The sequence below is a fragment of the Protopterus annectens genome, chromosome 4.part1 (genome assembly GCF_019279795.1).
Source record: "Protopterus annectens isolate FY-2018-M chromosome 4.part1, PAN1.0, whole genome shotgun sequence".
Classification (NCBI taxonomy): domain Eukaryota; kingdom Metazoa; phylum Chordata; order Ceratodontiformes; family Protopteridae; genus Protopterus; species Protopterus annectens.
In genome coordinates this window covers 41,715,597-41,859,775 of record NC_056734.1, presented here as the reverse complement: position 1 = coordinate 41,859,775, position 144,179 = coordinate 41,715,597, and positions in this window count along the sequence as shown.

Genomic DNA, 144,179 nt, shown 5'->3' with positions numbered 1-144,179 from the left:
TTGGCCAGAATGATACTGCAGTACAGGGACAAAAAGATATTATTCCACAATTGTCTAGTGTAGTGGTGCAAGTAAAAGGGTATCAAGTATCTGTCATCCTGGGATAACATGGTTGACAGACCATGATGCTTTGCCAAACAGGGCCTGCACCTGTCACCCCGGGAATCTGGATACTGCCTAGGGCTCATACTTCCCCTATAGTGCCTTCATCATGCACGGTTCAAGTGAAGGTCCACTGCTGTTACAGGGACAGCCAAGCAATGAACTGCGGGTCTCGCTACACAATGATACATGTCAGAAACACTATACGGACACACATATGTCAATCCCTAAAATGGAGAGCATATCTTTGCAGTGGCTGAGACATGTTTCAACTGTACGGAGAACACACTTGCAGGACCATGTTATAACACATAACTCACCTCTTGACCATTATCCTTTATTGGAGCACACAGGCCGCAGGTGTGTCCATATTCCTGAAGGATATGTACACCCCCACGCTAGTTGCACTTGCATAACTTCAGATGCATTATGCTGAGCAACTACCTTTGTACCAAACTGGAATTCAAAATGCACATTGAGACAGATCACCCACCAGGCTGCAGACTTCCCAACTGTCATAATGTGCTATAATGGGGAAGATTAGGTTTGAGACAGAATCATGATAATGGCTACACTCAACTATTCCATTATGAAATGGGAAGACTTCTCATGTACCAACACCTGCGCTCAATGCATTTTGGATTCCATTGACCCCACTGACCTGGATCACAGTAAGTCACACAAACAGGGCTAACACATAGTCTCCAATGCCAATGTTATGTTTCCTAAGAGCAGAGTGGTGACTGTCATGGCACCCATGCAGACGGACAATGCATGTGCAAATGCTGAATCCTACACAAATGAACCTTAAGCAGTCACATATGTGCAGTGATTGTGCCATTGAAACAGAACCAGGATTTAACCCAACACAAACAAGAAGGCAAACTGGTGGTACCATGCTATAAACTGTACCACAGAAGGTAGTAACTGTTGCAAGAGTGAACACACATGAGTGTAAGTGATCCCTGGTCAGCCTCAGTAAGATGCAGATACACCATATATAACCACACAAAGCTACTGTGAAACTAATCAGCCACATATTATGAGGCTAAGGACAGAGCATTCCATAACTGTGTCATTAATTGAATAGCAATGACAAGACCTGCCGTGCTGCACTGCACTATGGCATGGGAAGTATTGCACCTACAGAAATAGCACCCATTCATCCAGATAGGTCTTGGAGAACCTAAGCCCACTCCCACCTCCCCCCCAACAGGTACACTTAGTAATATATCCATGTACACTACAGGGCCCCTGTACTAACGACTATGTAGGTACAAGCTGCACTCTCTAAAGCCATACATACAGCTTTCATGGGACCTGTCAACATCCCAGGGTGTATCCTACACAAATGTAAGAACAGTCAGCTATCCACATACACATCATGTTCAATCATAGCTCCATGTCAGGCTGTGTACACACCGAATGGTACACAGCAACAGTTATCACACTGCACAAAGGGGGAGACATCATTGATAATGGGACATAGTGCACAACTACCCTGCTGAGTCTGGTCTGTACGGCCATGAACAGTGATCAACTTATTTGATGTACTCGGTACAGATGTAGATGACAGTAGGGTTGATTCATACTGCATATCATGACCTTGCCAGGTCGTAGGACACCATCACCCATACTGTGTTCCAGCTACACTCAGTAAACTAGGTGTATATTCCTATGTCACAGGAGTGGTTGGCAACTGGACTGTTAGCAGAACCAACACTACAGATGGTGTCTGATTAATACATGCACATCAAACCAATGCCGGCCACAGTAATTACAGGGGCCATTCCTGGTACTCCCCCTCTTTGTTATCTATACCACACAGACTAACACAGGAGGCATCAGCCTATTGATGTTTGCAAATGACTATGAACTAGGAGCAATATTCAACTCAATGTGTGCTGTGTTCAACCTACAGAAGGGCCTTAGTGTGTCAGACGTGTGGTGGGTGATGTATGGCCACAATCTGACAGCTACGTATTGCATTGTCATCCCCTGTGTTACAAACCCTGTACCCATTAACTACCACCTAGACAGCGGTCAACATAATGACAACTATGTGTATGGGATGCAGCTGGACAGTACTTTCCCTTGATAGTTACTTCACCACACCAGACAGGTAGTTGTATGTGGCACCCCTAATCATGACAGGGTGCCATCTAGGAATATAGAAATAATTGCTCAGCCATACTCAACACGCATGTGACCCATAATAGATCACATATTTTCTTTAAGGGTTATTGCCCATGTGTAGATGGCCTACACTGCCCTTCCCAATCCCTAGCTGCACTATGTAGCATGCAGCCTACCCTGAATAAAGCCATGTTCAACCCAGAGGTGTTGGACATGCTACAATTAACACATCCTAATCCCAATTAAACACATACTTCATGGACATCCACCTTTCTAGTACAAGGATCACAACATGCCTGACAGATCTTTGTCCCATACACTTAAAATACTCTTGCCATACTATGCATCCCTGTCCAGCGAAGCTGCACATTGACCCTCTCTGTGACATGGTGTGATGACCACATGCCAAATATATCAGTAACCCTGTGGATAAGTTCAGTGGCACTGCTTGAACTGACCACTGAAACTTACCTGTCTGTTTCCTACAGCTAGATAACCTGTTTGCCTAGGCTCATAAATCGCCCAGGGCATATAGCCTACTAGATCACTATGACCATACATGCTATAGTTGATATCCAACCCTGAAAATACCATCAGGCTAGCTATTGTCCCATGTGTTACACATGTGCAACACAGGCAATACATGGCAGGATGCTACACAGCTGTTCAGTGCCATGTAGATGTATATGGCAAAACACATACATGCTTGCAAGTCTGCAGGGTCACAGGTCATGTCCCTAATGGCTATGTATGACTATATATGTGACATATACGCAGCATTAAGGTCGATGGCATTAATGTGAACACATCCAGGCATGTGCTGATAGGTAAAGTCACCAGTACAGGCAATCAGACATGCCCATGTCAAGACAACATCCACATGGTGTATGAGCAATGTCATCACATGACACACACACACATATATGGTGATAACATCACATCACCAGTAAGTGTCAAATGTGTGTGACTTATACATGTCAGTGGTGTTAGTGTCATGTAGAATTGCAAAGACATATTTGTAATCTTAATAAATGTGATTCACATGTATGTTCATCTGTACTGCTGTACTTCTCTATGAGTTACTGTGACCTTTCTCCATCATTATGTCTTCCAGGTATGCCACGTAGCAGACTGCTGGCGTACAGCTGCTTGGAAGATGAGGTCCTCGTCCCATACCTCCTCGACAACCCCACTACACTCTTCAGCCATGTGCCACAGGATGCACAGCAGTGGGATGCCCTGTGGGAGGAACTCTGCAGGAGGGTAAATGATGGCGGTCACAATCGCACCTATCAGCAGGTGGACCGACACTGCACTGACCTCATAAGATGGGCGAACCAGCGTGCTAATGCAATCACCAGGGAACAAGGTGCAACAGGTGGGGGGGGGCACTCACCCAGCCCCCACTCACACATACCGAGGAGCTACTGGCAAACCTGGGGACACCTTGCAGACCTCCGTCCACAAGCTTTAGCTGGTATTGTGGAGGTGGGTATCTCTCAACCAACGAGCTTTGAGTTGCCTGATAAGTCACTTCTGCACTTAAAACACAACTATATTTCACATAGTTACATGAGTTACTGTACAATATGTAATGTAACATCATATGCAAGGCATGTACACACACATGCCACATACTATAGTCCGCTACTCTATGTATGCACAGATGTGCATACTCCATAGTATATTGTATTGTACTGGCTTATGTGCTAACTTGGACATTGCACCCTGTAGCTATCACACAGGTGTGTATAATAATCTTACTGCTGTAACACTCCTGTTTACGTACCTCTGGCATTTTGCAGTGACAGCAGCCTGTGTCAGGTGAGATTGTTATTATTTACCAGGCTTGATAATGCAAGGAAGATATTAATTACATGCTATCTGCCATACCACACTTACACATAATGTATGATGGTCCTGTTAATAGACACTGGTCAGACCTGCAATGCATCACAGTGTTTATCTATGTGAAACAATTGAGGACTATACGAAACACCTACACTAAACCTTCCAAACTGTCATTGCCAGATGTTTGGACAACAGTGAATACAATGGTGGAGGTGTGTTCCATTGTAGGGACAGGTACTACATATCAGTATTACACATGCTGGGAATACGAACTGTACTGTACAGAGAGCATATATGTGCACACACTCTAAATGTGTTGGAGCTGGAGTATGACCAGCTCATAGGTTACATCCTTGTAGAGTATACCCTTGCTATGAATGTCACACAATGTCATGTGCTATCTGACATGTCCATGACATGTAGTGGGCTGACTGCAACACTGCTCAGCTATCCAGCAAAACATGTCTCACATCCCATACATACCACCCTTTGTCTGCATAACCCTGTCCTCAGTGGAGCATATGACATCTATGGGTGTATGTCAGATGGGATAACACTGACGTATGAAATAAGATGGCCATCACAACCATTGGACAGAACATGTGCATACATGGCCATGGAGGATGGCCAGATACATGAAGCAACACACACAGTAGAAGTGGTGTACATGTGTGTACACCCTGTTGTACATTGGCTCGCCACATTGCAACTATGGCCATTGTGTAATGGTGATATTGCAGATGTGAAACTAAACATCATACAGGCCTGTGCACAGCTTATCTAGGCATAACATGAAACCACCATATAACATGTCTTGAACATCTTGAGTGTGTCACGACATGGAAGCATTCACCTATGCAGTATCCAAATACATACATGTGTTGCACAACATACACATACAACCACATCAAGCCACAGATACAGTACATTCAGCTTGCTGGTGTCAGACATCACTGTCATGCCTGCTCCTCATGTGTGTGAGGTACACAGATGGCATGTGGGACATAGAGTACTGCTAAGTTAGCCATGTGTGGGCATAGTTGCCAGGCATCAGTGATATGGTTGCAGATGTGCTGGGGTGTCATCCGTATACCCTTCTATGACCTTTGTCACACATTCCACATTAGGGTTTAGTGTGTATACACCTCAGTGACGTGGGTCACATTACACATTAGATATGTATTGTATGTGAACATAATCATGGCTATGAACTGTTTCAGTAGCTCACACTGTATAGCAATTGTGAAGCCACATGATGCCCTTGAATGGCTATGCACATCAGCTCAATGTGCAGTATGTCCCTGCATATTTGTAGGGTGGACAGACAACATTGTATCAGCTGATCAGCTGAAGGCCCATGTTAATATAACACGTCCCTGCATTGGGACACCATTACCGTACTGTAGATTGGAAAGGACACCATTGTATTACACATGTATGCATGTCATTTAACACGTCAGCAGAAAACATGTCATACTACATGTGATTGGCAAGGTCATACGCAACACAGCAGGCCGGTGTACTGTAAAACTGTGCTGGTCTGTGGCACCATTGTAAAGTAGGGACAGCCATGTCAAACATGTGTGTACAGCCACATGCGCAATGTCTAGACTCAGCTCAGGTATAGGCGGAATAATGTTGAACAGGCATGCACTGCTTTGGGGGAGATATGCAAGCTAGGGCTCAGGCAAACATAGTATGCAGTCAACATACCCTACTGCTCATGTCCTCACACATAGGGGTGGTGGCCAACACAACGATGTACAAAGGTCAGCAACCATCTGTTAACATGTGGTGTATGTTGCACACACCATGGCAGTGTGGTGCAACAGTGAAAAGTGCATGCATTGTGTTGCAGGTATGGGGCATAGGCTACTAACTCAAATGGTGCAATACAGGTATGTATTCTAACCACCACTATAATTGTGTAAGGTGCATGCCATCTGCTATAACACATGCATGCTGTTGTGTGCATCTCAGGGATGTATGATAACTACCACTATAATTGTCTAAGCTGAAACTATAATTGTCTAAGCTGAATGACATCTGCCATATCACCTGCATATAGCGTGTGTGTCTGTGTGTGTCTTTGTGTGCCTGTGTGCGTCTGTGTATGTCTATCTGTGTGTGTCTGTCTCTGTCTGTCTGTCTGCCTCTGTCTGTCTCTGTCTGTCTCTGTCTGCCTGTCTCTGTTTGTGTCTGTCTGTGTCTGTCTGTCTTTGTCTGTGCCTGTCTGGTATAACTTGTAATGTTCATAGGTTCATAGGTTCATAGGTAGGTACTAGGCTATCTGCCCGAGGGCATTTATAAGCCTAGCCAGAGTGTGTCAGCTTTCACCGCCCCATTGATTAATTAATTGAGCCTCTGTCAAGAAGAGCCAATGAAGTGATCCCAGGGGTGTATTTTCTGTTACGCATCCACTCGTCAAGGTTTCTCTTGAAGAGTGTTAGTGAGGGGCTCTGCCTAATGGAATTTTTTTCCAAAGCATGGGGAGTCACTGTGACAGGAATCTATCCCTCCAGCATGTTCTATTTATTGTTGTGGTGAGGTTCAGCTCACTAGAGCAAGTGGCTCACAGTGACTTGGATTTCTTTAGGTGGAGCATGTCCATCAATTTTGAGTTGGACATGGCTATGTAAGTCAGGCAGCGATCACCTCTGAGTAAGCGATATGCCACTGAGTACAGATGGAGTTTTTCCAGTGGGGCTGCATAGGACATATGTTTGAGACCAGTAATCCTCTTGGTGAGGTACTTTTGAGGTCTTTCCAGCTGTTGGAACTGTCTTGCGAGGTACATCCAAAATGGGGCATTGTACTCTATGATGGGTCTGATGAGTGATGAGTAGAGGGGCACTATAACCTCTTTATTTATTAGATGGGCTACATAGAAGGACTTCCTAAGTACTTTGGCAATATGATTGTCAAAGGAGATTACTATCTACCTGGGTCCACAGATCTCTTATTACCTCTTCTGTATTAAGGGGGATGCCACCTATGTGGTAATTCATGGGTGTTTTGTTTTTCCCAAATGGGATGACTATGCATTTTTTGGCATTTAGCTTGAGACCATGACTTTGACACCAGGTGTCCATCTCAGTTAGGCCCTTTTGGAGAAGGTCCGTGTCAGCCAGAGAGTCAATTATGGCTCCCATGTTGCAGTCATCGGCTAACTTGGTTAGCCATAATCCTCCTGTGTTTGCCTGTACTTCTGAGAAGTATATGCCAAACAGTAGGGGTCCCAGGACCGAGCCTCATGGGACATCACTTGTGACTGGTTTAGAGTCGGACCTGGAGCCCGCTATTCTTACCGTGTGAGTTTTGTCTGTAAGCTAGTTGGCAATTCATCTCATGATGTAGAGGTTTATGTTCAGGCTGGTGAGTTTTTCTATAATTCCCGAGTGGGGAATGGTGTCAAAAGCCTTGGCGAGGTCAAGGTAGGCTGTGTGAACTACCTTCCCCTCATCTATGGCCTTGGTGACTGTCTCAAAGAAGTCAACCAGGTTTAGTAGGCATGATCTGCCCTTAACAAAGCTGAACTGGGTCAGGTCAAGTGTTTGGAGGTTCCCAATGTCTTTGTTTATGAGTTCCATGATGATGCGCTCCATAGTCTTGCAGACCAGGCTAGTCAGGCTTATGGGGTGATAGTTACCAGGGTCAGTTGTGGCCCCTCCTTTGTGGAGCGGAATAACCATTGTTGTGCACCATTCTATGAGCACATAGCCTGTGGAGACACTGAGGTTGAACAGCGTGTTTAGGTGGGGGGGTTAGTTCATTCTGTAGTTCATGCAAGACGCAGCCTGGGACACCATCTCGCCCCATTGATGCTTTTGAAAGGGTTATTTTCACCTGTGCATCTGTGATTTCCAGGACACTACACTTTTCCAGTATTGTTGTGGGCCCTTTTGGGGGTGAGAGGGGGTGAAGTTTGCAATGTACAGTTCTTGTCTTCCCCTCACAGGTGTTGATGTATGTGCATTGCCCTCCTGTGGTCCACCTGATGTTAGTGCCCCCATAGTCTCTAGCAGTGATGATGATAGTATGATTGAAGCACAGGCAGGGTTGTCGGGGCTGAATCTGTGCCATTGGTTGCCATGCCACCTGTCTCACCCTCATCCTCACAAACAGTTCCCCTACCTGCACATACCCCATAACCACTGGCCATAGAGGAAGGACAGCTGGCGGGTGGTAGCACGGAACAGAGAAGTGTGGAAACTATAGAAGGTGTGCCTGCACACCATGATCCCAGTCAACAGACTGGTGATGTCCCACACAGGCATGTGCCCAGCACTGCTCATAGGAGGATCATTGGCCAACATGCCCCTGCGAGACAAAGCACATCACCTGGTGTCACCAGACACATGTTTCAGGCTGTAATGGAGGCACAGGCATGTGCTGAATGACACAACAGAGAAGGTCTGAAGCTTCAGAGGGCTGCTGTCCATTCATTAACTGACAACATCCAGGCACTTGCAAATGCTCACCATCATCTTGCAGATGTTATGGATAGACGATTGGGTGACATGGTGGGAGTCATTGACCGTGACATGTCAATCCTCGAGCGTGGAATGTCTGTGCTGGAACATCTGGTGGGAGTGAGGCATCGGGAATGTGGACGCAGGTCAGCTACATCACCTGTTGAAGGTCTACGGGAACATGCTACTGCACATGCCCGCTCCCATAGTGGCGGTAGCAGCAGCAGTGCAGCTGGTGCTGTGCAGTCCACACCAGGACACAGCAGGCCATGTGTACATGGTCCTGGATGGTCCCAACAGGGACACGGTTCAAGTGGACATGTGTCATCAGACAGCACCGAATCTGGACCTCTGCCTGGTAGTGCCCGTGCAACCCCTGGCAGGTGGAGGTCACATGGCCGTTGCCGGACACCGTGAACTGTGACACCTGCCTTGTACAGTCTGCAGCTGTATGTAATACCCCTGTGTAGGCCATCCACATGCCAGATCTGGGTGCATGCATACACATACACTGGAAACAAATGTAGGGCACCTCAACACACACACGCATAATATCCACACACGCCCAATGATATCACAGACCCTAACACACACACATGATGTCATCCAATGGCTCAGCCTAGGCCTCTGGCAAACATTATCACCCTGTGTGTATGATGATGCCTGTGCCACATCCCTGTCATCCACACCATCGGTGCAGGGACATGTTCATATGGTCTGATGCACAGGGTGAATATACTAGGTAGACAATTGTAGATTAATATTGTTGAGTAGTGTTGACAGACTGCAGACATACCATGTATTACAGTTTTAAAATACATTTTCTGTGTCTGACAGTATGTATCATGTGTAACAACACTAACAGCATGTTGATCTTGACATTCTGCCTTCCTCTTTCAGGTGTAGTTGCATGTACCGGGGGATGTCGGTGTTTGGGGTTAGTGTCCCATATGTACATGTTAACTACCCACAGGTCAGTATGACAATACCTGCATGCACTTTGTAGCTTCCACATCACAGTTATATTCTCCCATGTTTCACCTATGTTTACTATTCTAATGATCCAAGAGCATGATAGCTGTGTAGTAAGCTACTGTGTTCAGAGCCATCACATCCATAGTGGGTGGCATCACAGGTATAGTTAGTTATCTGGGGCGCGGAGGAGGTAAAAGAGTGGTATGCCGGATGACAAGGGTAAAGGCCAGTGGAAATAGTGGCTTCTCATATGGAAGCAGTAATACCCACTACCATGACAGCATGCAAACACAGACACACCCACACACTCAGGGATTCACAGACACAGTAACACACACTCTGACACACACACACACAGTTGCCAGCGTTCGGATGAGAACCCCTGCCTATGTGCAAATCACCATTATAGTACTACGCAATAACAAGATGCGCCACAGAGATTACACATGTACAGGTAGTTGGAATGGCCTATGATCAAGGACATTGACAAGGATGCTACAGTGCAGTGAGTGGATGTGGGGAGGGTGGGTCCATCAGTAGGCTATGTAACAACAGGTCACAGCCTAGGGAGTACATGTTAACAGACAGAATGCCCATCTACGATTGACGATATCAACAGGGGTGCTAGATTGCACTGAGTGGATGGGGGGAGAGAGCATTAACATTTCACTATGGTAAAATACAGCCTCTCTCCAGGGACTGGACAGCCATAAACATGGACAGCCATACACACACACACACACACACACACACACACACACACACACACACACACACACACACACACACACACACACTGTGGCATTCACAAATATATACACCTATGTCACACACATACAGTCACTTTACATGTGTGAGGTTTAACCACCTGCCTATGCCTTTCTTTCTTCACTTCACTCTGTCCTGGTGTCAACAACAGTGTTCAGGAGAGTGATAACTTGTGGGATGTATTCCCAACCATATGTGACACATATGGACACCCACACCCACACGTGCAGGTACTGTGAATCAAACACCTGCCTATCTCATGATAGGTACTACAGAAGTACAGCACTATTGCTTCCGGTACAAAGCTTACTAACTTTTTCCTTTGCCAGCTGTGCTGATATATGCACAATATATGAAAAGGGAAGGTATTACTGTTACAGGTGTCATGAGGTTTGCCTTCGGTGTCACCCTTACAGCATTCAACATTGTCTGTCTTCCACTTCAAAGCTAAGACACAAACACAAACTGGATCCATACTACCAAAAGAAGAAGCACCACAGTGTATCCAACTGCCGAAATAAATCCTGCAAGCACGATGAATTAACGTACTGTTTATTACAAAAAACAAAAAATCACATAAAGCACTTTTCATCAGGCCACATAGCCCAGCATCTTCAGATAATTATACAACATAGGCCATACACTATATAGGAAGTGAAAAGGAAGTGGAAAGTCAGCTGATTCCTGAATCAGCAGGAATCAGCTGCTCTTAAAGTGGCAACCACCTTCATTCATTACCTAAAGTATATAGCTTAAACAGTTCTCATCTAACACATTGTTTTAAAGCAATATTTTAAAATAATATTTTAAAATAATAGATAAATAGTGTAAAAGATCAGCGTAAAAAATCTAAAACCAATAATCTATTATGAAATATTAATGCAATTAAAATTAAAATTAACAGTGTATGTGTGTATTTATATTTATGTTTTGTGTTCGAGTATAATAAACCTTAAAAGCATGTAAATAAAAACATGTAAGTGAAAATCAGCAAAACCTGACTTAAAAAGCTGAAAGTCAAATACACTCTAAGACAATAGTATGCATAGACCATTTTAAAAACAGCATAAAGGTCAACTCCTAACCAAATTTTTAAGTTGTAGAATGCACTTAATTGAATACATTTCATTGATGCCCGGAGGGTAACATCCAAAGGTACATAATTGCCAACTCAATTCTAATTTCTCTAAGAGCAAGGAAAGAGGCCCTCCTCTAGGGTCATAGGCAATAGAATCTATAGCCCTAAAAGTAAAACCATGGGTGGGTGCTTTCATAATATGCCTGGCCAATGCGTTTTCTGATTTGTTAGACCTAATAGCGTAGGTGTGTTCATAGACCCTGTCCCTAAGCCTTCTGTCAGTTTTGCCGACATAGAAGGCAGGACAGGTGTGACACATATACCACTCCCTTGGAGTTACAATTAAATTTGCACTTAGTGTTGTATTCAAAACCTTTTATACTAAATTTTATTCCCTGCTCCATATATTCACAATAGGGGCATGACAAACACTTGTTCATACCTGCATGGTTAAATGTAACAAAGTTTGAGTACAGAGTTTCCACTAGATTCTTTAAGTTTTTTTCCTTTTCTATAAACTATTCTAGGGAAGTCAATAGGACCTCTTGGTAGATGTGTATCCATGTTTATCAAGTCCCAATTTTTCCTTAAAATATTTATAAAATCATAACTGTCTATACAATACGTAATAATAAGTCTATTTTCATTTTCATTTAGTGTCCCATCCTGTAATGTACAACTGTTTGTTTCTAAACTCTGGTTACTTGATAATATTGCTTTGTAAAAGCCCACTTCTCTTTTATTTTTCACTTCCTGACAAATTTCTTGTAGGAGTGAAATAGGATAACCTCTCTTTTTAAACATGTCCATAAGTGTTGAGCATTCTTCAATGGACTGGTTGTCATCCGTAATCATTCGAGCTGCCCTTACAAATTGGCCCTTAACAACCGAATGTTTTTGATGGGCTGGATGGCAGCTACTATAGTGAAGAAATGCATTTGAATATGTTTCCTTTCTATAAATCCTGGCTTTAAAACATTGATTTTGTCTATCCTTACTTAAATCAACATCCAAGTAAGCAATTCTATCCTGTGAAAAATTATATGTGAATTTTAAGAATGTACTAGTGTTGTTTAAGTAAGTTAAAAGGTTACAAGCCTCCTGTTGGTTACCCTGGAACAGGATAAATATATCATCCAGGAAACATATATAATATTTAATCTTGCTTGTGTATGTAGTTACACCAAAGACATGTCCATGTTCCCAGTAAACCATTACTAAATCTGCAAATGTACTACCGCATGGAGAGCCCATCGCCACTCCTATTTTTTGTAAGTAGTATCTGTTGTTAAAAGTGATGTAATTGTTGGAAAGAACTGTGTCCAATAATTCAGCCATCAATTTTATTTCATTCTGGGGGGCTCCCATATCATGTAGTAATAAACTCACCCATTCAATTCCCTCTGTGTGGGGAATTGATGAATACAAGTCTTTCACATCTATTGTAAGAAAGTTTAAATCATCTTGATATTGAGGCACCATCCTCTATCACACCATTTTATATTACTAGTACATTTTGCCCCCATCCCCATCCAGACGTGGCTTTGTTTAAAAAAATATGTATGTTAGATATTTTTCACAAAATGAATAAGATGAATAATGAATACACTATTAACTTTAACTATAACATCACCAAGGAAGAAAAACAAGCACTTATGTAGCTGCAACAAGCACACATCAGGACTATGAAACCAGACAAAGGAGGGGACATAGTTATTTTCAATTTGGATGATTATAACAATAAGATTCAGACCATTTTAGAAAGTGACACTTATGAGGAGGTATCAAAGAATGAATTAAACATAGCTTATAGAAGAGTTAAGGTATTTCTTGAAGAATTATTCATTGAAGCTAGGATAGATATGACTGTAGCAAATTATTTACATATGTCGGCCCCAAGGATACCTACTATTTTTGGAGTACCAAAAATACATAAAAGCATAGACAATCCACCCATGATACCATTGGTTGATGCTAGAGCAAGTATTACTTATGCTTGCTCTAAATTTATTGACTACACTTTAAAGAAATATGTGGCTCAACAAAAGTACATTTGTAAAGATTCTTGGACATTTTTGGACAATATAAACCACCTACAATATCAAGATGATTTAAACTTTCTTACAATAGATGTGAAAGACTTGTATTCATCAATTCCCCACACAGAGGGAATTGAATGGGTGAGTTTATTACTACATGATATGGGAGCCCCCCAGAATGAAATAAAATTGATGGCTGAATTATTAGACACAGTTCTTTCCAACAATTACATCACTTTTAACAACAGATACTACTTACAAAAAATAGGAGTGGCAATGGGCTCTCCATGCGGTAGTACATTCGCAAATTTAGTAATGACCTACTGGGAACATGAACATGTCTTTGGTGTAACTACATACACAAGTAAGATTAAATATTATATACGTTTCCTGGATGATATATTTATCCTGTTCCAGAGTAACCAACAGGAGGCTTCTAACTTTTTAACTTACTTAAACAACACTAGTACATTCTTAAAATTCACATATAATTTTTCACAGGATAGAATTGCTTACTTGGATGTTGATTTAAGTAAGGATAGACAAAATCAATGTTTTAAAGCCAGGATTTATAGAAAGGAAACATATTCAAATGCATTTCTTCACTATAGTAGCTCCCATCCGGCCCATCAAAAACATTCGGTTGTTAAGGGCCAATTTGTAAGGGCAGCTCGAATGGTTACCGATGACAACCAGTCCATTGAAGAATGCTCAACACATGGACATGTTTAAAAAGAGAGGTTATCCTATTTCACTCCTACAAGAAATTTGTCAGGAAGTGAAAAATAAAAGAGAAGTGGGCTTTTACAAAGCAATATTATCAAGTAACCAGAGTTTAGAAACAAACAGTTGTACATTACAGGATGGGACACTAAGTGAAAATGAAAATAGACTTATTATTACATATTGTATAGACAGTTATGATATTATAAATATTTTAAGGAAAAATTGGGACTTGATAAACATGGATACACATCTACCAAGAGGTCCTATTGACTTCCCTAGAATAGTTTATAGAAAAGGAAAAAAAACTTAAAGAATCTAGTGGAAACTCTGTACTCAAACTTTGTTACATTTAACCATGCAGGTATGAACAAGTGTTTGTCATGCCCCTATTGTAAATATATGGAGCAGGGAATAAAATTTAGTATAAAAGGTTTTGAATACAATACTAAGTACAAATTTGATTGTAACTCCAAGGGAGTGGTATACCTTGCTAAGTGTTACACCTGTCCTGCCTTCTATATCGGCAAAACTGACAGAAGGCTTAGGGACAGGGTCTATGAACACACATACGCTATTAGGTCTAACAAATCAGAGAACGCATTGGCCAGGCACATTATGAAAGCACCCACACATGGTTTTACTTTTAGGGCTATAGATTCTATTGCCTATGACCCTAGAGGAGGGCCTCTTTCCTTGCTCTTAGAGAAATTAGAATTGAGTTGGCAATTACTTACCTTTGCATGTTACCCTCCAGGCATCAATGAAATGTATTCAATTAAGTGCATTCTACAACTTAAAAATTTGGTTAGGAGTTGACCTTTATGCTGTGTTTAAAATGGTCTATGCATACTATTGTCTTAGAGTGTATTTGACTTTCAGCTTTTTAAGTCAGGTTTTGCTGTTTTTCACTTACATGCTTTTAAGGTTTATTATACTCGAACACAAAACATAAATATAAATACACACATACACTGTTAATTTTAATTTTAATTGCATTAATATTTCATAATAGATAATTATTGGTTTTAGATTTTTTACACTGATCTTTTACACTATTTATCTTTTTCTTATTCTTTCGGCTTTTTCCCGGTTAGGGGTCACCACAGCGGATCACCTGTCCGCTCATGATTGGCAGTGAAGTTTTACAACAGTGTCGAGTTGCCAGCCTGGTGCCCAACCTTCCATAGAAGGCACACACACACTCACACCTAGGGCCAATTTAGAGTGTCCAATCCACCTGCAGCATGTCTTTGGGATGTGGGAGGAAACCGAAGCACCCGGAGGATACCCACGCAACCACAGGGAGGACATGCAAACTCCACACAGAAGGCATCCCAGCCGAGGATCGAACTGGAGAACCTCTTGCTGTGAGGCGACAATGCTAACCACTGCACCACCGTGGCCACCCTTTACACTATTTATCTATTATTTTAAAATATTGCTTTAAAACAATGTGTTAGATGAGATCTGTTTAAGCTATATACTTTAGGTAATGAATGAAGGTGGTTGCTACTTTAAGAGCAGCTGATTCCTGCTGATTCAGGAACCAGCTGACTTTTCACTTCCTTTTCACTTCCTATATAGTGTATGGCCTATGTTGTATAATTATCTGAAGACGTTGGGCTATGTGGCCTGACGAAAAGCGCTTTATGTGATTTTTTGTTTTTTGTAACAAACAGTACGTTAACTCATCATGCTTGCAGGATTTATTTGGGCAGTTGGATACACTGTGGTGCTTCTTCTTTTGGTAGTATGTCTTCCACTTCAATTAATAAAACCTGACCTTAGCAGTTACACAGGTTATTGTAGGAGTGGTTGTAACACATCAGTGATCTGTCTTCAGTAATCATTCATCTGTAATGAAGCCTCACCACTTAGTAGTCATGCCCAAACATCTGTCCATACCTCATGTACGGCTTACTGTACTTAGAGCATATCATCATATATAGCTAGCAATGTTGAGGCTGTATTGCAACAGCATGATGTACTAAGACAACAGTCACTTCAGACATCAGACACTGTACACACATGGAATCTACACAAACATCAATACATGTACACATATGCAGTCTACATCAGTAAGTGCACTAGCAGGTCAAAAGGATACATTTCACACCTTCCCCACTCCATGTGTGACACATAACTGAGTATTACACCATAATGCATGTTGTATTCAAGTACTGGTAGGACACCACCACCTTCTCCGAGTATGCAAGTGTACATATATCACAACAGCTCATATCAGCGAGACACACGCAGCATTATTCCATGTCATGTAACAACAAACTGTTACTTGACAGTGCCGTGGTGAAGCCAGGGCACTGTAATGGTCAACAGTGAGCACATCATATTTGCCACACGCACCTTATATTTACTGGAAGAGAGCCAGCAATGTGTTCTCTTAGAGCTAGGCGGTACACTCATTCAAGCATGTGCAAGGTCTGTGGCTTGTAAACATCTCACTCCAGCATGTACTGGCTATTGTGGTACTAAGGCTAATGTCCAGACAGCACACAGCATGCATGGCTTGCAATTGTTGGCATGGGGTATATGTAGGAGCTGTGGCCACACATGGCTGTACATGTCATGAACATATTACCTGTGACTACTCAGGAACATACAGAGCAGAGCTGGATTTTCCCGAGTCTGTCAATACAGGCCTTGTGTAGGTCCTATGGTCCTGTTATTTGGGTATGTTTGTAGGCATTGCATTAGGTGGACATGTCTAAAGACATACATGCCACATGGGGTGTTGTATGATATGATAGGTGTCATGTGTGACCAGTAGAGAGGGAATATTACCTCTGTTTAACATAGATATCAAACCTTATGTACTGATAGCATGCTATCTGCCATGTGCATGTGTTTAATGACTGTGGCCACCTGTATGTAGAAAGAATAATGAAAGCTATGGTAATGTAATTTATGTTGTATGAGTGTGGGATGTACATATCCAGGGCAGGTACAGTTAGGTCATATCCAACCATGAGGGTGTTGTTCACTGGTGTACAGCAACAGTCAACCGTGTTAATGGCGACAACATCCGAGGGACCTTGGTATGTGTACAACTGAGCTGGTTAGAAACAGTGGTATTATTGCATTGCATAACACATTATGCAGCTGTGTCTGTACATGGGTACTTTGCACAGTTGATGTAGGCCTAGGTACAGTCCACCAATCAAGGGTTATCTGGTGGTCTACCATACTATGTCATACCACATATGGATGTGTGTTGGTAGTCTGGGGACCAGGTGGTGGATGTATATGAGGATACAACCTAGAATGCAGCATTTGCCACTATCACCTGTACCTGACTCATCTGTGATGCGTTATGTTGGAGTAGTGGTCTTTACATGTGAGTAGCCTTTATGTATATGAGTACACCACCACCTGGAATGGTCCATACCACTGTTATGGCCCACATGTCTGGATCTGAGTTATATGGTGATAGTGCAATTGTGCACTACAGAGCCTTCAGCCAGGTGTTCCTCACTGCACAGATGTCAGTATTCTCCATTGTAGGTTCTACAATTGAGCAAATGCATTACTAAAGCCACACATCTAGCACTGATTAGCATAAGCATCCAATGCAATTGTCTTGTAGGTGTCAGGGTGTTACATCTGGGTGTAGGACATTTGCCTTGGAATGTGGCTATATGGGTAAATGTGACCTAGGCATTATCCATACACACGTGAAACAGGGATGCATGTGCTCTGTGTTGCAAGCTCATCATTCAGCCATGACATCCCGGAATGACAGACACTGGACATCCTCATAATAGGAGCAGGACATTGGCTCAATGTTTTGGTCTAGCAGTTGCCACTCATACCATGACATCACTGCGAGTGGCAGTAATGTGCTTGGTAGCAAATGCCTCATATGAGGTGACGGACAGCAGCAGAACTTGTGTGTATGACCAATGTGAGATATACTTAGGGTAGCAGTCCTGCTAATAATGACAACTACTAACACAGCCAGGAGAGCTCATCTAGACCTGCACCTCAGTACCATTACACAAGGTAACTCACACATTATGCTTGCACATGCCACTGTTCCATGTATAATGCCACTGTCCACAACCTGCTATCAATGTATGCCTTTCAGGTCAACAAGGTGTGTGACACATGCTGTAGGTAGCATCCACCTGTGCGACCCAGATAACATACTGTCCGTCATGTCCACACATGCATAAATGTGTATACTTAACATATATATGTCAGTACATCACGTACATGTATGGAGGTGTATCACACAGCACAGACATAGATATATAATATACGGGCCACATACAAGTATCAGGTAGTAAACCTGTATGATGTGCATATATACTGACAGGTAAGATGTACCTAGCTGTAAACCTGTGTGTTTACAATAGGAGTCCATCACAATAAGTTCTGTACATGTAAGTGTATGAGCATGCACACTGTGTCCTTCAGTTGTTAGAATCGGAGTGCATCCCAAACAGCCATGTGCTACTAAGTGTATGAGCGTACCCACTGCCACCTTGTGTAATTTGAGTCAGTGCATCCAACAAGCCCTTTATTACAAAGTGTATGAGCATGCCCAGTAAAACCTTGTGTAGTTGTAGTCATAGTGCATCCCAAATGGCCCTGTGCTACAAAGTGTATGAGCATGCCCACCGTAACCCTGTATAGTGATATTAGTTGTCCATTCCACAGATGGCCATACTCCAGTTCAGATTCCTGTTGTGCTAAAACTATACCTCTCAGGCCTACCTGCAGATGATGTGTCTTGTTTGTGCATACAGGTTGTAATGGACACCTACTTAAACATACAGGCTTACAGTTATGTACTTCATGACTGTTAGTCTCCCTGTTGTTGTCCTCAATCTTAGATGGGCAGTCTGAGTGCCTTGGAATGTGTAATCTCTGTGATGCGTCTCGTAACTGCGTAGTACTGTAATAGTGATCTGTAGATAGGCAGGAGTTCTGATCCAACCAGTAGCAACTGTGTGCGTGTGTTTGTGTGTGTGAAAGCAAATGCCTGAGTGTGTGTGTCAGCAAATGGCTGAGTGTATTTGTGTCTGTATCCTGTCATAAGAGTAGATTTTGCTGCATTCCAAAGAGATACCTCCTTTTGCACTGGCCTTTATCTTTGTCAACTGATAAATGTCTCTCTTCCCCCCTCCCCACTGCAAGTAATCGTTCCTGTGATGTCACCCAGCTCAGAAGTGGAATCAGAGTAAGTGTAATTGTATGTTTTCTGTGACACATACTCCAACTGCATACCACTGTACTAGTTACCTTTACATAGGCAAGATGTGTATGCACAATGCTGGCAAGTGTGCGCGTGTTTGTGTGTGTGACTACCCTGTAGCCAGGCATACACATGTGTAATTTCTTTTAGCACACCATGGTAGCCATCTGTGGTGTCTGGTGTCTACAACGTATTACATAGTTAGGAATGGTAAAGAATACACAGTCAAGCATGACTACAGTTTGGTATGTTATTTTCCTGTGCTACTGTCAAGCAGTGACACAGAAGTGATTGCTGGGGTGTAGGTCCATACCCATCATCCCCCCCACCCTAACTCCACATTCCCCGGGGTAGATTACATCAGCCATCATTTCCCAGCCCAAACTCCACATACACAACAACCATACCTTCTCTGATGAACTGCTTAAGATGTAAATGTTATAACAAAAGAGATGCCTCTGTTTTGTGTACACGTCAGTTCCTTTGGAACCTTCTGTGTCACAAAGGGTGTTCAGACATGTGTGTGTGTGTGTGTATTTATCTATCTATCTATATATATATATATATATATATATATATATATATATATATATATATATATGGCTATGGCTGTGTCTGTGTATATGCATATATATATATATATATATATATATATATATATATATATATATATATATATATATATATACACATATATGTGTGTGTGTGTGTGTGTGTGTGTGTGTGTGTACACATCCTGTAGGTGTATACATATATATATATATATATATATATATATATATATATATATATATAAAAAAAATATATATATATATATATATATATATATATATATATATATATATGCAGTTATGACAGTTGTACAGATGTAGACTTGTCTTTGTTGTTTCATAGAGTACAGTACATTCAAGGGTACTGTACATATGTACACAAAGAGACTGTCCCATTTGTTTTCAGTACTGTGGAATACCTGTAGTAAGATGTGCATTATAGACTCCATGCGACATGTATACAACCCAGATGGCTTAGTGGTATGTCTAGTGATCTCAGTGTGCATGGTCAAGGGTTCAAGACCTGCAAGCTTTGTTGATCCTGTCAATTAGGACTGCATAAGACAGTTGCAAGCAGGTGATTTCATGACAATAAGCAGCGGGTACATGCAGGTAACAGACATGTACAACTCGCAGTACAATTGACATGCCCCTCTTTGGCAATCCTGCTGATGTTACCCACCTATGAATACACCTCTGGGACTGCTGTAACCCACTAATCTGCATGGTGCATGCTGTAACTGCATAATGCTGTAGTATACTAAACTTGTTTGGTAGGTGTTCTAATCCCATACTGGTCAACTGTATGTGTGTGTCTGCCTGCCTGTGAAAAAAACAATGCTTTTAGAGTATGCACACTCTTTAGAATGCACATGCCCACTTTTGGCAATCCTGATGATGTCACCCACCTAGAAAAACACCTCTAGGATTGCTGTACCTTGGTATTCTCTGTAGCACGTGCTGTAACTGCGTATTGCTGTAGTATGATAAAATAGTAAGGCATGGGTTCTGTTCCAAGAGAGATCAACTGTCTGTCTACCTGAAAAAGTAATGATGCCTTTTAGAGTATGCACACTCTTTACAATTCACATAACCACCTTTGGCAATCCTGCTAATGTCACCCACTTGCAAATACACCTCTGGGACAATTGTAACCCAGTATTCTCCATAGTGCGTGCTGTAACTGCATATTGCTGTAGTGTAATAAACTAGTTAGGTAGGGATTCTATTCCATAAGAGGCCAACTGTGTGTGTGTCTCTGTCTGCCTGAGAAAGGAACAATGCTTTTTAGAGTAGGCACACTCTTTACAATTCACATAACCACCTTTGGCAATCCTGCTGTTCTCATCCACCTAGTAATACACCTCTGGGACCGGTGCAACCCAGTAATCTCCGTTGCGCATGCTGTAACTGCGTAATGCTGTAGTGTGATACACTAGTTAGGTAGGGTTTTTATTCCAAGACATGACAGATGTGTGTGTTTGACAGTCAGAGCCTGGGTGTAGGTGGCTGTGAGTGGCTAACCACTGGACATGTCGGGGAGCGGATTTTGTAGTTTTCCTATATGGTGTACATATTATATGTCACAATGTCCACCTCACGAGGAGTACAGATGTCAGTCAGCCAAGGGACTGTGTTGGCAAGCCATACCCCTACATCTGGCAAAAGGCTTGGTGAACAAATTATGTAACTCTACTATTACCCAGATTACGATCTGAACCTGTGTCATACACAAACACACTTGCCTAGAATATCCCGCTATGTTGCTAGTACCCTGCACATTGATGACAGATAGTGGCATGGTGTGATTGCAGTGGGCTGCAGAGGGCAAGGCACCCTGTACAGCAGTACAATAGGCACATAATTGTAGACAATGTGCCTCCACTATGTTCCCCACTGGATGCCTGCAACATATGTGGTGCCATCAAATGTGATCCACAAAGGCCATATAATGCCTTACACATGTGCCCTGTATGGACCGATGCCACTGTCACCAGGGAATACCTGTATCATGCTATCAATGCAGGTGCAGGGTCAACCTGCTGTCTTTAAGCAGGTTCTGCCACACCAGGCCAGTATTGACATATCTGATGATAACAGTCTGTGCACACATGTGCCAGCCAAACCAGGTACACTTGTACATGTCACTGTACATTATTGTGGGATGTGCACATCCCAGGCAATGTCCATGTCAAGGACTATCAAACACAGACATGGCATGCATTGCAAAGTAATGGCCATACACAATGGTAACCAGGATGTCAGGGCAGTTCATACAATACCCATCTGTGTGGGACATTGCAGACACTACACCCCTGTACCACACTGCACACCATTGTCGGGTGGCATGATGCCAAGGATTACCCTTCACACAGCCTTGTACAGCCATCTTGCACAGCCAACCACTACACACCCATGAAGCAATGCACACATGCATGTCAGTACTGGCACCTTGTGTCTGGGTGTGGATAGATATGATGATCCCAATCACAGTCACTTCCAGTATAACTCCCATTGGCATACCGGCAGATGTCAAACACGTTCACATGCCGTAGCCTATAGAACCTCAGGATATCCCCTGTGGTGCATGTAGTACCTGTGCATTACTGCAGTGTGGCAAACTAAGTAGTTAGGAAGTGTATTTGTGGGCCTGGCAAAGTGTGTCAATGTGAGTCCATTAGAGAGTGTGGTTGTGTTGACAATGACATCCGTTCATGTGGACAGCCATGTGTTCTACACCTAATGTATGTCTACTATATCTCTGTTGCAGATGTCACTAACCAGCACACATATATGTTCTTACAGCATGCCAACATGTCAGCTTTGTGGCACATGGAGTAACTGCATGCACTTGTAATAGTAATGACTCGTCAGTTAGGGGTTTGAACCCCTGTACTGGTAGGTGCGTGACAGACGATGCTTAGGTTTTAGTCTCCAAGCCCTTCTCTGATGTACTTTACCTCTGTCTGTCCTTCCCATACACTCTCTGGTGGATGTGGAGTTGTACACCTGCTCAGAAGCAGCTTGTGTTTTGTAAGTGATGGTCATGATCGGGTGATGGCCTCTGCACCTATTGCAGTCCTCTTCTAGCTGATTGCATGTGGAACAGCTGTGATGATGTTCCCATTGCCAATCGCATAGAAACACAGTTCATTATCTAGGAACATCATGTTGGTGTTTGCCCATGACGGTCACTGTGAGTGGTACTGCTGCTTGGTAAATGGCATCACAGATGATATCTGGATGTTCCTCAAACAACATGCACAGTGGGAAATAGGCTAAAGACAGGACGGTGATGTGCCAGACATGACTACAGCATGTAAGTGTAGCTATGCTTCATTGAGACTACTGCCTGTTTAACAAGTTGTGTGTGGCAATGGCTATTCTGCTTGTTTTAATATTGACAAGACAGTTTGTGAGGGACCCCGATCTGTAGGGCCATCTGTGGACTGGTCAGTGTGTGGAACCATTTGTTTCCTGTGTTACTCACTGAGCACACATCTGTGAACTGCAGGAGTATAGTGTGACGATTTCAGTCAGTACATGGTGATAGTGATGAGTTACTGCCATTGCATCTCTGATTGGACATATGTCACATGAAACAGTGGTATGACAGACACTGTCTGGGGTTCTCAGTGACATGCCAATAATAGGCCACTGTTCATAGCTGCAGTCATAAGTCTTTTACACTTTGTACAGATGTCATGCAGTATATATGCATGTGTTGTGCTCCCTCTGCAAATGTATACCATCTGTTGTGTTGGGTTGATGGTCATACTTTGCATGCTGTAATAAGTACTCCTGAATGCTGTTGACTGTTACTAAGCCATATCTGTGTTTAAACTGCAACACCATAGGCTGCATGGGTTTGGAGGTCCCGGCAGAACCTCCTGTCCCACTTCAGCTGGCCATGGCATCGGGCACCAGCACATCTGAGGCCCAGCCTTGGACCTCCATCTCTTTTGGCTCTGCACCACCTTCTGGTGGAACCACCACTGAGGATGGGGCTTTTCCCCCCTGGGAGTGGGTCCAGACAGGAACATGTCTGCTGTCATACAGTCCCGGATGTGGTGCGTAGGGGGCTCAATAAGGGGTTTCAAGGCCAGATATGCCAGCTTGAGGGCAGAGTGTCACATTTACAGGGTGAGCCTGCCCCTCCTAGACAGCACCCAGCACTGCTACCATTGCAGCTGTGAAGGTGCAGTGGTGGCTGCCCATGGCTTGGGACCTCCATCCCACTGTTTCCATCTGGGGGTTCATGGGCTTGGGACTGCCAAACACCCCTCCCCGTCTGAGGTGTATCCCCCCACATGTGTCATATACCAACCCTATATGCTGTCTTGTCTGTCATCCTACCCAACTATCCTCCACTGGCATACCTACTGTCATTCCCCCACATCCCACTCTCACCCTACGGAAATGAAAGGCCAATCGGTTCCTAGAACAGCATTTGCCCCATACATAGCTGTCCATTTCATACACGTGTCCACTGGACACATGTACCCCTTTTAATATGCATCACAACATACTCCAGTTGTTCTCACCCCTGTCTCTCAGGCACATGATCCTGGTATGCACATGACTCCTAAAGGTTCCAGGTACACGTGATGCAGATGACCTCATTGTACAAGCAACACTACTGGTCCCTCTATGGTTACCCCATTTACCTTTATCATGATGATGATGTCGCACACAGCACCTTGCAAGAGTACCATTCTCACATAATGATTGGACAGGAAATGTTGTGTTAATGTAAATAAAATGCACAGTGATGCATTTGGCCAATGTACAAATGTTTGCGTGTATTAATGATACATGTCTGTCCATGGGAGTCTTGATATTACATAGAACACCACTACATAACGCAGGCATTGCTGGTGTTTCCCTTTTCATTTCTTTGTACTGCTTTATTGTCACATGGGATGTTCTTGATATATCTATATATATGTATGTATCTATATCTGGACATAATCACTCACACACATCTACATGATGGAATACATTTCCTATACTGTTGAATGACTGTGCTGGATGATTTGTTTGTGATAAGATCCGATGTCTGTATATCTACCATGGCTTAGTGGTAAATCACAATAGCTGTGAGTGCAGGGTCCTTGTTTCAAGCCTTGCTGATGCCATTTAATTTGTTGCTGGGCAGAACAAGGCCGTTGGATACGGAGTGATTAAGGCACATTAAAGCGGTTGTGAGTGGGTGTGTGTGGGTTTGCATGGAGCTAAGCAATGCTGTCCTCTGGATACAGTTTCTTACACTCAGTTAGCCTCTACATTGCTTGACCAGTGTAATACTTGCATACTGGTGGCCAAACAGGCTTACACCCGCTTTCTCCCACATTTGCAAATGCACTGCATTTGGTGTTTGCATCTGACACTCACACCCCTGGGTGGGAGTGAGGACTATGATATTACCTTGTGATGCCTATTACATCAGATTACATGCCTACAGTATCGGGAATGGCTGCCCATTAGGCGAAAGCATGCCGTTCAACTGTATGGAATCCGCGGCCTGTCGAGTTTGATTCATATTATTGGTGTGTTAATCTTACAATCTGTACTTGTCTGGCTAATACATGGGAACAGACTCTCTTCAATACAAACAAGTAATTGGGTTTTGGAACCCACATCCTTCAGCTGAGTCATGCTACTGCATACCTAATATTCTATCATCTTTCTAAGGTTGTCAGTGGAAAATGTGGTTTCTGTCCCTATCAGATCTCTCATACGACTGGGGAAAAATACCAACTGAATCAGGGACACGTCATAACAACATCAGGGACTCATTTAAATTTTTGGTGCTATTAACCTGACACATTGACAGACTCAGAGCATATGAATTCATACACATTTTCTGAGGTAAACGATGTTTATAACTCTTAATTGTTGTCATTATTCATTATGTGTAATTCACCACCTTTCCTCAGACACATTTAATTTTTTGGTGCTACTAACCTGACACATTGACAGACTCATAGCATATGAATTCATAAACATTTTCTGAGGTAAATGATGTTTATAACTCTTAATTGTTATCATTATTCATTACATGTAATTCACCACCTTTCAACCAAAAGTCACTAGTTTTAGGAGGGATTAAGAGGGACAGAGTTAGAAACTGAGTCGAAATCAGGGACATCTCTGGAAATCGGGGACAGTTCAGAGGTATGGTTCCTATTTGTTCCCCCAATGGTTTATGTCCTGTTCAGTGGATTTGCTCTTAGGGGTTGAGAGGTATGGGCATCAGCTATGCCCATTTCGGAATATTACTTACATCCGGGGCAGTCCTAATACGACTGCGCCAGCGTACACCTGCAAGCCTAGGCCCATAATTGCATACCCATAGTTCTCCCACCTGCCACTCCTCTACAGCTCTCATCCTTACTGTGGGTGCAGGTGGGGTATAAACACACCACTACACAGTGCCCACTCTCCCCGTGTCGGGACACATGTCGTACCTTGTGTCGACTCATAGGTTATCAGGCTTGCACATCCTACTGGTCCATGTACATCTACAGCCTGGTTTGATGAATCATTATCGGGACTGCCTCCAATGATCATTAATTTTAGGTGTCCCACAAGGGACATCGATGTCTATTTTTCAAGATTAGACCTGGCCGGTCTCCATCCTGCCGGTGGTCTGGGAAGCAAGCATTGGTGTGTTTACTTTTATTGTGTGTCTGTATGTCTCACCGGCATAGCTGTGGGGGGGGGGGGTTGATACTATGTGTTGCACGTTTGTTTATTGGACCCCCCACCCCCATATGCACAGCCTGTGAACATATGTAACTCGTAACTGCTGTATCATATCCTAGCTATATACATGTGTATATTTACAGTCACACACACACACACATATATATATATATATATATATATATATATATATATATATATATATATATAGATATATCAACATTACTATACACAGATATATCTGTATATGTATGCATACATGTATATATTTATATATTGCTGTCTACATATATATATATATATATATATATATATATATATATATATATATATATATATATATATATATATATATATATATATATATATATATATATCTAACAACATATGGGTCTATGGGTGTCTGCATATGTATATATTTATAATATATTTATATGTGGGTATGTATCTGTATTCTGTCTCTGTATGTATACATTTGTACTACGGAGAGGCTTATCTCTATGTCACTATGGGTACATATACACACATGTACCTCTACATATATGCATCTAAATCTGGTTATTCAGTTCCTTGCCATATAGATTACACTTTGCTGCAGTGGGACTCATAGTGGGTGTGGCTGCTCATTGGGGGATGCTTCTGCCCAATGAACACATTCGCTTACATCCCTAGGGCTGTCTATATAGGTCCAAATCAGCCAACACCTGCACTACTAGACCCATATGTAGCTACCCATAGTTCCCCCACCCACACCTCCTCTACAGCACCCATCCTTACTCTGGGTCCTGGTCGGTTCTGGACACACCACTACACATGGCCCACTCTCCACTTCATGGGGCCCATTTCATACAATTGTCTCGACCCATGGGTCATCAGGCTTTCCCACCCCTGTATTCCGAGTATGAATACACCCCAGCCAGAATGTTTGGTCTAAACCTTCTTTTGGTCTTGCCAATTATTGGGGTGTCCTGCAAGGGACACTCCTGTCTGTGTTCCAAGATTCGAATTTACGGGTGCACTGTGTACCCCTCTGGTTGTATCCTGCCTGTGGTCTGGGGAGCAGTGGACTCTTTACATTGTTTGTGTGTATGTTTCCCGTGTCCAGCTGGGAGGGTGGAAGGTCATGCTACGTGTTTCATGTTTCTTGCTTGGGCCTCTCACTTCCATTGGCATAGCCTGTGAACATATGTCATTCTTGTGTGGTGTTTCCTATCATAGCTGTATATCTGTATATATCTATGCACACACACACACACACACACACACACACACATATATATATATATATATATATATATATATATATATATATAGATATATAGATATATATATATATATATAGATATATATATATAGATATATATATATATATATATATATATATATATATATATATATGTGTATATGTCTGCAACTATATATATATATATATATATATATATATATATATATATATATATATATATGTATATATATATTTATATATATATATATATATATATATATATATATATATATATATATATATATATATATATATATATATATATATATATATATATATGTGTGTGTGTGTGTGTGTATAGATATATATATATATATATATATATATATATATATATATATATATATATATATATAGATATATATATATGTACATATATATGTGTGTGTGTGTCTGTAAACCAACGCATACCCTGCACAAACGCACTTACACATGCTTACTGGTGTTTTTATATGCTTAAGCCTGCTTACTAGTGCCTTAGTCATTATGACACTGGCACTTCACTCCAGTTAACTTTTAATTGTTATTTTGCAGGTTATACAGCAGACAGATGTCGCAATATGTTCATGCACAGATTACCGATGGTAAATGGTATGTGATGCTGTGGGATTCGGTATGTGAATGTCTGTTCGTTAGGCGGTTGCTCTAACCAATACATTATTGCTGTGCTGCTTCATTTGCATATATACCCATATACCCATGGTTCCTGGTTCCCCATACACACACACCCCAATGCCTCCCTAACACTGCAGTCATCCATTCTCCAGTTGGATTCGCGGTGTATCCACTCCACTACACATTGGCCACTCCCTACTCCTATAGACCCATCCCATCGGTTGACTCACTCCACGTATCCTCAGAACTCCCAAACTTTTAGTCCACAAACATTGGTGACATGAGCGACCAAAAGAATACTATTCACAATTTTTGGGTTGTCTCACATGGGACACGCATGTGTTTATGTCAAGATTAGACTTTATACTTCATTACATTCTTACTCCTGTTAACATGACACTACAATAAATTAATAAGTATGACTATGTGGTAACGCACACGTTACACATAAGAGCCTAATTATGTATGTATTCGGCATATTTCTTTTACAAATAGACAGGTTTAGTAATTGGCGTTGCCATAGCAGGCAGATCACAGGAATGATTCCATGTGTGGGAAAGTCCTCACATTTGATTTTTTTCAGCACAGCACTGACTTCAGACATTGTACACACTTCTGCGTTTTAGCAGTTTCGTCCCTTCCTCTTATGCACAGCCTATTATTTTATCTACTGTCAAGGTTTGTAAGGGCACATTCATGTTATTTATGTCTGCAAAGGGGATGAATGTGTTACAGAGAATGTACTTCTACATATTGATGTCTGCATGTGTGTATGCATATATACTTATAACGAACTCGCTGACCTCCACGGGGTGGTCCAATTAGAACCAGCCCATCCAACCCTGGCACGCCTGTCTCCATAATTTCATACCCATAGTTCCTCCACCCCACCCGTGTTCAATATACACACATACCATCCATTGTCCACATGTTATTGCAGCCATTACACACCTCCACGCATTGCCCTCTCCCGAGTGTTAGGGACCCTACACGTATGTTGTCCCAACCCATGTATTCTCAGGCTCTCCCTCCATTTAGTCCTTGAACATACCTGCCCTTGCTTGTGTAATGGTCGGATGGCCAAATAGTCTATCAATTTTTGGGTAGTCCCACCAGGGACTACCCTCTATTGTAAAGTAGACTTAGCAGATCAACAATGTATCTCCCACTGGTAATATCCTGCCGGTGGTGTGAGTAGCAGTGCTTTGCTCACTCCTGCCCAGCTTGATATGACATACGCTGACAGCGCTATATAATACTGGGGCTGCTGTTGATTCCCTTCTCATTCCTTTTGTATGCTTTATTGTTGCATCATTCTTTCTTCATAGATAGATAGATATATATAGATATGTATATATATATATATATATATATATATATATATAGATTATATATCTGTACATAGTTATATGCATTTCCTATTCCTATGCTGGGCACTGCTTAGACCCATGCAAGCACACTCAGACTTGCTTACTGGTACTTATATGTGTTTAATGCTGCTTATTTGTGCTTACACCTGCTTACTAGTGCCTTAGTCATTATGACAGTGCCACTTTGCTTGAATGATACTTAAGTTAAATATCTCATGTGATACTCATGTCAGTTTTACAGCAAAACAACATTCATTCCACACGGAAAATGATATGTGCTATTGTTGGACTCGAATCATGAATGCCTGTTCGTTAGGCGGATGCTCTAAACACTACACTATTGACATTACATTGATTCTGCATGTTTTCCTCTATTTGAATGAATTTGATGTGTAAGCTATGCTCGGTGGAGGGCAGCGACATGCAAACACGCTGCGCTTTGCTTACACCTTCGATATTGCAGCAATTCAAATGTATAATAGGGACAAGGGGAATCTAACTGTGAAAGTTCTAGGAACAGGGCTCAACATTCCAGTACATGCTTGTATGTTTACTACTTTGATTTTATTTCACTGTTCGTGGACACTCTTGTATGCTTAGCATACATTTCGGTATCCACGGACACTGAATTACTGACTTACTATTAGGGGTGGGCTCTACTAGTAGGCATAGTAGGTTTTGCTACTGTTGGGGCATGTTTACGCCTCTGTAGAGCACTTGTACATGCCCCCTGCACTTGCACACATTTCCTGTGTACGTCGAGGGTGTGGTGGTGTGCCCTCATACATATTCATATGGCGCTTCTGGACCATCTGTAGTGAGGACGCTTGGCGCAAGGCTGAAACCATCCTTGTGCCGAGCTTCTTGAGTCCTGGGGAGTGTCTTTGTTGTTTACAGCTATTGTATTTTTATTTTATTAACTTTCATATTAATGGAGTTGCTTACTACAGCCTGTGGTATCTTGCTATAGAAGTACTCAGGACCATAGTACAGTAACCCTACTTCATTTTAAAGAACAAACAACCAAAAAATGACTTGTCATTGTCTTTCCCCTACCCTTCCAACCATCACTAATAGACCAATATTTTGTTAAACACATTCTTACATATAACCCAGGTGAACAGTGTATAACACCCAGAGAAATAAAAAGAAAAAAAACAAAATAACAAAATCCTTATAAAATTAAAACAGGGAAATGACAAAATGGTTATGTATATAATTATTTTTCTATTTTTATGTTGTCACTTTTAAATTAGTAGTTGAAATGCATCACTACAGTCAGAAAACATAGGGGTGTACATTACTGCAAAACTTTTATTAGTAGGAAAATATTGCGGCAACAGGGAACAAGACACAGGAGAGACAAATTCACAAAGTAGGAAAACCACATTCTCATGCATGGGACTAGGACCTAAGGAAAATGTCTTTTTAGAATAGAGGGGCCAGACTAGACAGGGTGAGCAAGGGCAAGGAACAAAGTTATAGCTGACATAAATGATCTGGTGGGAAGGAGTCACAACTTGGTACTGTGCAGTGAAGGTGATAAAGACACATTGGGCCAAGTTCAGACTAAGGCTACGCAGAATGTAATTGCCTGTACTAGCACCAGTGGTGGGCCTTCCACTGTCAAACCTTTTAATTACAGATGAGGAGCACCACACCTTTTCCAAAGGTGAAGACTAGGATGCAGAAGAGGGTACAAGATGCATTAAGGTGGCATAGACATCACTAGTTTTAGACACCTGTAACATTCATGTACAGGTGGTGCAGAAGATCAGCATTTTGCTGGCATTTGCAATTTTAGTGCATGGCTACTTGCAATGGTAACTATATGCGTATAACTTTGATGTGTCATCATCAAGTAATTCATCATTAACATCTATAGTACCACCTCAGGTGATAGTACATGGTAAGCGAGGACATCATACATTTGTTACAAAATCATGCCTGTCCCACGTCATATTAACCACATCATTATTCTTTCCTAACATTGTCATCATCAGAACTAAGAATATGATGTTGCTGTGCCACAGCAGGCTGATACTAACAGCAGAATGGCTCTTGATGATGATTCCATTGCTGTCATATAGATGAACCAGCCTCAGGACAGTGGCACACAGTAGCAAGGTATACTGGCAGATCCGCCTACTTCCATAGCAGGTGGATAGCTCCATAGGCAGTGACACAGACTCACGCAGTCAGCATAATGAAGTAATAGCATTACAACATGGGGTGAAATGCTACATAGCTAAACACCTCTTTCCTGTGCACCCATTAATGATGAAACAACTCGTTAGAAGGTACCAGTTTAATGTGGAATACATTCATTTGAGTGACCTAACTTTCCTCGATCAGGTATAACACTGAGTTGAAATGTCGAATTTCTCAGTGGCGAATGGTCGGAATGTCATACAACACACTGAATGTGACATTTCTGACCACTCTACCACTTAAACAAGCACTACCATGGGTCAAAAAAAAGTGTGGGGGGGGGTATTATGTGTTTCACTACAATAAGAATTTGCTGCGCTGCTTTCGAAAATTTTCCGATTGGCCATCTACTGGCTGATCAAATGAATGTATACTATTTAATGTTATCCCTGCAGTGCCAAACAAAGATATCTTTCACAGTAAGCCCTGCAGAACGCAAGGCATTGTCTGCCTATCAACAGATATGCCTTGACATAGTTCATGGTGGGGGCCAAGCTGAGATGGTTTTAGAGCTACTGGGTATGTATGAGGAAATTCACAAGTACATAGGAACGGAAGAGGGCAGTAACAACGCTATGGTGATACACATTCACAGCATGACTGCATACATGGCAATCATGTCAACCTTTATCCCACCCTAGGAAAGAGTTACCAGACACAAAGTGGGGACACTGCTGCTCAAGGATGAGGGCGTGTCCACATGCCTGTTGGATGAGTAGGCTAGACACCATGTGTGTCCAAAGTTCTGCAGGTGTTCATATTGATTCCTTCAGGATGAAGACAGTTAGGCTTTGTCAAACTTTCATATAAGGTTAGAACCTCTGAGTCAAGGTCTAGGTCCCACAACACACTTATCTCAAAGTCAACAGATTCCCCTACATCCAACAAATGCCATCATGCGAACAACTCAACACCAAGGTCATATGCTCACACTTGCTCACTGTCTTTGGGACCATCATCAACACTATTATTAGGGACACCTTCCAAATGTAACTCAAAATTTCAAGTGCTGCCATACAGATATTACTCCCCATGAAAATCATTTGCAGAGTAGTTAAGATAACATCAGATCATGCCGGCTGAAAATGAGAAATAGGCTGCTTACCTACATGTTCCTGAAAAAGGAAGTAAGGAAAGAAAGAAAGAAAGAAAGAAAGAAAGAAAGAAAGAAAGAAGACCTGTAGCAATGGCACATTTCATAATGAGAAACAAAGTATATTTGCATTATCAAGTAAATATAGCTTCAGTAATGCATCCATTCCATTTCATACATTACAGTACTAAACTTTTGTCATTAACACATGCTATTTTACAGTTCTACCAAAATCTGTCAATATAACTAGGAGATGTGCCGCTGACCACTGAGTACTGCACAAATGATGACAGCTTCTATCACATATGAATAAATAATTTGTATATGATATGTGGAGAAATATCTGATGTACAATGAAAAATGACCAAACATCAGAAAGCAGAGTCCACAAGTAACACTGCATGCCAATCAAGTATTATCTTTGTGACTTAACACTGTTATATAGTGAATGCCATGACCTACAGTTGCAGACTAGATGCTGTTACTTCACCTGTGCATTTGCATACTGTGCACAAGCCTGCCAGAGTGGTTGCCAAGCTGCTGCTACTGCAGTTAATTCATCAGCATTGTTATGATCAGTGATGGAACAAGCAACAGAGGGAGCTGCACTGATGCCATCTGTTACTGGCTTTTGCAGTCCTACACCAGACCAGTGCATGATCATATTATGCAGATTGCAGCAAGCTGTAATCACTCCTCATGCAGGAGCAGGCTAATACTGGAGGTTCCCTAGTTCATTCCAGGCATAGAAACAGGCTATAAGCAGTCCAAACTCTCACTCAGTGACTATCAAATGTTTGGAATAGGGTGCTCTTAAAGCACTCCTCAGCAACTCCCTGCAGGAGACAGGCTGCTGTCATTAGCCAAGATTCAAATGGGTTCAACTGCAAAACTGTCAAAGCAGGAAGTATCCTGGTCTGACACCAGGAAATTATTTAGTGCCTGAAGGGCTATGTCATGATTTTGTGTTCATGCTCATGGTGTAATTTTTTTCCTCTTTCCAAAATAGACTCACCCAATCATTCAACTAACTGTACACAGCTTGCCCATTCATTCTATATGACAGGAGCCAGGCATTTTTGGAGTAGATGAGAACCTTATGCCTCATTTGTTCCTGGTTGGGTAATTCTATTGGGTCTTCCATTCCCCAGCAGTGAAAGGTGTGTGTTATGCAGTGGGCTAGCTTGCTGGTCCAGCAAAGCAGTTTAGTCCGCTCAGGTAGAACCTATTCCCTTCCAGCTTACTTGCTGTCTGAGCTTTGCTGCATGCTGAATTTCACAAGGAACATTTCTCCACGTGCTGAATCCTGTGTCTTCTCATCAAATGAATCATGGCAGGGCATGATGTGCAGGCTTCTGCTTCACAGGTGTAACACTGAGTGTTCACCCCATGTGTCATCAATTACTGAACTAAAACCACTGTCCCCCTTGGAATGTGAGAGCCAACAGCAGCCACTCACTCCCATCTTCACCTTCCACCTCCATCAGTTACCCAAGCCACAAATAAAACTCAAGCAGACTGGGTTATTGTAGGGAGTTTATCCCTTTATGCCATGAGGCCTGGTAAAGTACAAATTTACTTGTCAGACTTGTATGTAATTCAGTGTGGACCCAAAAATTCTGAATAAAACAACTTCTATAGACTGCCATCTGAGTAAACTTCCAAGGCAGATAATGTTTGGTAGTGATGGCACACTTTTAGTTACCTTATCTTTCTTCAAATCTGACAATTTTAATTTGTGAGACAATATGAACATGTATAATATCAATTTATTTTTATTAGACACACTTTCCAACTTTCATCACTGGCTTACTTCTTTTAACATTTGACAAAATGATCATAAGGTGGTGTTATATTCTGACTGACTTGACAAAACAGAAAATTGTCATCACTAAAGTTTTCAAAATGAAGTTTTTTTTCGCAGAACTTGTTTTCTGGCATTTTGAAAAAAATATGCAGTTAAAATAAACACCATAAAGGATTAATTTCTATCTTCCTAATCCAAAAGAAGTGATGAAAGTTGCAATTGTTCTGCACATATGATGAAGTTCAGTTTGATGATGTTTTGATCTTGGAATTAAGTTACTCACTACTTTGATACTATGTTGTCTAATACTGCTATAGCTAAGGTAGGGACCAGGTGTCAGTCTCTAGAGGTGGCAGATACACCATTCTCATATCTGGGTATATATTATAGGTTCATAGGTTCATAGGTAGGTACTAGGCTATTGACTCAAGGGCCTACGTAAGCCTAGTCAACAAGATTCCCTGGCTTACGCCACCCAAGAAAGTTATTTTCCTGTGCCACTGTCGAGCAGAGACACGGTGAGTTTTGCATGTATTATGTAAAATGCAAGGTGTCAGTCTATTGGCAATCTTCAAGAGTGGTGATGTAACTAATTGTGAATAACTATAGGATAAGTATTTTTCTAGAGGCATTTGGAATCAGTTTTCATTTGTAAAAGAACCACCTCCATTAACAGACAACTCAACTGTCCCTATTTTGGAAGAATATGCCCGATTTATCTCTGCACACAATGCACCCATTTCTGGAGGTGTGTCCCTATTTTTAGGCTTGATTTACACCTTTGGACAATTTTCAGAATCCCACTCATTACACGTGTTTTGTGAAGCTCTCTAGTACACAGAAAACTGCATTACATAATGAACATACTACTGCCATCTATGTATTATGGAAAGAGGATACACATCTCCCTTTTACCAGCGACATACAGAAAGAGGACACACGTCTCCCTTATAACAATGACTTACAGAAAGAGGACACACATCTCCCTTTTACCAATGACTTACAGAAAGAGGACACACATTTCCTTTTTACCAGTGACTTACAGAAAAAGGACACATCTCCCTTTCACCAATGACTTATGGAAAGAGGACACATCTCCCTTTTTCAAAAGCAAAAACAAATGACCTTATGTAATAAAAGTCTGAAATACAGTTCATTAAAGACTACAGATTTTACATCATCTCTCTGATAATGTGCTTTTATTTTTTTCATCATTTTTTTCACTCTGTTTTTTGAAACATGTGTTTCTGAATAGTGCTCCACACTCTTCCTGGAAGCAGGAAGAGTTGTCTGCTATTTGTTATTCAACTTTATACTAATTAGATGTCAAGAATTTTACTAGATATACCTACATTTCAAACCCCCTTGTGCCTATTTCAATGTTTGCAGGTTGAGGGGTATGTTTGTTAAGTACAGTAAGGGTATACACAACGGATAAGGTAAGCCAGATAGTATGCTCATTTTTAAGACAATTGTTCTCATTATTGATAGTGTTAGAATACGCCATTTATATAAGTCTACTATCACATTACATCAACTTAATGTTCTACTGTTTATAACATTAGAATCCTTAATAATTAAAATCTAGTGTCTCAACTGATTCCAAGATGTAAATCTCATTTACATTTAGAGAAATATATTGAGGAAGTAGACAAAATTTATACTGTTTAACTTTTTATAGGGGAAATTAATATTTCTATCTATAGAGAAGAAACAGATAATATTTATTACTAGTAAACTCAGTAAACTTTTAACTGAATAAATTGATGTGTAGAGATTGATCCCTATCAGTTCATCAAGGTTTCACAACTATGAAATTCATATTGGTGGGATGATATGATCAAATTTCTGAAAACCCAAAGCTTTTGAATGGAAATTGCTGAACAGTGAGGACTGGAAAATGTACTGCTTTTCTCAATGTAGTGCAATCTCAGAATGGGTATATATAATTTGCATGGGGTATGTGGAGTGCAGGGTAGCTTTACCCCCTGCAAAACTATAAAAAAGATAGATTTTTGTGTTTATTTTTTTTATGTTCCAGTTTTCTTAAATTCAATCATATAGTCTAGCTGATATGAATTTCGAGTTTCTGAAAACTTGATCAACTGACATAGATCCATGTATCTATATGGTTACAAAGAATTTTTGCAAGGGACCTGGTGAATAAGTGAAATACCTTCCTCAGAAGCTAAAAGATTAATTGAGCATTTCTCATGGTTCCAGTCCAAATAATACTTTAGTTATCCATAGCAATGGTTCCACAACTAAATGAAAAAAAATAAATTAATTAATTAAAGGACAATCCTGCCTTGATCCAGAACAAGCTGTGGAGAAAACTCAATAACTTCTAACTAAAGCTATAATTGAGAAATATAAACTTTTTAAACAATTAATACATTTAGAGGAAAAGTCCAGCAATTTACTCTACTGAAATTTTTTTTTCTGCTTTAGGGGGCACTATTTACTCATATTTTGCTTCAGTTAACCTTTCCAGCATTATGCAGTCCTGATTAGAAGGATTGCAGACCTGGATAAAACTATTAAAACAAGCTCCAAATGAAGCAAAATACTGGTAACCAAAAAATAAAAAAAACAAACCAGCCCAAAACAGGCAGAGAAACTCCACTTTAGTGACATGAACAGGAAACAGCAAGTCTCATAAACTAAACGCTTTCACCATTAACATATGGCTTCCTCAGAGTTACATGGGATACAAACAACTTGGTTTAAATAGAACGATGTAAGCAAAACCAGCCAATCATTTAATGTGATGTCACGTTGAATTAATTTTTAAAAAGACACACAGTTAATAAAGGTAAATAAAACCTATGTGATGTCACGTTGAATTAATTTTAAAAAGACACACAGTTAATAAAGGTAAATAAAACCTTCAGTTTTCTCAAGAAAACAAAAAGCAACACTTTTACAGCTTATATAACCATGTTATTAAAAAGCATATGTATTATATATATGTAGTAGATGTATTATTGAAATGTCAAGGAATAAAATGCAGTTTGACAACTGAGTACATTTCTGCAAATAACACTATTCTTACTCGGACAGGTTAGTGTTTCCTGGATCGCAAATTTACCTCATTTGCATAGCTTTCAGCAGCAAATGAGGTAATTTGCATAACCTAACCCTGTCCGTGTAAGAGTCGTTTTAGGAGCTCTCTTGCACGCCCCTGCCGGCTGTTCCTGGATCGCTCGGCAGACATGTTGGCTGCATGGAGTCTTACTCTAGTCTTAGACTCCGCGCAAGCCTTCTTGAATCCGGCCCGCCCAGTTAATAAAGGTAAATAAAACCTTCAGTTTTCTCAAGAAAACAAAAAACAACACTTTTACAGCTTATATAACCATGTTATTAAAAAGCATATGTATTATATATATGTAGTAGATGTATTATTGAAATGTCAAGGAATAAAATGCAGTTAATGAATTACCTTAAATAACCCTTGTCCTTTCTTTTAAAATGGGTAAAACTGCAATGTTGTCATTCAAGCCTGGGGGGAGATGTGGCATCAAGCCTAATTTGACAAGGTGCTACCATACGAAAGGGGAGGTGATGACAAATTAAAAGTAGAAATTATAGAGATAAAATGGCAAATTAGGCTTGATGCCACATCCCCCTCAGGCTTGAATGACAACATTGCAGTTTTACCCATTTTAAAAGAAAGGGCAAGGGTTATTTAAAGTAATTCATTAACTGCATTTTATTCCTTGACATTTCAATAATACATCTACTACATATATATAATACATATGCTTTTTAATAACATGGTTATATAAGCTGTAAAAGTGTTGTTTTTTGTTTTCTTGAGAAAACTGAAGGTTTTATTTACCTTTATTAACTGTGCGGGCCGGATTCATTAAGGCTTGCGCGGAGTCTAAGACTAGAGTAAGACTCCATGCAGCCAACATGTCTGCCGAGCGATCCAGGAACAGGCAGGGCGCAAGAGAGCTCTAAACGACTCTTACACGGACAGGGTTAGGTTATGCAAATTACCTCATTTGCTGCTGAAAGCTATGCAAATGAGGTAAATTTGCGATCCAGGAAACACTAACTTGTCCGAGTAAGAGTAGTGTTATTTGCAGAAATGTACTCAGTTGTCAACTGAGTACCGTTCCTCAAATAGCAAAACGGAGCCATGACAGCTCCAAATAAAGGATGCATCCAGTTGAGGAAGCATGCCAATGGCCAAATATATGGCCATTGGCATTTTTTTCCGTTGCAAAATAAAAAAATTTTTTTTTTTTTTACCTCAATCTCTGATGTTTAAGCATAGCACAGCGCCACACAAACGTGCTGCACTCTAAAAACCAGAAAAAAACAAAAAATAAAAGCCACAAATAGGGATTTTATTCAAAATATTAATCTGCCATGCAAGTGAATGGCAGGCTGAAGACAACATGGCTACTGAGTAGAGGTTGCTAAGGGGGGAAGCTCAGTCTGAGAGATGTAACCAAGCATTAGTAGGCAATCCTATGCAAATGAGGATAAGGATAGTGAATCCCAAAATTTCCTGCTATGTGAACCATGTCCCTAGAGTGTAAGAGTAGGAAAAGGGGAGTAACAGAGTAGGAGATGGGTGACATCATGAGGGGGTATGTATCAAAAAGACTGTAAGCTTATTGGAACAGAGTGGCATGTGTTTGCTGTGAGTTACTCAGGACTAAAAGAGGTGTGTCTACAGTTGTCTAAACTGAAATCAAGAAACTGAAGGTGTATGCCGTGGCTATCACTAAAGTTTCTTGCAAAGCTGCTGACACTGTGTGCGTGCGTGTGCACGCGTGTGCAGTCATGTAAACCCGTCTAAGGCTGTGTGCGTGGGTGTGCACCCGTGCAAGCCTGTGTTAGGCTGCCTAAGCTAGTATACACGAATGTGCACCCGCCTAAGCCCATGTAAGCCTGTGTAAGCCTGTGTGCGCACATGCGCACGTGTTTGCACTTGTTTGCGTGGCGCTGCCCACCTGTGGAAACAGAAATGGGAAAAGTAAAGAAAGGAAGTAGTAGGAAGTTAACCAAGGAGAACTAGCAGAGCTGCCAGGTGAAATCAATCAGAATCAGCCAATTACACAGGCAGTACAGTAGCCCAGCCCAGCCCAGCACCTAAAACTCTGCAAACAACATTCCCCCATGTTTTTCTCAGAAACACTGCAACACTGCAATCAACAAAGAGAAGTGAAAACATAAAAAGCTTAAACTGAGACATAAAAATGTTAGGGGCTGCCATTGCTGTTATAAGGCAACATGTGCAAGATGCTGAGGGTGGTGCCATTGCGAATGCTGCTGAGCAACCCACAGTGAGGAGACAGAGAAGAGTGTGCAGACCCAGGGTAACCTACCAGTGGCTACATGAACTGGAGATAGTGGAGTGCTATAGAGTGGACAGAGAGCTCCTGCAGCAAATTGTTGAGCTGTGCAGGCCATGCCTCACACACAGAACCAACAGAGGGGAACCCATCCCAGTGGAAACCAAGGTATGTGTTGGCCTAAGAATACTAGCAACAGATACCTTCCAGAGACCAACTGGTGATATGATGGGGATTTCACAGGCATCAGCATCAAGGGTACTGCACCAGTTCCTGAATGCCATGTCAGCACATGTCAGTGATCATGTATATTTCCCCAATTCCCGTGAGGTATTGGCCAGCAATATGCATCTCTTCCAGCAAATAGCGGAATACCCTGAGGTAGTGGGTGCAATTGACTGCACGCACATACACATCAAAGCACCAGTTGGTGAACAGGGTAGGGCCTACATCAACCGCAAGGGCTTCTACTCCATCAACTGCCAGGTCGTATGCGATGCCCAGGGCATAATACTGAATGTGTGTGCTGGCTGCCCTGGAAGCTACCACGATTCCCATATCTGGCATCTGTCGCAGCTGTACCATACATTTGCAAATGGGGACATCCCTGACGGTCACCTAGTGGGGGATGCTGGATATGCACTGGGGCCGTGGCTGATGACACCCATCAGAAATGCACACACACCTGAACAAGAACTCCATAATGAGGCACACGCACAAACATGAAATGTAATCAAGCGTGTGTTTGGGATGCTCAAGTGATGGCTCCGGTGCCTGGACACATCTGGTGGAGCCTTGCAGTACTCACCAACTACATGTACCCAAATTGTTATGGTATGTGCCATGCTACACAATATGATCCTGCAAAAACAGCTGCAGCAGGAACAGCATGGGGCAGGGCCAAACAGCCCCCTACCATTGCCAAGGCCTGCACAGGCACAGCGTGACTCGGAGGAGGAACAACCTGAGCCTGCCCCAGTAGGCAGAAGGAGGCGTGCCCAGTATGCCTTGTCCTTGGCAAAGAGGCAACGCATAGCACACACACTGGCACAGTAGGAACCCTGGAAATTATACCTCTCACTGACTCGCACATAAAATAAAAGGGATGCCTAACTTGACACTACCTGTTTCCAAACATGTATAAGGAGTGTAGTATGTGCATCTGACATAGGCAGCCCTGCAGCACCACCTGAGGCATGATTGCCATGTTTTAAGCAATATAAAGCAGTGCTAAGCAGCTTTTACCAATATCTAGTATATGTAAACAAAATTGCTCGTGCAATGTTGGCCAAGGTCGGCCAAAGTCGAGCAAAGTCAATTAAACATGCACATATCTGCTTTACTGTTCCTTAAGCAGTCTGTTCTGGCCAGCATGAAATTAAAAAGCAGTGATAGGGCTTGAACCCCGGATACTATGCACTATAGTCACAGTACTGAACCACTAAGCCATGATAGCATTACAGTGGCACAGACACAGCAGGACAATTGTACACTAATGCAAACACAAAGCAATGCTGTATCATGCCCCTAATGAGGCAAATGGGTAACCTCACCCACACGCCTATGCAGACAGAGAACATCAGGCCAGGCGTTGTGATGTGGGTTGTGTAGGCTATGAAGTTGCAAGCTAATATATGTGGCAATGGACGCTAAGATCTGTAGTACACTAGTATGTCTCAAGCCAGTATGATAGGCAACAGAACAGACTGTAATGGTGTCCTGTACATAGCAGTGCAGGCACAGCAAATGTGTATAAGTGTCAGGTGAAACCCACATCCTATGTACACCCACAGTAACAATCCGGTGTATCCACAGGTAGAAATGTACAAAGAATAGCTGTCCCCCCTGTATGTAGAAATGTTGATAGGTCTATGCAAAGTGTCTCATGGAAGCCCTGCAGGCACAGCATGATCCCTGTTGATCTATGACACAAAGGTGAGCCCTGCTGTAAAAATACACCTTGCCTTACCATACACATATAGTATAAATGTGTATACGGTGCGTGGTCACACACTCCAACAAATGTTGTCGATTTCATTCAGCATCACACTGAAAGGTCATACTGGGCATGCTCACACACTTAAATGAAGCAAATGTCAGGCAGGAAGATACTGAAAGGTCATACTGGGCATGCTCACACACTTAGGCTAAATACGGATGTGATGATCTATGGACAAATGTGTATAGTCATCTCTACTTCCAGAAACACATTCACAAAGTGGTCTGAAATTCCTGCTATGTGTACACGCAAACTGCCAAGGTCTGTGCATGTAGGTCAAAGGAGGTTGCCACTACTCAGCAGTCATCAGACCTGTCAGAGACTACCACAACACACTTGCGAGGAATCTGACTAGGCACATTCAGCAACTAGAAAGACCAATGAAGAGCCTTAACAAGAGGATTACTGGCCTCATATAGTTGCCCCATGCAACAAGAATGAATGTAACCCAAGCTGTACTCAGTTGCATACTGTCTATGCAGGAGATCTCTGTCCAACAGACAGGTCCATGTCATGGTTACACTCAGATCTGTTCTGAGTTACAGCTCAATGGCACTAAATGTACAGAGCCAACTGATATTGGCAACATCCTGGCAGATAGGATCAGTGTTAACTTTACCCCCCTCTCACCCATGAAAAAGCACATGTCTTTAATGGAAGACTGCAAAGTTGCTGTCATCATGGCTGCACAGGTAAAAAACACTCTCCGAAGCCAGTATCACAGCAGCCATGGGACTAGATAACTTCCCAGGCTGTGTAGTATCTACTTCCCTGAAGTAAACATTAACATGGAAGTTCTGTGGCTACTGAAGTTTCCAGAGGACTGCAAACTAGGAGCCATCATTGTAAACACTAAAGATGTGGACATCCTACAAAAGGGCCTCACTGAGACAGATGGCTGTTGTCCAAGCCATGGGCTGTAGCTCAATGCCAAAAGGTGCATTATAATCACCTTTGTTAAAATCTCTGTAGCCAAGAACTACAACATAGGTAGTAGTATACCTCACACTTTAAGTGTGACAAGAGACCCTGGGTCACAGGTGGACAGTGGATACAACTGTGATAAGCACATTCCCACAGTAGTCAGGAAACCCTCTTATGTGGCACACCTCATCACAAAATGTGTCTCATGCAGAATAAAAGAGGACATTGTTCCTTCTACTCATCACTCACTAGAACTATAAAAGAGTACAATGCCACTGTTGCTATGTACCTCACAAGACAACTACAACAACTGGAAAGCCAGCAGCAATACCTCACAAAGAGCATTAGTGGCCTTTAATACATGCCATACACAGACCATCGCAAAATGCTCCATCCGTACTCCCTTGCATATCGCCTACTCAGAGGTGTTCACTATGTAACATACAAAGCTATGTCAAACATACAGCTGTTGGATAAGATCCACGTAAAACACTCACAATCACCCTGACCTTTGGACCCAAGACCACGAGTGAAATACAAAAGGAGGTGGTGTAGCCATTTACCTTATGAATATCCACACCTCCAGGTTACTGCCACAGCATGAGGACTTAGAGACCATGCAAGTGCAACTAACATTGGGCAAAGCTGCCCATCAGATTGTAGCCTGCTACAGATCATGTACCTTGTCTCAGGAACCTCACTCAGTATTCTGGAGAACAATGGCAAATATAAAGGTCCTATCAAACACCATTATATGAGGAGATTACAACTACCCAAACATTGAGTGGGTGAATTACTCGTATACAACGTCCTTTGCCTAATGTGTCCTAGAGTTAAGAAACTCTAACACCCTGGAACAGCTGGTCAGCACACCCACTAGGGGTGACAACATACTGGACATGATCATCAACAACATGGGGTACCAGTGTTCCACAACAGAGATAAACCTCTCGCTGGTAATATCAGATCATTAAATAATCACACTGGACATCCACATCTCGCCCCCACACCCAGTCCATGAAACTACTGTGAAGACATTTTCAAAAGCAAACTGCACACTTCCCAAGACCAAAGTGGAAAGTTCCAAAGCCCTCTTGCTATAGGATAATGGTATACAATCTGTCAAATCATTTACAAGTGCATCCTATGAGCATCTACAGGGATGCATGGATCAAAACATCACAAATAAAACCAAGATGCACTCCTCCAAAAATAAGAAAACAATCTGGTGGTCATTGCTCATAAATAAGCTAGACAACAGAAGGAGGAAACTAACACCTGATAGAGCCAACTTCACTAAAGGAAAGGCATCACTGATCATTATTAGGATGAAACAATGATCGCTCATAAAATAATCCAAGCACAGTTTCTAAAGACAAATTGCCAAGGAATGTAAGAATAACAACCACAAACCCTCGATAGCTATATCAGACATGTAGGTGTCAACTTCCAAATATGCTGTCAGCTACTGAAAAAAGTAATGACATACACCAAACCAACTTTCATTGCCCACACCCAGGGGGACAAGTGCAGTGTAAACACCCCCCCATCACCCCCAAAAGGGCCTGTGTCTATCACAGAAGGATGCAGAGACACAGACGTCATAAACATGCAGGTAAAGACAGCCTTCACCAAAGCTAAGAACATAGCATCAATGTGACTGTAAGTTGTCCCAGGCTGCATCTTACACTAGGGCCACAAGGAATTACACCCTCACCTACAGTCACTGTCCAGACTCAAGCATATCACAGACTATGTACCCAAAGAATGGCATATACTAACAGTCATCCAGCTCCACAAAGGGTGTGCCAAAATAGAACCTGAAAACCATTGCCCAACATGTGTACTCAGCCTGGTCTACAGAGCTATTGAGCAAATTGTCATGGAACCCATACACTGAGACATTGGAGATCTCCAGACACAGGACTCTACACAACTTCACCTTGTTAAAGGCAGAGCCTGGCTCCCAAACCTAGTTGACTTATTTAAAACAGTTACCATGAACATAGATGGAGGTGGAAGTGGTCGACACAGCCCACCTGGACCTCACTAAGGGCTTACCACACCATTCCCCACTCCGTCATCATGGACAAGTGTACCAGCTTGAACATGAACAGCTATATCACAGGATAGGTGGCCAAGTGGCTCACAGATCAAACACACATGTTCATAGTTGTGGGTGCCATGTCCAACTCTAAGCCAGTCACAAATGGCATCACCACAGGTCTTGGTCCTGGGACCTCACCTGTTCAGTCGATACTGCTCACAGGTATAGGCAAGCATGGCAGGTGTAAGGCTGAATAGATTTGCAGATGGCTGGAAATGGTGGTCCATAATTGACTGTACAGCTGACACAGACATCCTCCAGAAGTGTCTTACAGAGACAGATACCTGGTGTCAAAACAATGCCCTCAAGCTGATTGGCAAAGAATGCATAGTCATCCCCTTTGTGTGATACAAAGTGCACACAAATTACCACATAGGTGGTAATCCAGCATGTACGGAGAAAGTCATTATGGCCCTGGGGACACAGGTAGATAGTACACTCACCTTTGATGATCACATGGCCAAAGTGTTTAGACATTCCTTCAATGTAGGCCATCTAATGTTACCTAATGTAACACACTTCATATAGTCTGATGATGTCAGCATCCTACAAATATACCTGTGGAAAAGAAAAGCCTCAGTAATCTGTATAGCACGTCGTGTTAATGTGTACTCCTCTAGTGTCATGAATTAGTTAGGTAGGGATTTGAATCCTGCACCGGGCAATTGTGTGTGTGTTTCCCTTGAGAAGGAACAACCTTTTAGGAGAGTAGTGAATCACCTCAAAAGTGGTAATGTAACCTTTGTCAAGTCTGATGATGTCACCATCCTACAAATATACCTGTGGAAAAGAAAACTCCTAGTAATCTGTATAGCGTGTTGTGTTAATGCCTACTCCTCTAGTATCACAAAGTAGTTCGATAGAGATCTGAATTCTGCACCGGGCAACTGTGTGTGTGTGTGTGTGTGTGTGTGTGTGTGTGTGTGTGTGTGTGTGTGTGTGTGTGTGTGTGTGTGTGTGTGTGTGTGTGTTCCCCTGGAGAAGAAACAACCTTTTATGAGAGTAGTGAATCACCTCAAAAATGGTAATCTAACCTTTGTCAAGTCTGATGATGTCACCATCCTACAAATATACCTGTGGAAAAAGAACTACCAAAACTGTGCATAGTGCATCATGTTAATGCGTACTCCTCTAATATCATGAAGTAGTTAGGTAGGGGTTTCAATCCTGCACTTGGTTAGTGTGTGTGCTGTATGTGTGTGACACTGTAGGTCAATGTGCTGTGGGTTTTGCTTTTACCACTGTATGACATATCAGTATGCATTGCACAGGTGAGCTAGCTGTGCGTCAAATACATATCTGTAGATGTTACCTCAGTGATTGCATATGTGGGAACCCTGCTTTCTCCAAGAACACAGCTGTCATCCTTGCCAGACTGTGCTGCCACTTCCAGACTTTAGGTCACATGTGTATGCTTGTGACAAGGCCAACCACTGCAGTGATCCCTGGCCTAGGTCATCTGTGTCACACAAAGTCATTACAATTCCTATTGGAATGTGTGAGTGAGGGTCTACGGCTGAGGTATATGTCAGACCTGTTCAAATGCAGCAAAGTCTGTCCATGATGACTATTCATAGGTGTAGAACAAACTGTGGATATGCATGCAGACCCCTTATTGCTTATGTGATCCACCAAGGGATTCCAAAATACCTTTGGAAATGTGATTAACAAAGGAGAGATGACATAACACTTGGTTGCATGTACACATCGGTACCTGTTCATCATTCTGGTGGCTACTACCTATGTGGTACTGTGGGGATAATATGTTCCTTAAAGGTGGATGACTATGCTTAGTTTGGCTTATAGCTTTACAGCATGGGTTTGACAACAGGCATCTGTCTGTATGATACCCTTGTGGAGGATGCATTATAGGCCACAGTATGCATTACCAGACATGGACGGACATATCCCTACTGTGATTGCTTGTACCTAAGAGAGCTATATGGCAAACAGGAGTCGTCTCAGTAATGGGTGCAGGTGAATACCAGTAGTTAGTGGCATTGTATAGTATCTGAAGGATCCAAATGTTGCTGTGTGTCCTACATCTGTGTATCGGTTGTCAAGACATCATCTAATGACTGGTTATGGTCAGGCTGTTGAAGTGATGTATATCACCAGAATGCAAAACAATGACATATAGTAACAGTATCACCCACAGCACAGTGTCAAACCATGTCATACACACACATGTGTAGTCAGGTTCTGGAATGTGTGTAGTAAAATGCATACTGGCCACCAATAGAAACTATGGAGTGTTACTGTGTAATACAGAGCATGTCACCCTGGCCATGTGTCCACTATGCACGTACATGCAGACAGTGCACCTCCACCATGTTCACAACTGTACACCTGCAAATCTGTGCTACACACATCCCACACACACTGTCCACTCTCTAACACATGCTGCCAATACTGCACACATCAGCCAAGTGGCACATGGCCAGACAATACACAATTGGAACCAACACTGGTGTAAACAACACTACAATGACAATCATAGCTTTAATGCATCATGCCTGTTCAGCTACACCTTCAAGCATATCATTACACTCTACAGCTGACAACATGCTAACATTGCTATACTGCTATATAGACACCCTGTGCATCAGCACCATGGTAGCCTGTTCCTGCATCGATGTTACAAATGACAGGAGGCGGCACAGGTTTCATCATATGCACAGGGTGTGTTGTTGGTTCGCCAGAGGCCTACAGTGAGCCATCCAATTGACATGTATGTGTGTGTGTGTGTGTGTGTGTGTGTGTGTGTGTGTGTGTGTGTGGCAAGAATACTGGACTGGGCCAATGTTGTTGTAATGTGTGTGGGTATGTGTTATCCCTAGGTGTCTGGAGTATATGGGTGTGTCTGCATGCACACAGTTCCACCATGTAGCTGCCATATATGGGTATTTGTGGGACAGCCATAGACTGTACCTGCGAGGCTTTACAGATCACCATCTCTGGCCACAGATATGGTACCTGTGCCTGGCAGGGGTGCTACTGACACTATCAGGTACTAAGCCAGACTGGGTACTATCCCCAGAGGTGGATGGATGTACACTGGACACAGGTTCCTGCTGGGACTGTCCAGAGCCATGTGCACATGGTCTTCTAGGACATTCTATATGGACAGCCCACCCCCAACATTGCTGAGGCTGGTACTGGCACTACGGGAGTGGCTGTGGCTTGAGGCATGTCTGCAGCGACTGCCAGCTGCTGATGTTGCTGGCATGCATCCACATCCATGTCTCAACTGTCCCGCACTCTCCTGACACATGGACATGACATTGCGAAGGATATCAAATGTCTCTCCCCAACGTCTATCAGTGACCTCGGTGTAATGATGGATGACACCTGCTAGGTCATGGATACTGTCAATGACGGCAGTGTTATGGGCCCACTGTGCCCTTAGTCCCTGTATGGTTTACCATTCCATATGTGCCTGTGCATCCATGACAGCCTGGAACATGCGTGACGTTGTCAGACCTGTGGCACATCTGCCAGTGGCATGATGAGCAGCAGTGCTCCTATGAGAACCCCTTGACATCTGCCTATGTGGTACCCTTCCAGGCATCTGGGTATGGCTGCTGTGTTGGGATGCATGTGCCATGGATACCACATGGTCCTGGCCAATGCCAACTATATGCTGTCCCTCAGCTATGGGCATTGGTGATGGATATATTGGCAGTATGACTGCATGCATGAATGGGGTGGATAGCTGTGTACTGTCGATTGGTGGCCCAACAACAGACCCTGGCAAATACACCTGTGCCTCAACACACCTATCTTCATTATCACTATGTGGCTCAGTGACATCAGTTTCCCTGCTGCAGTGAACCAGCCCTAAAACATCACCTGTGGGAGGGAGACAGGAAATACACTTTACGACTTGTTCATGATGTCGGCACACATTCACACATGAACACATGCACACATGCACACATGAACAGATGCACACATGAACAGATGCACACATGAACACATGAACACATGAACACATGAACACATGCACACATGCACACATGCACACATGCACACATGCACACATGAACACATGAACACATGCACACAAATACACTCCTCACTACAGCAGATACTCACGCACACCACCAGCAATCCAAAACATACTTAATAGTGGTTGAAGGTGGGTTACAGTATCACAAGGCAAACAGTCATATCACACATGTCAGCATGCAGAAAGTTTGTTGCTCAAGACCGTGCAGTGCAAGTGTAGACAGCCCGTGTTAATAACTGTATACATGGCTTTGATGCATGTGTGTTGTGGTTCAGTGATTGGCCTCACCCTGGAACGCAATGTGTACATGGACACAACATTGCTGTGTAAGTATTAAAAGGTCTGCAATGTCCTGTGCACCATCACTCACAGGTATACATACCATGGCTGGATGTGTATCTGCGTGTCACATAGATATCCATTTCTGATTACAGTGTCTGTGTCTGTAACAGATAATTTTGGACACAGGTTTAGCACATGCATGCTATGTATACACACAGGATAAGTGGTGCATGTATACGTGATGGAATACCATTGCTCAACAGGGCCATTGTACAGTGGGTATGGTGAGTGTAGGACATATTGTGGACATGACAGTGCCAGCCATGACATGGCATGCTACAACATGACTGCAACATTAAACATCACACATATCCAATGTGTGTCATGTGACCTATACACTCAATAGCATTACAAGACATATATGTGTCACTTTGTACAAATGGTGATTGCTATGCATATTGTGTATAGGTGCATATGTTTGCACACACACAACATTGAGGTGCATAGCAATGACTGCTATATGTAGTACTGTGGTCACTGTAACTGGATGGGGTGTAGTACCATGAGCCATCATCATCATGCATCATGTGGTTATTCAAGGCTACTAATGTGTGCCAGACTGCCACCAAGCATGCTGTACCTGAACTGCAGTATTGTGGCTACAGTCACAATTACACAGCCACTTGTTACATGGGTTTGTAAGGTGCCCAATAGGGAGCATTGACTAACATGAATGTGTTATGTGTTGAAGAGTGTCGCACAGCCCAATGATAGGCCTCTAACCCTCAGGTATATTATGTGTGCTGTGTGGATGACATGTGGGATACTAAAGTGTGACATTAAAGCAGGTGTCTGGATACGCTATGTGTAGCATGTAAGGTGTACTGCTTATGACAAAGTTGTGTATGTTGTGTACATGTGTATCAACTATGCCTATCCAATGTCCACTACGGTGTTGCCACAATTGTGTGTGATGCTCTGTGTATTGCATGTGATTGAGGCAGCTACTGTCATTACTGAAATGTGCATAGTCTCACAGCAAACATGCACAGCATGCATTATGCGTAGGTGTGTTACATGTACATGGCCTACACCTCACCTATGACATGCACATTTCATTAGCAATATTATAATTATAACACACTCACCAACATCGACCGGCTGCCTTGCTGTCACACCAGAGGGTCCTACAAGAATATGAGACAGTTTGTCAGTGGCCACAACTGTGTCATTGCTACTGTGAGTTTGCTAAACTACAGTAGTACAACAGTCGACAGTCACAGGCTTACAGATTATATTCCAAATATCAGTATTGCGCAACACTATGCAGCACAACTGCTAAACACACAGTACACATCTCACATAGGCATAATCTACCAATACAGGTAACAGTAGTCTACAGATAGGTCATGTTACCTGCACGCTCCATGTCAACATGCTGGGTGACTCCGGCCTCCATGATGACACATGTAAGTTGCTGTTCTTGTTGTTGGCCAGGAGCCACCATGCTTAGGAGCAGCTCCTCCACTCTGGTGAGGGGGGGATGAATGGCTACCCCACCACCTGTGGCAAGCTGTTGTTGACGGATATCAGACGCATGCCACCGGACAGGTCTAATTAAATCACTGCAGTGATGGCGTACCTGCTCATATGTCTGGTTATGCATGCCTATGTCATTTACCCAACGAACAAGATCTTGCCCAGCTCATGCTGGTCCTGGCTGGTTCTAGAGAACAGCAGGGTGTAGCGCTGTACCAGGCTGCTGTGTATTTTGGTTTCCTCTGCAGCTGTATAACATGGATTTCTTTGGTGGGACATGCCCCTGGAAGACAATTAAACAAGATGTGTGAGCAAGTCATGTGGCACACTTAACATCCTAAAGTACAGATATCAATTAACTGCCATATTTAGCATCCAACTGGTTGTCAGAGGATACACATGTTCAATACCACATATTAGTGCTCAGGCCACAACTGGCTGACAGTGCCTGGCACGCTCTATATATCAAACCATGTTCTGCACAGCAGCAAAGAGAAGCCAGTATGTAAGACTATACACCAGTACATGGCACACTGTATGTGACACAATGCACCACCTAGCCACAGGAGGTATATATCAAGCTAATGCATAAAGAAAGATGTCAGCCATTGCAATGAATGTAAAGTACAGTTACAGTATTCCCAGTATACCACAGTAGTCATTGATGCCAAACCCTTGCCTAACATATGTGCACAGTTGTTAATATAGGTGGCATACTGCTGTACTAGACTATACATGTTGCTAGATACACACGTATACACTGTAACACAGATATGATTGAGGGCATGGTACAGGCATAATTACACACACATCAGACATACATACAACACACAAATGAATGCCAACCCAGATGAGCTTTACCTGTGTACCATACAGTACTGTGTGTCACTACTTACAAAACCTTATGCCTGAGGTATGTAATCCGTGAGGACTACAGGGAACACACAAAACAGTGTTTCCAGGCAATGTGAACATACACCATACTGTACTGTTTAGGCCTACAGCTTCAGGTAGTACTACAGTTCATATGGGAGTTGGATTCACCACCAGTACCACTCACTAAGCATACATGTATTGCTTTAGCCTACAATGGGACACCACAGTCGACAACAAAGGACTACATCACACCGTATGCCATACTACTTTTTCTGCCTAGCAATAGCATACACATATTTTGCTGGGATCACAGCTAGGACACAAACTACCATGACAGAAACAGTTTCACACTAAGCTATCACACCTTTACAGACCTTGCACACATTCACCATCACACTCAGTCAACCTCACATAGCAATTATTGCACTAAGTACATGTGTGTGTGCATCGTGTCATAGGTAGGTAATATGCTATTGCCCCTATGGCCTACAGCAGCCTAGCCATACGCTACCCTGCCCTTTGACACACATATAATTTAATTTCACTTGCCCCTGTCGACCAGAGCCACAGAGGTGATTCCCGGGGTGTATTTCCTATCTCCCAACCAATCATCAGGATTATTTATGACAACTGCTAATGAGGAGCTTTGTTTGCTATTGATAGGTGGTTTGTTCTAGAGTATGGCATGTCTCTGAGATAGGAATCTTTCCCTCCAGCATGTGCTGTTTAGTGAGCTGACAAGGTTTAGGGCCCTAAAGCGTGTATCTGGGAGGGATTGTAATATGTTTACGTCGAGGATGTCCAACAGCTATGGGTGTGACATAGCTCTGTATGTTAGGCAGAGGTCACCTCTGGGTAGGTGGTATACAACACAGTGTAGCTGTGGTTTTGTCAGTCGGTCTGCATAGGGCATCTGTTTGAGGCCGGTATTACTCTTTGTGAGGTATGTCTGTGGCCTTTCCAGTTGCTGTAGTTGTCATATGAGGTACATACCACATGGGGCATTGTACTCTCTAATGGGTTTTAAGTGTGATGTGTAGAGGGGAACACTGACCTATATTTCCCTAGATGACACACCTTTTGTGATGATGTGTACCACATACATGGAGTACATGACTAGTGTGGCACTGTGATTATCAAAGGGGAGGCTACTGTCCACCTGTGTCCCATGTTCCCTTATCACACCTTCGGTGTTAGGTAGACTACCACCTATGTGGTAGTTAATGGGTACAGTGTTTTGGCAAGAAGGGATGGCACTACAGTGTCAACACTGAGCTTCAGTCCATACCTTGGTCACCAGGCACCTGTCGCAGTAAGTATGCCCCATCTCTCTCTCTCTCTCTCTCTATATATATATATATATATATATATATATATATATATATATATATATATATATATATATATATATATATATATATATATACATATGCATATAAACATCCATTGCTGTACATATAGATGTACATATAGGCACATATACAGTCCACTTGTCATGGTGGGAATATCAATTATGCAATAGTTGTGAGCTATACAGTTATGTAATAATATTCCACAGTGTTGTGCAGACTGCATTGAAGGTGTCCTCAGCCCATGTAGCTTTAGCAGGCCTCACTGGCTGCAACACTGCAAAACTGACAGAGCATACCCACAGGGTTTAACCACCACATGTCTTATACCAGCACTGCATGCTGTTTTCTTTGCCACACACTACAACCTACATAGAAATATGCACATAACAATATTCAACAACATATATATATATATATATATATATATATATATATATATATATATATATATATATATATATATACACCCTTCACAAACAGTTGCAGTATGTCCCTTGCCCTATGCACATGTACAGATACATATAGATATGTACTGCTGCCACATATGGATGATTCACAGTATGTAGAGTACTCTTCAAAAACATCTACTACATGCCAGCAAATACATACGTGTTACATACCTTTCCTTTGTATTTCTCTGTTCCGTCTGCTTTTAAAGGAAATAATTTTTTTTATTATTATTTTTTTTATTTTTATTTTTTTTTTTGGTTTGGGTTTTCTCTGTGTGTTGATGTTGCTCTTTCTTTTTCTGTGTCTCTCTGTTTCTGTCTCCTTGTCTGTGTCTGTGTCTGTCTGTGTCTCTGTCTCTCTCTCGCTCTTGCTCTCTCTCTGTTGTTGCAATCAGATTATTGCATGTGTGGACAGCAAGTACAGCCTGCTTTTCTAGGTATCTGCACATGTACATGTGATGGCCTCTGCACCAATTGGTGCCCACCATTTACTAATTGCATGCAGTCTGCTGTGTGGTAATTGCAGTACTCACTGTCATAGCAGCCCACTGCTATAAAATGCTAAGTTAGGTAGGCGTAGCCCTTTCAGCTTTCCAAAGTGGGGCCCATGCTTGTTTGCTGTGGACACAGTTGTGTCAGTCAGAAGGTTGGTATGCTTCCTATATCTGAAGCTAGGGTTGTAGCCAGTGATTTGCATGTTGTACTCAAACCTGAATGTTGCTGCTTCTAGTACACACTTGTCAGTGTAGAATTTTACTCACCCCTCCAAATGCTTACACAAGATACATGGGAGTATGTACTTTCTTTTCTAATTAGACAATTAACTGCCATACAAAAGTAGTTATTGCAATGTACTCTTCTGGCACATGAACTGTTTGTGAACTACTATACTGTAAATATTAATTAACTCATTTCTGAACAGTTTGTTGTTTATTTGTGTTGACATTAGCACAGGCTGCTCAAGACAACTGGACAAATTTCAGTACTGAGTATGCCTACCTACATCCTTGGTAGAGCCTGAATACACAGGTATATTGTTCTTTTGGGTAGGTGTGCAGAAGTACAGAGAACATTATATATTATTGTGTGATGTTTATCTTGCTGAACATACAGGGTTGCTGTTTACCTGCTAGTCTATCAAGGCAAGTAGTCTGTCTGCATAGCTCCCACCTGTGGACATATCCAGATGGTAGCCAGAGGTTAGCCTATTATTCTTTGTCTGAGCACCACACCGGTCTTTTCTGCACTGGAACAATGGCCTTGTCACAGTTGTTTGCTACCAGTACATGGCTACATCCTTTGATATTTCTGTGTTGTACTTCTACATAAGGGTATGCTTGTGGGACTCATTCCAAAGCTATTTGCAGAGTGTGTAACAGCAGAAAAGCTGAAATGCCTGTGTGTTTCTGCCTCTGCCAGGCCTCTGATACACTCAGGTATATATTTGAACAGCCTCAGGGAAAGGTACATATAAGTGAGGTACACCTGTAATATATTACAGACATTAAGTTGAGACTGTGAGAGAATCAGAGCATATGTATTAATACACCTTTTCTGATGTGCAAGCAGTGTGTACTTGTACTTATTGACATTATTCATTAAGTGTAATTCCCCACTTTTCTGCCTAACATCAGTACTTTTCAGAGGGATTCTGAGGGACACAGCTAACATTTGTTTACATATCAGGGACATCCCTGAAAAGCAGTCAGAGTTGGGAAGTATGGCCTCTGCCCTATTCAAATATGCCAGTGTTTATCCTGCTCTGGTACTGTGTGGGGTTTGTAAAGTGCTACTGTAACATTATTTCCTGCTAGAATGGCTGGTTCTCTTTTCACAGTCATGTCGTGCAATTCCACAACAACTGCTGGTAAAGATCCGCAGAACAAGATTTGTGTTATGGCATTCCTATTTTCCCTTTACATTTACTCATTGTAATGCATGATATATTTATTACAGCACCAACTTGTTGTATGTCTACTGCAGCTTAGTGGTACTTCATGCAGTGTAGTGTATCCAAGGTCTGGGGTTCGAGATTGACAGAGGTGTTTTATTTTGCTGCTCAGCAGAACAAGGGCCCTGCCATGCAGAGTGACTAAGACACTTTTAAGAAGTTGTAAGTGGGTTTGCACGGGTTTGCGCGAAGCTTAGCAATACTTAGCTAAGCGCACACATGCACACACTCGCTCAAACCCGCTAACTACTGCTTAAAAGTGCTTACTCCTGCTAACCCTCATGCTAATTTCTTTGAAAGAAAAGAAAATGGGGAGATAGGAAAGTGGTGAAAACGGGGGCACAAAGAGGGAAAGACAGTGGGGAAACAAGCTCAGGATGTGCAGGACGGGTGTAGGGAAGGTCCATAGCTACCAGCAACAGCTGTGCATATGTTAGAAATTTGGAGTGAAATTTGAAACCTTCCACCCATGAAAGAGGGGTGAGGACAACAAAGTATGTTGTACTGCCAAGTATAATTATCAGTTTACATGTCCAGTGGACATGTGTGGAAATGGGCAGCTATGTATGGGGCATAATTTTTTTTGTGGGAACAGATTGCCCTTTTTTTTTTTTCAGGTGAGAGTAGAATGTGAGGTAGAGGAAGTAGGTATATTTGGGGAGGTAGGTTGGGGACGTAAACAGACAAGACAAACAAGATGCATGCAGGGGCAGAATATGACACATGGGGTGGGTGAACACAATTGATGGGGAAGGATGTTTGGAAATCGCAAGCCCATGAGTCCACAGATGGTAACAGTGGAACTGAGATCCCCACTCATGGGCAGTCACCACTGCACCTTCACAGCCCGGAGGGTGGCTGTGCTGGGGGCTGCATAGGAGGGGCAGGCTCACCCATGAGTCGCGCCACTCTTGCCTCGAGCTGGCATAGGGGATCAGCAACTGAATGCTGGATCTCCCTATGCACCACAGCCCGGACCCTTTGGAGGGTGACAGGTGGCCCTTCTCCACCCATGCTTGCATGGGGGGACGAGCCCCATCCCCTGCAGCACTTCCACCTGAAGGTGGCACAGGACCAATGGAGGAGGGGAGCCTGGGCTGGGCACTGGACCTGCTGGTGCCAGGTGCAATTGCCAGCTGAGGAGGTACAAGTGGGTCCACTGGGACCGGCCTTCTCATACGTTCTGTGTTTAGGTGTGTTTAATTACAACATAGACAACAGCATTCCAAATAATTGTAACAGCATGCTGTAATATTCCCATTAACCCAACACACTAGTGTTCCAACAGTTGAACAGCAAGCATAACACATGCATATATTGAACGACAGTGGACATTCCAACAGCATGCAGGGATGATTGGTGGCAACAGGCCACCAAGATTGTGGTGTTTGAACCGGGCACATGCATCAAAGTAAATGCAGATATTTATAGAACAATAGGACATATGTCCCAACATATATTTTGAGATTAGACATACCTATTGAGGTGTGGAATTGCATTGTTTATGCACATACAGTAGGATAAAAAGATACCTCCATTAACATCTTATAATTACTTATAGTTTACACTACATTCCTATTGACTGCAGGTGTATATCCCCTACATGTTTTAGTACACTAGGCAACATGCATTAGGTTGTGTAATGGGTTTGGCTAGTTCATTATATACCTGACCTATATCTGACATACTAACTGTCCAAGATGCAGATGTTACTGCTACATAGTTATATATTTTATTTATATTTATATATCTACATATCTGGATGTATTCACGTGACATGTTCAGTTATATTTCTACAGAACCCTACATTTCAAGTAGCACACTCACATTTCTGGGGAACACATTAACAAGCTATTCATGTGCCAGATTTACCTATGCATGCCAGCCATTAACCAACTGTTGAGGACTGTATATATGCTTCACAGCTACAGGCACTTCCTTCATCCACTTTATATGGGACTGCCCAACTGTGGGTTGACAGCGCTTAATACAACACTACTATTTATATAATGCAAGGATACAACAACATTTCAAAGTAAGTGACATGGTCACACTCCAAGTATTATACCTTTATTAATTACATTACACACTTTTCTAGGGCTCTCTCATTTATTTGATATTACAGTGCATGCAGAAGACTTATTCAAGACATATTATACCTTTATTAAAAGGTTACAACACTCTTTTTTTGGCTCACTCACTTATTTTGTATAACAGTACATGCAGAGATATTATTCAGGACTTATTTTACCTATATTAATGGATTACAACACTCTTTTTCTGGCTCTCTGACTTATTTTATATAACAGTACATGCAGAGAAATTATTCAGGGCATTTTATGGCTTTATTATTGGGCTACAACACTTTTTTTCAGGCTCTCTCACTTATTTTATATAACAATACATGCAGAATAATTACTAACCTGCCTGGTGGTGGAGCCTTAGCAGCCTATCTGCATAGGCTTGCTGATTCGCATAACGGACACCTGCAGCTGTCAAGTAAATGAAAGGATATTGAGACATACCTATCCATTATATAAACTACAATAGCATGTCTTACATACTTCATTCCATGGCTACCTACTCAGTAGTGGGGCATCTTGCATGTCACGGGCCTCCTGTATCCATCGGTTCAGTAGGTGCTGCTTCCATCTCTTCAGGTCTGCATGGTGGTGATGGACCTGCTCACCAGTCTGAGGGATGCCTGTGGCACTGGTGAGATCATGAGCTAACCGGTTCCAAGCCTCTGCTTTGTACTCCGTTCCTTGAAACTGGCCCTGCAAGAGTCTTGACTCATGATGGTGGACAAAGAGAAAAACCATGTATTTTGACTCCTCGATGCCCCAGTGTTGCGCTCGAAAGTGAGTACCCTCTCCAGCACCAGCCATTCTGACTGCAGATGGGAGCTACAATCAGTTATGGCGAGTATTCCCGCCTATGGAGCTTAAATAGGCCGCATTTCCCACACTTATTTGTGATTGGCCGTTTTTGAAAATTCTCGGCTAACAGAAAACCTGCTTAGCAATGGCTAATCTTCCATTTATAAGTATATGTATGTTAACAGTGCATGTTTCTGCTAAGTTGTCATGGCTTAGTGGTTCAGTATTTCGATTATGGTGCACAGTGTCCTGGGTTCGAACCTTGTCATTGCTTTTTATTTTACTACTGTCCAGACAGGCTAGGGGGTGTGGCTGTGTTTAGGCAACTTTGCTTTACGTTGCCCGACGGTGCACTGGTTAGTGCATTGCGCAGCTCTGCGCAAACCTATTGCGCTGCATAAAGTGCTGCTTAGCTATGGGCAATTATAGTGCGCTGGGTAAAGCGCTTCTTGGCTATGGGCAATTTTATTGCGCTAGGTAAAACATTGCTTAGCCATGGGCAATTATATTGCGTTAGGTAAAATGCTGCTTAGCCATGGGCAATTATATTGTGCTAGGTAAAACGCTGCTTAGCTATAGGCAATTATATGTCAATATCCTTAATGCTGCTTACCTTCTTATCTTTATATATATACATTTTGTTCACTAATACATAGGCCATTTCAATGCTTTTTACTAAAATTTTATTCATATATGTCAGGAATTATTTTATATACTAATTTAAAACATAAAATAGACAGGGGAGTGGTGGGACTAGAACCGGGAATGCCTCCTCTTTGTGCGAAAGCTCTACCACTACGCTATTGCTATTTCGCTTGATTTGCATAAACATTTCTTATTATGCTCTTCAATGTCAAAATTGCTAACTGCAGCTAAGTAATGGGCACACCCGCGCACACACGCGCAAATACGAGCAGCTATATCAGGAATTATAAAAAAAATAGTTTACATTTTACAGTTACAAAGGGGTTTAGTATGTGGGGATGTGTACTGTTTGCTATGTGTACATTTCAGCAGACTCGCTCATTGCACTTGTCATTTTCACTTTATATGGTTGCAGGGGCGTGGATATTTGGACTGCTCGGCAGTCCGACACGCCCACTGCAGTCTTACACACTCCGTGTTAGCCTTCCAGTTGAGTCAGCACCCTCATGCATATGCATGACTTGCTGACGTCATAGTCTTAAACGGCAGTCTCCGAGTAAGACTTGGTTAGTCTTACTCAGAGGATTACTGAATCCCCCCTGTGTGTTTTTAAAAATTAATTCAACATGACATCACATGAAATGATTGATTGGTTTGCTTATATCACTCTAGTTAAACCAGGTTGTTTGCATCCCATGTAACTCTGAGGAAGCCATATTTTAATGGTGAAAGCACTTAGTTTGTGGAACTTGCTGTTTCCTGTTCGTGTCATTAAAGTGGAGTTTCTCTGCCTGTTTTCGGTTGGTTTGTTTTTTTATTTTCTGGATAAAACTGTTACTTAGCATTCTCCTATTTCAACTGAAACTTCCACAGATGAGTCACAAAGATTTTAGCAAGACTACTGAGGTCAGTATTTGTAAGTGAGATAGGCTTATATCATGAATGGTGATATACATCTTGGGGGAATTTAATAAAGCCTACATGGTGTTTTTTACCATGCAGGCATCGTGCCACACTGCTTACATGAAATTAAGCAAGTCTTAGATTCCGTAATCACTGCTAGGCAGTGTGCATGCAAGCGCTAACACGGGAAGTTCCCTGGCATGCAAATTATCTCATAAGCAGGTGAATATTATGCAAATGATGCATGTAGAGTGATCCGGCAAGCTGATAGGAAGCTCTGCAGACCTTGTGTCAGTGTCAGTAATGTGCATGAAAAAATTCCATGTACAGGAATGTAGACAGACAAAAGGGGCTGTAAAAATGTAGATAGATGGAAAAAATGGCATAGCACATACCGATATGAGCGAAACTATCCTCCTTATCTTTGAAAAATTAAAGGAAATAAGTTAATGTTTTTTTTAATAATATAGGTATGTTTGCTCAGCATGCCACAGTGCAAAAACATGCTTTATAAAAAAATAATAAAAAAAAATTTGAATAAAACAAAATTAATATTATGGGACAGGAATGTATTCCAGGACCCTGCATGGAGTATCTACAATGGTACATTGGTGCTGTTGCTAACATGGTAGGGCTATGGATTTTGTAGTTTCCAGGCTTTGAGCAGAGAACCCTATGCAAATGAGGTGGAGTTACTGAATAGGATACCTGTTTGCTCTGCCCACCACTGTGCTGAGCGTATCCTTGCAGGAATGTGTGTGCATTAACTTCTAATCTTTGTTTACTTACGGGGTGTGCATCTGCACAGTGCACAACAGTGCTGAATGTATCTAAAAGGCCAGTGACATATTAATCAGTCTTAATCCCTGTTTAACTTAAAGTAGGGCCATTAAATGATGTTAATGATATACTAGGCAGGTGCAATGCATCATAGGTAGCCAATCAAACAGCAGAACACTATAACGTATGCATATACCCTACAATCTGATTTTTCTCCTATGCTGTGCACCATTGGAGTCCAAACTTGGGGATTTGAACTGAGAGAATGTTATGGGCTGTTGTAGCTCTGCTACATTTGTATGTGCTAGATGCTGAAGTCAATGCTGTGCTGCTGCTGACAATAGGCCTAGCCAGAGAAGGAGAAGAGTGTTGAGGCCCAGGGTAATCTTCCAGGAGCTACATGAGCTGGAGGTTGTAGAGCATTACTAGGTGGACATAGATATACTACAAGAACTCACTGAGCTCTGCCGCCCTCAACTCAGAAGCAGAGTCAACAGAGTGGAACCCATCCCAATGGAAACAAAGGTATGTGTGGTGCTTAGGATACTAGCTAAAGGTACTTTCCAAAGACCAGCTGGGGACATAATGGGGGGTCTCACAGGCATCAGCATCCAGGGTACTCCACCAGTTCCTGGATGCCATGCTAACACATGCCAATGAGGATATTTCATTTTCCCTCACCCCTGAGGTGAGAGCCAGCAATATGCAACACCTCTACCATGTAGCACACTACCCTGAGGTACTGGGTGCCATAGATTGCCCTCATGTACACATCAAGGCACCACCTGGTGAAGAGGGTAGAGTTACAGACTGCCATACCTCTCAACCTGTTAGTGCAAGAAATCTGGACAAAGCCAGAAAAAATGGAGGGACAAAGGCCCAAAAATAGGGACATAATTTGAATATTGTTCCTATAAACCTAGAAAGTTGCTAGGATAATAGATTTTGTATTAGTGCATATTTTCTGAAGGATAAAAAGTCTGAAAATCAAATGTTTGTCTTTATTTAGGGTTATTTAGTGACTTTGATATTCAATAATTTACCAGAAAACCTCAAATGTCTGAGGAACAGACCAAAAATATGAGGCAAAAATCTGGGCATTTTACGAAAATCTGTACAGTTGAGAGGTATGCAGACTGTCCGTCTGTGTGTAGTGTAACATTATGAACCTCAGTCACATATTAAGCACAGCTGACAGCTGGGGAATGCCATGGACGTTTTTAGTGAATTACAGTACTGCAGAAACAGGGACAGATGTTAATGTGTGTAGCACACAAAATCCCGGAATGGAGTACATGGAGGTGTGGCTTGGAGTCACATTATAAATACTGACAATCCCACTGGGCATGCCCATACACTTAGTTAAAATAAGCGCAGTTCTGTTGCCCCTTCTTCAAAATGACCTGCTCTGTATAAATATGTCTATACATCACAATTCTGTTGCCCATTCATCAAAATGACCTGTTCTGTATAAATATATCTATACATACAGACATATACGTATACATATCTATCTGTCATTATCTCTCTCTCACATACATAGTATATCTATTGCTATGTAATATCAAATAGATATATGCCAATATATATAGTTATATATATTAAAATGATACATAGACTCTCCCCATATATCTACACAACAGACATGCATATTATGCGCCACACAGCTATATTTATATATATACATCCCTGTTATATACAGAAATATGTAGGATCATAGATTAGTACTAGGCTAACTGCCCTTGTGGGTCATTTTCAGCCTAGCCAATTACCACATGTAAGAATCAAACCCTGCACCTTGTGTCTGTAAAGTAAAGACCTTAACCATTATGCCAACTTCCCATATACCTCATATATGTATGTGGATGTCTTTATTGTCCTATATATCCTAATAATGGTGAGTAAACCTGCAGTATCACACATCCATACAGTTGCTCAAAGGAGCCAAACTAAGGGCACAGCAGTACATAATCCACTTACCTTTAGACCCTGTAGCCTGCTGGATGTCACCACATAGACAGACACAGGTGAACAGGTGGTGTAATGTATAATGTTGTCAATGCATGGGTGGACAGGGCACATTGTTCCTGCCCACAGGTTTGCCTATCTAACTGCAAGCAGCCACATATGGCCATACTGGTAACTATACACATATAGCTAGGATAATAACAGTTATCTCATTGCTAGGATACTGATGCAGATAATAGTATGAAGCAATATGACTCTGCAGGCCACAAATGCTATTCAATAAAAGCCTAGTTTGTGTAATGCACAAGTATTGTGCCTGCAATCATATCTACGACAGACTTAACCTGTGGCGATGTTCGATAAGTGCTGTGATCTACAGTGTGTAAGACTAGATAGGTAGGGGTTTTAATCTCACTCCAGCCCACCGGGTGAATGTGTTTGTGTATATCCCCCTGAAAAACAATGGGTGTGCCCTTATGGGCTATTCACCTGCAATAGTTATGCACGTGTTGGCCTTCTAACTTGCTGCTGGCTTCCAAACTGCCCTCTTCTACAAGGCCTGATGATGTCATCCACCTTAAGACTACCAGCTGACAGCTCAGGATCAGATTTAAACTATGGCATGTGCGATAAGTGCTGTGAGCTATGGTGTATAAAACTAGATAGGGAGAGGTTCTAATCTCACTCCAGCCCACTTGTGGTGTGTGTATATATCTATATGGCATAAATAAGATAACCTTGATAACTTGGAAATAAGTAGGGTTTTGCATTGTTTTATTTGTAGCAGGTGATGTGGCTCCCCAAAGGATGGACCACAACAATACCTACTTATGTCGTCAAGCATAATATGTCCTAAACTGATAGTACTAGCAGGCGTGAGGTGTATTGTTTGCAACCTGTACTGTGATTTGCAATGTGTACCATTACATAGGTAACTGTCTCATCTACATACAGCCAACTTGCAATATGTGTGTGCCTTGGCATGTGCTGTATGTAGTTATTGAAAGTGGTGCTAGCCTCAGTGTAGCCATGTTTGTGTGTGAGCCTGTTAGAGTATTTTACATCATGTTAAGCAACCATAGGACATTTGAACTTAACTAACATAATGGTCAAATAACCCTCACAATGATAGACATATTTATACCTGTAGTTACAGGATCAGGACATATTGGCCCAGTCCAAGAGGGTACAGGCAGCTGCCCTGTGTTGAGATGACAGTCGCAAAGCCAATCAATCAGATGGCATGTGCTGAGGTGCACTGAGGTGCTCTGTGTGCCATTAGGCAGGGTTCTGTTTCAAGGGTGTATTTAATTTTGCTAGACAAATCTCTCCCACAAGCATGTAGTAATAACGTCACATATTAGGTGAATGTCCTTTCAGTGAGTCATCCATCTGCTATGCTTCCTACAGATTGATTGACTATATAATCATGAAGGTTCACACATTGTCCTGTATGCAAGGCACAGATCATCTCTGAGTAGTCTATATGCCACAGGTGACAATGACACGCATTGAACAAATACTGAAGACGTGAAGTATCCTTGTGAGGGACCATACTGTTGTGTGCAGTTGCCAGTACTGCTTGGAAAGGTATGTCAACAAATGGCCATTGCACTTAGATATTGGCATGTTGAGGGAAGAGTATGTGGAAGTTATGAGTATGTCACTCATAGGTGACTGTGGCCTCAGCTATGTCATATGATTTCTGCCATACCATTGTAGAGACATGGTGATCTGAGGTACTTTAGGTGTAAACCTGTGTAGCCAGGTCTGTGCACTCAGTTCTTTCACCCCTGAGTATGAACATCACATGTTGCGACTGATGTGCTACTGTTAGAAAAATATGTATTAATGTATATGTTTAGTGCTTATTAAGAAATAAGAAAGATATAATGCATTTTATTCTATTAATGTTATGACAAGAAAAATGAATTCATATGAAACTGCAAGAAGCTTTTGGAAACTGCAGTGTGCCTTTTTTGCAAGTTGGCCTCTGACCCCAGCAGCTGCTAGCTCAGCAAGAATTGATGTTTATGCTTCTCACAAGTGATTATCTGCTGGGTCAGGAAATTAAATGTGTGAAATAATGAGAATCTTCTGCTCTTTCCTGCTTGAGCAATCAACCTTGTATATGTTGCTAGATAACGCACCAGCTGCAAGGAAGAAGTGATACATGTAACAAAAGAAATGTATTGAGAACTGTATCTGCTATTATGCTCAAATTAGCTTAGAACCTTGAGTGGCAACTTTTGTAAAAGGGTATTATAACTAACCAGGTGGCTAGCAAGGCCACGTTGTTTACCAGAAAACCTTTTTAAGCAAAATGTAGTATCAGCATTTTAGATGAATAAAATATTGTAAGCTAAAGTGATGTAAAACCCCTTGTGACTGACTACGCCAGCCTGGTGGGTTAATACTAGTAAGAAATACTATAAAAGTTGTGTTCTTCCTTTTTCATTCAGACAAAATTCTGTACTTGTACGTTTTTTGCCTCCTGGTGTACACTAGTAAAGAACCTGAACCTGAACCTCCTGTGTATTGATCTTTTTATTACAGTGTTTTTCATTTAACAGATTGGTCCTTGCATACCAGAATCCCTCAGACGCTGCGGATCAGAGCGTAGTGGTGGTCGAAGACTGCATGCAGGAGATGATACCGAAATGGTTCTTCTTGAGTGAAAAGACCTCCGACTGAATTGTCATTTAAAGAGGCTGGTCACTTTCTGATCTGTGGCTGAAGAGCGGATTTCCACTTCGAACCATGACTGGTCAATAACGGAGGCTCAGGTAGGGAGACTTTTTGCTTTTTTTTCTGTTTTAGATTAGGGACTAGGTTACAGTAAATATTGTTTTTTTTTTGTCAGATTTGTCATACAGATCAGGGACAAGAAAAATTACTGTTTATTTGGTCATAGATCAGGGTAACAGAATAAGGTAGGCAGTTATTCTAGATAAACTGTGAAAGGAACTGAAGATGTGGTACCACGTGGTAAAAGGGTTACGTAACATTTATTGACATGGGAAATCAGTGCACTAAAACATCGCGAGATCTGCCCCTAACCGAAGATGCAAAATATATGCAACTACAACGTGCAGATAATGTTAGATATTATGCGAAATGGGTTAACAAATATGAATTTGATGGAAAATTAGACAAATCTTCACTTGTTAAACTTCTTAAATGTGATACGAAAGGTCAGGCAAAAAAACAACGGCAATTAGGCATTCCTCAGGCACACAGGTGGATTGAGGAAGCAAACCGTAGGGAACAAAAGAGTAATAATTCAAAGGCATTGTTTTTAGACAAAGAAGATAATAATATAGTAGTAGCAACAGCTCTTCCGCCCCCACCACTCCCTTTTTCAGGATATGAAGCGGGTGGACAAGCTGGTCCACCTCCGCGGTATCCTGATGTCTCAGTGAAACCGAAATCGTTTGTTAGAGATCCCATTGAAACTAGGTCCCAAACATGTAAAACACAGGGGGACATAGAATCGTATCAAATGGAGAGAAATTTACAAGCTGAGAGTGAGGAAGAAATATGTCCACTTATAGAGGTACCAAATCCTCAGGCAGGACAGGTTGGACAGGACCCAACCCTCTTGGTATATAGGCCGTGGACACCAGAGGATATCCAGAAGGCTACTGAGGGAATTCCCCATCCAAAAGTTAATTTTACAAAATTCCTAAAAGATTTACAAGGCATGAGGTTAAGTTACCACTTAAATGGGGAAGAAGTAAAAAAAGTAGTTAGACAAATTGTAGGTCCAGATTGGCACATGATTAATGGCACCTGGAATCCTCTTAATGCAAAATTTAAGCCACTCCCACATAGTGATGCAGAACTTGACAATAGAGTAAAAGGCCTTACAGACCGAATCTCTGAAAAATGGAAACCTAGAGCAGACTGGACTTGTATTAATCAATGCATACAGCAAGAAAATGAAACAGTAGATGGGTACTATGCCAGATTATTAGAGTGCTTTAACAATCATAGTGGCATGACAGTTCCCGAAAATCAAACGAATGATTCCCCGTATGAACAACAATTGAAAAATGCATTTTTAAAAGGTTGCATTGCACCTATTAGTAGCTTCATTACGAAGCATATGATAGATCATCGAATAAGTAGGTTACAAGCCTTACTTGAATATGCTAGACATGCTGAAAGACATTTTAATAGCAAAAAGAAAAAGAAAGCTCAAGTCTTCACTGCTGAAGACAGAGCTGAAGTTTATGTATTACAGTCTGGTAAAAAGGGTAAAAAAAATGCACAGGGAAATAAACAGTCTGACAAATGGTCAGAGGACTTTGAAGAAAGGAAAAAGTGAGATGAATGCTTTAAGTGCGGGAAGAAAGGACATCTAGCTAGGGATTGCAAACAAAATAAGAAGGTAACCACAGAGGATATGGGAGATGAGGACTGACTATACGATGGTGAAGATACACCATACAAGAGTCAGAAATCATCAGGAAAAGACAATAAAGAGAGGACAAATGTAAATGTGATCGAAGGAGTAGAGGAAGTGCAAGTAGACATTGAAGATGAATAAAATGAGATTTTAGATTTAGCATTATTGAGCCTAGAGCTCTATCTAGCAGACACAAAACCGGAAGTTACACTTCTGGTGGAGGGGAAGGAAGTTAAATTCCTGTGTGATTCAGGAGCATCACGGACTCTGATAAACCCCTCCAAGTTACCGGAACATTCAGAATCACCTGATTATATATTAGTGAAAGCTGCAAATGGACAGCTATACCGGGAACCACTTTCCCATGATATAGCAATAATTGACCCTGTTTCAGGGATGACTCAAAGGAGTAAAATTGTTGTTTCTGCAAAATGCCCAGTAAACCTATTAGGTAGGGACCTTATGCAGATATTTGGCATAGCAGTAGTTCTGACTATGCAAGGTATGGAGGCACAGCGACAAATGGATACTTTTTTGGTGCGACCGGAGGTTGAAACTTTTTACTGGTACAGCCAGGACTTAGTTACAACTGGTCGAGGGGCAGTGACCGAGGAACTGATGAACGTAGCCATCAGTAAATCCCCCTCCCTTGACAGTGACAAACAGCATTTGTTACATTGTACTCTGTATTACTGTAGCACACCAGGACCTGATAAGGAATATGAGCAAGAATTGTTTAAAAATCGTGCAAACAAATTCGTGTTACGTAATCTGTACTGGGATACTGAGGGAAACAGTGTTGTTAGCTGTTCATTACCTCAAGAATTCCTTGCATTATACAAATCTAATCGATTACCACATGTCAGTTTAACTAAGGACAAAAATGCAAAATGGGCAAACCTAGGAAAAAAGGTAACAAGATGAGAAAAGCAAACTGAATTAGAATTATCAGAACAGGGAATACAGAAACAGAGACTGAATTGGTTAACACAGACACATCCAACTGTACACTTGTAGTCTAGCGAGGACAGCTGATTGGCATTTTTATTAAAAGAAGAAGAAAAAGCCTTATGTGACATACCAGACATTCTTTGGTCAACAGGCAAGTCAGATGTAGGACTTATTCGAACAGCAGGACCAGTTATTATTACGCCAAAGTCAGCATTCAGACCACAGAAGAGACAATATCCTTTAATAAAGGATGCAGAAATAGGAATCAAACCTATAATATCAGCATTACATAAGGTAGGAGTACTGGTAGAATCTCCTGATTCACCATGTAATACACCCCTATTTCCTGTTAAAAAGGCAAATGGGGAATGGCGTATGGTTCAGGACTTACAAGCTGTAAATAATGCAGTAATACCTAGAGCACCTACGGTGTCAGATCCACACACTTTGGTAAATGATTTGAAACCTCACCAGAAATATTTCTCTGTGGTAGATATCAGCAATGCTTTTTTTTCAATACCTATACATCCTGATAGCCAATATTGGTTTGCATTTACATTTCAGGGAAAGAGGTATACCTATACTCGACTACCACAGGGATATTGTGAGAGTCCAACAATATTCGCACAAGAAATGGCTAGTAATTTGGTGGGATTCATCCCACCAGGGGGTAGTCAAATTCTGCTTTATGTAGACGACATCTTGCTAGCAGCCCCCACCTAGCAGCAATGCAGGGAGGATACCATAGCACTGTTGCAATTCTTAGCAACACAGGGATACAAAGTAAACAAAAGCAAACTACAGCTTTGGAGAAAACAGGTTAGATACCTAGGATATGTAATATCCAAAGAAGGTAGAATATTAGATGAGGAAAGAAAGACAGCGATTTTACAAGCACCCAAACCAGTGACCAAGAAGGAAATGATGTCCTTCCTGGGAACAACTAACTTCTGCCGGAGTTGGATACCAAACTATGCTTTGGAATCTGCTCCACTGACCGACCTAATATACAAAAAACTGATGGCAGCACAAGATTTATTACAATGGACACCTGAAGCAGAAATGGCTTTCTGCAGGTTGAAGGAATTAATAGCTTCTTCATTAGTCCTAGGACTACCAAACTATCATAAACGTTTCTTTCAAACTGTAGACTGTAAGCAGGGATATATGACATCAGTATTGACACAACAACACAGGGATAAGCAACGCCCCATAGCTTACTATTCATCACAGTTAGACCCAGTGGTGTGATCCTTGCCCCACTGTGTAAAGCAATAGTTGTAGCTGCAATGGCAGTACAGGCTTCGGCCTCAGTGGTGTTATTCCACCCTCTCACATTGAGAATGCCTCATGCAGTTGCGATAATTTTACTGCAAGAAAAGGTAGCATATCTTTCTCCTGCTAGACACCTTTCCTGTATGACTATACTGTTGAGCCAACCTCATATGACAATTGAACAATGCTCGACATTAAATCCATCAACTTTGCTCCCAACTCCTGTGGATGGCACACCACACAGTTGCCTGCAGGAAATTGAGCAGAAAACATTACCCAGACAAGATCTCATGGATATTCCCTTGGATAAGGCCGAGGTGACATATTATGTGGACGGCTCATGCAGAAGGGGCCCTACAAGAAAAAATCTAGTGAAGTATGCAATTGTCACAGACACTGAAACCTTAGAAGCCCAATCCTTACCACATAACTTGTTTGCACAAGCAGTAGAATTGATTGCCTTAACACGAGCCTGTACTTTAGCAAAAGACAAATGTGTAAACATATACACTGACAGTCAGTATGCTTTTTCTACTGTACATGTTTTTGCACAGCAGTGGAAAAATAGAGGGATGATAACATCTAGTGGTAAACCAATTAATCATGCGCACTTTATTTTAAAATTGTTAGAATCTATTCAATTACCTACTAAAGTAGCTATTTGCAAATGCGTAGCTCATACGAAACAGCAGGACAGAATTTCAAAAGGAAATGCAAGAGCTGATGCAGCTGCAAAACAAGCAGCTTCAGACTCAAAAACTTTACTTTTAGATGAGGAATTACAACCCTCTAAAATTTTAGATTTAGAAATGTTAAAAACGATGCAGACACTTACCACAAAAGCAGAAAAACAAAAATGGGAAAGACGAGGAGCAATCCTTAAAAATGGGCTGTACATCTCCAAAGAAAAAAAAAATATTTTGCCTTCTAATTTGTTTAGATATGCAGCTTTGTTGAGCCATAGGCAGTGCCATGTCTCAACAGGGGAGATGGTACAGTTAGTAAACCGAATATTCCAAACATATGGATTCACAAATTACACAAAAAAATTTTGTGCGGCATGTCATATTTGTAACAAACATCATGCACAAGGGGCATTAAAACCTAAACAAGGAAGTTTTCCTACACCGCCATATCCGTTTCATACTATTTGTATGGATTTTATAGAACTGAACAAATGTGATAACAAAAAGTACTGCCTTGTCATTGTAGATATGTTTTCCAAATGGGTGGAAGCCTTTCCGACTAAAAACCCGGATGCAACAACAGTGGCAAAAGCTCTCATAAAGGAGATTATCCCTAGATTTGGTATACCGGAAAGGATCTATAGTGACAATGGTACACATTTTGTGAATCAGACCATACAGCAATTGGGACGCTTCTTTGGGATTTCCCTTAAGAACCATTGTGCTTATCACCCTCAGTCTGCAGGACTGGTGGAGAGGCACAATGGAGTCCTCAAGAACAAACTTAGGAAGTTAGTCAATGAAACTCAAAAGAACTGGGTGCACTGTCTGCCTCTGGCGCTGCTGAGTATGCAAACGGTTCCAAATGCAAAGGGTTTGACTCCTTCTGAAATGGTGTTTGGGAGGGCATATTATGTACCTCAGTGGAAAGCTCTCATGCCTGCAGACCAGGAGTCTGATAGTTCGCTAGCTAGTTATATGAGGAAACTGTTAACAAATAAATCTCTTTTGCAGTTTAACTCTTTTTCAGATAAAGAACAGACCAGACCATTGCAAGCAATTCTAGCCCCGGGGTCCTGGATCTGGGTGAAGGTCACAAAGAGGAAGAATTGGGCAAGCCCGAAGTGGAAAGGACCATACCAGGTGCTGTTGGCCATGCCTACTGTGGTCAGAATAGCCGAGAGGACTTCTTGGATTTATTTAACACATTGTAAACCGGTAAAGAACTTTCAACTTGATAAAAACATTGTAACTGTTACGCAACAAGAACAAAATGGCCAAAGACAGAAATTCAGACCAACCTCAAAAATGTTGCATAATCATATTATTGAGCGTACACTTGTTGACTGTACTTTTGACAATTTTCTTTTTGTTGTGGTTTTTTCATTTCTCAACCACACGAGTAAAACTGGATAAACGTGATGAAACATCCATAGACTGGCATCCAAACTTTAACACATACCTAGCAATTAAACGTGTATATGCTGAGACTATGAACATTTCAAACTGCTGGGTTTGTACAGCTATACCAACAGCATATGGAGGACTACTAATGTCCGCTGTTCCTTTAGGGATCAATGAAACTTGGGAAAATTTACTTTTTGACACAGGAACTGTGAAATCACAGGATAAAATAGCATTGTATTTACCTGTTACACAAAAGGGGATTGTGTGTTTTTTCAAAAATGATACTCTCCAGGTGGGCTGGAGTAACTGTAACATAACAATATCTTATAAATGTTATATTAAGACTAAAACTGGGGGTACCGTTTGCAATACTAACTATGATTCATATTTGAACTCAATGAAAACGACATTGAATGAAGTACAAAGAAATCCTGTTTTGATTAAACAATTGTCAATCATAGATAAGAAAATGTTTCATGCAGGGCTAGTGCGTATTAGCACTAAAGTTGTAAACTGTTATTTTGTGTGTGGGAAAAAGGCATACAAATGGCTACCTGAGAATTGGTCTGGCAGTTGTTTTTTGGGCTACCTGGTTCCGGCCATATGACACACTGCGGAATTACCTCTGGGTAAAATACGGAACGTGAGAGAGGTTTCCAAGAAAACCAAAGATCTAATCGAGAAACCTGTGAATCCAGTAGGGCGAGTTGAAGCAGGTTGGAAAGACCATAATTCCATGAAGGACAAAGACAAATTGACTCATATGGACTTGAGTGACAGTGTTATATCTTGGGCAGGTATACTCCCAGCGTATGGTGCAGTCAAATCGATTTGGGAGCTGAGAAAACTGTTGAAACTTCTCAAAGTAATGAGTAATGCAACTTTTTCTGCTCTTGAATTAGTGACTGATGAACTAAATGCCATGAAAACTGATGTGTTGCAAAATCGGATGGCTCTTGACTTCACCCTAGCAACGAGAGGTGGTACATGTGCGCTTATCAAAGAAGAATGCTGTGCATATATTCCAGATAATAAGCATGAAATTAATAAGCATCTGGAGGTGATTCAGCAGGTGTCAGCCATGACCAAACCAGGCCCAAACACACTGACGGATTTTTTCCAGAATCTGTTTGGGGGGTGGGGTTCCATCCTAATGGATATTCTGATTGCCATCTGTGGGGGTTTACTCCTATAAGGAACATGTGTTTATTGTGGAATCCCCTGCATGAAAAGATTAATTAAAGATTTTATAGATATGTCTGTCTCTGAAACCTTGTATCAAGACATTGAACTGAGAAATTGGTTCCAAATGAAATTCTCCTTGAAGTCTAAACTGAATGACTCTCTTAACTGCAAATCCTAAGTGGAAGAGGTTAGGAGAAGAAATAAGACTGTTTTCACTTCTGAGAATAGAATAAAAAGTATTAACAGGGGGAAAATGTTAGAAAAATATGTATTAATGTATATGTTTAGTGCTTATTAAGAAATAAGAAAGATATAATGCATTTTATTCTATTAATGTTATGACAAGAAAAATGAATTCATATGAAACTGCAAGAAGCTTTTGGAAACTGCAGTGTGCCTTTTTTGCAAGTTGGCCTCTGACCCAAGCAGCTGCTAGCTCAGCAAGAATTGATGTTTATGCTTCTCACAAGTGATTATCTGCTGGGTCAGGAAATTAAATGTGTGAAATAATGAGAATCTTCTGCTCTTTCCTGCTTGAGCAATCAACCTTGTATATGTTGCTAGATAACGCACCAGCTGCAAGGAAGAAGTGATACATGTAACAAAAGAAATGTATTGAGAACTGTATCTGCTATTATGCTCGAATTAGCTTAGAACCTTGAGTGGCAACTTTTGTAAAAGGGTATTATAACTAACCAGGTGGCTAGCAAGGCCACGTTGTTTACCAGAAAAACTTTTTAAGCAAAATGTAGTATCAGCATTTTAGATGAATAAAATATTGTAAGCTAAAGTGATGTAAAACCCCTTGTGACTGACTACGTCAGCCTGGTGGGTTAATACTAGTAAGAAATACTATAAAAGTTGTGTTCTTCCTGTTTCATTCAGACAAAATTCTGTACTTGTACGTTTTTTGCCTCCTGGTGTACACTAGTAAAGAACCTGAACCTGAACCTCCTGTGTATTGATCTTTTTATTACAGTGTTTTTCATTTAACAGCTACTTACCAGGTACATAGGTCTACCTGACAGAAGTGATACTACATATATATTTGCTTGGAGTTTATGACCATTAGTGTGTCAACAGGCATGTGTTTGCAATACCCTCTTGCAGGACAGTGACATACCACAGAGATTCTATGAGTGCTCACAATTTGCAAGCATCAGCTAACATTGTTAGCCATTCAGTAGTCATGTGTATTGTAGTTATATGGATTCCAAGCAGTAGAGGACCCAGGACTGTTCCTGTTGAGCACTGCTGCTTACAGATCAGCTATTGGAGGTGGATGTCCCTATGTTGCATATGTGTGCCATCAATGGGCCATTTAGTGAACCTTATAATGACACTGTCATGGATGCCTTAGTAGGTTCTTTATAAATGTTGCCTGAGCAGGGGATATAGTCAGATGGCTTGGCTCAGTCTAGGGTTTATATATGCCCTGATGTACCCTCTCCCAGGTCCTTGGTGGCTGCCTCAGAAATGTCCACCACATGTAACAGTCATGCTCCCCCATCACACATCAAAACTGTGTACAGTCATCTGTGTGTAGATCACATGTATGTGTGCTGATCAGCTCCATGATGATTGCCCCTACAGGCATAAAGATATGGATTCTTAGACAAAGAGGTATATAGTTATGTTGGTCAGTGGATGCACCACCTCTGTGCAAGGGTAGAACAATTGCTGTTGTCCATCAGCTGGTGTGCAGGCAATGGTGTAAGTATGATTGCAAGAGTTTTCCAATGGTGTTAGTAATCCTTGTCAGATCACATGTGGGATACAGCCTGGCATGTTAGAATGTGCAATAGATGCTATATATTTTCCATTGAGAGGCCAGTTACAAACTGCTCTGTAAATATGCAAGTTATGGGACTAGTTGTAGGAATGTTATATGTCAAATGTGGTGGGGACAAGGGAGTGTAGTTGATGCAGACAGTGTTGGAGTACAGGTCAGGTATGAATACAGACCCATCATATGTGGCATCATGATGTCTGAGGTCAGCTACAATATGGGCATGTCTTTGAGGTTACACATTTAACTATACTGTGCGTTGTGGTTCTGCTTTATGTGGGTGGCAAATTTTGTCACTTACTGTGTATACACAACATCACAACAACACTGTGTGCTTCTTTTAGCTGAGGAGATTGTGCTTCCATGTTAGGGGGACACCCTCACACCAACTGTCACACAGCAATGTCCACCTGTTATTGCACAGCCTGCTAATTGCAGTTGTCCACCAGTCAGGTTTGCTGAGCCATGACGAGCCTGAGTCTCTCCTGTCCTGTACAGCTAAGTTTATGCAGTTGTAATTCTGCTGAAATAATGCATGGATGTAGAGCTTTGCATACTTGCCTGTTCTATCTGAAGGGGAGGTGCAGTCACGCTATGTCAACCATCCCACAGGAGGTAATAAATGGCTTTCTTGACATATATGTCTGTATTGTCTGCAAGGGGGGAGGCATGTGCTGGTAGTTTTAAGGAGACTGATCTGTGGTGAGATCCCACCTGGGAGGACCTCACATCAGGGGGGGTGTAGTGGTCACCTATATTGGTAAATACATGATGCAATATGTTGGTTTCCCATGTGGGGATGCCACAACACTGCTCCAGGGTATTGTAGGTAAGGACTTGGACCATCCTTTGGCAAGTGGTCTACAGCATGACTAAGCAACTCTGTACCCGGGATTCATGAATGAATATTTTCATGCAGGAACAGTGTAGCCGCTCCTGCATGGAAAATGGCCGCCACACGATCCAGGTATGTGCCGTTTTGACGTGCACGAATGCTCTAACACTGTTCCTGCATGGAAACCCATGCAGGATGCTAATCACCTGATTTGCTGGTGAAAACCATGCAAATGAGGTGATTTAGTGATTCACGAACCTGCCGGGTCTCCGTGCAGGAACAGTGTTAGTTGCAAAAATGTATTCGGTTACTAACTGAATACATTTCTGCAAAAAACACAATGGAGACATGTCAACTCTCAATAAAGCATGTATTAGAGTGGCTATGCATGCCAATGGCTAAATATATGGCCATTGGCATGCAAAACTGCTCCCTATGAATAAAAAATAAACTTTTATTTTTGTTGGTCGATCTCGGCCATTGAATGTGTGGGAAATGGCACGCAAATGGGAAGATGGCAGAAAATAAATAAAAGGGGGGGAAACAGGAGTATTATGGAAAACTGCATTCTGCCATTATAGTCAATGGCATGCAGAAAGTAAACAATGGTAGCAAACAATGGTTGTTAAGTGGGAAGGATCGTGTGTAGTGCAGTAACTGTGGATTAAGGCAGTGAGGTATGTTAAATGAGGGGACTTATACTGAATCACAAATTTCTTCTAAGTGTCACACTGCACTAACCATGTAGGTGATCTAACACCACTGTATAGACAGGAGGAGGAGGAGCTAACATGAAAAGGAGGTGTGTCATGCCTGCTGTAAGCACAGAGGAGCTTTGTTAGCCGGGTTTGTGCTTAGCTATGCACAGCCAAACGAGGGAGTGTGTCTGAGACTGTATAGTCTTATTTCATGAACTGAGGAGCATGTTCAGTGCCAGGGGAGGGCCATTTCTTGCTGTTTACATTAGCTAAATGGATCTGGCTGGCGTGCCGGGAATTAAACAGGAAGGACACAGGAAAAGTTAAAGGAAATAGCAGAACAAGGGAAGTGCAGTACAAACAGCAATATGAGATACTGCAACACACAATGGGCCATTGAAAGCACTCATTAATACACCTGGCAGGTGGCTGCATAGCTGAAAATGAGAGGAGATGTAAAAAATAAATAAATAAAGGGCAACAGCACAATAAAGGAGAAATGAAGTAGAAATTACTAATATGGGACTCTTGCAACTCACAATGGGCCAGGTAAACCACACAATAATAAAGCTGGCAGGTGGCTGCATAGCTGAAAGTGGGAGGAGATGTAAAAAAAAAAATAAAGGGCAACAGCACAATAATGGAGAAATTTAGTAGAAATCACTAATATGGGACTCTTGCAACTTACAATGGGCAGGCAAAGCACACAATAATATAGCTGGCAGGTGGCTGCATAGCTGAAAGTGGGAGGAGATCTAAGTAAAAAAAGGCAATGGCAGAATAAAGGTAAACATGCACAAATGACCACTACTTCCTCTAACACTCACAGTGGCCAATTCAAAACCATGAATAATATAGCTGGAAGCTGGAATGTATCATAGACCCAATCACACAAGCAGCAGTTGCAGCACACCACAATAAAGTATGCAAAACACATCTCAGTCTGGTTTCTCCAACAAACTCTGCACCTTTGGAGTAAACCTGGGAAATTTAACTGACAAAAGGCCAGGGGCTGCCATCGCTTTGATACATCAGCATGTGCTGGAGGCTGACAGTGGTGAGGAGGATGATGCTGACAACTGCCCCAGACTTAGGAGGAGGAGAAGAGTGTTCAAAGCCAGGTTAACCTACCAGAGGGTACATGACCTGGAGATAGTAGAGCACTATAGGGTGGACAGGGACATACTTTAACAAATTGTGGAGCTGTGCTAGCCTCGCCTCACATCCAGAATAAACAGAGGGGAACCCAACCCACTGGATACTAAGGTATGTGTAGCCTTAAGAATACTAGCTACAGGTACTTTCAAAGACCCACTGGAGATATCACAGGGGTGTCACAGGCATCTGCATCCAGAGTACTCCACCAGTTCCTGGATGCCATGCTACCAAATGCCCGTGACCACATATACTTCCCAAACACCTATGAGGAATTGACCAGCAATATGTGTCTCTTCCACTGTGTAACTGAATACCCAGAGATATGGGGTGCCATAGACTGCACGTACATCCACATCAAAGCACCACCAGGTGAGCAGGGTAGTGTCTACATAAACCACAAGGTATTCCCCTCCATCAACTGCCAGGGTGTGTGCAATGCCCAGGACATTATCATGAATGTGTGTGCTGGCAGCCCTGGAAGCTACCACGACTCCAGCATCTGGCATTCCTCACAGCTGTATCAAGGATTTGCCGGGGGGACATCCCATATGGCCATCTGGTGGGGCATGCTGGCTATGCACTGGAGCCATGGATGATGACACCCATCAGAAATGCACACACACCCATGCAAGAAAGCCATAATGAGGCACATGCACAAACCAGGATCATTATTGAGCATGTGTTTGGGATGCTCAAGTCACGGTTCCACTGCCTGGACAGAGCCTGACAGTACTCTCCAGTCACATATGCACATATGTTCATAGTATATGCCATGCTACACAATATGATCCTGTGAAAAACAGCTGCAGCAGGAACAGGATGGGGAAGAGCCACACAGGCGCCCATCATTGCCAAGGTCCCCACAGGCACAGAGGGACTCGGACAAGGAACCCCCTGAGCCAGCCCATGTAGGCAGATGGAGGCATTCCCGGTATGGTCTGGCCTTGTTAAAGAGGTGGAACAGTCTTGAAAGTCACTAAAACTTTCTTGCAATTATTGAAAGAGAAATGGAAACCGGAGTATGCAGACTATTTTTTCATCACCTTAGACATAGCATCTTTATTTACTGTTATTCCTAACCAATGGGTAATTGATAATGTTAGTGAATTACTACATGTCAAGGGTATGCGAAGAGACAAGATACGCTTGATTGGTAGTTTACTAGACATTATTTTGAGTAATAATGTTTTCATGTTTGGGATGACTTTTACATCCAAAAGGTTGGCGTGGTGATGGGCACAGCTTATGCCAACAGCTACGCCAACCTTTCGCTTGTACAATGGGAAACAGTGCATATATTTTCAAATATGGTGTTTGCAGACACAGTAATTTGGTATACAAGATTTGTGGATGATGTTTTTATGTTATGGCAAGGGACTGAACAATTGTTACGAGATTTTATTGGTTATCTAAATACGTCCACAGATTTTTTGAAATTTACATATAATTACAGTGCGCAAAAAATAGAGTTTTTGGATGTAACTGTAAACATTCTCTGACCAATATTAGAACTAGCTTGTACAGGAAACCAGTCAGGAAAAATAACTTGCTACATAGTAGGAGTATGCACCCCAATCACTGCAAATGCAACATAATAACTGGACAAGTGGTGAGACTAATGAGATTAAATAATGATGACATGGAATTAGAGTCAGCTCTGGCATCTCTGAAATTAGATTTAATAGAAAGAGGTTATAAAGGTAAGGACATTGATAAATATATTAAAGAAGCATGGCGAGACAGGGCGACCAGGTGTAAACCGTATTTTAATGGGAATCCAATAGGTGAGAGCCCTGTGTCCATGAGTGAGAGCAAAGGTTGTGATAACATTTGCCCAAGGATGACTTTGACATATGCAAGTAATATAAATATTGTATGTGATGTTATTAATAGGAACTGGGATATACTCTCAACAGTGGAAGAGTTAAAGGGTGTAGTAGGTGAAAAACCTAAGTTCAGTTTTAGGAACAACAAGACACTGAAGGGTCACCTTTGCTATAAATCCAGTTTTCCTAAGGTTATTGATAAATCTGTCAGAGCAGGTACATACAACTGTAGGAATTGTAGTGCCTGTGTCTTTATACATGCAGGCACACACTTTACACATCCAGTATTAGGGTTTAAGGTAGAGTGCTCACACTACACCACTTGTAGAACAAGGAATATGGTGTACTTCAGTTATTGTGTTAAGTGTTTTTCATACTACATTGGCAAAACTAATAGGCAATTCAAAGACAGGATATTGGAACATGTCCGAAATATAAAAAGTATGAAAGAAAATAATGCATTAGCCATGCATGTAAAGAACAAAGGTAGGGAACACATTTTTAAGTTTTTGGCTTTGGAATTGGTTGCAGATAGGAAAAGAGGAGGTGATATGAAAAATATTACTGAAGCCACAGAACAGAGATGGATAATGTTACTGCATGCAGATAAAGCGCCAGGTTTAAATAGTATGCTTTCTATCAAACCTTTCCTTAAAGCTAGACAGCTCAAGCATTAGCATATGTATTAGGGTAAATCATGTGTTATCTTTTTAAATATTTTAATTGATGCATTAATTGATGTATTTAATGATGGAAGGGAGGGGTATTTAAAGAGTCTGTTTTATCATTTAATTGTTTTTAGTCTGATGAAGCGGTGGACCCTCAAAAGCGCTTACTATTTTCATTAAATTGGATATTGTCTTTGGATTGTCTGCTGTGTTGCTTCTAGTGTTTTTCTACTATTTGCATTCCCAGTATGGCCTGGCCTTGTTAAAGAGGCAATGCATAGCATACACACTGACACTTTAGGCACCCAGGCACTGACACCTCTCGCTACTCGCACACACATTAAAAAGGGATGACACACACATCACACTACCTGTAACTTATCATGTATAGCGAGTGTAATGTGTACATCCAACATAGGCAGTCCTCAAACTCCATACACACAACTGCCACAGGCACAAGGTAAGTCAGTTGCCTTAACAGTAAATTAATGTATCAGTAAGTTCTGCTACCATATGTATGGTATTGTTTCATGCATGCAAGGGAATGGGCTGGACTACTGGGATAGCAGCAGACAACTGACAGATATGTGGGACAACAGGAAATGTCTGCCCAATACTGGCCTCCCAACACAATGCAGTAGTACCCAAGGTGGCAAATCCTTCTTCAGTATATGTATGGGGCTAACTAACTGGGGGATCATAGCTCACAACTGTAAAAAAAACAGAGAGAAATGTCTGGAAATGCTTCACAAATGGCAGCAATGTTGAATCACCCCCCTACAGACCCACACAGTCATAGCAAAGCAGGTCATGCAGTTGCAGTAAGGCTCTGAAGGGTAACAAGTCTGACATGCAAATGTATGCCATTACAATCCCACCTGTGCTCTTTACTGATATGCCTGTAGTCCCCAAGACAGTTATAGTATGGTAAATGGAATAAAAATGTAAAGCAGATATCAGCACAGTATCTGCAAATGTCTACAGTTGACAGGTGTACCCCCATAAACCCACAAAAATGCAGTAACATGTATGTTTGCAGGGAACTAGCAGCAAGGTTTAATTGTCAATCATGTGGTGTTATATACATTCTGGGTTGTGGGTGTAATGAGGTTAAATGGTATATAGGTCAGACCAAAAGAAAAGTTAAGATCAGAATTTTGAAACATTTGGGAAATATTAGAAGGGGTAATAAAAGCTTCAGTCTAGTGGCAGAACATTTTATTGAAGCCCATTTGGGAAATTTTGATTCCCTGATTTTATTGTATTAGCCCAACCATCTGGCAGCTGTGGTAGTGGTACTCTTATTTGCCAACTAGTTAAATCAGCTGGAGACTACTTTCATTTATAATTTTGGAACCTTGGTCCCAAATGGATTAAATCAGGAGGTGGCGTTAATTTTTTGAAGAAATTTCATTGACAATATGTCCATATATGTATTTATGTGTGTTTATGTGTATATTTATATGAGTACATACACACATTATGAGATAGTGTTGTTGTATTTTATGTATATTTAGTTGAATTTTTTTGATGATGCTGTTGTAGAATTCATTGTAATTTTATTGTAATTTTGCTGCTGCTGAAATTCTATGGGAAATGTAGTAGTTTTTCATGACTAAGGGATGTGTTTATGTATAATGTGTACTGGTTACTTTAAATGTGGGATGTATAGACAAATTTTGAAACACAATTGTTTAATTGTTTAGTATATTTAAGCTTTAGAATTTGACATGTTGATATCCCTTGAAAGTGAAATGTCGAGGTACCAGGATTAAAAGCTGTTTGGTACTCCAAATCTGTGTATGCCTTTTGGATTTATTAGGTTTTGTGTTTTTTCTTTGGTTTTGATAAATATCAGCATAACACAGATTGGTAGCACTGTCCCAATACCCATGAAAACATGTTGCATGTGCTCAATATGCAGGGATCAATGAGCTATGTCTATGTGTGGTCACTACTGTCAAGATCTGGCCAGCATGTTTTCCTGGCTGTCATCTTGTAATGCCCTAGGTACAGTCTATCTGTCACAGGGCCATGTGCAGACAACTTCAGTGCCAATGATCATGTATGTCAGTGACACCTATTACTCTGCCACTAACATACCTGAAAATCACAGTGCTATGTGGAATATACTACATATATAATGGAATTCTTGAGAGCTGTGTAGCAGAGGTGCTATGACTTTTGTGAATAATCATGCTTCTTGGTACTGTTGCCAGTGGTCATTGTCAATATGGCTTTTTTCCTTGTTTTATGGCTGCTTTTGTATATAATGGACATGCCTGCACAATACAATGCAGTCTGTACCCACACCCATAACACCAAACCTCTGACAGCAACATGTCTGAACAAGGGCAGAAGTAAATGTGGAACAAAGGCACAATGATAGACATGTGCGGTAAATATTACCCTGACATACTGAGAAAGTTGGTCGGGTGAGGGGTTTGCAGTAGCAGGAATTGTCAGAAGGTTATTTAGGCTGACACAGTAATGTCTCTCAATATTTTGTAACATTACTCTTCAATTATACTGAAATAACTTGCCATAAAAACACATGTTTATGCAGACTGGACAAAACCTCTAGCCAAACACCTGGACAATCTGCCAAAAAATGTACAGCAGACAGGTATGGCCATGCCAATATATCACATCTCAGATTACACAGATTCCACAGAAGCAGAAGATCCCCAGCCAGTACATCAAGTTGCTGGACTTTCACTCAACTAGCTGTAGTCACACCTCCCAACTGGTCCTGTTGGGCAAGAATGTACATAGCTGCCATTATAATATCAGTCTATGCATCATACGACTAGTATTCCTCTGGTAAAGCACTGTGATGATTTGAGGATGTCTGACACTAGGTAATGGCACAATACATTGTACTATCAGAATACAGATATGTCAGAAAATCTCTGCCAAAACAAACCAGTCCTCTGTACTTCTAAGAGGTATGTCTGTAGTGCGTCTATATTACAAGATCGAATGCTTAGGTGATCGAACACCTAAACATCGAACTTGTAATATCAAACGCAAAAATGTCAAACTGTGCAGGAAAACACGGTCGGCCACAGGAAAAAAAAAAACAAAACTTAACACCCAAACAAAGTGGGGGGCTTTGTCCTCCCCCACACCTGGGTCTACACCCCCCACACCCCCCTCACTAAATATACCAACTCTGAGATAGCTCTACAGTAGATAAAATGGCAAAATCCGGTGAACGGTCAAGGGAAATCTTTCCCTGTGTTAAATCGGCCATTCGCTGTTTTTTGCTTTCGATATTACAAGTTCGATGTTTAGGTGTTCAATCACCTAAGCATTCAAATTGTAATATAGACCTGTCTGTAGCACACAAAACCCTGGACTGGAATACACTTATCTCTAGAATGGAGTCCCACTCTGAGTCCCACTCTAACTATACAAGGTCACACTGGGCATTCTCCTACAACTAGAGAAGCACAGGACATGTTGGAATGGAGTCCAACTCTAAGCATACAAGGTCACACTGGGCATGCTCCTACACTTAGAGAATCATAGGATATGTTGGAACCTACATTCATCTATATGACTATATTGTGTAGATATATCTGTGCATACAGGCAGCTATGTGTGTCCCTACACACACACACACACACATGGCCAACAGGTAACTATATGTCAAGCATACACACAAATGGATGTGGGGAAGTGAGAGACAGACAGTGATAGAGAGACACAGGGGGACAGACACAGCAGCATGGCTCACACATATGAGTACCCTGTATAGTATACAGTGATGTCCTGTTGTGGACAGTGGCATACTGGTTTTAAACAGTGGCACATGCAAGCATAAAAGGTGAGCCCCAATGTGTAATAGCACTGAGGTTGGGGTGTTAATATCACATCACCTGCCTGTGTGTGTGCGCGTGTCTCTGTAAGTCTAAGTATTTGCAGACTGTTCCTACTCAGTACACTTCAAATTGCCCAACTGCACAAGATCTACTGCTGTCATTCACTTTATAAGTACCATTGGACACCTACTACTCCTATAAGCTCTGCAGCATGTGTGATAACTACTTAACACTATAGTACAAGTTACTAGATAGGTAGGAGTTCTATACCCAATACCATTAACTGTGTGTGTAAAAGTTGCGTGTGCAAGACTGAGGGAATTGTGTGTTTGTTTGTTCATTTGTAGGTGAAACAGTTTTATGCCATTCACACCCACAACAATTCCCACTGCTCCACTTTATCAGTCCAGATGATGTCACTCCCTTTATCAGCAACCATGGCCAGCTATCAGCCCAGTAAGTTCAGTAGTGTGTGTGATAAATGCTTAACACTGTAGTGGAAATAGCTAGTTAGGCAGAGGTTCTACTCTTGCATCTGGTAAGTGTGTCTGTTTGTAGGCAGAAGTATTTTGATACATTTAACACCCATGGCCGTATTTTATCAGTCCTGCTGATGTCATCCCTCTTATAGGTTCATAAGTGTGTAGTAAGCTAATGGCCCAGGAGCCTTTATAAGCCTAGCCCATAGAAGGGCCCTGCCATTGTGCCACGTGATGTTACTTCCCAGTGCCTGTATCAAGTAGAGCCACTGCAGTGATCCTTGGGGTAAACTGTCTATTACCCATCCACGCATCAAGATTTCTCTGAAACAGCATCAGGTAGGTGCGCTGCATGACATGTATGGGAAGTATATTCCAGGGCTTGTGCAGTATCTTGGTGAGGGATCTGTCCTACCAGCATGTTGTGTCAATTGTGGTAATGAGGTAGAAGTCTCTGCAGTGTGTGGTGTGGAGGGATTGGGATGTCTTCATATGTAACATTTCTAAAAGAGCTGGGTCAGACATGGGTTTGTAAGTCAAGCACAGATAGCTTTTAACTAGGTGATATGACATAGAGAATAGCTGGAGTCTTATGAGTCTGTGTAGGACATGTGTTTACTGCCTAGAGACCTCTTTTTGAGGTACTTCTGTGGCCTCCTCAGCTGTTGCAGGTGTCTAGTGAGGTATATGCCAAATGGGCCATAATACTTGATGAGTGTTCCAATGAGGGAAGAGTAGACAGAGATGATTACCTCTGTCTTCCTAGATGCAAAACCCTTGGTAATGCGATGTGCCACATCGAAGGAATTCCTAACCACAGTGGCAATGTGGTGGGTGAAGGAGAAGTTGCTGTCAGCCTGTCTCCCCACATCTCTTATAATGCCTACAGTGTTCATGCGATACTTACTGGGGACCGAGTGTTTTACCAAAGGGGATGATGATGCATTTTGTGGTGTTAAGCTTCTGGCCATGGTTTCCACACCACTAATTGGTCTCAGTGAGTATTTTCTGTAGGATGTCTGCATCACTTGTGGAGTTAATGATGGCTCCCAGCTTGCAGTCCTCTGTGAACTTGGTCAGCCAGAGTTCCTCTCTGTTGGGTTGGACTCCTAAGAAATAGATGCTGGACAGGAGACTAACTAGTACAGATCACTGTAGGACTCCACTCATGACTGCTTGCCAGTCTGACTTGGGGTTTGCCACTGTCACACTGTGTGTTCTGTGAACCAATTTGCAACCCACCTACTGATATAGGGGTTGATGCCTAGTTTGATGAATTTTTCAATAATTCCTGACTGACGAATGGTATCAAAAACCTTGGTCAGATCAAGGTAGGCTGTATACAATGCCTTACCATCATACACAGCCTTGGTGACTGACTCAAAGAAGTCAACCAGGTTGAGCAGGCATGATCTGCCATTCACAAAGCCAAACTGTGTGGGGTCCAGAGTTAGAAGATTACCTATATCTTTGTCAGTAAGGTCCCTGATGATGCAGTCCATACCTGTACATAGTAGATTCATCAGGCTAATGGGCCAATAATCCCCAGGGTCTGTAGTTGCTAACCCTTTATGGAGAAGGATGACTGTAGCAGTACAGCATTTTGGAGGGACAAAGTCTGAGGTGAGGCTGTGACTGAACAAGGACACAGACGTGGTGCCAGGTCTCTTTGTGTGTCATATGTAATACAGCCATAGATATGTTTGGGTCCCATGGAAGCTGTATTCTTTCCTGTGGGCAATGCATGTCTAACCTGGGCTGCAGTGATGCTGGGTTTCTGGCATTCTTCTGCCATTGTGATTATTCCCTTAGGGGGGAGTGAGGGGTAATGCTGGCACTGAATGTGTTGCAAGACTCCTGCCCATATCTGTTCACTTATGATAGGAGTTAGCATTGTGCAGTAACTCACAGCACTTGTGGGTAGTGCTGTGGAGGTTGTTGGTATAACTATCAAAGGATTTTGTGATTGTTGTCAGTGTCTGCTGCAATTCTGCCTTCCTAGCTGGCTGAAGATGATTTCATGAGGGATCTCACATTGTTGTGGAGGCTAATAAGGGGGTTTACCAATCATGGGACACCACCTTTTTCTGCAACAGAGTCTTCCTTCTGTTGTACACTTTAGTAAAGGCAGGGGACCATCACATTGGATTCCAGTGTTTGGAGGACAGTGTCTTGGTTCTGGTGGCTATGGCTAGTACCATGAATTCATGTACATGTTTGTACAGTGCATTAGTGTATGAGGCAACAGTTATGTAGCTATTTTCCATTGGCATGGGTGCAGTGAAGTCATCCACCCGTTTTTTATGACTCCAAAGTCAGCTTTGGAGAAGTTTTTCAAGGTTGTTACTTTTGTGGGGGGTGTGGGTGAGATGTGGATTACCATGGTGATTACATCATGTTTGGATCTGACCAGGTAGAGATTGACTACTGTTTTTGAGCAATGGTCTCATATGTAAGTAATCAACACAGGTCAAGGTTGTTGCATCCTCTACTGAGGGTCAGTAGCCAGTCCAGGTCATTGGAACTGATGAATTTCAGGAAGCGTTGGGCCAGTCTATTGGTGCTTGACTACTTTGTCCAGTTGATGGAGGGGTAGTTAAAGTCTCCTACTATATCAGTGTTGGGTTGGACCTCGATAGATGCCATGGTGTTGAGGAATGTGGATTGACAGTCTAGGAACATGGATGTGGACCCACAGCAGGCTATGACCTGGATTGCACTATTACCCACAGACAGTTGTCCTTGCAGTATCTCAGATGCATTATGCTAGGATGCTAGTCTGGAGGTGTGCATATCTGTGATTCTGAAATGCTATTTACAGCCAACACAGCTGATTTGCACTATCATCAGCCAATGACATGCAGCCACAATACAATATATAAGGCCTTCATGTAGATTAGGAGCCCTTTCTGATATGTTATGCTGGACATGACTGGGGTGAGGAGACTACTTCATCACAGAGGGTATGTCTGTAGCAGCTATTTTTACCTAGAAATGGGTGTGCTATAAGCTACAGCTGCTGCTGCAGGTAATAGGCATAGGCAGAGAGCATGAACACTTTGGAAGACAACAAGCTGTAGGTATGTTTGTGTACAGTACATAAACTAGACATCCATCATGCCTTAGTTGCCAAGCATGAGAATAGAACCCAATAGATGTGACTGCAGGGGACATCTGCAAAAAATTTAACTATTGACTGCAGCAACTTAGTACAGACAAGCAAGGAATACAGCCGTACTTAGGATATTTAGACAGATTTATTTAGATATCAACAATGCTGCTTAACACTTTATTGGTATTGCTGACAAGTGTCTGTGAAATGTAAACACAATCATACCTGCTCATAACATGGGCTACCTCAACCATATACCTTTTGTTCCTGGAGTGGAAGAAAATGAAAGCATTATGTGACTGAATTTGTTTAGCATTCTACAACTATTACAGTGTTATATTTGACACAGTGACAGCAGAACATGCATGGAATACAGCCGTACTGCATTTATTAAAACAGATTTCTTTAGGAAAAAAAATGCTGCTTAACACTTTATTGGTATTGCTGTGAAGTCCACACAATATCTGCCCATAAAGTGGGCTACCTCACCCATATACCCTTATTACCTGCAGTAGGTGAAACAGAGAGCATTATCTGACTGATATTGGCCTGCCGACAGTGTTACACTTGACTGCAGCAACTTGACCACAGACAAGCAATACATACAGCTCTACTGCAATGGCTATGACACAATCCTGCCACACACCATTTTGCTTACTGTTATTAGTATTGTTTTTTGTTTATTGCAATACAGTTGCTACTGTTCATTTATTGCACTACAACTCTAATTGTCCATTTAATGCACTACAGTTTTACTTGCCCATTTATTGCAATACAGTTTTTATTGTGTATGCTTTTTTGCAGTAAATGCTTTATTCTTTCTTGCTTATTGCACTGCAGTTAGCATAATAAATCTGTACATACCACACTCATGGTGCAGCCTGGCCAGGCACGCGGCATTGGACTCAACATTGGAGAACTCTCAGCTGCAGCTGTTGGAAAAGAAGCACATCATTATGCATACCAGTTTTGCAGATATTCAGCTTGCAGTCCAATAAAACAGTGGAAAAACATACTTACATATTTGTGGGGCATTCCCAGCTCACGTCTCTTGGACCCAGGTGTCCAAGGTTCCCCTCTTTCTCCTTTTTAGGTCATCAAAATGGTGGTAATATTGCTCACCTGGGGGGGGGGTACCAGCAGCACTGTTAAATCCCCTGACCAACCGGTCCCATGCCTCTGTCTTACATTCTGAGCCCTGGAAGCCACCCTGCATCAGTCTAAGTTCATACTTTTTTACCAGGAGCCCAACAAAGACCCTGGACTCCTGAACACCCCATCTCTGAGACCGAAAGTGCTCACCTTCACCAGCACCACCTGCATATCAACAAATGATTAGATTCCAATGACTGGTGCATAATTCCCACCTACTTGCCTTAATATAGGCTGTTTTCCCACTCTTACACATCATTGAGCAACGTTCAAAAAAGCTCCACATTGCTTAGCATTGCACAAACCAGCTAAGTAGAGCTAAGCAATGTGAAAACCCACACAACCGAGATTTTAGCTAAGCTTAGCACCACACAAACAACAGTAGCCTTTAGCATGTTTAAGCAGTTTTCAGCATAGTGCAGCAGTGCCATATTTCACAAATTTGTTTTTAAAATTAAACATATATAATAAATTAAATTACAGCTGTCTTATGACAACTACGGATTGAACCCAAAACCTACTCAGCATAAGGCAGCCATTCTACCCATTTAGCTACTTGGATGTCATGAAAACTACTATACTTTCACATATACTAATGGGCTACCTGTTAGCATTGCTAAGCACCATGGTACTCCATGCAAACAAGCTTAAATAGACCCAGAAATAAATATTTTATTACATCTGGTTTCTATTTTTAGATGTCTTGCAACTGTCAGCTATGTATATATGTGCGCTGCTCAGCTCTGTGGCACTCTGCGCCACCCCTCTCAAACAACAATAGTAAAAAAAACGTAATTATGATAATTAATTACATCTGGTTTCTATTTTTAGATGTGTAGCAGGTGTCAGCTGTCACTATGTCTGCACAGCATAGAACTGCTGCACTCAGCTCCACACAAACATACAGAGAGGAAAAAAAATTCAGAACAATAAAATATTATAGATTTCAGACAATTCACAGCATTTCATCAGTAGCAGGGAGCATTACAGGGAGCCTCACCCAGTACATAACATCTGAGCAGGCATCCACAATCACAGGTGGCCTCTACACTTCTCCCTAAACAGATTCAATATCCCTGTTTATATGGTCTCCCTGAGCAGTGTACCACAATTAATATGCGTGGAGTGCTTCCATGGGAGAACAGTGGCCGTGTACATGAATACATTCTTTGTAGGCTCTACATGGTGCCTATACAGATTGTATTAAATCCTGGGGCTTAACTTGATTTGAGAATAACTGTGTTGCAAGTAAGCAGAGCAGAGTTTGTCAAATGATGCAAAATGGATATAGTAAACCAAGTATGAAACTAGACATTTAACGGGCTTTTTATATATATTTTATTTTACTATATTTGTTTATTGCTGTAGAGCACTTATCTTCATGGACCGCTTTTAGACTCAGCGAGGGAGCACTGGTTAAGTGACTCAGAGTAACACAGTTAAGCAATGGATGATGAGAGACTCAAACCCTGGAACACTGGAAATAACTCATTAGAAGCTCCAGAGTCCTCTTATAGTTTCAGTGGTGTGCACTAAATTAGCAACCACTGGGCCTTTTTAAGCCTAACCATGCATTCCAAATCTCTTCTGGTATCCTTGTTAAGTGTAAGCAGGGCATGAGTGAGGAATCATTTACAGGTTGCCTGTGCCCATTAGAGACATTGGTGCCAAATCAGGGATGAATTTCCTGTTCCTTATCCAGCTGTCCAAGTTACACTTGAATTGTTTAGGGAGGAGCATTGCTTCACATGGATGGGGAGCCTATCCCAGAGAAAAGGTAGTCTCTGGGATAAAACCTGTGTCTCCAGCAAGTTCTATTTAATTCTCAAGTAAGCTTTAAGTCTTTAGACTTGACTGCCGGGTAATATACAGGTCTGTGTTTAAGCCATCTGCCAAGCGTGATTTGACCAATAATAAATAATTAATCGTAGAAAAAATATGAGATGAAATCAATAAATCTAGAAAGCTTGTATCATCTCCGAGTCCCTCAAAGTTTTCCCCAATACTGTCTACATGGGAGATCTCAATGACCCCTCTAGTGATTGAGAATTCGACACCTCTTCTAATGCACAAGCCAGAAATTCCCAAACTTTGTTAATACCAACATCCAGGAGCAGTTGGTAAAATCTCCTACCAGAGCTACAAACATCCTTGACTTTGTACTAACAAACATTGGGGAGTGATGTTCCTCACCCAATGTAATGTCCTCACTAAACAGATCTGACTATAAGTCAGTATCCCTTGAAATACAAATTACATCTGGGGACCCAATAAAATCAAAATATCTTTAGGAACTATGTCAAAGCATAGTTCTACCTACTAATTAATACCTTGGCTAAATTCCAAGCACCCTTAAACTCAGCAAGCACCATAGCATGTGCTGAGCTATTTACAAAATCCTCGGGCAACCATACTGATAGCTGTATAGAGATAGTTGCTCACTTATATTAAGAATAAGACAAACTCAAAAGACAAGCCATGCTGGTAGAATCACAATATTGATTGGCTAAATAGCAAAAGAAAAAAATCTTGGCCAAGCATAGGAAGAACAGAGACCCAGACTAAAAAACCTCTGATCAATCTAAATAGACAGCTATGAGGGTTAATTAATACTTCAAAGGTTAAATTTGAAAAAAAAAATAGCTTCTCAGGCAAAGTACAACCGGAAATCTTTCCACAGCTATGTCTGTAAATTCAAGGGGAAATATGCAACAATGTACATAACTTATTGTACATGACATTAGCCACACTGAAAATACTCAGAAAGATAGATGTGATAAAAGGTAGGGGTCCGGATGGAGAGATGATAAGTCAGCAAGCAAAGGAGAGTAGTATTGGTGAAACTGAATTCATGCTCAAGTCTTGGTGAGTACCTTAAAGAGGTTGACCTTGTTATTGACAAAATCTCACCAAGACGAGACTGATATCACACAGGTGGCCTTTGAGGGACTCGGAGATGATACAAGCTTTCTAGATTTACTGATTTCATCTCATATTTTTTCTATGATTAATTATTTTTATATAGCATATATCATGGACAGAAGTAGGTCAAAAATTAAAAAGATAGCTGGGTGCACAAGACCCAGGATAAAAAAATGCTCAATCCTGGTGGGCTCACTAGTGCCAGGACTGGAAAAAGTGACAGTATAGAATACTCAAAATACAGAAATATTCATACAATGTGACCAGGTCAGGCCCAGGGGGAGGATGTCCCCCCTTTTGTAGAAGGAAGTAGCAGTCCACCAAAATCACAAAAACTGAAAGGCCAAAGAAGAGTGGACTATAGAGGATAAGAAATAAATGCTGTATTGTTACTATTATGCAAAAAGACTAGAGTTTCCAGACACAAGATATACAGAAAGATTAAGAGAGAAATAAGGGGAAAGAAAAATACTCCCACAAGAAAAAACTGTCAGAATGTCAGAAGCTTGAAATAAAAGTTTGTGTTCATTAATACAACAGATTTGTGAAAAAAAAAACATTATATAGACCAATAAACTTGGATCTGGTTGGAAAAGGAAGCATCTGAGGACAGGTAAAAACATAAACAACAAAACCTAGAGATTTTTGAAAAGTATAAAAAAGAAATATGGACGTGGGAAAGAAAGAGAGATTTGATATGATGCAATATTTATGCAAAATCTAAAGCCAAACTAATCAAAACAAAAAAGGCAGCCTCAAAGATATTCAAAGAGAAATTCAGGCAAAGGCATCCAGATATGGAACATTTCGCAATAAAAAAAATAGTATTACAAACAGGGAATGTAGAAAAGAACATTAGTAAAACAGAAGTTAAAATAATAGAAGCTAAAGTTATGGAATGTCTGTGAAGCTCTAACATAGGTTACATCACAGCATGATGGAACGAGTCCCCAAAGTAAGGAAAAACAGGAAGATCAAGACACATCTGAAGAAGAAATTTCGACATGGTAAAGAAAAAGAGATTTAATATGGTGTAATATTTATGCAAAGGAGAAAGCAAAGTTAAGCAATACAAAAGAGCAGCACCAAAGATATTTGAAGAGAAATACAGGGAATGGAATCTGGACATGGAAAACTTTACAATACAAAAAATAAGACGACAATGAGGAAAAGTAGAAAAGAAGATTTGTAATGGAGAAGTTAAAGAAATACAAATTGAGGTTATGGAGTACCTTTGAAGTGACAGATTCAGTGTAGAAAATCAAATTCAGAAAGCACCACAGCAGGATAAAGCAATAGACATCCAAATTAAGGAGAAACCATTGGAACAGGAAGCAACTGATCGGTTGCCATATGAAGATATTTTGGAGCCTTCCACAGAAAACCAGCATAAATGTTCACCTGATGCTGGACAGCAAGGGAAAGAACAGGACTGTAAGGCAATTCTGATGCAGTCAATGATGAGGAGCGATAGGCTACTGAATTCCCATATGACAGAGCAACGGATGACACAGGATGAAAATGAAGAGAATGTGCCACAGAAAGATGCTATAGAACTTTATATAGAATGCCAGCAGGAAATGGAGAACAGCAAATCTGCCCGCATTTTAGAAGAAAATGAGCTAAGAGAAGAGTTGCTTGATTAAATAAAGATAGACATATTAAAGATCAATGAAACAATAGACTGCAGTAAGTCAATAAAACCCCAAATTTTAGAAGTTTGATAAAACAAATGAACACAGTAATTAGGACTATCCATAGAGATCCATGCGATATAAGAGGAGTAAACAGGATATAGTACTGTGCAGCTAAATTAATAACAGATACAATTCTACCACAAGAGCACAGGGTAGTAAGGGAAAGGAAGGGGAGAAATTGAATGCCATCATGGAAGTATCAAGTAGATAACACTATAAAGCAATTAAGACAAGGTGTCACTGTAGAAGAGTATAGAAGAGAGAACAGATAAACAAAAATGCTCAGAAAGATAGACGTGCTAAAAGAAATGTGCAATATTATAACAGATCAGGATCTATCATGCACAATTGCAAATAAACTAAAAAATATCAGCTCAGGCAGAAATATTTAGAAGATACACAGATAAATATAATGGAATAGTACAAAATAAGCAATTTATTGATGACCCAAAAAAGTTTTATAGAGAATTGGGAAACACGGTAAAAGGAATTGAAAGACTACCAAAAATAGAAGAAATAGATACATTTTGGAGAAGTATTTATGAAGATTCTGTGGAACACAATAACAATGCTAAATGGATAGAAGCAATAAAAGAAAGAATAAGAAGTTCAAAGGTACAGGATATGAAATGGGATAAGTAACAGCCAGAGAGATTGAAACAAAGTTAAGAAAAGACTTTATTTGGAAAACCCACCCCCAGATGCAGTAACTAACTTCTGGTTAAAAGTATTAATATCTTTGCATGAAGATTTAGCCATGAGTAACAACTATTTATATGCATACCCTGAACAGACATCAGCCTGGCTTCTTCTTGGTCTTTTGGCTTTTCCCGGTTATGAGTCACCACAGCGGAACTCCGGTCTGCTAATGATTGGAAGTGGATTTTTACAGTGCCGAGTTGCCAGCCCGCTGCCCAACCTCCAAAGAAGGCATGTCCATTCATGCATGCACCTACCTGGTGTCTATCAACAGGAAAAACAATGCTGCTACTTAAGAATGAACCTGCAAGCTACCCTAAAAATTATAGACCAATAACTTACCTTCTGCCAACGTATAAACTATACACAGGAATTGATGCTGACAGAGTCTAAAGTCATTTAGAAGGAAACTCAATTATGGCAATAGAACAAAAGGGCAATAAAATGAAGTCATATGGAACACAGGATCATTTGTTGTTAAAGTCATAGTGGAGAACTGTAGAAAGGGGAAGAATCTAAGAATGGCATGGATTGACTACAACAAAGCATTTGACAGCATCCCGCATTCATGGATAAAAGAGTGCTTAAAATGGATAAGCTACACCCTACACTGATAAACTACATCACAGCAACCATGAAACAGTGGCAAACCACTTTGCAGTTAAGCCTTGATGAAGGACAACTTATTATTCCAGGGATAGAACTCAAAAGGGGATATTCCAGGGTGACTCTCTGTCACTGTTGCTCATTTGCCTTGCCCTTAACCCATTAAGCAATCAGTTTAACAGATTAGGCCATGGCCATAATTTCGCTCCCAGAAAGCAACAAAGTGTAAAGACATCTCATCTTGTCCTTTTCAATGATTTATAACTGTATAGCTCATCAGATGAGGAACTGAAAGTATAGATGCAAGTAGTCAAAACTTTTTCAGATGATATAAGAATTAAGAATGTCATTTAGTCTTGATGAATTTGCAAAAGCAACCTTTAAAGCAGGAAAGCTGCAGCACTAAGAAAACATCCATCTGGGACAAGAATGTGTTATAAATGAACTTGAGCAAGAAGGAGTGCATACATATTTGAGAATTGATGAAGGCTCAACAATAAAGCATGAACAAATTTGAATAAAACTTAGGAATATTTAGAAGACTGAAAATTAATCCTGAAAACAGCGTTGACATCTAGGAACAAATTCAAGCTATAAACCAATTTGCTCTTTGTGTCCTAACTTATAGTTTTGGAGAGATTGACTGGCCCCAAAAGGTCTTGAATAGATTAGACCGGAAAACAAAAAGGTTGCTTCATGTTCATCAAATGATTTATAAAAAACAGTGCATACTAAGATTATATATTACCCGTTCCGAAGGAGGTATGGGCCTACTTGAAATTGATTACATGTATAGATCTGCAATTATGGGATGGACACATATCTGCTAACCTCATAAAACCAAAACATAGTGGAAGTTTTAAAACATGAGGAGAATAAATCTAAAATGACTTCCCTTGTTAATCTAACAGAAGTATACTGGCATCAAGCTGGAATGGAAATCAAGCCAGAAGTAGATAAAAATCAGGCAAGAACTGAATGTACCAAAAAGAGAAGAAAAATATAAAGTGAAGGATCAGATGAAAAGGCAGGAAATGTGGAAGATGCATACATTTATATTCAGGTATAGAAAACTCCTGGAAGAACCCCATGGGGTTAATCAGGATCGAATGCAGGAATGGTTAAGGAGAGGCGAATTGAAACCAAAAGATGAAAGGTTAATACTGGCGGCCCAAGATAGAGGGCTACATACATGTTGGTTCTCAAAGTCCATTGAACATGTGGGAGAAACAGAAAAATGTTGTTTTTAATAAAACAGAATTGGAAACAGTCGCAGACCTTGTTGCTGGTTGTGATATGCTAATGGCAGTAGGACTGTATACTGAAAGGCATATTAATGTGGCAAGACTGTTGCACTGGGAATTGTGCAAGCATTATAATACTGAAGTAGCTGAAAAACACTGGAAACATGAGCCACAAAATATCTTAGAAAATGATGATGTCTACATCACATGGGAATCACCCATTACCAACAGTTCAAAAGATAGATGAGTGAAAACCAGATATAGTGATCCATGAAAAGAAGACAAAAGTAGCATTGATCATTGAAATCACTACACTCAGCGACTACAGTTTCTTGTATACAGAGAGAGACACAAAGTCCTAAAATATCAGGATTTGCAGGCAGAAATGAGAGCAATGTGGAAGAAAGATACCCAGACAGTTCCAATAGTAGTAGGAGCAATGGATCTTATTAAAAAAAATCTACAATCGTATTTAGATATGTTACCAATACATGTAACTCCATACAAATTGCAGAAGGAGTCATTACTGGGCACATTGTGGGTGCTGTGAAGAGCACTTTTGACTGACATCAAAAACTGAAACAATACTAATTTCATGAGCTTTATTCATACATGGACTAAGGAATGGGGTCCATTCCCATCATGGTATTAGAAACCCAAAAGATTTGGAGAAATTAAAAAAGTGAAAATATTCAGAAAAACAGACATGATAAAAGCAATGCACAGTATCAGAACAGGTCAGGATCTATAGTGCACTATCACAAATAATAAACTAAAAATATCAGCACAGGAAGGAAAACTTAGAAGATATTTTTATTTCACATTTGTTAACCGAGGGTGTCTGACTGAGCCGAAAAGGCCCCTTTTCAGCAGAGGCCCGGGGAGAAAACCTCCACAAAGAAAAATTACAGACACATTGGACATGATCAGTATACACACAAATTACAAGAGACATGCTTTTTTTACAGTGGTATGCGGCACATAAACATTTACTGTGGAGAGAAACAAAAAAAATATATTAATTTTAAAAATAAAGGTAATTAATAGATTTGTCATGTACAGCTGAAATTTAGAACATAGGTAGAATACATACATAGTACACAGGTACAGTACATACATTGTAGATTAGCCAGTGTTTGTGAGTAAGACTGAAAACTGTTATCATGGAGATAAATATAAAGGAAAAGTACAAAATAAGCAATTTATTGATGAACCAATAAAAGCATTATCGAAAATGATGATGTTTATATCACATGGGAACATCCACTACCACCAGTTCAAAAACAGATGCAAGAAAACCAGATATAGTGGTCCATGAAAAGAAGACAAAAATAGCACTGATTATTGAAATTACTACACCCAGTGACTACAGTGTCTATGTACAGAGAGACACAAAGTCCTAAAATACCAGTATTTGCAGGTAGAAATGAGGGCAATGCGGAAGAAGGATACCAAGACACTTCCAGTAGTAGCAAGGGCAACAGTTCTTATAAAAAGAATTTGCAATCATACTTGGATATACTACTAATATATGTAACTCCATACGAATTACAGAAGGAGTCATTACTGGGTACATTGTGGGTGCTGCAAAGAGCTCTTTTGGCTAAAATCAAAGATTGAAACAATACTAATTTCATGAACTTTAATTGTACTTTGACTTAGGAATGGGGTCCATTCCCGTCATGGTATTAGAAACCCAAGACGAGGAGAAATTAAAAAAGAGAGGGTTCACTGTGGTGTGGCACATCTTCTTACTAAAGCCCCATGATAGGTCAGTCTCTGAATTGGAAATAGTTACTGCTAGGTGTACACCTCACAGTAACATTTATGAACTTGGCCCATGGTGCACACGTCTGTATTAAATATGGCAGATTCCTGTCATTATCCCTCTTGTTTAAGCTCTCCTACATATTACAGGGCCTTCAGCTTACAGAAGGGATCATTCAAGCAGCAGAAAACCAATTCCTTTTCTTTATTAAGGAAATCTGGCAAGCATCCTTACTCCAGATTCTGGCTTTTTTGTGTCAGAGACTATACCAGAAGGCTTACTAAATTTAGCATTGTTAATATTAATAATGTATAAATATGTTGCCTGTGTAAACAAGTCCTAATATTGCTTTGTATTTGTTAAGTGATAACAGGTTTTTTTTCCTTTTTCTTTATAGCAATATCAAAAGTCAAATTCAAACTATACTTTGTTGTCATTTAGAACTACACACGTGAAGCCTAAATGAAATTTTGTGCATCAGCTCAGTTCTTGATATTACAAAGGAAAGTGAAACAACACATCCAAGTAGAGGAATAAACATAACTAACAAATAAAGTACTACTCCCAATGCACGCAAGAAAGAGCAGAGACATTTACCAACACTTATATATGAAAAGCGTACCTTTGTCTGAGTTAAATTAACTACCCTATTTAAAGTAATACAAAACAGACTACAGAAAGAAATGCCTAAGTTATTTGTCTAATATTGCACTTGAGTGAGTTAAGTAATATAAATTCAACATATATTAGTATGCATATGTGTGTGTGTGTGTGTGTGTGTGTGTGTGTGTGTGTGTGTGTGTGTGTGTGTGTGTGTGTGTGTGCACGCGCGCATGCATGTGTGTAGGTGTAGGTGTAGATACAGAGATATTTAAATGTTTCATTCAATGTTTCAGTCTTCTTTACTGCTCATGGCTCTACAATGTGTCAGGTAAAAAGCCTTAAACATAAGTGCTTGATCTCAAATATTCTATCACTATAATGCCTATATGGTGTCGATTTCAATTAACTTAGATTTGCCAAAAGTCTGACGTTTATTGGAATCTCGTTCCATGCACATGGCACTGTTGTATGCAAATATTTCCATTTCAGTTAGTGTTATATCTTTCATTGTTCAGAAAGAGATTACTATTTCTGGTTTCCCTAGGCATGACTGACTAACTCCATCCCTAAGGTGCTTCTCAGCTTGTCATCTTTTGAGATATTGTATGCCCGTGTGAAATTTCCACTTAGCATTCTGTGATATATTGAATATAAATTTAATTCAAACAAACTGTCCTTTTAAGATTTTTTTCAGTGAATATTTCCTTTTTGTATAATATTTATTTACCTTTTCCATATGTTTCTGCCTTAATTTACTGACTCATGAGTCATACCAGAAAATTGATCTTTATCACAGCCTTAAACAATTGTACACAGAAATTCGCTCCTATTGATGTTATTTTCCTAAGTATTAATCTCGCTATAAAATAATCCCTTTACCCTCTTAGCTCTTTCAGTTTCTGACAAATATGGATGGACAATTCCCTACATTTTCTCCTGCCACTCTGTTAAATATGGGCATCCTGAGACAGTGTATCAACTGCCACGTGTACACGGACAACCCTCTACTACTACCACCTAGGAACACAATTTATGAGAGGTGCAATTACATCAAGCACCTAGTGCCATTGTTCTCTCCCCAACAGACCAGTATATCTGGCCCTGAGATGGTTGGCAACATGAAAACCTCAAGCACCACCCGTACCTACATTACACACCCCCACATATGTGGAGCTTGTCAACAAAAGCATACCCAAACAAAAGAGATCTCCCAGGCATAAACACACACAAACTCCACTGCCCACCACACCACACATAGTCCACTCACCTGTGTCTCACAGCCACTAAGGCCTAAATATAAACCCAACATATTAGTCATAGGTGACCCCATTGTGAAACACACAGATGTGTCCTTCACCAGGCTGGATAAGGAGAAAGTCATGGTTAGTTGTTTGTCAGTTGTCAGAATCCACCATATCACCATTGCACTCAAGTCTCTCAACAGGTACTGTTATGACTCTATCATAGTCCATGTTGGAGTGAATGACTTGAGACATACCTCCTTGGACTATATGAAGAGAGAAATGATCGAGCTCGCTGAGTATGTCTCCCAGGCAGGTATGTTCCTTAGCCTTAAGCAGTATTCTACCATCACCCAGAATGATGGCTCAATACAAACAGAAAATGATTGACTTTAACAATTGGCTTAGTTTCTGGTGTAATTCCAAGGGGATCCAGTACCTGACAGCCTGGACATGATTGACATGCCTCGATGCTTTGCCAGAGATGGCATACATCTTTCTCACTTGGGCTTCAGGCTCCTGGCAAAGGCTCTTGCCTCCTCCATAATGCTTTTTAGGCAATGCCATAAGGTCAAAACTACCAACATGAAAATTTCATCAAAATGTAAATTAAAGGTCATGCTGCTAAACGCTAGGAGTCTAAACATGAAACGCCACTCATTGCAAGCATTCTTAACCCTAGAAGAAGCAGCTGACATTGTGCAGTCACAGAAACCTGGTTCAAAGCTGCAGAGAGCACCCCAGTCATACCAGGTTACTCATCCTATCATTCATTCAGACCCCAAGCCATGGGCAGCAAAACAAATGAAGGTGGAGTTGCACTATATATAAAAGGCATAGACACCTCTAGGCTTGTCAAACACTATGATGCACAGGAAATACTCCAGGTGCAGTTAACAAATGACAAGACCCCATTCAAATCATAGCCAGCTACAGGCCTCCAACTCTGTCTCAAGATGCCCACTCCACCTATCTGGACCTCTTTGAATCTATCAGGATACAACCGTTCACCCTGATCTTGAGCGACTTTAACTATCCAACTGTAGATTGGAAGTAATACTCGTGCGAAAACACAAATGCCTAGAGATTCCTTGATTTTGTCAATGCAAATGCCTTGGACCAGTTGGCTGACACCCCCACAAGAGGTGAAAATATCTTGGACTTGGTATTAACCAACATGAGTAACCACTGCAGCATCCTTACAGTGTCATCTTCCCTAGTAAGATCCGACCACAAACCACTCACTTTTGAAGTCACCATCTCCCCCGACAACCCCCCTCCCCCCAGCTAGGGTCAAACAAAAAAACTTCTCCAAAGCTGATTACAACTTTCTGAGGGAAGGTATAAACAGCTTCACAGCCCCCTCCCCTCCACAGTAACTGGCACATATGTCCAAACCTACACCAAAGTAGTATACAAGCATTTATATAGCCTCATGGAATCAGGAATACCAGACAGGATGAAATCATCCTCCTCAAGGAAGAGTAAATATACTTGGAGGACATCTTCAATAAATAAACTCTATAATAAAAAGAAAGAGTTGCTGTCCAAAACCAAGAAGGAGTAGATGTCTAATTGGAAGCAATCTCTCCTTAGCCTAAACAAGCAAATAAGAGCACTAGTGAAATCCTCCAAAGCAAACTTTAAGTCCAGCCTGGCCACATCTACTAAAGATAATCATAAGGCTTTCTTCACATATGTTCAAAATGTCAAGGGATTCACCCATATCTGCACAGAACTGGTGATCAAGGATGCCACATAAACAAACCCTGTAACCAACCTGCTGACAGACAGGTTCAGTGAAAACTTCACTCCTGTGTCCCCCCATCAGTAAAACAGGACATCCCCAGTACCTGCCCCTCTACACTTATCTCTAGGGAGCAAGTCATCACTGTACTCTCAAAGGCAAAAAAAAAAATACTCCATCGGACCAGATAGCATCCCAGGCTGCATCCTACATTAACTCAGCCAGGAACTTGCAGCACCATTAGGAACCCTATTCAACCAAAGCCTGAGTACCAGCTTCATCCCAGCAGAGTGGAGGACAGCTACTGTCATCTTTTTGCACAAAGTCCACCAATCCAGGAAATTATGGATCCATCAGCCTAACTAGCCTGATCTGCAAGACCATGGAGTGGATTATCATGGACCTCATTAAAAAGGACATTGGCAGCCTCCAGACACTTGATCTCACACTGGTTTGGTTTTGTCAAGCGTAGTAGGTCATGCCTGTTAAATGTGATCGACTTCTTTGAGACAGTCAGCAAGGCCATAGACGAGGGGAAGATGATGCACACTGCCTACCTTGACCTGGCCAAGGCCTTCAATACTATTCCCAACTCAGGTATAATAGATAAACTTTCTCATCTAGGCATCAATCCATATTTTACCAGATGGGTAGCAAACTGGCTCACTGATAGATCCCACCTAGTCAAAATGGGGAAAGCCACTTCAAGTAGTAGACCCATAACAAGCGGTGTACCCCAGGGATCTGTCTTGGGGCCTCTGCTGTTTGGTATATACATCTCAGAGGTGTAGGCCAAATCCAGTGGGATATGGCTGACCAAGTTTGCAGATGACTGCAGCTGGGTGCTGTCATCAATTCCCCTAGTGATGTGGACGTCCTCCAAGAGAACCTCACCCAAAGAAATGAGTGGTGCCAGAAACATGGCCTTAAAATGAATGCCAAATGCTTTACCATCCCTTTTGGGGAGAGTGACATCCTCACAAATTATCACATTGATAATAAGGCACTAAGCAGGCAATCAGTCATGAGCGACTTGGGCATCCAAGTTGATAACAAACTGACTTTTGACTACCATATTGCCTCTGTTGTACAGAATGCTTTCCACATGGCCCACCTCATTAGTAAGGGTATCTCATCCAGGGACAAGGTGGTCATAACATCCCTGTATTCTTCCCTTATAAGACCCATTATTGAGTACAATGCCCCTTTCTGCATATACCTCATAAAGCACATGCAGCAGCTGGAGAGACCACAGAAGTTCCTTACCCAGAGAATCCAGGGCCTCAAACATCTACCCTACACAGACAGGATAAAAGCCCTGTCCCTCTACTCAGTCTCCTACACACTCCTCAGAGGTGACCTCTGGCATACAAAGCAATCTCAGACCCCACCCTCATGGGACTGCTGAATATCCACAAGTCAAGCTCCACTCGAGTAACCCACACGTGTGACTTCAACCTGGTCTGTGACATCAACAGGACTTGTTGGCGGGACAGATTTGTGTCTCAGAGACTCCACCTTTTGTGGAATAGACTCCCTATCCATGTAAAGCAGAGTACCTCATTAAACCTTTTTAAGTGCAACCTGGGTAACTGGATGGGGAACAGAAAATACACCCCTGGGATTCCACCTGTGTCCCTGCTTGACAGTGGCAAAGGGTGCTGACTTGGTGGAACATGAGTTAAGTTCTTGGTTAGACTTGTAAGGGCCTTAGTGTGAATAGTCTAGTAACTTCCTATGATCCTATGATCCTATAACATTTTCTTACCGTAATATTTATGTGAATGTCAAAATATAATTTATTGGTCACCAGTATACCTAGACCTTTATATTCCCTCATGTTCAATAACGTCTTCCCATTTATTGAGTATTTACAATGGTTGTTTTTTACCCCAGTACATAATGCACATTTGTTTATATGAAACCCATTGTTGTTATCCTCTGTTTATTTTAATTACTTGTCTAGATAACATTAAAACATTTTTTATTTCTTTATGGTCATGATAATACTTTCTACATTTGTATTATCAGAGAATATCTGTACATATCCTTTTTTCTCAATTGACATTGTGGTTATAAAGATGTTAAACAGCATAGGTCATCAGCAATGAGCCAGGTAGGACTGTACTGTCTCCCTTAATATATTTTGACATACATTTTCTAATACATGACTGCTTATCCATTAACCATTTGTTTATTCAATTTACAAGGTAGCTGTATTGTGTTGAATATTTGCATGAAGTCTGAAAAAAAAAAGGATCCTATGGTCCACTGGCACAAACAAAGTTCTATAGAATGCTATTAGGTTTATATTACGCAATCTTCCTTGATGGAACCCATGCTGGATTATATTCAATTCCTCCACATAACTAATCTGAGACAGTTATGTTAGAAGTGTTTCAAATAATACTCTGTACTTGTAATGATCACTAGCTGAGCCACACTCCCCCATCCATTTGACAGGGGACAATCTTATAGCTGTCTTTCATTTAGCTATACTTTACCACTTCCTGATATAAATGTCAGACAGGGCACCAGCTGGTTACCTATTACCTTAATAGAAATTCACCCATCCAGGTCCAGCTGCCCAGTCTGTCCTGATTTTATCCACCGTTTCCTTTGATGTACAGATCTTATTTATTGAATATATGTTATCTATCTCTAAACTAAAGCTATAATTCTGAAATGTTCCTTTGCGTTGTAATTCAAAATAGTCCGCAAAGATTTCTATCATTTCATGAACATCTGGAGTCACTATATGATCTCTTCTTATTGAGTTAATCACCTTTTAGTGTGATATTGCAATTACTGATATGTTTGCAAAATGTCTGTTTATGATCTAGAGTATTTATGGGCAGCTTTATTTCATAATTTCTTTTTGCCTTTCTTATTTTACCTTTATGTTGCCTAGAGACCTTCTTGTATAATTTTTCATTATTTTCAGGTGAGGAATTTCCTTTTTCTTATCTAATAATATATTTCCTTTAAGAATCTTGTTAAGATATGATGTCAACCAAGGATCCTTCTTTCTTTTTCCAGTCTCAATATTTCTTGTTTGTGGTGTATGCTCCATTACAAGTCTCTCAGTTATGGGCCCAAAATAGCAACACTCTTCCGTTGTCTTGTTTGTGATCTCCTAATGCCAATGCCATATGCTAGGCCCTACATTATTAAATCATAATTTCCTTTATGGAACAATTTTTATTGAATGGGACTCATTCATGCTTGACATGAGTCCAAACCCATCAGCCAGATCACACTGATGTGATCTTGATTTCACACTGATTCTCAGGCCAGGATGCTGAATATCTCAGTATTCTGCCTATTCAGGACTACATCTAATGTGCTCCCAAGTCTTGTATTAAACTCAACATATTAAATATGCCCATTTTGTGATAGTGTAAGAAGTGTACCTTGGTCAGAATGTATGTATATGTATATAGTTCAACATTTTATTGCCACAATAACCAAGATCATATATAGCTTTAAAGCAATAAGGAAAAAAAGAAAAATCGCGGTCATCATTTTATATGAGCTAAAGGTATCCCATTGTACATGAGGCATGTTTATGTCTCCGGCTGTTACACTTCCCTATTTTACATTACTACTTTAATAAGTTCCTTTGAAAGAATCTCCTGTTCCTGGATATATACTATAGATAGAAAGAAAAAAACTTGGATGCTTAAACTAGGGGCATTATACAAACCAGGATTAAATGAAAATCTGTAATCATTATTAATTATATGTGTTTCTATAATATTGGGGTTATTTATAGGGGAAAATTGGTCACTGTTGTTTTAAATAGATTATGTGTGTGTATATAATTAAAGGATATTGCCACTTCCTGTATGACTTTACAGTGATGACGCCTATATGGTGAAACCGGCTTGTTGCTGAGTTCTATCTGGAGCCATTATTTTGTTATATTTGTTTACTGTGTTATTAAAGGTGAATCCTTAGCTGAATGGAGTGGTTTATTTACCACGGAATGTTATTTTGACATAAGCTGGTGCTGGGGAATCTGTTGTGGTGTATATATATATATATATATATATATATATGTGTGTGTGTGTGTAAATATAGGGGCTGTATTGTATTGTTCACTTCCATTTTTATCAGACTAATTCAATATCTGTTATACCTTTATACTCACTTCTGTCCTACATTATAACTTTATTATTTTATTTTAATTTTCTTTTAGAAGTCTGCATTTTTTACTTCATCATTTGATGCATAGTTTAATTTTTTTCTGTGGCAAGTCTAGGCTTGGACTTGCGACTAAAACTAGTTTGATTTTGGATTCAAAGATGGCTGCCATTCTGTGAACACTGCAAATCTACATCTCTTCATATATCCTGAGGAAAATCTAACCCTGAAGGTATACTATGAGTTAACTAACAACAATCTTTTGAAAAGTTAAATCTACTCCATTCAAGTATCTGATGTGAGCTGAATGAATCTGGGGAAATCAAAGAATTCAATAGGATTAATCCTGATTGACTGACTCTGAAGAGAGTGTCAAACAAAGGATCTGTCTGAACAACAAACTTGGCCTATTTACTATCAAGCTACAGTAAAGGGTAATACTGCTTTACAATGTCAAAACAAGATAAAAGTATGGAGACAACAACAACAAAAACTAAATTGTCAGAACTACAATCACCTGAAAAAGATGTAACTAAGAAAAGGCAGAAAATTAATAAACAACAGGAACTTCCAAAAGCAGGGAATAAAAATAAACCAGACCAGCTAGCGGACATGGAGGATATCAAATTTGCTCTGTTACCCATTCAAGCAGCTTTGGAAGAATTATCTAAGCAGGTACAGTCTTTTGGCATTTCATGTAGTCAAATTCTAGAAAGAATGGACAAATCTGAAGCTAGAATATCTGAAAATGAAGATAAAATAGCATTGCTTGCTAAAACATCTGATACTCATGATCTAGATATACATTCTATGCAAGCAAAAATCCTGGATCTGGAGGCGAGATCCAGGAGAAATAATATAATTATCAGAGGGATACCTGAGAATATTCAATATAATGACTTAATTCCATCCATTACACAAATATTTACAATATTGTTTAATGACTCTGACACAGCTAAACAAATAATAATAGAGAGAGCTCATAGAGCTTTGAGAGAAATGCAGGCATCAAATATACCAAGACCAGTCTATGTCAAAATTCTCAATTATCAAGATGTTAATAAAATAATATTGACTGTCAAAAACGAATGGAGGTTACATTATGTGGAACAACAATAAAGTTTTTTTGTCAGGATTTACCTCTTCAAATAAGACAAGCTAGGCAAGCTTTGTCTGCTTACTGCAAATTTCTTATTGAAAAACAGATCAGATTTCAAATGAAGTATCCCAATACATTAATGTTCATAGTCGATGGATCTAATATTCAGTTTCTACAAAAAAAGAAGCAAAATCTACCTTTTTGAAGTTATTTAAGTCCCTGACTACTTCAGAGAGTTAATATTGCTATCCATTGAGACTCCTACAGTAATAGAGGTCAGATCCATTTTTTGCTGCAATCCAAGGCTTCTGAATCCTTTGTTTCAAGTTTTAGTACTGCAGGCCTCTTTCTAATCCGATAAAAACTTGTTTTCCAATGCTGGATCACTCGCGAGGTATTTCTGAATTTTTATGGCTCCCACGAACTCTGTCTCCTCACGAAGATGCAGGAAATGTTTCTGTTGCTGTTCTGGGGCTGGTTTTGAAGTGGCACATCTGGAAGTACGCTCGTTTAAAGGGTCCCCCGTCACAAACTCGAAGGCAGCTTCTCAGGCTTGGGAAACTGGGGAAAAAAAAACTGTGTTTAAGAAAAAAAATGTAAATAGACTGTCATATTATAACTGGTTATATTATAAGCACATAGAATACATTTAATTGTCTTATATAACACATTTAATTATTTAGGTATACAATTCTTTTACAAAACGGTGTGGTTGTCTAACAGTGTGGTTTATAGCAGCATTTATACTAGGAAACCTCACCCGTAATATATATATATATATACAAATCGCTCTATCCATTTAATAGTTGATAGTTGTTACTTCTAGTCTCCTGATGCAATAAATTGGAAGAATATTAATAGAAGCTCAAAGAAAATTCTAATTATACAGGTCTAACTGTATTTGTAGTATGAAGTTCACATCCAGATGGTGAGTGGTTAGGCTTGTTAACAAAATACAAAGCTGCTTTTTTTTTTTTTTTTTTTTTTTTTTTTACATTCTGGTTAGACAGGATTGCAAAAGAATAAGTAAAGAGTATTGGAATTTTGTGAGGGTACCATTAAGTAAGTTAAAATATTTCACTGCATGCTGATGTGTTAAAATAACTTAATGTATTATAGTTCAACACTGTTCCTGTGGAACAATGCAGCAAATAATTAAAAGGTGAGATGCTCTAGCAGTGTTGGGCTTCGACTAAATAATAATACCTGAATAAAAGATGTTTTCAATTGTTGGATAACTGTTTGTTAGAGGTTTTAGTAACATTTATTGAATAATATAAGCTGAACAAGGGTGTTCTAGATATAGAGGGTTTTACATCATTAAAGACCATTAGAACAACTTAATAATAGCCATTTTTGTAATATATGTTGATTAGATGTATGAAGAAATATCAGTTGCTGGTATACGCTTTAATGTTCACAGAAGCATCTGTGAGGTGTTGCCTTGTTGGATAATTGTGGATAGACACAACAAATTATTAACATTCGATAGATACTTGAATTGAATGGAGAAGAATGACAAGAATAATATATGTTGTTAACATTTTTTTTCTTTTTTCTCCTTGACATATTTTGCAAAATTGATAAAGCAAGAGATGTAGATGTTTAACAGTGTTTAATAGGGAATGTATAGGTTAGGCTTTGTAGATTTAGTGGTAGTAGACATAGGTTTTTTGCATGATATAGTTGCCTTGTTATCATTATTGTAAGAGTTTTGACAAGTTATCAGGCTAATATTAACTAGGTTATTAATACATACAAGATAGAATGATGGAAGGGCATATGGGCTAGTTTAGTGAATTTTTGATGTAGAAATGGTTTATATACAACTAACTACTATACTAGGATTACTAATGTTTGCTATATTATTTAGTTGTCATCCACTTATATAACTATGTTAGGTGATAAAGGGAAGTTTTAGCCCTTAATTTATTTATAGTTATTAGTGGTCTCAGATTAAATCTGGAATAGATAAACAATGTGGGATCTTAGTATGACACAGACGTGATTATTTATGCATTTTGTCTTTGTTTTTCTTTTAAGTATTACTATACAGTTTAGATGGTCTACCAGCTAATTACCGTAATGTATAATTTGGCTTAGTGTCTTATTTCTGATTTCATGAGGTTTAAAGACTGTCTTTTATTTATTCTTAAGATCTGTGTCTTAAATATTACATAAAAGTATCAGTTTTAATACTTCCAGAATGTTCTTAGTGAGACACAACAAATTATTAACATTCGATAGATACTTGAATTGAATGGAGAAGAATGACAAGAATAATATATGTTGTTAACATTTTTTTTCTTTTTTCTCCTTGACATATTTTGCAAAATTGATAAAGCAAGAGATGTAGATGTTTAACAGTGTTTAATAGGGAATGTATAGGTTAGGCTTTGTAGATTTAGTGGTAGTAGACATAGGTTTTTTGCATGATATAGTAGTATTATATTTTAATCCAAAGAACATTTATTTAGCAATGTTATTAATCCTTACAATGTTTAACAATGTGGAAAATCTATGCATCTCCTGGTCCAGGAGTTTAGTGGGTAGGCACTGGTATGGGACGGGATTTCAAGAATGCTTCCAGAAAGTATACCTTTTGAAAATATATTTGAATCTATTATGTTTTGACCAATGTAAACTACATTTTAATAAATTAAAGGATATACTATGTGGGAAATAGATTCATGGAATACAAAAGGGCTCCAGAACTTGAAAAAGAGGAAACTCTTTCTTCATTTATTTTTGCAAGCTAGGGCATGTTTTATTTTACTTCAAGAAACTCATTTGACTAATGATCAGTGGGCTGTAATTAAGGAAAAAAATGGATCAGAGAGGTTATAGCCTTGGGAGGTAAAACTAATAGTGCGGGGGTTGCGATAGTTATAAAAAAACAATACCAAGAAAAAATTCTAGACTCTAAAATAGATAAAGAGGGGAAGATGGTGCTATGTGATTCTTTCATCCAATCTTTATGATAAACCTATTTTACTTCTTAATATATATGCACCATGCAACAATCAACACTTTTTATAGTATCACTCTATTCCATTTTAAATCAATATAATAAATACTACATAATTATAGGAGGGGACTGGAATGCATATCAAGATCCTAAATTGGATAAATCAAGTATACATAGGTCATTCAATACTCAAGCAATAATAGCTTTAAGTGAACTTAAAGCTGACTTTAAATTGTATGACCCTTTTAAATATGTAAGTAATCAGTCTAATACAAATAACTTTACATTCTATTCAACTTGTCACAAAATGTGGTCCAGAATAGATTTTTTCTTGATCTCAGAAAGTTTAATTAATCTAGATCCTAGTGTTACTGTACAAGTTCGTTACTTATCAGATCACTCTAAGATTACTTTAAACTTTAATAAAGACCCCAAAAATAGCTTACCACATAGACGGTATAATTGGAACCTAAATCCAAACTTATTAAATAAAGAGGATATAATTCAGGAAACCCAGGTTGTTCTTGATCATCTATTAGCTAATTTATCCAAACAACAACATTTACCCGATATTGAATGGGTGACAACCAAAGTACAAGTAAGAGGGATCTTTCTGCAAAAAGCTACCTACTATAAAAGAATACAAACTAGAGATCTACAAAGAATGGAAACTAAAATGAAGACATTAGATCAGGACTTAATTAGGAAATTTAACCATCAAACAGAAAAAGAACTACTAAAATGTCAAAAGGAGCTCTTTTTGATCCAAAATAGTAGGTTGTCATTCCATGAACATAAATTGTTGGCAAAATATGCTAACTATATTCAAACGCCTTCAAGGGCATTAGCCCGAATCATTAATCAATCAAAAGTACCTTTTCAAATCACTGAAATACAGTTCAAAAATAATAGATATACAAAATCTGAAGATATTATGAGTATTTTTGAAATGATTTATTCTCAAATCTATAGTGATCGACAGGAATCTCTCATGAATAGGACAAATAATGATTTTTTTAAAAAAAAATATTTTTCTGAAAATTGATGATAACTCCCAAATAGAGTTAATTAAGCCAATTTCCTCTGGGGAAATAATAGACTCAATTAAAAAGCTGAAAGCTCATAAAGCACCAGGACCGGATGGTTTGACCGCTGAGTTTTATAAAACTTTTTGTGATTCCTTTGGCAAAATACTTCCACATATATTTAATTATATAATTAACAATAGAATCAATGATCCTCACTTTAATGTATCCAGAACAATTCTTATACCCAAAGAAAATACTGATTTTCAAAACCCGGATAATTACAGACCTATCTCTCTTTTAAATATTGACATGAAAATTTTGACATCTATTTTAGCTAATAGAATGAAGAAGGTAATAAATTTAATAATATCTAATGAGCAGGCCGGATTTATGAATGCCAGACAAACTACTGACAATACTTTATCACTCCATACATTAATTTCTTATGCTTGTCAAAAAAAATATTAATGTCTATGCTCTTATTATCGATGCACAGAAAGCATTTGATAGAGTTAATTTGAAATTTTTGTTCGATGTTTTACCATACTTTAATATACCTCAAGAATTTATTTTAACATTACAGATATTATATAATAATCCATATACAACTTTATATATCAATAAAAATCTGTCTAAAAGAATACAAATTAAGAACAGAACTCATCAGGGCTGTCCTTTATCTCCTATATTATTTAATCTATATTTAGAATCACTATTTTTACATATTAATCAAAATATATACCACAATGCCCCAATAATTTATGGCACTAAAATATCCATGGCTGCTTTTGCTGATGACCTCAATATCTATTGTACGACTCCAGTTTCAGATACTAAAAAAAATCCTAAAAGCAGTAGAGGACTTTGTAGAGGTATCTAACTACAAGGTAAACCTTAAAAAAAACAACTTATTTCCATTAAAAACACCGAAACCTTTTTCTCTTTTACCACTGGTAGGACAAGTTAAATCGGAGGACAAAATAAAGTATTTGGGTGTTGTCTTTTCTACAGATAACAGAGATTTCTATGTGAATAATGTTAAGTTTCTCTGGGATCATATATTGTCTGACTTAAGAAGATGGAATAATCTGAAATTACCAACAATGGCAAAGGTTTCAATTATTAAAATGAATGTGCTACCCAGAATTTTGTACATCTTTAGAGCCACTCAAGTCTTGATCCCTAGGAAATTTTTCAAACAAATTCACACGGAATCGGCTAAATTTATATGGGAACCTAAGAAAACTAGAATATCATATGATAAACTGATGACTCCGAGAAATACTGGAGGCCTAGATCTACCTAATTTTGAATTATACTACTTAATAATGAATTCTAATAGAATTTTAAGAATAGCTTACCATGAGATATCTAGTAATAAATGGTCACCTAAATGGGTAGTTATGAATTATAAACACGTTGTAAGTTTGAATATTAACCCGAAAGCTTTACCTTTTTTAAGCAAAGATACCCTTAAACTATTTCCTTTAATGGAGCATATTAGGAATATATATATATATAATTCTAATACAAAGTCTTTTTCAATCATTAAATCTCTTGCAACATATGTTGATTTTTCAACCTTTTCATAAGAACCCAAAATTGAAAATCAATAATCAATTAATAGATCTTAAAAAATATCCACTTATAGTTAATTTAACTTTACTTGAGTTGTATCCATATCTTAATCATTCAATTCATGATATGTTACAGGGGATGAATCTTCCTAAATCTTACTTAATAATATTGAGACAATTAAAGGATCTTTCTACTAATTACTTCAAAGACTTCAGAATTGAGGAGGAAACTTTAACTAATTGTTCAAATTTATGGTTAACTCTTAGACAAGATACCAAATTTATAACTTCTACAAGTGAACTGATAAAAGAGTTGAAATATCAAAATCAAATACTCTTGTCAAAATATTGGAAAGAAAATATACCATTGATAGAAGACAATAAAATATTAAAAGCAATTAATTTAACAATAAAATCAGTTTCTCTCCAAAAATTAATATTTACACAATTGATGATATTTAATAATGCCTACTATACACACCTTAGCTTGCATAAATTTAACTCAAAAAACTCGCCCAAATGTTCATACTGTAAAGATCAAACGGTGGACCTCTTGCACATGTTCTGGAGCTGTAAATGTATATACAAACTTTGGAATTCCTTAAAAATTCAACTACAAAAAATGGGTTATCAACATTCTACACTTTCTTGGCAATTCATGATTCTACATATCCCTCCTAATAATTTGGATAGAACCCAAATGACTATACTTATAAATATTTTCTTATTAATGAAACTTTATATAGCTACAAATTGGTTGACTCCATCTCAAACTTCATGGGAAAACTTTAAAAGTTTAGCGATGAAACATATTCTAGCACACAAACTTTTAATTAAGGATAATAAAAGAAATATTAATAATCCGAAAGTATGGGAACACATTTTCAATATTATATTAGCTTAATGTACCGAATTCAGTTCAACCCCAGGACATGCATACTTAATTTGAAAGTTGGTAGTAACAATCCATGTTAATGATATTAGATCTTTTGATTCTCGTTGTTAGATGTTCCTTTCTCTTCTTTATTGATTTTGTTTAACTGTTGGAAGCATTCATGTAAATAGTGTACATAGTTTGTAGTATGGGTGTTAGTAGCTTAATTTGTGTATTATTTGTTTTTCTTGCTTTTTTTTTTTTTTTTTTCGTTGTATGAACAATTGGTAAAATAATAAAGATTTATTATTGAAAAAAAAAGAAAACTAGTTTGATTTTGATTTGACTGTGTGATATAAAGTTTGACAGAAAATAACTAATGAAGATGATATACAGGGATTGACTAAATATATTGCATAGCTTTCTTGTCCTAAAGGCAAATAAGAATCAGTGTGTAAAGGGTGAGCATAATACACTTTGGAATATTTAAATATAACATTGCATACAAGACTGGACAGCAGAATTAAACTACTTTGATACTAGGGTTTAAGTATAGTAACACATACAGTGAGTGTTTCATCTTTTCTCATCACATGTGATTTGTAAACAAATGTTAAGGACAATGTATTGCTTGTTAAACTGTATAACGTCTAGGCAACCAAAATACTAAACTGCAGAGTGTGTTTTTCAGTAACTGCTAGACTAGTTTATGGAGGCAGCATGTTGACACCTTATAAGAAATACTCTAAGGGACAAATTGTACAATGAGGTTTGGCATGTAGAAATGGTGATATGAATGATAAGTATTGCTATGAGTATAGTCACTACAGATTTATTCATTTAGTTAAAAAGACTCAGAGGTGTTCATGTATCCTTCTTTGCAGCTCTTTTTAGTAGCTGTGTTTAAAATGAATTACATGTGGAATCCATCTCTCTATTCATCTATTCATTCATTCATTCATTCATTCACCAATCAATATCTACATTTTGCTAAATCTCTTGTCCTAGGCAGGATCACACTGGTAGCAATCTGAGCAAGGCAGAGCAAGTCCATATCCCCAGCAATAGCCCCAAGGACTTCCTGTGAGATTCCCAGGCATTCCCAGGTAAGCAAGGAAATATATTCTCTCCAGTGTGGCCTAGACCTGCCTAGGGTCATGGCTGATGACCTAAAATGGTATATAATCATGGTACATAATTGCAATATGTCCAGGTTACCTTCAATGACTCCCTTTAACATGCAGAAGCAGTGGATTTACTCTAAATTCTTCCAAGGTTGCTAGGCTTCTGTCTCCATTGTGGACATTTAGATTAGATACCCTGTGAAAGAACTGCATTTCTTAAACTTGTATCCAGGATGTCGCCTTTTACTTGCTACGCAAAGTTTATGAACATAGGTGAGGTTCAGAATATACACTGATCAACTGGAAGCTTAATCCCATGGCTCAGCTCTCACTTTGTCACCAGTGTCCAGTACAGCCTGTTATATAACTATCATTGCCTCCAACCATCAGTCAGTATCCCAGATATATCTACTTTCATTCCCTAGTTACCTAGTAAATGAGGATGACTATGGATGTTCACACAGTCACTTTAGAAGTCAGAAAAAAAAATCCACCGTCATTTCTTCATCTGAGGTAACAACTCCTCTCAGCTGCAGATACTGCTCTTCTCTTTTCTTGGTGAGAAACACCATCTCTGATTTGGAGATGTTGATTTTCATTATAGCTGCTTCGCATTCAGTAGTGAATATTTTTAGCATATGATGCACAAAATCATTTGACATAATCCCCATGTCCCCATGCTGGATAAACTGTAGACTTTGACTGCATCTTGGTATCTCTGTCCATAAAAATGACAGGCATTTAGTGAGACAAAACACACCCTCCAGTAAAGTCATCCAACTCAACATAAAAGTATATGACTTAATGAGAATGTAGTCAAAACTCTTACTCATCATAAACTATGACTGAATGGCAAATAACAGCAGCCATGAGACCTTGAACTGTTGCACTTCTTTCCACAAATCATTCCAAGAAAAGTGGTCATATGCCTTTCTCATGTCTGCAAAACACAGGAAAACATGATTACCAAAACACAGACAGACAAGATTAATAAATTCCCAAGATATTTCCAAAATCTGTGCTTTTCAAAGAGTTGGTCTATGTTTCTATGGCCTGGATGGGATCTGCATTGATCCTGCCGAATCAATGGCTCAGTACTGGATAAAGTATCTTTTCCAGTACCTTAATATATTCTTTTTTGTTCAAGGAGACTGCAAAGTATGACATGTCTGAAACTGAAATCACTCATCCCATGCCTTTCTAAAAATCAGGGTCAGTATCCCATTTTTCCTATTCAGAGGTTCTGATCCACTTTTCTAGCTAGCCATCCTGTGGAGTGAACATTGGCTGTAGACGATTGTCACTGTTTATGTGATACCCCTTCCCTATGTACACAAACATGGGAAAAGGGGGGGTTAAGGATGGATGGATGGATGAGTGGATGGATAGATGGACTGAAAAAGGACATTAACAGTGACACTTCAGCAATGTCCAGTAACTTTAACATTTTAGTTTGGATCCAGTCCACTCTCATAGCCTTACCACAGCAGGACTCTTTATTCACCGTAGTGATCTCCTGTACTTAAACTAAATGAATTCATCCATCTGCTTCTAGCACTACCTCCTAAAAGGAGGGCAAATTCATCAGAGTTAGGGTTCATTAAAAAAAATTTCAGGACCAAAGTGAAACTTTCTAGTTATGTAATAATTTCAGTATTTCATATGCTTCTTGATGCTGTTGAAAACAGTGCTAATATCTTACGCTAAATAGATGATTCAATAAGAAATGCCAACAGTTATATTTCAAGTTCCTAGCTTTAAACATTTGTGTAATATTAATTGATCCATTATTTATTTTATTTTTATTTATTTATTTTACATTTGTTAACCAGGTTAGTCTGGCTGAGCTTTTGGTTCATTTTCAGCAGAGACCCAGGGAGAAAAGCTCCTCAAGACTAGAAAACAATTTATTAAATTTTAGTAACATAGTAGTAACAATGAGCTATAGGATCTTACAAGCAGAGAAATGGAGAGAAAAAAAGCTCCTCAGGCAATTCAGTTATACAGAGTATTAACAATTGGCAGACAAGTATGTGAGTTGTTACAAACAAGGTTTTAAACAATTAGCAGAAGAAAATGTGACTAGTTACAATATTATTTAAGCTGCTTAGAGCAAAATTAATTAATAGTTAGGTAGATGCTTATTTAAAGTGGGTAGGACCTAGTTGTATAGGATTTTGAAAACAAGAAAGGAAAGTAAGAATGGCTAGTAGGAGATGTAGGGGAGGTAGGATATAGGAGACAGACTAGATAGGTAGGTTGTTTTGAGACTGTAAGAATTAAGAGTGTTGGAGATAGAGGAAGGGAAGAGGTAGGAAGAGGCAGGGGAATAGTGTTAGAGATACATTAAGAGTGAGGTGGTGAAATAGGTGAAAGGATGGTAGTTTCAGGGTGGTTGACTACACTGGCAAGACCACTTTGTTTTTAGGTATTTCCTTGTGGCTAATTTAAAACTTTTGCTATGCTGGAGGGATTTTATTTCCAAGGGGAGTTGGTTCCATGATATAGCTGGGTTATAGTTATAGAGAAGGCAGCCTATTTTGTTTTTTGGTTTGTAGATGTCTAATAATTCTTGATTTGAGCTGCGTAGCATCCTTGCAGGGGAATATTTGGATATGATAGTGGAGAGGCTGGGGCAGAAGGAGGTTAGGTAGAGGACAGAGTGGATGATTTGTAGTTGGTATAGTTGGAGCAGCTGAGGGAATTCTAGCCAGTCTAGTTGCTGTAGTGCTATGCAGTGGTGTGACTTGTAGATTTGGTAAGCTGCAAATCTGGCAATTTTATTATAGGTAGTTTCAAGCTTGGAAATAAGTGTAAAATTTAGGTTTGTGAATATGTGGCAGCTGTACAGGAGTATTGGGAGTAATAAAGCCTGAGAGAGAGTTATTCTGGCAGTGTTAGTTAAGTATTTCTTGCTACGGAAAAGGTGTCCAAGTTTCTGATGAGTTCTTTTTACTGAGTTAGTAATATGGAGATCAAACTTAAGCTGATCATCTGCTGTAACACCTAGCAATTTAGTACTAGATTCAGCTGAGATGATAGTGTTGTTGCAGTTTTAGATGGTAAATGTACTTTTGAGGGTGGTGATGTTTTTAGGGAGGAAGAGTAGGAGCTTATTTTTTTTTGGATTAAGTATTAGTTTGTTATCACTAAGCCAAGTCTCAGTGGTGTGGAAGAATGCCTGGGTAGTTGAGTGGAGGTCAGTTGGGTTGTCAGCAATGGTTATAACAGTTGAGTCATCAGCATATTGCAAAAGAGATGACTGGGGGCAAGAGGAGTAGAGCAAGTTGGTGAAAATATTAAAGAGTAGTGGTCCAAGTATGGACTCTTTTGGGACTCCCATTTGTACAGTGAGATGGGAGGATAGTGCAGAGAGCCATTTAACTGATTGCTGGCAGGTACAGAGATAGCTGGAGAACCAGGAGATAGTAGGGGAAAGAAATGTAAGTTAGTGAGTTTATCTAGAAGGGGTGGGTGACAGATAGTGTCAAAGGCTTTAGAAAGGTCAAGGAATAGGCATGAGACAAGTTTATTGTTATCCCAAGCTAGGCAGGCTATGTTGATGAATGATATGAGTGCAATAGTTGTACTATGCTTGGGACAGAAACCATGCTGTATAGGTGTGAGAAGGTTTTCCTGGTGAAGATAATGCACTACCTGCTTGTGAATGCATTTCTCTGGTATTTTTGACAGTGGAGAGAGTAAGGCAAATGGTCTGAAGTTGGATATATCTGAGGAGGTGCCCCCTTTGTGAATGGATTAAGTAAAGAAATTCTTCCATACAGTGGAGACATAGGATTCAGAAATGGATTGGTTGATTAAGATGGATACAGGATAGGCAAGAGGTTCAGAGGCAATCTGCAGGAAGTAAGAGGGTAGCTTGTCAACAGATGGGGAGCAAGGTTTAAGTTTAGAGAGTAATGACTTTACATAGTTAGTTGATATTGCTTTTAGAGAGAAGGAGTTAGGAGGGTTTGGAAGAGGTATAGAGTTTGTGGGGGTGCTATTGTTGCTTCTGGGGGGGAGAGAATTTATTATGGAGGTTATTGAGTTTATAAAATGATTGTTAAATGTGTTGGGTATGTCTTCAGGTGTTGCACTGGGACATGGGTTAGGAGAGGAAAGGTTTCCTGGATGAAGAGTCTGTTTAATAGAGCTCCAGAATTTCTCTGGGTCTGATCTGAGAGTAGAGGGAGGATTGGCGTAGAACTTTATTTTGTCATAATGGATGATTTTTTTTTTTTAATTTTATTTCTGTTTTATTTCATTAAACATGGAAACCTATGACTTTTAGAGACAGCCATCAGTATAGCTGTCTAACAAGAATAAAGTATTTTCATCTCCACCCCATTGTTTTCTGTATCACAGTTATATTCAAAATGTATTTCAAACTCTCTCATTTCTTTTAAAGAAACTTAGGATCTTCATCAGCAAAGATAAATGCAATAGGCAGGAACACAAATTAAGTTGTTATTAACAGAAAAGAGAGTTATAAGACTTATTCTTCTAATAATTATTTGAGGGTAGTAAAATATACTTTTTGACAAAACATCATAACATAAATGAGGTGTTATTCTGCATAAACTATCACAGAAACCTGAAAATCTCTTGGTGATAGAGATTTTAAAGACATTTTATCATGCTTAAATCACAGTTGCTCAAGCATTTGTTCTTTAGTCTGGATTTATTTCTTACTTCTTTGTAGGGAGAGATTTTCTGTAATTGTTAGGAAGTTTTCTGTGGTCTATGGTTGGTGCACCTCAGAGAAGGAATGGGAGAATCATTACATTACTTGTTAGTAATTGTTCCTTTTCCTATATGTCACAAAGATGGTGGGAGAATATTAAGTTAAGGGGCCATAGGAGTGAAGACCCCAGTGAAGGGTTTGCAGCCATCTTGTCCTCTAAAAATAACTCCTCTTAAATGTCATACTTGCTCAGAAAGTGATGAACTATATTACTTACATTTAACAAATGTGTATGCTTGACCTGACAGTTACTAACATTTATAACAGAGTTTATATGACGTGGAACTACTATTATCAAGTGAAAGTAGCTGAAGCCCCTATATTTTTACTAAAACTCAAAGAATTTGAAATGCATGTTGAGTATAACAGGGCAATAAAAGCTATCACTTTGAGAAAGGACACTTTTAAATGACATAAATTGCATACATTTTCTGTCCGTAAACCTGTTCTTTAAATATTTCCCTGGATTTACTAAACTGCAGTGCAGGACTAGCGTAGACCTGCACAGAAGCACCCGTTTAGGAGCAGGATGGCAGCGCGCCATGCATATTAATAAGGCATGCTGCCCGCATTCCTCTGCTTACACGGAGCGTATACGACTGCAGGGGGTTTGTCTGAGAGCAGAGCTCTCAGAATAAACACGCCCCTGCAATGTAGAACAGCAGAAAGTGGTAAGAAATGAGCAAGACTGCTAATAGGTGTCCGCATATCCCCACCAACAGTTCACCATGTGCACAACAGCAACAGTACATAAAAAGTAAATGTACAAACCCTTTTATTGTTTTTTAAAAATCTGAGTACAGCTAACTGTAGGTGCGCGGGTGTGCCCATCGCTTAGCTACAGTTAAAGCAGCTTAAAAGGCTGAAGAGGATAACAAGGAAGACATATGCAAATGAAACAGCACAGCAATAGTGTAGTGTGCAGAGCATTTGCATAATGAGCAGGAATTCCCAGTTCGAGTCCCACTGCAGCACAAGTCTATTTTACATGGCAAAGCATGTTATAACCAATTTGTGTGTTGCAAAACCCACTATATAACATATATTTATGAACTGGAGTACTGCAGGAAATGCACATGTGAAGTGTCAGTGTCATAATGAATAAGGCACTCGTAAGCAGGTTAAAGCACAAATAAGCAGTAGTAAGTATATGTAAGCACTAGTAAGCGGGTTTAAGTGCGTTTGCATGGGGGTAAGCACTGCCTATACAGGTGAAGCAATGTAGAAGCTAACTGAGTGTAAGAAACTGTAACTGAAAGTTAGCATTGCTTACCACAGCACAAACACGCTCAAACCGGCCTACAACTGCATTAAAGTGCCTTAATCACTCTGTATCCAATGGTCTGTGTTCTGCCCAGCAACAAAATAAACATCCTCTGCAAGGCTTGAATGCAGGCCCCTGCACACCATAGATAAAGTGATTTACCACCAAGCCATGCCAGATATCCATAAATCTAATGCATTCAGAAGCATAACATGCAGCCCATTCATGCAACAGTACAGAGAATGTATACCAACATCTAGATGTATGTGTGTGTATAAATATATTAATATCTAAACAGATACAACATATGTATATATATATATATATATATATATATATATATATATATATATATATATCCACACATCTGTAGATAGCAATGGTTGTTGTTGTGTCTTTCGGCTTTTCCCAGTTAGGGGTCGCCACAGCAGAACTCTGGTCCGCTAATGATTGGTAGTTGATATTTACGTGCCAGGTTACCAGCCCTGATGCACAACCTTCAACAAAGGTACGCCCATTCATGCATGTCTCCACGCAGAAGATGCTCTAGCTGAGAATCGAACTGGACAGCGTCTTACTGTGAGGCGACAACGTTACCACAGCACCACCGTAGATAGCAATGGTAGACTGACAAAAACAAATATGTCAACATACACAGTTAATGGGGGTTAAGATGCCCCAAACAATATACGGCATGCACGGATAGGCATACCCCCATACCAAAGCCAAATACGTCTGCCCTGCAATACACTACCAAGTGGCACAGATCCCATAAGCAGGACCTGCCATTACATGGACACAAGAGGTTAACAGCACTACAACCCACCTGTATGATGTCAGGCTGGTATTGGTGACATATCATGCAGTACAGTCTGGCTCCCATAGGAAATGTAAAATTTGGAAGCTATCAACATCCCCAGGATACATATACACAGACACAGATATGCAGATGTATATATATATATATATATATATATATATATATATATATATATATATATATATATCCTCATATATACGGATATACATGTGACTACACAGACACATGCAGAGTTATGTACAGTAAGATACATATGTAGAAGGTGCACACAATATGGAACAGCCTCTATGCCTACAGTTCACACCTGAACAATTGGACACTGTATGGGCCACCCATACAAATTACAATCATTGCCTGCAACATATACCTACTGAGAGGTCATAGAAAAAACAGCACACACAGGTTTGTAGAAATGGAAAACCTTTATTTGTGTACTATTAAAGTTCTATATGCCATGTCATATAGCTGTTCGGACACTGACATCCATATAAACAGAGTAATGCAACTGTGAAACATTTATACTAATACAGTAGTCTGGAAAGGTTCACAACTGTTGCTGTCCAGGCCAAAGCCTTCAAATTGTACAATAGTAAAGACAGGTTGGGCCACAGGATACCAAAAATCAACAGTATGTAATGCAGGTGTATAGTTCAGCAGCCCCTATCTACATTCTGTACAAAATCACTAGGTGGTTAAGACTTCAGTTGACCAAATGGGATATAACTGTGACATAACAAGGCATAACTGACACCATCACAAGCACACTGACAAACAGAACAGTCTGTATGGCAGGAGGCAGTAGGCCTGCATTAACCCAATTTATGTGAGTAATGTAAATATAGGTGAAGTATACAGTACTGTACATCCAGATACCTTAAGCGAGCTCAACCCTGATACCCCCACAGCCTACGTTATTTATGGTGCATCCCATCCCCATAGACTCAATACTACAGGGCCATATACCACTGTTACATACACTGGCCTCTGAAGTGCATAAGGACACACATGTATTGTGTAGGTGAAGCCCACACATATATGGCCCCAGCATCACTGTATGTGTGGGTGATACAACAGCAGTGGACTGATGGCAGCAATAGCAGTGTGATACACACACAGCCCACTACAGAACAACCCCTGACAGCATGTCATATGTGCAAAGCTTGGTATGTAGGTGGAGGACAGAGGCTGGAACACAGGCCCATATGTGAAAAACTGTTGCCATACACTAAGCAAGTTGCTGGTGTTACAGAATAGTCTGCAACATACCCTTAGCCAGGAAATTGAGGTTAGAAACATAAATGGATGTAGCCATGTAGTGATATCACACAACACACACACTGCCAGTGAAATATCTGACACGGGACCTGTGTGGTGGACAGACAAAACATGATAGGCACACCTCTGGCTACCAACAGGATAGGCCCACAGTTGAGAACTATGCAGACAGACTACATTCCAATGTAAACTAGTATGTACACACACCTTGTAACACCAGTACTATACAAAGCATAACACAACTCTACTGACACTCTGTCTGTAGTTCTGGAACCTCCTAAAAATATGTAGCTGGCCTGAGTGTGCCGGTTGCCCTGGAAGAGGTATTGCTGCCTGCTGTCTGTAACACTGATGCCCACACACAGGAAAGGTGTCCATCACACAGGAAAGGTAAAGGGACCATGGAGAGAGATAGAGAGAGAGAGAGAGAGAGAGAGAGAGAGAGAGAGAGAGAGAGAGAGAGAGAGAGAGAGAGACAGAGATAAAACAAAAGCGGAAAAAACTAAGAAAAATAACAGCTGAAAACACAGTCATCTAGGCAACTGGCACTCATAAATACATCATTCCCACAACAGGTATGTGAAGTATATGTATTAGAATGTAGTACCTGGTCCATCATAATGTGATAGATGATGTGGAATGATTTAGACTGTGCCATCAGGTGTTGTTGTGATGATGTTCAACTGAACAACTGCTATAGACAACAGTGATTGTCCCTGTGGGTAGAGGGCCATAGCTGTTAACTGTGCAGGTCAGCACTGACAGACAGGCTATAAGCCATCATAGTGTGTGTTGTGTAATGGGAATTATGTATATGACATGGCCAATAGCTGGTGGTGGAAGTAATGCCATTACGATGGACATGTGGGAGCCATGGACCATGACTGGCAGGATGCCTAGGTGTGTCTGTAATGTAGCATGCTGGAATGCCATAGGTGTGTAATAAGGTTACCTGCAAAAGGTCCTACATATACCCCACTAAAGTCAGGCCATGTCCATATGTGGCACCTGTCTGTGTTGTAGCAAGGCAGAACAGTGCAGCTGTGCATGAAGGTGTTGTGAGATTGTGGAGCTGATGTCTGAATGTACACCACATATAGGTATGCATATGTGTACATATGTCACATATATAATATATAAGGATAAATGTATATCAGCATGTATGTCCAGAAATATACATATACCCATGTGTAGACACATATATGTGCACATATATATGAATTCACATATATCTACACATATATAGATATATACCTATATGCACATGTCTACATATGTACAAACACACATACAAACAGATATGCATGGAAAGACATGTCCACTATATCACTACCACAGTGATGTGTGCTATGTGCAAGGCAGCAGCAGCACACATAGCAATACACACAGATATCTATAGCTGGCAATGTGTGCACCATGGATGGGTATGCCACATGTTAGTCCCTTCCTAGCACCACAATGCCCCCATCGTGATGTATGCAATGGGAATATGGGGAAGTACGGCAGATACACACGTGGAGGTGGTCAGGTTTGGTAGATATAGAGGACAGTCTACAGGGGTGGTATCTGACACATGTGGTGGGTAAACAACGTGGATGGTGTGTGTGGTCCGTGATGTGGAAACCCCATGTTCTCCAATATGGGCACAATGAGAACAAGGCTCCCACCAACTGCCACTCACAACAGCAGTCCATGTCCTGAAGGTGCCAGGTCTGTCAGCTAAGCAGGAGGAGCATGTTGGCCATGTGAATGTGTACTGGGTGCCTCAGACTGATGTAGCACATCCCTCATGTGTTTGTGGTGCCTGGTATGGAACAGACCCTAGACCTGAGCTCAGGTGACAGGAATATGTTGGTGTGTGCCCTGGGTGGAGGCCAACATTACCTGGGTGGTTCTACCTGATGGTATTGCTGTAACAGTACATGAGTAGGCCCCAGGTTGGCACACACATGTGATGTGGCCAGGTATCCTGGTCAGATGGGTGGGGAGAGGTGTATCCGCTGGTCAATGGAACTTATACATGTTATTGTGTCACTGTTATAGTACATTTGTTGGTAGTAATAGTCTACACATGTCCAACAGCATGCATAGATCCTCCAATAACACAGACTGTTAGATGTGCAGCAATCTCAGAGTAGCCATACCACTGGCCTATATGTAACCATAGTGGCCCTGACTATGGCTTGCAAGTGAATAGTCTGTAACAGACCAGCAATGTTAGTGTCCACACAGGGGACATGGCTACAATCACATAGCAGAAGGTGTGGTACAATACACAATCTGTCCAAAAGTAGTTAAGCTGTAGCCATACCTAATGAGTTATTTGTATAGTCTGTTGAAGCTGCTATGGTGGGGCGTAGGAAGCTGATATAGTGGGGGGGGTAACAGATGTGTATTACAAACTGTGGTAACCTTGCCATATGAGATGCTCAGGCCTGTTTCCATCTTCATGTCTTTCAGGCAAGATGTCACACATCAGGTTGCCTGTGTATTCAGCAGAGGAGAATGAGGTCATTAACAAACACCTGGTTCAGTACTAACAGTTTCTCTTTGGCAGAATAGCCCATGACCAGCAGGAGCGGACTGCCCTCTGGAATGATCTAGTCCACAGGGTCAATGATGTTGGCCTGCATAACTGCAGTTATGAGCAGGTCAGGCATCATTGCAGTGACCTGCGTCGCAATGCCCATTGGTGTGCTGCTGCAGTCTGGGGGATCACCTCGCCACAGGGGGTTCCATGCCATCCATCCCCCCTGACATGTGTGGAGGAGCCCCTGGCCAGCCTCATGGCACCTGCCCATCCGGAACACCATCAACACTGGATCCCTTCATGGAGGTGGGTGTGATCCACAAAAAAGTCAAGGAGTGTGCAGGTAAGGACACGGGGCACATCAGTAAACCACTGTTGTGTAAATATTCGCAGTGGTACAGGTAGATCATGCATATCTGATATGTCATACATATATTGTGTTGCTGCATTGTAGTGATAAACAGATGTCCAGATGTGGTAGTATTGTGGGAATTTACAGTTGATGTATGGTAGTACTGCACCCAGCCTGTAGCAGTGCCTCAGGTGTGGCCACTGATATTGCATCTCTCACCCACTTATGTAGGTCCCTCTGGGGTAACAACAAGGCAGCAGCCTGTAGCTGGTGAGTATGTCTTATGTAGAAGCATGCCAACACACCGGACATGTAATGGTGATGGTATATTCCATGCACACATATAACACACCTACACTGAATGCATGCTATACATGTGCATGTATTGTTGCTGTGAAATGCATGGTCTCACAGGGGCGACCATGATGGGGTATTGAAAGGGTATGTCACACACCTGCATGACAACTTACATCCTGTCATTGCAGAATGTGTCCACAGGGGGTAACATACTGTTGGTAGACATGGCCTACAGTCGTGACATGTTCTGAACAACACCCATTTGCAGTGCAACACCAGTGTATATACCTGTAGGGCAATGCCAACTGCTGTTGAGATACACTATGGCATATGGCATTACAGTAGTCCACATTATCAGCTGGGTCTAGGCTGCAACATGTGGTGTTCAGTGTATGGGACACTGCAAGCTGACACAAATGTGTAGGGCTTACTTGTCATGCATCTGCGGGTCTCAGCATGAAACACCAGTGCACAGCAGCAGGGATCCTAAGGATGGTAGCAATGGCTATTTCTGCATATCGTCAAGTTCAGGACCTGTGGCAACTGTAACCCTACCCACACTGCAATAATGATGGCATTGTGTAAACACCATGGGATGTGCATGAGTAGACCCTGCAATCATGCAGAATAGGGGGACATGTGTAGGGTAGACTGAACATACACTGGCAATTGCAGAAGGCCCATGCTGGTATACCCCTGTCAGGAGCAGTGACTGCTGTAGTACATACAACAGGCGTGATAAACCGTCATGATAAGGGTGGTCACACATATGCCCACATGGTGTGTATACATTGTGGTCAGCAGCTGCACACCTAACACAATCTGTAGACACTGCATGTAAAAGTAGAGGACATATGTACATACTGGGCTTGTGTACTGCTAAGGTATGCAGTGTTGTGTTCCCATGGCAGATCATGGATGTGTGTGTAAAATCAATAAAGGTGTGTACATCCCTCATAGCCATGGTATGCTCTGATGGTTGTCAGTGTAAGCATTTTTGCAGTGGTCATACATGGTCTTTTGATAGTGACAGCAGTAAATCAGGCATCAGGCATTCACCAATGACAACAGTCCACATATCATCCCATGTATGTGTTGTTGAAACACATAGGGGCTGTGAGAGGTACAGCTGACATAACTGACACAGTATTACAAATTTCCCAATGGGGTGTACACCTGTGAGTTGTCCTGCACAGTACATGGCAGAGTGCAGAACAAGTGCACAGCAACACTGTGTACATGGGTGCAGTGGTATCCGGGGAAGGGGCATCACCTAGTCACAGCACATGCATTATACAGATGTATGCCATTGCTAGCATGGAGTGAGTATAGCTGAACTGCATACTGTTCTGTACCGTATGTTCTGCATGTTGGCAGATGGATAATAGGAGGACTGTGTGTACGATCATTGTGCAATCTCACCTGTATGTGTGTGTGTGTGTGTGTGTGTGTGTGTGTGTGTGTGTGTGTGTGTGTGTGTGTGTGTGTGTGTGTGTTTGCATCCTGGTGGTTAGTTATTTTGCCTGCAGGGTCACTCTGGTGAAGTGGTGGGAGGTAGATGCATGTATGATGTGTGTGTGCATGTGTGTGTATATGTGTGTGGCCATGTATGCACGTGTGATTGTGGGGTGTTCATACGGCTGTACCCCCCTTTGGGACCGTGCAGTACATGGAGTGTCACATTGCATACCAGGAATACTTGTCATGTACTCACAGGACAGCAAATAGTATAATATGGTCTGTAGCATGGAACATGCATCCAGAGGGAAGGTAGACTCCAGGTACACACTTAATACTGCAGTCAGCAGAGAGGTCACCTACAACCCATGTATGCAGCTCTACAGATGCACTGGGGAAGTAATAGTCAACACCAGGGAGTGTATCCAAATATTACAGCTGACACATGATGGGCTGACGGAGCAGCATATCTGGCATGTACTGAGCATTACATACGCATGACACACCAGTGGAAGCTATTATGGGTACAACATAGTAGCCCACCCATATACGGGCCAGGTACATCATTCTGGCCATACAGAGGGTGCATACTGAATGACAGCATTGAGGCCATGTAACTCCACTACACACATATCAGGCAGGTAATGTAGCAACAGGCCTTGTGTTGTGTCCACTTGTGTGGGCATTTAGAAGACTGTGATGTTAATGAGTGCTATCAATGTGTGTATGTTAATCTGGGGTACAGTCGAAACCATTTCACAGGTTACTATTCTGGGTATTGCCTGTGTCACATGGATAGGTGACCTGCTGAGGCATGCATACCCTGCAACCTGATGCATTCCCATCCACATACACAAACACTGTTACTTGCCAACACTGGGACTAGACCCCTACTTAGCAATGTTGTGATACTAAAGTGTGTGGCTTACATTGCACAAACACTGCCTTAACCACTCTGCATCCAACAGACCTTGTTCTGCCCAGCAACAAAATGAGCAGCCCTTACAGGTCTTGAACTCAGGACCCTTTACACTGAAGTCGCAGCACTTAACCACTACACCATGACCACAGTGGTGAAAGCTGTTGTATTACCAATATAGCTGTCATTGCACATATTGAGTGGTATTGAACAATTGCCTTTACTTCCTAGATTGTGTAGACCTTGTCATTAATATGACTGTTGCATCACATATGTTGTTTTATCATAATGTACACATAGCAGATACATACGGTGGGATACATGTGGGAGGGTATACACAACCATGACGTTTACTCATGACAGGTATATGGTTGTATACATATCATAAGTGTATAGATGTCTACATGTACATACACAGGTATACACATAGGTTCATAGGTTCATAGGTTCATAGGCTGGTACTTGGCTATTGGCCCTAGGGCCTATACAAGCCTACCCATAAAAATTCCGTGGATATTTCTTCCCACAATATTTACTCCCCTGGACCCCTGTCTAGCAGGGTGACTGACATGATCCCCGGGGTGAATTTCCTATCTCCCATCCAATCATCAAGGTTTCTTTTGAATAGGGTCAAGGAGGGCGCTGCGTGACATGTATGGGCAGTATATTCCAGAGTATGGGGACTATCTGGGTCAGGAACTTATCCCTCCAGCATGTTTTGTTCATTGTGATGACAAGGTTTAGATCCCTGGAGCGTGTGGCTCTGAGGGATTGAGATTTCTTTAAGTGGTGCATGTCCAACAGCTTAGGGTTTGACATGGCCTTGTATGTTAAGCAGAGATCGTCTCTGAGTAGATGATATGCCACAGAGTATAGCTGGAGTTCTTTTAGACAGTCAGCATATGGCATCTGCTTTAGGCCTGTGATTCTTTTAGTGAGGTATTTCTGTGGCCTTTCCAGCTGTTGCAGATGTCTTGTGAGGTACATACCAAATGGGGCATTATACTCTATAATGGGTCTAATGAGAGATGAGTACAGTGTGACAATGATCTCTTTTTTTCTGGATGAAAAGCCCTTAGTAATGAGGTGTGCCACATAGAAGGATTTCCTGACTGTTGTGGCGATGTGGTTATCGAAGGTGAGACCACTGTCCACCTGTGTCCCTAAGTCTCTCATCACACTTTCAATGTTTAGTGTACTGTCACCTATGTGGTAATTCTTGGGTAAATGTTTTTTTCTAAAGGGGATAACTATACATTTCTTGGCATTAAGCTTGAGCCCATGGCTCTGGCACCAGGCATCTGTTTCTGTAAGGCCCTTTTGTAGAATATCCACTTCATTTGGGGATTCAATAATGACTCCCAGTTTGCAGTCATCTGCGAACTTTGTTAGCTGGAGTCCCTTAGTGTTGGCCTGTACTTCAGAGAAGTAGATGCCAAACAAGAGTAGTCCCAGGACTAAACCCTGAGGTACTCCACTTGTCACTTGTCTGGAGCTGGATTTGGAGTCGGCTACTTTTACAGTCTAGGTTCTGTCAGTAAGCCAGTTGGCAACCCATCAAGTGACATAGGGATTTATGCCCAGCTTAGTAAGTTTATCTATGATTCCAGAGTGGGGGATGGTGTTGAAGGCCTTGGCAAGGTCCAGATAGGCTGTGTGGACCTCCTTACCCTCGTCCACAGCTCTGGAGACAGATTCGAAGACATCAATCAGATTCAGGAGACAAGATCGGCCCTTCAGAAACCCAAACTGGGTGGGGTCCAGTGTTTGAAGGTTGCCAATGTCTTTGTTTATAAGTTCCATGATAATGCGTTCCATGCCCTTGCACATCAGGCTCATCAGACTGATGGGACGGTAGTTCCCGGGATCCAAGGTGGATCCCCCCTTGTGGAGTGGAATAACTGTGGCTGTGCACCACTCAGTGTGCACAAAGCCTGATGTGAGGCTATGATTAAATATGACACTTAGGTGAGGTACAAGTTCATTTTGTAGTTCATGTAGTACACAGCCTGGGATGTCATCTGGTCCCATGGATGCTGTATTCTTAGCTTTGGAGAGTGTGGTTTCTACCTGTGTGGCCGTGATTACCGAAATTTGGCAATATTTTGGTATTGAGATAGGCCCTTTAGGGGGTGAGAGGGGGGTTAAGTTGGCACTAAATTGATCTGCCAAGATATTGGCAATATCCTTGGGATCAGTATATTTAATGCCATTCTGTTGTAGCTCAGAGCAGATCTGAGCATTGCCATTTAGATTCTTGACATAACTATAGAATGCCTTGTGGTTGTCTTTGGAATCTTTGGCAATTTTATTTTCGTAACTAGCTTTTGAGGATTTTATGAGGGATCTCAGCTTCTTACTGAGGCTGGTGAGGTAGTTTTTTGCATCCTGGGATTTTCCTCTTTTCTGCAACAGTTTCTTCCTTCTGTTGTGTTTATAGCAGGGGACCACCAGATCGGCTTCCTTTTTTTGGAGGAGAGCATCTTGGTTCTATTTGGGATGGCATGATTCATGCATGAGTGGATGTGCTTGTGCAGTGCCTTAGTGTAGGATTCTGCAGTCAAACTTTCATATCCCATCTGCATGGGTGTCATGAAGTTTGTCACTTCTGACTTCAGTAGCATGAATTTGGCTTTGGAGAAGTATTTTAAGGAGGTTTCCTTACTGGGGGGTTGGGGGTGGGATGTGGATGTCAAGGGTGATTTGCTTATGGTCAGACCTGACCAATGAGGGGGTGACCACTGGTGTGGAGCATCTATCTCCCATGTTGGTAATGACCAGGTCTATGATATTGGAGCCCCTGGTGGGACAATGGATTAGCTGATCCAGGGCGTTGGAATTTATGAATTCCAAGAACCGTTGGGAAAAGGAGTTGGTACTCGAGTAGTTTTCCCAGTTAATGGCAAGGTAGTTGAAATCACCCAGTATTAGGGTGTTTGGTTGTATCTTAATATTTTCCAGTATGTTTAGAAAGGTGTAGTGAGAATTTTGGGGCATGGTGAGGGATCTGTAGCAAGCTACAATTTGGATTGCAGTCTTACCTAGTGTTAGTTGCTGTTGACATACATATGTCTGTATACACATCTGTATAGTGCTACATATATATATATGGCCATGTGTACATCTCTTTGTATGTACATATGTAGACATATCTATGCATATATGTATCTATACATATGTGTATGTATAGGTATACATATATGTGCATATAGATATATGTGTATACAGCTATATATGTATGCACATCCTATGTGTACAGATATGCCTATTTATGTTGGTATATAAATATATATATATATATATATATATATATATATATATATATATATATAGATAGATAGATATATATATATATAGATATCTATAACTATATGTGCATACATATCTATTCTGATATACCTACTACTGTCGATATATCTTTAGATATCCATACATATATGTGCATATGTATCACTGTCTGTATATGTGTAGACATATATTGCTCTGTATATATATATATATTGGTGTGTATATATATATATATATATATATATATATATATATATATATATATATATATATATGTACATATACATACCCATCTATATATGTCGATATGTATATGTGTAATCATATATATAGATATCTGAATAATTATATGTACAGATATTTTCACCATATGTCCTGGACATGGAGTGTAGCCCTACCCCAGCCCCTACAGTCCCAACATCATAGTGCAAGTGGATGTCAGGTACGTATAGCAGGTATATTAGTAGACAATTGCTACTGCAATTGGGATTGTCTTCACAGACATGGTGTGTGTGGGAGGTCACATCTGCTTTCCACATGTGTGCCATTGGCTACTGACAGACATCCTAAGGACATCATAGTAAAGTACCATTGCTAGCACGTAATGCCCATGTGGACTACAGAACAGATATTGGCCAATATATGTGGACATTCTGAAACATTCTCTACAGTACAGAGGTATATACAAACCCCCTAAGTGCAAAACATGTGTACCATGCATGGCAATATGGATGTTAATGGCATGTAGATGGGTATAACACATAAGGACTGGTATACATATGCCACTATAGGTTATCCATTCACACACCCCTGTCTGGCCTGACACATAATAGCCACTGGTTCAGGGGTGCCATGGCCACATACTACCCACTAGATATTGGCATACATCTGTACAGCATCCCACTGCTCTGTCTGACATACATGATTGTTAAGGGAGGCCCAGCAGCAGTACATCCAGCAAGTATCTGCTCATGACATCTCACTGGGTAAGTACACTATGCTGCTAGGCATGTAACAATGCACTGTGCAGGCTACAGGCAGACTGGCTCAACACTGGCCTACACCTCCTATGGGGGAATGCACATGTACCTGCATATATAGCAGGCTCTGCAGGTATGCCACAGCACAGGGTAAGATACACCTGTGTGAAAGAGCATAACCACAGACAATGTGAACACAGCCACAGCCACATATGGTAAGCTAGCATAAAAGTACAGTATATGGACTATCTGTTCAACACCATCCTCATATGTGCCACTCACAGACTAACCCTACATATACTTGGCTGCTACACGGTTTGGTCTGCTGGCTGTCCGTGGTATGGGACATGTGTGTGTATGGCCCTACAAACATGTAAGCCAATACGGTAACATACAGTGGAGTAGCATGTAACATCAGATAGGATGGGACCTATAATAATGACATCTATCACAGTTTGTACACAGGCTAAAGAACATATTAACAGTACACACACTGTCAACATTCACCATAGGTACACCGACCTCAGTACTGTACAAACGACCACAGTATGTCAAGATTATGTCATCAAATATAACCCCTACTGTACATAACATGTGTAGCAGTCTGATATCTCACTGGCTTGTTATGAGATATGATGACACTAATGATGATGTACAGCACATATGCACCTCTTAATGCATGACATATGTACAAAGGTTGACAGAGTTGTGGCTGAAAGCACATACAAAGGGCCAATATTGACATGTTGCTGTGATAACCTCATACATTTACTGTTGTAACAGGGTTTGTTGCAACATGCTTCCTATGAGGGATATGAAATCAGTAACTGTCACGGCTTTCACCATCTACAGACTGCAGTCCTCACACTACCTTCTGCAGTTCACAGATACATGCTCTGTGGGTAACACATGAAACCAAGGGCACAACACACTGCCCAGTCTGCAGATGACCCTGCAGATGCAGATTCCTCATAAACATAGAACTGACATGGCAGGTATTAAAACATGTAGGACAGCCATATCCACACACACACTGTTAAACCAACATTACTCCACATGTAGTATAGCAGCACTTACAGTCTGTAGTCAGGTCAGGCACATACCCCTCCTGTGTGTTGCCCTGTTTCTACAGTGTATGTTTTTAGAGGTAAATCTCCAATCCATCTGTGATGCTGTTTGCCAAACAACAGATCTAATTCCTGCTCACAGTGAATGAAAAGGGTGAACACCGATATGCTGTTCCTAGATATTGGAGTGTGTTTCCATGCAACTGGCTATGGGAATGTTACCACAGCTATTCCACATGCAATCAGCTATGGGAGGGCTGCAATTCATGCAGAGGCCATCAGGTGATCATGTGCATCACTGAAAATACACATGCTGCTGCCTAAGCAAAGCAGGTGTAGGTCTCCACATCCACCAGAGAGGGAGTGAGAGAGGCAGACAGAGGCAAAGACACATCAGGGTGGGGAGGGAGTGTAAAACCTAAGCATGTTTGTGTCACACACCTACCAGCACAGGGTATCAAACCCCTGCCTACTGTGTCATGCTATCCCATTTCTATGCAGTTATTGGATGCACCACATAGGTTACATGTTGTGGAGCCCTCAGAACATACATGTGATGGTGAGTGACATCTGCAACAGGGATATGGTAGCTATACGGTAGGTGTAGTACATGTGCCTGTCTGCATGTACAGCTGCCAGTGACAACACAGCCACATTCTTACAGAGATGTACACACATTGACACACTTGGCAGGGCCAGGAGTACAACCCACCACTATTGAGATTGCCACAACACAATACTGTGCAGGTATCACATGCACCACAGGGGTCATACAGAGGTGTTATGGGCAAAGAGTATGGGGAGGTGTCTGACATCAGACAGCATGCTTCAGTATGCCAATGGGGGTTGTAGTGAGTGTGGATGTGATCATGCGCATCATACAAAACATAAACACACAGAGTGCTTAGTACTGACATGCATGGGTGCATTTTTTCATGGGTGTGTGGTGCCATCTGTGCCAGACAGCTATACAAGGCTAGTTGATGGGTATATCTTGGCATCAGGCCACATGATGATGGTCAGCATTGTGGCTCAGGGTTGTGGTTTCTGCATTTGCCCATACAGGTAGGTATTGTATTCCACCATCCAGTCACCTGGGTGACTGTTGTGTGTGGTCAATGCTGTGCATCACTTGCCTTGTATGTCTTCCTTAGTCCATGATATGGACAGTGTCTGGGATATGCACACCTCCCACATGCATGTACAGTGACATGTGGAACTGTACCTGGGGTGTCTGGCCCATGTTGTGTACACAGATTATCAGCAAATGTACCAGTCTTGGTCAACTGTGGCAGGAACTGGTAATGGATGGCAGGTTTACCCTGCACCTACATTGACAGCATACTAACAGCATTCCCTGGTGTTAGTGCCATCTGTCCATACAGGTCATGTTTTCAGGCATGGTATGTCCTTTGTGGGTCACATGTGAGGGCACTACAGGTATAGCAGATGTCCAGTGGGGAACATGGGGAAGGTGCACTGTCTGCATGTACATGCCTATTGGACAGATGGACAGGGGGCCATTCCCTCTGTAGCCCACTGCAATCACTCCATAGTTACTATCAGTGGCCAATATGCAGTGTACTACCCACATATTGGCTGTTGCCTAGGAAAGTGTGTGTGTATGGGACATGTGTTGAGAGTGTGCTCTTGGTAATACTGGGGTTGCTAACTGTGACTGCCTGGCCTTGATGTCACATATGGGTATGGATTTGCACCCCAGCTTCTCAGCTATTTTACATCTGTTATCCCTGTATGGTGGACATTGTGATATATATTAGGGCCACCATATAAAAAATTTGCAAAACCCACTCCACATTGGGCAAAGGGTCCCAAACTCATACCCACCTCCACACAGAATATGAGTTATACACACACTCATACCCACCTCCACACAGGATATGAGTTATACACACACATACACACACACACACACACACACACACACACACACACACACACACACACACACACACACACACACACACACACGCACATGCAGACATGCACACGTGCACACGTGCACACGCATACACGCACACACACACACACACACACACACACACACACGCACACACGCAGACACGCGCACACACACACACACACACACACACACACACACACACACACACACACACACACACACACCTGTCACGTCTGGGAGTATAACCCCTACCTAACTAGTTTATTACATTACAGCACTACACAGGTAAAGTACGCGCCACAGAGATTACTGGAGTACCTCTTCCCCAAAGGTGCATATCACATTGGATGACATCAGCAGGATTGGCAAAGTAAGACATCGGACATGTAGTGAGTGTGGCTAGGCTAAAAGGCATTGCTCCCTATACAGGCAGTGACACACACACAAAACATCCACAACCAACATGTGTAGGCATAGAACCCCAAACAGACATTGACATCACACTACAACATAGAGCTGTTATAGGACACACCATGTGGAATGTTGTAGAGCTCTTTCCCCAAAGGTGTATTTCACAATGACTGACATCAACAGGATTGCCAAAGTTGGGCATTTTAAATGTACTGAGTATGACTAGTCTAAAATGCATTGCTCCCTGCACAGATATTGGCACACACACAAGACATCCAGAATCATCATGGGTGGGTATAGAACCCTACCAGAGATCTATATCACATTACAGTAGTATGCAGTTACAGGACATGCTACAGAGATTACTGAGCTACATGTTTCCCAGGGTGTATTTCTAGGTGGATGACATCAGCAGCCTTGCCAAAGATGAGCATTTGAATTGTAGAGAGTGTGACTACCCTAAAAAGCATTGCTCTCTACACAGACAGAGTCAGACATACACACACTTGCCATGTCTAGGATTAGAACAGCTACTTAACTAATTTATCACATTACAGCAGTATGCAGTTATAGGACGTGCTGTGGAGATAAATGAGTGACATTTTTCCCAGAGGTGTATTTCTAAGTGGATGACATCAGCAGCCTTGCCAAAGATGAACATTTGAATTATAGGGAGTGTGACTACCCTGAAAATCATTGCTCTCTACACAGACAGACATTCACACACACACACACACACACACACACACACACACACACACACACACACACACACACACACACACACACACACACACACACACACACACTTGCCATGTCTGGGATTATAACAGCTACTTAATTAATTTATCACATTACAGCAGTATGCAGTTATAGGACACGCTACAGAGATTAGTGGGCTACATTTTTCCCAGGGGTGTATTTCTAGGTGGATGACATCAGCAGCCTTGCCAAAGATGAGCATTTGAATTGTAGGGAGTGTGACTACCCTAAAAAGCATTGCTCTCTACACAGAAAGACAGACACACACACACAATTGCCATGTCTGGAAATAGAATTCCTACCTAACTATCACACTACAACAATACGAAGTTATGGTATGCACCATGGAGATTACTGGGTTATAGCTCTCCCAAGGGTGTATTTCACAGTGGATGACCTCAGCAGGCTTATCATAGTAGGGCTATGGGGAGGGCAGTGTGTGTGCATGGGCCATAACCCATTCATCTAGAGGTTGACACGCCACATGCTGGCACACACAGGGTCATGTTTCACAGGTACATGTATACAGCTGCTAGATGACTACTTCCTTGTACAGTCATATTTCACAGCTGACACATGCATCAATAGTCTGTAATGCTGACAGATGCTGGTGGCTAGTATCTGCAGTGAGTGACATCTGAACCTTGTGTGTTTGGAGCCCTTTGGCTGTGTGCTGTGTGGGACAGGCCTGAATGTCTCCTTGTCACAGTCACCCTCTTCCACACATCTATGTACATCTACCTTTGGCTTATTATAGTGTGTTGTTCTTACATATATGTCTGTATTCCTATCCACTGTGTGTGCAAGGCATGCGTGGTGCATACTGACAAGTGTCTGCACTAACAACTGCAACTGCCAGATATGTCTGGTCCACTGGTGTTTGCAGACATGACATTCTTGTGTTTAGGTGTGTGAGCATGCCCAGTATGGCCTTCTGTATTTAATGTGTGGATGAAGTCCAGGTAGTACTGCAGTGCTGACCTTGGTGTTGTACACCGACAGGTGGAATGCTGTTTTTGCAGGGTATCCATCAAGTATTTGGCATTGACTGTTCCTACATTTCTGCATAGGATGGGGTGGCTCAGCCAACTATTTCTACATTTCTACACAGGATGGAGGGGCAAACCTGACTGTTATTACATTACTACATGGGGGGGCACACCGGTCTATTTCTACATTTCTACACAGGGCTGGGGGGGCACACCTGACTGTTATTACCTTACTATGTAGGGTCGGGGGCTCACCTGACTATTTTTACTTTTCTACACAGGATGGGGGGGGGCACACCTGACTGTTATTACATTGTTACATGGGGGGGGGCACTGGTCTATTTCTACATTTCTACACAGGATGGGGGGGGGCACACCTGACTAGTACATTGCTACATGGGGGGGCACACCGGTCTATTTCTACATTTCTACACAGGGCTGAGGGAGGCACACCTGACTGTTATTAGCTTACTACATAGGGTTGGGGGGCTCACCTGACTATTTCTACATTTCTACACAGGATGGGGGGAGCGGCACATCTGACTTTTATTACATTGCTACATGGGGGGCACACCAGTCTATTTCTACATTTCTACACAGGGTTGCGGTGGCACACCTGACTGTTATTACATTAGTATGTAGGATGTGGGGAGCACACGTGACACTTGTACACATTTGCTATGACTGTACTGGTATGTCAGGTACTCCATTTCATTCTGTATTGTTAACTATCATGCTGACTAGAGGCATACCAGTGTACTACAGATCCTGGCTTTGGTTGCCTTACATATTATTGTCTGAACTCCTACCCTTCAGAACTAGCATCCCACTGCCTGCCCTGCTGTAGTCTGTCTGTGTAGACCTTGGGGGGAGGTGAACCATAGCCATCTTTCAGGGGCCATGGCACCTGTCCTGCTGGCTGAGACTGTTGTTGGGTATGTGAACCACCCTGACTGGCATCTGTGTGTCATATGGACACACATGTCGCTCAGCACATTTCCTGCAGTGGGTTTTGTCACCCTGTGTAGTATTGGCTACTATGGTGCCTCCAGTATGTGTTATAGATGTCATGGTGCCACTATAGGTGTTTACTGTTTGCTGCCATAACATTCAGCCACCAAATTCCCATGCATGCTTACATCCATACCATAGATACAGGTAACAACACATCCTACTTCATTTGGCAATGGTTAGGTTGATTGACTTACCTTGAGGCTGTCCCAAACTTGCGGATGGTGCTGGAAGGCTGCCTATGTTGGATGCACATAGTACACTCCCTATACATGGTTGACCACAGGTAGTGTCATGTTTGGCATCCCTTTTACTGTATGTGCAAGTCAGAGAGAGGTGTAATTCCCTTAGTCCCTACTGGGACAGTGTATGTGCAATGCGTTGTCTCTTTGCTGCAGCCTCGGCATACTGGGCACGCCTCCATCTGCCTACTGGTGTAGGCTCAAGTTGTTCCTCCTCTGAGTCACTCTGTGCCTGTGCAGGTCTTGGCATTGGTGGGGGGCTGTTTGGCCCTGCCCTATGCTGTCCCTGCTGCAGCTGTTTCTGCAGGATCATATTGTGTAGCATAGCATATACCATAACAATTTGGGTATATGTAGCTGGTGAGTACTGCAAGGCTCCACCAGATGTGTCCAGACACAGGAACCATGACCTAAGCATCCCAAACAAATGCTATATTATGTCTGGTCTGTGCGTGTACCTCATTATGGCGTTCTTGTTCAGGTGTGTGTGCATTTCTAATGGGTGTCATCAGCCACGGCTCCAGGGTGTAACCAGCACCCCCCACTAGGTGGCTGTAGGTGATGTCCCCAATGACAAATCTCTGGTACAGCTGCATCAGATGCCATATGTGGGAATCGTTATAGCTTTCAGGGCAACCAGCACACACATTCATTATAATGCCCTGGGCATCACATACGACCTAGCAGTTGATTGAGAGGATACCCCTGCAGTTGATATAGGCCCTACCCTAATCACCTGGTGGTGCTTTGATGCATATGTGCATGCAGTCTATAGCACCCACTACTGCAGGGTAATCTGTTATTTGGTGGAAGAGATGCATATTGCTGGTGAACACCTCACAGGTGTTAAGAAAATATATGTTCTCACTGGCATGTGCTGACATGGCATCCAGGAACTGGTGGAATACTCTGGATGCTGATGCTTGTGAGATCCCCATGATATCCCCAGTTGAGCTTTGGGAGGTACCTGTAGCTAGTATTCCTAGGCTTACACATACCTTGGTATCCACTGGGATGGGTTCCCCTTGGTCAGTTTGGTGTGTCAGGTGTGACCGGCACAGCTCAACAATTTGCCGTAGGAGGTCTCTGTCCACCCTATAGTGCTCCACTATCTCCAGTTCATGTAGCCCCTGGTAGGTTACCCTGGGTCTGTACACTTTTCTCCGTCTCCTCACTGTGGGTTGATTGGCAGCATTCACATCCTCACCACCCTCAGCCTCTTGCACATGTTGTTCTATGTTGCCTGCTGCAGCCTTTCTCATTTTGTAGGTTTGTTTGTTAAAATTTCTCCGCTTGTAAACACCAGTGGTGTAGAGTGTGGGAAAAACCAGAGGGGAAGGTATTTGCTTAGTTTATAGTGGTGTTCTGGGCTGATCTGGTCTGCTGCCTGTGTAATTGGCTGATTCTGATACATTTCACCTGCCAGCTAAGCTAATTCTCCTTGATTACCTTCCTACTGCTGTTTTCCCTTCCCATTACTTTCCTGTTTAAGCCCGGGCATGTGCCGCACAAACAGAGTGCTCAAATTTGCACACTGCTTCTATTTCCTGATTTTACTTCTTTTTTCTTCCTGTAAAACCCAGTGTGTGGCACGTACACCCGCTTAGGCTTTATAAAGAGTGCTAAGCAAGTTTAGACATACCCCCTAGCTTAGCTGTGCTAAGCTAGGAGCATACCCGAATCACAGGGCTCTAATCCGCTTTCAGTATGCCTGACACCCCCCATGATGTCACCTACCTCCTAGGCTTGCACCAAGCTATTCCCAATCTTACACTGTTGGGACCTTACTCACATGCTGGGGAAGACTGGGATTCACTACCCTTCCCCTCATTTGCATAGGATTGCCAGCTAATGCATAGTTACATGTCTCACACTGAGCCTCCCCCCTTAGCAACCACTACTCACTGGCCAGATTGTCTTCTGCCTGCCATTGACTTGCATGGCAGAAGAATGATTTTAGTTAGACTGCTTGTTTTAGGTTTATTTTATTGTTTTTCCCTCGAATCCCATTCTCGCGGCACTGCCCTACGCTTAAACAGCCGCGATCGTCTAAAAAAAAAATAAAAGTTGATTTTTGTAATTTTGTTTTTGTTTGCAATGCCAATGGCTTTATACTTGGTCATTAGCATGCTTACTACATGATATGCAGCCTTTATTTGGGGCTGTCACAGCTCGGTTTTGGATTTTACAGAAATTAACCAAGTACATTTCTGCAGATAGCAGTAGTCCTGCACAGACTGTTGCAAGCTTCCTGGATTGCAATATCACCTCATTTGCATAGATTTCTCCTGCAAATGGGGTGATTTGCATACCAGGATGTAGTCCATGCAGGAGCGCTTATGCACGCCCCTGCAGGCTGTTCCTGGATCGCACGGCAGACATATTGCCTGCTTGAGCTCCTGCACTGATCTTGCACTCCGTGCAAGTTTTTGATAATGTGGGGGAATGAATTTACCATCAGGCTAAATTTTAGATAGTTTTAATTGTCACACTGTTGCGTTCTGTTTGGCACTATGTGTAATACGCATAGCCTTCTATGTATGCAAATCAAACTGAAGACGGATTGTATTTATATCCTATTTGGAAATTAATTTACAAAAATGTCTTACATAAATATATGTTGTCTGTGGGGAATAATCATAATTTTCCATTACCAACATTGTCAGAGCAAGTAACTGTTTTGGAGATTAAGGCAATTTATAGATTGATAGAACCTCTATTGACTGCTGATGGTACAACCCAAAGGATTCATGGTTTGCATTAATTAGTTTTAAGCCAATGTTAAAAAGCTAAACAATTAAACTGTAATTCAAAGTTATGTCAAAGAGTTATTAGAAAATAATTCTAAGAAAATATTTTGTATTCTGTATAAAGTTTATCAGACATAAAAGTGCTAGTTGGATTTTTATTATTTTAAAATGAGTTTTCACTTTAATATTGAACTTTTGTTTTATACTTAGTTTTAAATGCTATCACCATCATACTGACATGTGAATCCTATTTGTTAAATTGTTTAAAGTGTTTCTTCTCATTTTAAGCAATGTCTCCAGTAGACAACTATGCTTTTCCAACCTAAGTGAGGACAATCTAGAGAACATCTTGCCTATACCTTTTGAATCACAATACAATTTGCCAGAAATTCTTTAAGGCTTTAAATTCTTAAAGTTAGTATTCCCAGCTTCATCAAACTTGTCTCACTCTTGTGCCTGTATGTATATGACTGCCACAGCTGCTGTCTACTTGGCTTGTTTTTTACCTATCAGTTAAGCCCAGAGACCTCCTGATTAGCAATGTTTGGAAAGCCCCTTTCTTTAAATTTATGGATTATATCATTGTTGGTATCCATCAACAGGACTGCCATTCCTGATGTCACAATTGCCAATTATATTCTAACCAAAGCTCCTTGTCAGTGCATCAGTTACAGAGGCACTGAGCATGCTCCATTCAGTCTCTGTGCTCCTATCCTAACCAGGCATACTAGAAAACCTCTTCTGGAGGTGGAAGTTGAACTCATTCTATATGGAAGCATAGGCTGGGCATTCCTAAGGCTCCCATAACACCCTCTATACACATTTGAATTTTTTGTTTTTATCCAGTTCCAGTTCTAGACATCTGCACCTCATCACCAAGAGGTGATGAGCCAACATTTCACTACCTTTCTTGGAATGAGAGTCCAGAACTTATTGACTCAGGTCTGCAACCTGACTATAAATTAGTCATGATTGTTAGCCTCAAAGACCCTGGTACACACACATATATATATATATATATATATATATATATATATATATATATATATATATATATATATGTGTGTGTGTGTGTGTGTGTGTGTGTGTGTGTGTGTGTGTGTGTGTGTGTGTGTGTGTATCATTGTAATTACAGTTCTTTCAATTCTTGAAAAGTTTAAAAAATTCCGGATAAATACATGAGATTGAAAAAATATATATATAAAGAGAATAGATAGCTAATATCTGAGTTTTTGTGAGTTCTTAGTATGCTATGTGAGACGACATGTTCAAACTATCTAACTATCTAAAGAAATTTGTGGAATGGTTTGGAAGCTACAACAAAGTATTTTATTACATAATGAGCACTTAGCGATTGTCACACCCTGGGATTCATCAAGCTGCATCCAAGAATAGTGTTATTCTTGCACAGAGTGTTCCGTGGCTGTCTAGGACAGCAGCACACCCTGCATATTCATGAGGGTGTGCTGCTGTCTACACTAGATGGCCACGAAACAAGGACAAGTGCAGGGGGCATGTCTGAGATATCCACTGACATTAAACATGCCTCCTGCACTCAGAAAGTGACATACAGCACTTTCTAAGCTGTACTGGCATAATATTAGAGCTTAGCTCTAATATCATGCCAGTATCTCAGTGACCGTGGACACTGAAATGTAAAATAGATCATTTCAGTGTCCACAGACACTGAAATAAAAACAGCAAGAGGAAACAAATACAGGTGGTGTATCACAGCTTCTGTGACACACCCCCTGTATTGCTAAAGCACCGTATGGCATGTCTGCATCTGGCAGAAGCAGGAAAGGTGTGCAAATACAAACACATACCCCTCAACCTTACAGATTTTCGCAGAATGCAGACTTTAGCCTCATATTTGTGGTCCATTCTTCATAAATTTAGGGTTTTTTGACAAAGTAGTGTAAAATTATGAAAGTCCGAAGTCAGAAAATAATGAGAGACATTTGAGTCTCAGACATAATACCTTTCAGAATATTCATGCCAATGCTAAGTCCCTGTTATAGGTTCATAGGTTCATAGGTAGGTACTAGGCTATCTGCCCGAAGGCATTTATAAGCCTAGCCAGAATGTGTTGGCTTTCGCCACCCCCTTAGATTAGTTCCCTGTGCCTCTGTCCAGCAGAGCCACTGAAGTGATCCCCAGGGTAAACTTTCTGTTTCCCATCCACTCATCAAGGTTTCTTTTGAAGAGTGTTAGCGAGGAGCTCTGCCTAATGTAGAATGGAATCTTGTTCCAATGCATGGGAAGTCTCTGGGACAAGAATCTATCCCTCCAGCACATCCTATTTATTGTTGTGGTGAGGTTTAGATCTCTAGAGCATGTGGCTCGATGGGATAAGGTTTTCTTTAGGTGGAGCATGTCAATTCTGGATTGGACATGGCCTTTTATGTCAGGCAGAGATCACCTCTGAGTAGGCAGTATGCAACCGAGTACAGCTGGAGTTTCTTCAGTCGACCTGCATAGGGCATCTGTTTGAGGCCAGTGATCCTCTTGGTGAGGTACTTCTGTGGTCTTTCCAGCTGTTGCAGGTGTCTTGTAAGGTACATCCCAAATGGGGCATTGTACTCTATGAAGGGTCTGATGAGTTATGAGTAGAGGGGCACAATTACCTCTTTTGATCTAGATGCGAACCCTTTTGTGATTAAATGGGCCATATAGAAGGATTTTCTAACCACTTTGGCAATGTGATTATCAAAGGTGAGATTACTATCTACTTGGGTCCCCAGATCCCTTATTACATCTTCCGTATTTAGGGGACTATAACCTATGTGGTAGTCTGTGGGTACTTTGTTTTTTCCAAAGGGGATGACTATACACTTTTTGGCATTTAGCTTTAGGCCATGATTTTGACACCAGGTATCCATCTCAGTGAGTCCCTTTTGGAGGATGTCTGTGTCAGCCAGAGAGTCAGTTATAGCCCCTAGTTTGCAGTCGTCTGCGAACGTGGTCAGCCATAGTCCTCCTGTGCTTGCCTCTACATCTGAGAAATATATGCCGAACAGGAGGGGTTCTAGGACTGAGACCTGGGGAACGCCATTCGTAACCAGTTTAGAGTTGGACCTCGCTCCAACAACTTTCACCATGTGGGTTCTGTCCTTGAGCCAGTTGGCAACCCATCGTGTGATGTAGGAGTTTATGTTCAGTCTGGTGAGCTTGTCTATAATACCAGAATGGGGAATGGTGTTGAAGGCCTTAGCGATGTCTAGGTAGGCTGTGTGTACCACCATTCCCTCATCTATAGCCTTGGTAACTGTCTCAAAGAAGTCCACCAGGTATAGGAGGCATGATCT